Source organism: Oncorhynchus clarkii, chromosome 20 (assembly GCF_045791955.1).
Source record: "Oncorhynchus clarkii lewisi isolate Uvic-CL-2024 chromosome 20, UVic_Ocla_1.0, whole genome shotgun sequence".
Taxonomy (NCBI): Eukaryota; Metazoa; Chordata; class Actinopteri; order Salmoniformes; family Salmonidae; genus Oncorhynchus; species Oncorhynchus clarkii.
Window position 1 is genome coordinate 65,233,104 of NC_092166.1, and position 144,179 is coordinate 65,377,282.

At 43.8% G+C, this 144,179-nt stretch overlaps 3 protein-coding genes across 4 annotated transcripts in view; 1 reads left to right on the forward strand and 2 right to left on the reverse strand.

Moving 5' to 3' along the window:
* Positions 1-33,600: 33,600 nt before the first annotated feature.
* On the reverse strand, positions 33,601-115,632 carry LOC139376737 (transformation/transcription domain-associated protein). Its single transcript, XM_071119627.1, has 73 exons — positions 115,619-115,632; positions 114,521-114,699; positions 114,045-114,094; positions 113,792-113,902; positions 113,573-113,677; positions 112,595-112,678; positions 112,248-112,304; positions 111,979-112,104; positions 111,547-111,713; positions 111,269-111,365; positions 110,975-111,113; positions 110,799-110,877; positions 110,140-110,374; positions 109,606-109,954; positions 109,328-109,425; positions 108,458-108,652; positions 108,043-108,234; positions 107,647-107,812; positions 107,187-107,443; positions 106,810-107,010; positions 102,865-103,016; positions 101,404-101,603; positions 100,981-101,198; positions 100,565-100,762; positions 100,158-100,418; positions 99,511-99,672; positions 99,182-99,278; positions 98,823-98,944; positions 97,811-97,981; positions 97,615-97,683; positions 96,830-96,850; positions 96,116-96,235; positions 95,804-95,923; positions 95,407-95,571; positions 92,789-92,970; positions 92,363-92,561; positions 90,472-90,600; positions 89,527-89,793; positions 88,986-89,192; positions 88,091-88,249; positions 87,810-87,977; positions 87,187-87,297; positions 86,149-86,295; positions 85,009-85,222; positions 84,694-84,822; positions 83,863-84,012; positions 80,174-80,236; positions 78,929-79,128; positions 78,498-78,619; positions 77,298-77,511; positions 76,595-76,774; positions 76,061-76,207; positions 75,579-75,698; positions 74,213-74,503; positions 71,120-71,257; positions 70,599-70,711; positions 69,027-69,162; positions 67,587-67,778; positions 61,103-61,298; positions 60,203-60,321; positions 57,389-57,535; positions 56,912-57,012; positions 53,783-53,984; positions 50,225-50,386; positions 47,949-48,039; positions 47,356-47,555; positions 46,005-46,266; positions 42,291-42,516; positions 41,978-42,195; positions 39,910-40,094; positions 39,557-39,760; positions 36,374-36,568; positions 33,601-35,391 (listed from the first exon to the last, which is right to left on the reverse strand). The coding sequence occupies exons 2-73, from the start codon at positions 114,618-114,620 to the stop codon at positions 35,107-35,109; spliced, it is 11,655 nt and encodes a 3,884-aa protein (XP_070975728.1). The 5' UTR covers positions 114,621-114,699; positions 115,619-115,632; the 3' UTR covers positions 33,601-35,106.
* Positions 115,633-121,216: 5,584 nt separating this feature from the next.
* On the reverse strand, positions 121,217-126,136 carry LOC139377151 (uncharacterized). Its single transcript, XM_071120166.1, has 6 exons — positions 126,098-126,136; positions 124,269-124,432; positions 124,090-124,162; positions 123,602-123,722; positions 122,482-122,594; positions 121,217-121,423 (listed from the first exon to the last, which is right to left on the reverse strand). Exons 1-6 carry the CDS (start codon positions 126,134-126,136, stop codon positions 121,217-121,219), a joined length of 717 nt encoding a protein of 238 aa, XP_070976267.1.
* A 6,905-nt stretch (positions 126,137-133,041) lies between these two features.
* Positions 133,042-144,179, forward strand: part of LOC139376740 (BAR/IMD domain containing adaptor protein 2 like 1a) — a 41,686-nt gene continuing 30,548 nt past the window's right edge. For both annotated transcript variants that reach the window (XM_071119629.1, XM_071119630.1), the window contains exons 1-3: positions 133,042-133,392; positions 134,568-134,643; positions 135,035-135,121. In XM_071119629.1, coding sequence (XP_070975730.1) covers positions 133,330-133,392; positions 134,568-134,643; positions 135,035-135,121 — 226 coding nt within the window. In that variant the 5' untranslated portion in view covers positions 133,042-133,329. The remainder of the gene's footprint in view (positions 133,393-134,567; positions 134,644-135,034; positions 135,122-144,179) is intronic.

The window sequence follows — 144,179 nt, forward strand, 5'->3', positions numbered from 1 at the left end:
CATTTTCCAATGATTTTCTGTCTCTGTGGCAGAGTACACAAGTTCTATTTTCCCCCTGAAACGCATTACTGTATCAGTAACTGTAGCAGTAATGCTTTCAACAATCAATAAGGACCCACAAAGTAATGAAAATCCTCAAGGATGGATACTCAAGCAATACATACAATTATACGGTATCTGTTCTGGAGTTGTTACAGGGATGAAAGCCGACATCAATGGATCTTGTCTGATGCACGGTGTGTGTAGAACATTGGGAGAAAAACGGACAATCGACTACTTTTATCTCTGGACTTTGATGTTCTGAGATGGGGAGATGGAAGTTCAAGGATCATCATGAGAGAGATGGGCCTTTTCTCAATTGGGTAAAAGTCTGTCCTCTCCTCGACTCGTCCATCCTCTCTTCGACTACTCCGTCCTCCTCTCCTCCATGACCCAGAAACCGATAAGTGGTCGGAGGGTGCTGATTTGTTAATAGCTGAATGGGAGTAGTTATCTTCTTTCCACGATTGCCTATGCCAGCGGAGGACGCTTAGGTGTATCCTAATCCGCCACACCCCTTTAAAACGGTTGTTTTCTCGGAGGATAAAAGCATGCACACAAAAAAAATGATACACTAGCCTACTTATCGTTTAACTATACAATGTCTAACACAACCAGCTACATTTCTTTTTACCACTTACCACGTGTGACGGGATTCCACCTCTGTTAACCTCATTGGGCTAGTTAAAAAATTGTATAAAATAAATGTACATTTTCCAAAAACATTCTGTCTCCGTAGTAGAATATACAAGTTCAGTTTTCCCCCTGAAAATGCAGGAGGTATCATTAATGCTTTCATCAATCGATAAGGTCATTTCATCCTGGAACATACACACAAGGACACTCCTTGCATGAGGGATACTCATGCAATCCATACAATTGTATATTATATTACATATGTTCTGAAGATGTTACAGGGATGAAAGCCAACGTCATCAATGTATGTAGAACACTGGGAGAAAAACTGACAATCAACTACTTTATGTCAGGGCTTTGATGTTCTGAGGAAATGGAAGTTCAAGTAGGGCAGGCACAGTTGGACGGGCATTTGATTTCCATAGGGGGGCAAGTTTTTTTTCACAGAACCTTCTTTATTTTTAATGGGTTTCATAGTAAAAATGTAATTTAACTGTAAAAATGTGTTACCGTCATGTTTTCATCTGATTGTCAAACAAATAATAGGTTACCTTCGCATGTCCGTCCGTGTGCCCCCTCCACTTCTCCTTCAGTTCCAGTGGTGTGCTGCTATTTCTTTTTATGTGAGGGAGTACAAAAAAATATTTTTTCAATGAGGTCATCATTTCTCAATCAAAGTTTGTAACGCCAGACGTAGCCTAATGAATATCATGGTAGAACAGGCCTATGCCTGAAATGCACCCTCCAATTGCAACGACTGCCAATGACCACAAATGGTCTGTCTCAAGAACATTTTCTATTTTGAATACCATCAAACACCGTTAGGTGGACCTCATTTCAAAACAGACTGAATGACCACGCCCCACATTTTACTGGTGAAATGTCCACACTGCATATACCATTCCTTTGATCTCAATACGTTTCATGGGAATATGCATTTACTGTAGATCCTCATGAATTACTGCTTCATGAGGGAATTAAAACCGATGGCGTTAACAAACTATTAGCCTTTCTTGAAAGCATATTTTGTTTCAATCAAAGCAGATATCCTGCCCAATGGTGCGTGCTGGTGAGTTTTGGCCACATGAGGATTTGTTTTTTCACTATTCAGCTGCAAATTACTGATTACTGAGGAGGTGTTTTCAGTGTAACGTGTTATAGGCCTACAGTATATGCTATTATGTTTGGTTATATTATATAAAATACTAATCAATCATTATGTGATCTTGCGAGACATTGATCAAGCGTTGATCTAACTTTACTAAACAAGCACCCTTGTGAGAAGTGATCATCTTCTATTTGTAAAACAAATAATAACAAATGATGAGTAGGACTATCAGGTGCAGGCAACAGAACTTGGCGAGGGTTATGTTAAACGAGTTGAATTGTGGTGCTGAAGGGACTGCACCGTAACCAAGTGGTCACATACAGGGCATTCAGAAAGTATTCACACCCCTTGACTTTTTCAACATGCTGTTGTGTTACAGCCTGAATTTAAAATGGATACAATTGATATTTTGTGTCACTGGCCAACACACGTTACCCCACAATGTCAAGATGGAATTGTGTTTTAAGACATTTTTTGTGGTTGCCCGCGGATGGACAGCTGACTATGTCAGTTCGCTAACACGGGAGTAGTAAAGCAGTGCGCTACTTTTGGACTTTTTCAGGGGGTTCTGCAGCAGCCTCAGCACCCCTACTTCCCGTGGCTATGCCGGTCACTACAAAGATACAGGCGTCCTTCCTAAATCAGTTGCTGGAGAGGAAGGGAAACACTCAGGTATTTCACCATGAGGCCAATGATGACTGTAAAACCGTTAGAGTTTAATGGCTGTGATCGGAGAAAAACAACAACACTACAACACAACAACACTATAGTTACTCCACAGTACTAAAGTAAATGACAGAGTGAAAAGAAGAAGCCTGTACAGAATAAAACATATTTCTAAACATGCATCCTGTTTGCAATAAGGCACTAATGTAAAACTGCCCCAAAAATTGGCGAAGAAATTCACTTTATGTCCTGAATAAAAAGTATTATGTTATGTTTGGGGCAAATCCAACACAACACATCACTGAGAACCACTCTTATTTTCAAGCATGGTGGTGGATGCATCATGTTATGGGTATGCTGGTCATCGGCAAGGACTAGGGAGTTGTTTAGGGTAAAAAGAAACGGAATAGAGCTAAGCACAGGCAAAGTCCTAGAGGAAAACCTGGTTCAGCTTTCTAACAGACATTGGGAGACAAATTCACCTTTCAGCAGGACAATAACCTAAAACAGAAAGCCAAATATACACGGGAGTTGATTACCAAGGCGATATTGTTCCTGAGTGGCCTAGTTACAGTTTTAAATCAGCTTGAAAATCTATGGCAAGACTTGAAAACGGCTGTCTAGCAATGATCAACAACTAACTTGACAGATCTTGAAGAATTTCAAAAACAATAATGCAAATATTGTACAACCCAGGTGGGCAACGCTCTTAGACACTTATCCAGAAAGACTCACAGCTGTAATCGCTGCTAAAGGTGTTGTCGGGGTTAACTCAGGTGTTTGAATACTTACAGGTGATGTCAGAAGTTAACATAAACCTTAGCCAAATACATTTAAACGCAGTTTTTCACAATTCCTGACATTTAATCCTCATAAAAATTCCCTGTCTTAGGTCAGTTTGGATCACCACTTTATTTTAAGAATGTGAAATGTCAGAATAATAGTAGAGAGAATTATTTATTTAAGCTTTTATTTCTTTCATCACATCCCAGTGGGTCAGAAGTTCACAAACACTATATTAGTATTTGGTAGCATTGCCTTTCAATTGTTTAACTTGGGTCAAACGTTTTGGGTAGCCTTCCACAAGCTTCCCACAATCAGTTGGGTGAATTTTGGCCCATTCCTCCTGACAGAGCTGGTGTAACTGAGTCAGGTTTGTAGGCCTCCTTGCTCGCACACGCTTTTTCAGTTCTGCCCACAAATTTTCTATAGGATTGAGGTCAGGGCTTTGTGATGGCCACTCCAATACCTTGACTTTGTTGTTCTTAAGCCATTTTGCCACAACTTTGGAAGTATGCTTGGGGTCATTGTTCATTTGGAAGACCCATTTGCAACCAAGCTTTAACTTCCTGACTGATGTCTTGAGATGTTGCTTCAATATGTCCACATAATTTCCCTTCCTCATGAAGCCATCTATTTTGTGAAGTGCACCAGTCCCTCTTGCAGCAAAGCACCCCCACAACATGATGCTGCCACCCCCGTGCTTCACCGTTGGGATGGTGTTCTTTGGCTTGAGAGACTCTCCTTTTCCTCCAAACATAACGATGGTTATTATGGCCAAACAGTTCTATTTTTGTTTCATCAGACCAGAGGAAATGTCTCCAAAAAGTATGATATTTGTCCCCATGTGCAGTTGCAAACCGTAGTCTGGCTATTTTATGGCAATTTTGGAGCAGTGGCTTCTTCCTTGCTCAATAGCCTTTCAGGTTATGTCATTAAAGGACTCGTTTTGCTGTGGATATAGATACTTTGGTACCTGTTTCCTCCAGCATCTTCACAAGGTCCTTTGCTGTCGTTCTGGGATTGATTTGCACTTTTCGCACCAAAGTACGTTCATCTCTAGGAGACAACGCGTCTCCTTCCTGAGCAGTATGGCAGCTGTGTTGTCCCATGGTGTTTATACTTGTGTACCATTGTTTGTACAGATGAGCGTGGTACCTTCAGGCATTTGGAAATTTCTCCCAAGGATGAACCAGACTTGTGGAGGTCTACAATTTGTTTTCTGAGGTCTTGGCTGATTTCTTTAGATTTTCCCATGATGTCAAGCAAAGATGCACTGAGTTAGAATGTAGGCCTTGAAATACATCCACAGGAACACCTCCAATTGACTCAAATTATGGCAATTAGCCTATCAGAAGCTTCTAAAGCCATGAAATCGTTTTCTGGAATTTTCCAAGCTGTTTAGGCACAGTCAACTTGTATGTACTTGTATGTAAACTTCTGACCCACTGGAAATTTGATACAGTGAATAATAAGTAAAATCATCTGTCTGTAAACAACTGTTGGAAAAATTACTTGTGTCATGCACAAAGTAGATGTCCTAACCGACTTGCCAAAACTATAGTTTGTTAACAAGAAATGTGTGGAGTGGTTGAACGTGTTTTCAACTATATGTATATGAGATATCTGTATTTCATTTTCAAGACATTTGCAAACAATTCTAAAAAAGTGTTTTCACTTTGTCATTATGGGGTATCGTGTGAATTCGGGTGTGATTTTTTTTTCTTAAATACATTTTTAATTCAAGCTATAACACAACTAAATGTGAAATAAGTCAAGGGGTATGAACACTTTCTGAAGGCTCTGTACATTCTGGGTTCCCCTGTGCAAGAGGGAGTCTGTGTAGTTTTATGAACATTAAGGAAAACCAATGGTGAATTTGGATCCTAGATATTGTTGGTATGAAAATAAGGTTCATGCAGTGGATCAGTGGATCAGTGGATCAGTTTGTCTGCATACACAATAGAGGAGATACGTTTCTGTAAGCCAAGCACTCGGACAGTAGAGCAAGTTCAAGTGCGTCATACATGAGCCCCAAGTCCATAAGAAACTGTCTTTGAGGACAACCCCTGGTAGAGTTTTCTGTCTGTGGCTGTTTTTGTTACGTAGGATTTGGATCTCTCGAAGTGGTCAAGTCTCCGACCGACGGGCCTCTGCACAGACGCCTACAGTTATTTAGTCGTTCACACCACCGCCAGAGAGAAAGAAGACAGGGAAGAAACCACCATTTACCCACCTATAGGCTGCTATAGCCTACATATTTATTTAATTTGTCATTCTATCATTTTCATAGAATTTTTGCAGCAATTCAATCATTTATTTAGAATTTATCCAAATACATTTTCCAGAAATATGTTTACACCGCTTCCCCCACGCTACTTTCAATTCACTAGTGGCTGAAACTATGGTCGTCAAGAGTTACCACTGTGCCACAAAGTCAAACAACCCCTATTTCTACAATGTATCTTCTTAAAATGTGATTTTAAACCTAACCCTAACCACACTGCTAACCGTATGCCTAACATGAACATTAAATTAAGACCAAAAAGCACATTTTTGTTTTATGACAGCTGATTTGGACATTGTTGCTGTGGTAACTAGTGGAAACCCTATCTCACCGAAGAAAGCATCCAAGTTTTTTAGGTACTCCACCCCGTTCACGAAAATGGTGACCATGACTTGCTATATAAAACAGGCAGACAGGCATTCAGTTTCTGTTCGATTCAACATTAAAATGGGAAAACAAGTGACCTAAGCAACTTTGAACGTGGTATGATCGTCGGTGCTAGGTGCGCTGGTTACAGTTTCACGCACGACAGTGTCTAGGGTTTACTGAGAATGGTGCTACAAACTAAAAACATCCAGTCAGTGGCAGTCCTGTGGGCGAAAACATCTTGTTGATGAGAGGTCGAAGGAGAATGGCAAGAATCGTGCAAGCTAACAGGCGGGCCATAAACAGGCAAATAACAGTGGTGTGCAGAACGGCATCTTGGAACTCACAACTCGTCGGTCCTTGTCACTGATGGGCTATTGCATCAGACTACCACACTGGGTTCCACTCCTATCAGCTAAAAACAAGAAGAAGCGGCTCCAGTGGACACACGGTCACCAACACTGGACAATTGAGGAGTGGAAAAACATTGCCTGGTCCAATGAATCCTGGTTCCTGTTACATCATGATTTGGCGTAAGCTGCATGAGTCCATGGCCCCATCCTGCCTGGTGTCAATGGTAATGTCGTGGGGAATGTTTTCCTGGCATACGTTAAGTCCCTTGATACCAGTTTAATTGAATAAATTGTTATGGAGGCAAAGGGGGGTCCGACCCAGCACTAGATCAATGTACCTCATAAACTGTGTGAAATGCCATACACTTTTTGTCCATACAGCTTTAGATACATGGGCTACACATACTGAGACAGAGGGGGCTGTTTATCTCGCTCAGATGCTTTATCTGAGATTATCTGAGATTATCTGAGATCTTTCTTTTTTTGCGGGGACGGGGGGGTCGGGCATGAAGGTAAGGTAGGGTGGCCCAGGCCCCCTAAGTCCCGCCATAACGCAGGCCCTGAGTTCAAGGATCATCATGAGAGAGAGAGAGAAAGAGAGAGAGAGAGGGAGAGGGAAAGAGTGAGAAAACAGGGAAAGATAGAAGAGAGATGCCCACTGAATGCTGGGCCGGGTGGATGATCCTTAACAAACATTTACCTGTGTGTGTCTCTCTCTCTGTGTGTGTCTCTCTCTGTGTGTGTGTGTGTGTGTGTGTGTGTGTGTGTGTGTGTGTGTGTGTGTGTGTGTGTGTGTGTGTGTGTGTGTGTGTCTGTGTGTGTGTGTCTGTGTGTGTGTGTGTGTGTGTGTGTGTCTGTGTGTGTGTGTGTGTGTGTGTCTGTGTGTGTGTGTGTGTCATGCTGTGCTGCGCCGTGGGGAGAAATGGCTGTGTTTGATTCCATTACACTTCTATAACAGCTGTAGTTAATGGTTGTGTCACAGTCTATTAACTGCATTCATCTTTTCTGTGATATATAACAAGGCATCACCACGCCCAACAAAGACAAATGACCTGGACTCCCCTCTTCCTGCTGCTGCATTACCATTCCTACCTTATTCTCATCAGTGTGACGACAACACACACATGTATGTACGCACGCACTCAGGCACAACGCGCACACACACACACACATAGAAGAAACCGGGGTCTGTTTGACAACATGAGCACCACTGGCAGGCAGCAGTCTGGTTGATAATAGAATGGAGAGAGGTGTTTTTTGTAATCAAAACAACTCAATTATCTGTAGGCGCTACCAAGCATGATCAAAAGACATCATCATAATAACCATATTACATTTGAATTGAAAACCACGGAACAGGGAATGAGGGGTAACAGCTGTGACGTGACTGTGTGTTGTGTGACTGGAAGCTTTCATGCTTGTGTGTGTGCATCTTTGTGTGTCTTTCTCTCATTTTCTCAGCGCCTGTGTTTTGTTAATTTCATTTTGTGAAGATGCATGGTCTCTGCCGAGTGTTCCAAATAACCCATCCGGAGGGGGAGAAGGGTGGGGGGTCTTCTGTGGTAACCAGTGCACGCACTGTTCTCGGCTTGCCAGCCTTAATCTATTTGAGGCGGCTTTTAGGCCTGCTCTGTCGCTATACTCTTTCACAATTGATGAGGCCGTAATCAATAAACAATGGAGCATCTACATGAATAATGGTAATGGGGAAACCGCAGGGAGGGAACATGAAAGGCAAACGCTGAGGCTATCCCTTTTCTCTGAAACAGATACCACTCAACTGACTAATAAAACTTAATACTAAATATGAAACTCTGAGACCACATATGCAGCCGGTGGAAGCTGATATTCAGCTAAAGTATTTCTATTCCCCACTTCCCAGCACGCCCGCCCGTGTGCCTGCCTGACAGCAAATTGTGTCCATAAAACAAATTTAGATAACTCACCCGTTGACAAAGCTCTAGCTACAGGGGTCATTGTAGAACCCTCTCTCGCCAACGGTACACACAAAAATGACATTGTCACTTCACTATTAATTAAGACAAGTGCCGAGGCCCTCTTTAATCTTCTATGATTAATAGGAATTATCTGTCAGTCCTCGTTATGAATTTGATTAACTTGTATCCGGAAGCAAATAAGCCTTTTGACCCAAACAGGAGTTTGGATAAATGTCTCTCTACCATTTAGTGGTAAACACATACAATCACAATAACAAACAACCCTGTAAAGCAGATTTACGTGAGGGGAATGGATAACTCTCTCAGAGGATTCTGCGACTCTAAACCATATGTATACCCATTTTCAGGTGTGACAGGTCAATGAGAGGTGGCACCTGGTCTAAGATGTGGCCTTGCGTGGAGGCCAACAAAGTTTCTGCACCAGTGCACTCACTGATCCTCATGTAGGACATGGGTTGTGATTGGTTAAATGAAGTTGAAACTGCACCAATCCTGATGGATTCGGATAGATACACGCAACCTGGGAACACAACTAAGGCTACATTTCTTAGATTTACTGTACTGTAGTAGCTTTGTTATATCCAGGTTAAAATAGATATTTACAAAGCCCAAAACATATAATTTCATAAATGAATTAAATGTTTAATTAATGTAAAACAAATGCATGCTTTTCAACCGTTCGCTGCCCGCACTGCCCGACTGGCATCACCACCCTGGACGGTTCCGACCTAGAACATGTGGACAACTAGAAATACCTAGGTGTCTGGCTAGACTGTAAACTCTCCTTCTAGACTCATATTAAACATCTCCAATACCAAATCAAATCTAGAATCGGCTTTCTATTTCGCAAAAAAGCCTCCTTCACTCATGCCGCCAAACTTACCCTAGTAAAACTGACTATCCTACCGATCCTCGACTTCGGCGATATCATCTACAAAATAGCTTCCAACACTCTACTCAGCAAATGGGATGCAGTCTATCACAGTGCCATACGTTTTGTTACCAAATCACCTTATACCACCCACCACTGCGACCTGTACCCTCTCGTTGGCTGGCCCTCGCTACATATTCGTCACCAGACCCACTGGCTCCAGGTCATCTATAAGTCTATGCTAGGTAAAGCTCCGCCTTATCTCAGTTCACTGGTCACGATAACAACACCCACCCGTAGCACACGTTCCAGCAGGTATATCTCACTGATCATCCCCAAAGCCAACACCTCATTTGGCCGCCTTTCCTTCCAGTTCTCTGCTGCCAGTGTCTGGAACGAATTACAAAAATCGCTGAAGTTGGAGACTTTTATTTCCCTCACCAACTTTAAACATCAACTATCTGAGCAGCTAATCGATCACTGCAGCTGTACATAGTCTATCTGTAAATAGCCCACCCAATCTACCTACCTCATCCCCATACTGTTTTTATTTTATTTACTTTTCTGCTCTTTTGCACATCAGTATCTCTACTTGCACATCATCATCTGCTCATTTATCACTCCATTGTTAATCTGCTAAATTGTAATTATTCGCTCCTATGGCCTATTTATTGCCTACCTCCTCATGCCTTTTGCACACACTGTATATAGACTTTATTTTCTCTACTGTGTCATTGTATTGTTTGTGTTATTGGCTTGTTTATTGTTTACTCCATGTGTAACTGTGTTGTTGTCTGTGTCACACTGCTTTGCTTTATCTTGGCCAGGTCGCAGTTGCAAATGAGAACTTGTTCTCAACTAGCCTACCTGGTTAAATAAAGGTGAAATGAATAAATAAAAAAATGTAATGTTTGTTCCTCAATAAGACCCAACTGTAGTAGGTTGATACTCCATCCCTCCCAGCTGTCCCTGTCGTCTAACCAACTGATGGCATATTTGGCTTATCATCTCATTGTTCCAGGAAGATGTGCCTATTTTTAAATGACCCATTCTTTATGGCTGTTTCTCTGTGGCTTCACCCCAAACTGCATCCTATTTCCTAGTTAGTGCACTACTTTTAAACCAGGGCCCATAGGACTGGTCAAAAGTAATGCAATTTATAGGGAATGTGGTGCCATTTGGGAAAAGCCATTGTCTGTCTCTGTTTGTCTGTGCTGGCTGGCCAGTGGACATGGTGTAACCGGCCATGCTGTCTGTCTCTGTTAGCGACGTGGATGGAATGGAACAGGATTAAGTCTGTTTTCTTCAACAAGCCCTTGATATAAAGGGGGCGAGCTATAAGCCAAGTCATTCCAGGCTATTGCAGAATAAAACCAAAATAAGTGCAAAGGCAGGTGCAAGCCAAAACACTTGAGTAACACTTTGATCATGTTCCGATGAGAAATATGAAATAAATCACCTCAACTGCATTGATCAAGTATGTGCTGCCAGTGTGAGAACTGGAGGAGAGGATGGAGCCTGATTGTCATTCACTCTACCTCCTCTTTGGATTCACCAGCATGGAGAATCAGGAAGATGGGCTGAAAAATGCCACGTCCACACTGAGACCAGAGGCTAATCTGGAATGGCATCCTATTCCCTTTATAGTGCACCACAAGGGGCTCAGGCAAAAAGGAGTGCACTACATAAACTACCGTTCAAAAGTTTGGGGTCACTGAGAAATGTCCTTGTTTTTGAAAGAAATGCATGTTTTTTTGTCCATTAAAATAACATCAAATTGATCAGAAATACAGTGTAGACATTGTTAATGTTGTAAATTACTATAGTAGCTGGAAACGCCAGATTTTTTATGGAATATCTACATAGGAGTACAGAGGCCCATTATCAGCAACCATCACTCCTGTGTTCCAATGGCACGCAGTGTTAGCTAATCCACGTTTATAATTTTAAAAGGCTAATTGATCATTAGAAAACCCTTTTGCACAGGTCCTCAACTGGAAAAAGCCATATCTCAGACTGGCCAATAAAAATAAAAGATTAGGGTGGGCAAAAGAACACAGACACAGGACAGAGGAACTCTGACTAGAAGGCCAGCATCCCGGAGTCGCCTCTTCACTGTTAACGTTAAGACTGGTGTTTTGCGGGTACTATTTAATGAAGCTGCCAGTTGAGGACTTGTGAGACGTCTGTTTCTCAAACTAGACACTCTAATGTACTTATCCTCTTGCTCAGTTGTGCACCGGGGCCACCCACTCCTTTTTCTATTCTGGTTAGAGACAGTTTGTGCTGTTCTGTGAAGGGAGTAGTACACAGCGTTCTACAAAATGTTCAGTTTCTTGGCAATTTCATTTCTCAGAACAAGAATAGACGGACGAGGGTTTTCTAATGATACAATGATCAATTAGCCTTTTAAAATGATAAATGTGGATTAGCTAACACAAGGTGCCATTGGAACACAGCAGTGATGGTTGCTGATAATGGGCCCCTGTACGGCTATGTAGATATTCCATAAAAAAATCTACCGTTTCCAGCTACAATAGTCATTTACAACATTAACAATGTCTACACTGTATTTCTGATCAATTTGATGTTATTTTAATGGACAAAAAAAATCGCTTTTCTTTCAAAAACAAGGACATTTCTAAGTGACCCCAAACATTTGAACGGTAGTGTATATACAGAACAGGGTGGCATTTCGGGCATATTCCAAGAAGGACTGATACTAAAAGTCCATTGGACATCTAGAGACACAGTCTTTTGAAGTGAAAACCAAGCACACACACAGCCACTGAGACAAACAGAGAAAGAGTGGCCTGTGTCTTCTACGTAAAAATTAATTTCTCACCGGGATATAAATGCATGTGGGTGCATTATTTCTACAGGGGAAAAACGCATTGAGAAGCATTTTTCAGTGAGAGTGTGAATATAAGTTCATTTCTGACTGGGATAATGAGTAGCAACGCACCTCTCTCAACATGTCTCTTAATACATATTTAGGCCTATGGGTTAGAATTCAATGTGAGTTGTAAGGAAGACACTGTTTTGAATCAATGTTCAGAGCTTAAGGATTGTTATTGGCCTTGATCAAATGACCCTCGAATGCTTTCCTATTTGCCATTCACCTTCTCTGTCCTCACGCCCTCCCTCGCTCCTGCATCTCCCTCTCTTTCTCTTTTCATCCCTCCCTCCCCCACTTTCTCTCTTCCTCATGCCCTCTCTCCCCCTCTCTCCTACATCTCCCTCTTTTTCTCTACCATGTATTTTCAACTTGGCCTGGCTCTCCTCTGAGAGATTGAGACCACCATTCAATCAGGCGCATGGTAACTTGAACAACTGCTGCTTGTCAGGGTTGTTACCTTTGAGGCAGTGATTTGAGCCCAGGGGGCCTTGAGGAGCCAGGTGAGTGGGTTTCAATCAATCTCTTTGATTCATCTATTAAGCACTGAGCTGCAGAGAGAAGCAGAGGCCTCTATGTCAGTACGAGAATTGAGCTGCTCACGTTTCATCAAATACATCAACTGTAAAGGGGGGGAGAGAGAGACATCCACTCTTTAGCCATGTTATAATGTCTAACATGTTTCTAATGCATATCACATATTACATACTTGACATTCATAGGCTCAAATGGTACGGTGAATAGGTTATCATTGCTCTGTGTGACTTGAATGGAATGAATTAAAGTGAGGTTAATATTGTACTTAGATTTTTGTAATATGGACAGATGTCACACCCTGACCATAGAGAGCCAATGTTTCTCTATGGTGTAGTAGGTCAGGGCGTGACTAGGGGGTATTCTAGTTTATTATTTCTATGTTGTGTTCTAGTTAAAAAAAAATCTATATTGGTGTTTTGTATGATTCCCAATTAGAGGCAGCTGGTAATCGTTGTCTCTAATTGGGGATCATATTTAAGTAGCTATTTTTCCCACCTGTGTTTGTGGGATATTATTTTGTGTTTGTGCAACTTGATAATAAAGATGTGGAACTCTATGTACAGTGGGGCAAAAAAGTATTTAGTCAGCCACCAATTGTGCAAGTTGTCCAACTTAAAAAGATGAGAGAGGCCTGTAATTTTCATCATAGGTACACTTCAACTATGACAGACAAAACAAGCAAGATTTCTGGCTCTCACAGACCTGTAACTTCTTCTTTAAGAGGCACCTTTGTCCTCCACTCGTTACCTGTATTAATGGCATCTGTTTGAACTTGTTTTCATTATAAAAGACACTTGTACACAACCTTAAACAGTCACACCCCAAACTCCACTATGGCCAAGACCAAAGAGCTGTCAAAGGACACCAGAAACAAAATTGTAGAACTGCACCAGGCAGGGAAGACTGAATCTGCAATAGGTAAGCAGCTTGGTTTGAATAAATCAACTGTGGGAGCAATTATTAGGAAATGGAAGACATGAAAGACCACTGATAATCTCCCTCGATCTGGGGCTCCATGCAAGATCTCACCCCGTGGGGTCAAAATGATCACAAGAACGGTGAGCAAAAATCCCAGAACCACACGGGAGGACCTAGTGAATGACCTGCAGAGAGCTGGGACCAAAGTAACAAAGCCTACCATCAGTAACACACTACGCCGCCAGGGACTCAAATCCTGCAGTGCCAGACGTGTCTCCCTGCTTAAGCCAGTACATGTCCAGGCCCGTCTGAAGTTTGCTAGAGAGCATTTGGATGATCCAGAAGAAGATTGGGAAAATGTAATATGGTCAGATGAAACCAAAATATAACTTTTTGGTAAAAACTCAACTCGTCGTGTTTGGAGGACAAAGAATGCTGAGTTGCATCCAAAGAACACCATACCTACTGTGAAGCATGGGGGTGGAAACATCATGCTTTGGGGCTGTTTTTCTGCAAAGGGACCAGGACGACTGATCCGTGTAAAGGAAAGAATGAATGGGGCCATGTATCGTGAGATTTTGAGTGAAAACCTCCTTCCATCAGCAAGGGCATTGAAGATGAAACGTGGCTGGGTCTTTCATCATGACAATGATCCCAAACACACCGCCCGGGCAACGAAGGAGTGGCTTCGTAAGAAGCATTTCAAGGTCCTGGAGTGGCCTAGCCAGTCTCCAGATCTCAACCCCATAGAAAATCTTTGGAGGGAGTTGAAAGTCTGTGTTGCCCAGCAACAGCCCCAAAACATCAATGCTCTAGAGGAGATCTGCATGGAGGAATGGGCCAAAATACCAGCAACAGTGTGTGAAAACCTTGTGAAGACTTACAGAAAACGTTTGACCTCTGTCATTGCCAACAAAGGGTATATAACAAAGTATTGAGATTAACTTTTGTTATTGACCAAATACTTATTTTCCACCATAATTTGCAAATAAATTCATAAAAAATCCTACAATGTGATTTTCTGGATTTTTTTTCTAATTTTGTCTGTCATAGTTGAAGTGTACCTATGATGAAAATTACAGGCCTCTCTCATCTTTTTAAGTGGGAGAACTTGCACAATTGGTGGCTGACTAAATAATTTTGCCCCACTGTATGCTGCGCCTTGGTCCAGTTCTTACGACAACCGTGACAACAGACTTTGAAGTCAGTGTTGATCAGTCTTACCGTATATGTTTCATTGGCTTCATCCGCAAACTCTCTCCTCCCTCTCTTTCCTTTTTTAGTCTACACATTTTAATGGCTGCTGAAGGGCTCTGATTAATGAATCATGTTGCTCTCTTTCTATACAAGGTTAATAAAGCCCACACGAATGAATGTCAAAGTATCTTTATCTGTCTCAGTGTATTATGTACACCTGTGCATTTGTGTATGTGTGCACATGACCAAGGTCAGTATGACCATTAGAGCAGTTAGTAATTACTACAGGGTAATGGGGTCCACTGATTAGCCTGTTGATTGGTTTAATTATATAACAGTTTTCTTTGCATTCCTCCTTTGTGACATTTTAGATGTAATTATGATGTTGGTATTGATATGACCAACACTTGGCTTACTAGGTATAGTCATATATCATATATTCATAATCAGCGCTTCTCTCAACTGTACACGCGTGACATAAAATCGCAAAATGTCTCTAATTTGAAGCTAATATAAAATAACAGTACATGAAGGTGACTGTGTCCTTTCTGACATTATGGCCTGTTCTGGCCTGTGTGAAGTTAACAATGGAAATTGGTTGAGTGTTGTAGTGAATCCATGAGTATATAGTAGTGAGCCACTCTTCCTCCCTCTAATGATAGAACTACCTCAGCATATAGATACAGCTAGAATATGATTTGAATGTGAAACATCGATGTCTCGGGATGTCCTTCAGAGAGAGAGAGAGACGCGTTTGGGGAAAAGTAATTAATTTGTGTGCTATATGTTCGTATAATGCCGACAGTATATACCATTTACTCTAGCTAGTCTTCTTTTGTTATATTTTGTACAGGTGGAGATGCTTATTCTAGAGGTACTGTAAAAGTAACACGTAAATAACTATACTGTACAACTGATGCTGCAGCTAATGAGCCAGAGGGGTATTTAACAAGCATTTGTTTCACTTCTTCCATTTGAGCATGTCTCTTGCCAGCCGAGTGATTCTAACCTGGGGCTTTCTAAACATCATGCTTAAACGGTGAAATTCACAAGTTGTCACTGACGTCTGCAGAGACAAAACGATAATGTCACTCACAAAACCAAACTCTCTTTCTGTCATTTCCATTTAATTCAATTCAAATTCCAGGTCAGTCTTCGAATTCAGCGATAATTCAATTCCTCTAAATTCCAATGTTAGGCAAATTCCAATAATTAAATTCCCAATTCAACATTATCCTAAACAATTTCACAAATTCCAATTTGAATTTAATTCCGTCAGGCTTTCAGGCTGATCATCTCACTGTTCAGACAACCTAGCCATACTGGAAATATAGGGACACTGGTAGAAATGATTAAAAACAAATCATACAGTACATTTTTGAAACTATGTGCATTCATTCTATTATCTTGGAAATGTAAAAATATTGAATTCCAATTGAATTCAATGATTAAATATGTTTACAATTCTTACACCATGCCCAGACCGGATGCGCGCATGCGTGTGCCATGGTGCGCAAATAGATTTTGTCCCCCCACACCAAGCGCGATCATGACACGCAGGTTGAAATATCAAAACAAACTCTGAACCAATTATATTAATTTGGGACAGGTCGAAAAGCATTAAACATTTATGGCAATTTAGACAGCTAGTTTGAACTTGCTAGCTAATTTGTCCTATTTAGCTAGCTTGCTGTTGCACCGCATTCAGCATCACAAATATAACTGACTTCGTTTTTAGCGCTTGGCAATGCAGATGCTCGTTGGCTCGCGCGAGCAGTGTGGGTGCAATGATTGGATAACAAGTATGTGTAAATGTATTTTGCAACGCTCGAGCATGCGACACGAGCGGTGTGGTCAGCATGTTATGCAATTCCAATTCAAAAGTTCAAACAGTCTAATTCCACTTCAATCCCAATTCCATAGCTATTTCAGCCTACCCTATCAGCAATGCACAACAGCTTTCCCCTAGAACAGAGACAGATGTACAGAACAACATCAGTTGAGGGGCTGCAGCACTCAGTTGATTACCCACAAGCCCTGAGTTCTAAATTGATTAATTAGAGTCATTGATTGGATGGGAGTGGACTCACCTGGGTTCCTCTGCCTGTAATGAATGACTGATTGGAGGTTTGTTATGGAAACTGGGATAGACTGCAGCCTCTGAGGAGGTGACTGACTGACGCACTACAACAGAAATAACTATCAGGGCTTCAGACATGTTTAAAATACATCTGAAGCACTGTTCTCATGCAGGGCTATGACGAGCAATGAGGTATAATAAGACGCTGTGGTAGAAAGTAATCACCGTTAATAGCTATCTAAAGTGCAATTATATTTAGGCCTTGAATGTGAAGCACTTACGTTATTATAATTATTAAGTTCAAAGGTGCACTTCTGATTTAAACTACAGTATTTTTTTTAGCAAGTTTAGCTAGGTTTGATCCAATTCAATGAGGGATGGAATAGAATAGAATAGACAGAATATTATCTGTCTTGCTTTGAACTAACCAAAGATGACAGTGTGAGGGGCAAACAGCCGAAGGACATGTGAGACCTTTGGAGGAAGTCATGTTCAGGTTGGCTAACAGCTCAGCTGGACAGCTGTAGTGCGGCGTTTCCCAATCCTAGTCCTGGGGACCACAAAGGTTATACATGTTTGTTTTTACCCTAGCACTACACACCTGATTCAAATAATCAACAAACCATCAAGCCTTTGATTACAGTATTTGAATGAGGTGTTTAGTGCAAGGGAATAAACAAACATTTGCACCCTTTGGGGTCCCCAGGACTAGGATTGGGAAACTCTGCTCTAGCAAACACATGACATGGTCTAAGAGGACAAGCAGCTGCAGAAATAAAAGCTGCTAATTTCTCATGAATTATCGTTTTGATTTTCTATGTCAATTAAATCACTAATGAATACAAAACAAAATACCCCCATTCACATCATATACATGATTCATTCAATCATATGAAAGGGAATGATTTGTTTCCATTTTAAAATACAGACAACAGTCACCCACAGCGATACACAAACACCCAATCAATTGTTTACATTTATTCACAAAGATACCATTGCTCATTGCTGTCATATATAAAAGATGTGACTCTTGGCACCGCAATAACAGGACTTGAAAGTCTCCAGCAGCAGGTTACTTATGGTGAATCTCTCCTTTCAAATAAGCTACACACCCAGAGAAGATTGAGCCCAATGATCTATCCTGGGTTTGAACAGAGTTCTGCACTGATCAACAGGGACACTGTATTATTAGTGATGAGCCAGTAGATTGAAAACAATCTTGGGTTTCATCTATCTCTGCTGAACATGCTCTCTGTAGCTATCTGATCCTAGATCAGTAATTACTGCAGGTTGTCAACAATTTATCACTTGGGTGCCATAGTGTCCTGAGTGCAGTGGCTATATACACTCACAAAAGGTTCACACACACACACACACACACACACACACACACACACACACACACACACACACACACACACACACACACACACACACACACACACACACACACACACACACATACTTTTTCTCTCTCCACACCCACTTACAAGATGCACATGTATTTACGAGTTGGGTTGAGGTGGGGCAAGTTCATTTGCTTTCTAAAAATATAATGTTTGTTATTATAAAGTTCCTTAGGAAAAACAGAAACTCCCATGTCTAAATTGTAAGGAACATTAGCATAATTATGTCTAATTTAGTAAATGATCTTTTAAGTAATATATTTTTGGCAAAATTATAGGAAAGGACATATTGTATTTGTTACAAGAGAGGTAGAAGAAGTCATAGTTAACATCACAAACGGAAAGGTCACAATGTAACTTCTCTGTAATCCACACTAGACAACAAGGTACTGTTGTGAAGGGTATACAATTCACAAGAGAGCTCTTTCCGTCTCTGTCCTTCTCCTGGCTGTGAGATTTGATTTATGAACTTTGACAACGGCATCACTGTTTTTAATTATTAATACAGTAGAGTCTCACAGCGCAATCTCTCAATCACTCTGGGAAGTAATGGGGTTATTTGTTCCAACACGCACTGCACACCTTGATTCATTTGACAATAGTCCCCCTTGTCAAGTGTAGCTGCAAAACCTGGTAGATAAACAATGTTATTTCTAATGATCCGGTGACATTGACCTGTTCTGCGAGGACACACACACACAGACACACACACAGACAAAAGCCTGCACACAAACCCATTTCATCTATCACAGAACAGTTTACAACAGTACACAACAGTACCATAGTCTATTCAATGGATGGCAGCCCTCTGGAAGCTCTCAAGGAGTTCAGGGGAAATTGATGTAATAAGAATGAAAATGCATTCCAAGCAGCAGTAGGGGTTAGTCGAGCAGGGCACACTGAGGTGAACCAGACAAGGACAAGTCATCTGAACTGGCACACTCTGATAGTACACTTTGCTATTTATGAGGGGGAGTAGTGCACATGCAAAATCAAAGACTGATCAGCATACTATCAAAGTGTAATGAATAAGAGTATAAAGGGTTGAATCGCTAATATATTAAACATGAAAAAGCAGAAACTGTGTCATGTTCAGAAGGGCACACAATCAAAACATATTTTTTTTATTGGACTGTTCAGGTAGTGCGTCCCCATTTCATTCTTTATTAAACCATTTTCTCTCTACTGAACACTACCCATGTTTACCTCTGTCCGTTCGCAATGACATCTGCATTAGCTTGCTCCTCAATGTGCATCAGCTCCCCAAATTACAACCCCTATCATCCTGCTCCAGCCTCGCCAATATATTTTCCAATCAACAGCTAAATTATTCAGTGTTGTCTGTATGGGGAATCTGGTAAGGCGAGGCTACAAGGTTACAGTAGCTGCAGAGAGGATACAGTAACAGCGTATAGAATATTAATCATACTGCTATATTTATATTGCATTTATATTGTATAAAATAGGAGATGGGTGTTTTTTTTCCATTTGCGAAACCCTCTAGCCCTGTAATTAGAGTGTAAGCCTATGAAGGGTTTTCATCATCATCATCATCATCTACTCACTGTCTGGGTGTGTATCTCACACATGGGTCATTCCATGTCATTTCAATAAGCCATGACACCCACCATCTCAGATTGTTCTGAAATAGTTTCTGTAGTTAGAAACAGATAAGATTACCATTCCTGAAACATTATTTGGTTGAAATATAATTTCTGAGAAAGGAAGCTAATTGATTGCACCCAAATTGGCCACTTTAATTTATAGGAATCATATGATATTCAATAAATATAGTACCTTACATCCGATTTCGACCAAACTTTTTCATAACAACGAGTAAGATGAGGAATCTAAAGAAATGGTGAAAAGCCACCCACAGACCCCCCACGCCAATCCCAACCCAACAACCAATATACAGTATCAGCTCAGAGTATTTTCTACATACTATGCAATGTATTCTCAGTTAATTTGGTGACCCCCCCCCCCCCCCCGTTCATAGAAAGTAACTTAAGTTGTACGATTTGTCAAATCAAAAAAAAGGAGTCAATGTGCAGGGGTACGAGATAATTGAGGTCAAATATATGTATGTATAGGTATAGGTAGGGGTAAAGTGACTAGGATCAATAATAAGCAGTTGCAGCAGCATACACTGTATGTGAGTCAAAAGAGTTAGTGCAAAGGGTGTTCAATGCAGAATGTCTGGGTTGCAATTTGGTGAACTATTTAGTGGTCTTATGGCTTGGTGGTAGAAGCTGTTCAGGGTCATGTTGGTTACAGACTTGGTGCATCGGTACCACTTGCCGTGCGGTACCAGAGAGAACAGTCTATGGCTTGTGTGGCTGGAGTATTTGACCATTTTTAGGGCCTTTCTCTGACACCAACTGGTATAGAGGTCCTGGATGGCAGTGAGGTCGGCCCCAGTGATGTACTGGGGCGTACGCTGTACCCTCTGTAGCGCCTTGCGGTCAGATGCCAAGCAGTTGCCATACCAAGCGGTGATGCAGCCAGTCAAGATGCTCTCAATGGTGCAGCTGTAGAACTTCTTGAGGATCAGAGGGCCCATGCCAAGTAATGTCAGCCTCCCAATTATTGTCTAATCTTTAAACTAAATGCAATATATTAGCTATAAAAATGTAACTAGGTATATCTAGCTGTTCAATGACACATTCTGATGGAATGGCTTGTCCTGCACTTTGTAAAAAAGTGCATTTAGTGAATGTTGGAAAAATATCTTGGTTCCTTTCCAAACATAGCAATGCGAATGCAAAGATGACTCGGACCACGAAATTGGTGAAGTGAACTAGCAAAATAGTTAAGTCCTCATTCCAAGGCAAGGGCAGTGTGAATACAAAGACAACTGAGTTATTTCGGCTTTTTTTTTTTTACCCCAGAGTTCACTTTAAAGAGAGGACTGGGATTGGTTCTTTTAAAGAGGATTATATGTGAAAACACCCTGAGATAGTGGGTGTCAAAATCCTCTTTCTTGTGCTTTTTGAGGTGGAACATACACACATGCTTGGAGAATATTCCTTAACCAATATATTACAGATATTCAAATGTTCTAGTCGTTTCAGAAGGGTATACGCAGTCTTTCAAGAAATAAACATGTAGTAGTTTCATCCTAATCCACTAACTGTTTTTCCAACTGAAAAACAAGGTGGCAATGTGGCCCTATGCACTCTTAAGAAAAAAGGTGATATCTAGAACCTGAAAAGGTTCTCTGGCTGTCTCCATAGGAGAACCCTTTGAAAAAAAAAGTTTTGCTTCCAGGTAGAACCCTATTGGGTTCCATGTAGAACTACTTCTCCAGAGGGTTCTACATGGAACCCAAAATAGTTATACCTGGAACCAAAAAGGGTTCTCCTATGAGGACAGCTGAGGAACCCTTTTGGAACCCGTTCTAAGAGTGTGTTGCTCCTGTCAAAAGTAGTGCACTTTGTTGGAAATAGGGTGTTACAGGGTCAAAAGTAGTGCACTTTGTTGGAAATAGGGTGTTACAGGGTCAAAAGTAGTGCACTTTGTTGGAAATAGGGTGTTACAGGGTCAATAGTAGTGCACTGTCTGCCCATGTATAACATGTTAGCAGCCATCTGGTGCTGCTGTTCTTGGTCTGGCCCCAGCTCTGATGAGATTGAAAGCAGATGTTTGCAGATGTAATTGACTCCTCTGAGATATGTATCCCCTATCGACTTCTCCCCGCAGGCTGTCTGTCGCCTCTTAACACTTGCTTCAACTAGACTGCCTCTCGCTTCCGGTCGCATCCTGTCCTCTCCCTCTCTCTAATTCAATCCCCACAACTGTTGCTATTTTCAACCATTGGTTCAGCCCGTTGTCAAAGAGCCTCCTGTTGTTCCAGAGCAGAGATAACCTGACATCTGCAGGGCTAGACAGGCTTCGAGGAGGTCCAAACCCACCAGAGCGTACAGGATCTGAGGTGATGTGATGGCCTTTAGTACATTTAATTTGAGTCATACTGTATTAGTGGCATTTTCTTATCATTTTCTCTCCTGCCTGCTTATCCCTGGGTCTCTTCCACTGTCTCTGTGACTCTTTTCATCTGCCAACAGGGGAGGGCATTCAGCCACCATAATGCTCTTTACACTATTTCCCACCACTCCACTGAGATAGTGTGCAGTCTTAATTATACGGCAGGTCAACACTAATGAGAAGGTTCTGGATGGTTTTTCTTCTTTATATCTGTGAACCCACTGAACTTTCTCGCTCTCTGAACTTCAACTGTTGACTTCAAAAGCACCTACAGAGTTCATCTTTTGCCAAAAATGATATACCTGGGGAAAAGTCTCAGACAAACCTAATCTAATTACAATAAATAGATATATCTAATAGATAACTGATGTGGTACATGTAAGCTTTAACTAGGTAATACTACTGTAGTAATTATAGATGATAAATGACCATATTGAGTACATGGGTAGATAAAATTCTGGTGCTGTCCTAAACCAAAGTGCCATAATAGTCACAACAGTAGCGGTGTCTAATCTGGTCTCATCCTGTTCCTCCATTACCGGCACCGCAGAGAGACGAGCTGTATAGCGGCGTCTAAATGAGCTCAGCGCAGAGCAACGTGTGCTAGTTGGAACAAGATCTCCTTCCGCTCGTGGCTTTCACCCAGGTGGGATACGACTAGCTGAGGCAGCAGGAGTGAGTCTCTCTTTTTCTCTCTCGCTCTCTTTGAGCGTGTTGGGAAATAAATTGTGTCTGTCACGTCAACTGAGATTATATTAGCTGTGACATTACATTAGCCTGTAGAGGGGAAAATAGGAGAAGCAATACATTTCGGTTTTAGATTATTGGGTGAAGAGAAAGAAGTGTAGTGCGAATCGGTGATTAAGCTGAAGCCTAATTTTTTTGAATACTGAACTGCAAGTTTGTGCTAGGACTGTTTGGCTGGAATAAATGTACTATAATTTACCAATTTAGAGAAACAACGTAGCCTAGGCTTAATCCAGAACAAATATGAGATGTTCACCTTGCAGACATTATTAGGCCTAAAAAACATCCTCTACATCTGTAGTCTACAATAAGGATTAGCTGCAATATCAACTCTTTCTAACCTTCAAAATAGAGATGTAAATTCAATACATCTGATTTCTAGACAACATATTCATGAAAACTCCCATGGTGATTCCTCAACCCATTAGCCTACATGTTGTGTTTGTGAATCTATTCTGCAGCAGGAGATATACATAACACACAGAGTAAACTGTAATAATGGAATAGAGGCTAGAGAATTTCCTCATTTTGTAAACTAGGTTTAAATGATTTCATGTGGTGTAGAGAGGGATATTATAGTCATTAGTTTATGTACATTAGTGACGGTACCTAATAGGTTTTCCATATGGGGGGGGGGGGGGGGGGGGGGCAAGGGCTTTTATGATTTAGAATGATGCTTATTTTATGGTAATCAAACAGTACTAACCAGGGTTAAGCATATAACTCATGTAGATAGGTAGGTCTATCTCGCTCTGATTAAATTGTCATTTTTCCCCCGCCCATGTACACACAATACCTCATAATATCGACAAAGTGAATTTACTACAGCTGTGTGTCTTTCTGGGTAAGTAACACCTGAATTGTACAATATTTGTACATTATTATTTTTCAAGTTCTTCAAGCTCTGTCAAGTTGGTTATTGATCATTGCTAGATAGTCATTTTCAAGTCTTGCCAAAGATTTTCAAGACGATTTACATCAAAACTGTAACTATGCCGCTCAATGTCATTTGGTAAGCAAGTCCAATTCATATTGGGCCTTGTGTTTTAGGTTATTGTCCTGATGAAAGGTGAATTTGTCTCCCAGTGTCTGTTGGAAAGCAGACTAAACCAGGGGTTCGTCTAGGATTTGACCTGTGCTTAGCTCTATTCCGTGTTTTGATATCCTAAAAAACTCCCTAGTCCTTGCCTATGACAAGCATACCCATAACATGATGCAGCCACCACCATATGAAGAGTGGCACTCGGTGATGTGTGTTGGATTTGCCCCAAACATAACGTAATTTCTTTGCCACATTGAACGTGGTTTACTCCATGACTCCCATGCAATAAACATGCGCACCCCACGTGTCCCAGAGAACCCAAATGCACCCAGGAGGCTACTACATCACATTCTCCTCTCGCTCTCTTTTTATTCTCTCTTTCTCCTCACCCCTCTCCCTGCCAGATAAAGTTATGTTGATAGTGATTTAAGTGGAGTTAAATGAGGATCCCTCCAGCTATATTATCCAAGTGTGGTAGATTGTGAGAAGGTAGATGTTGGGATATGCTTCACAGCATTTCACCTTCACTGAGATACAGTATCACCCTGTAGGTACAATGTGCTTATAGGAGAAAAAACTAGGTAGTGGAGGAACTACTTTGGGGGTGCCGACATAGATAATTATATGGAGATGGAAATAGGGAGATGTGTCTCAAACCTCCAACCTCACTCCTTGCCAATCAGTTTGATCTGAGCTCACTCCTCTGCCTGATGGGCTGTGATCTGTTATCATGCCTGAGGTCTGGCCTCCTCACAGACAGGCTAAGTAGGCGGTCTCCCTCCACTGGAGGTGGAAATGAGTCTGGACTGAGATCCACTTTCCTCCTGTCTGTCATCTCTCTCTCGCCCTGCCTGCCTCGTTCTTCTCCTCCCCTCTTCTTCCGTCTCTGCATCCCTGTCTTCCTGCTTCCCTCGCCTAACTGCCCGCATTCCTCTTCTCCTCCCCTTTCTACTTCCATCTCCCCTCCTCCTGCCATGCTGTCTATGGGAGAATCTCTATTGCATAGTCCTCGCATCCTCTCTCCTCGCCTCCTTCTCAAAGCCTATTGGAGGTCAGAGTGGAGAGACCTCTGTCTTTCTCTTCAAATGTGTTATGAGAAGGAGGTGAGGAGAGAGGACGCGAGGAGTGTGCAATTGAGATTCTCCCTATGTCTCCCTCCCTGCCGGCCTGCCAGTCTACCTGCCTGCTTTCCTCGTCTCCTCTCCTCTTCAGTCTCTTCCCTCCCCCTGCCTGTTTGTCTCTGTGTTCCCGACTATCATTGTCAGGAGGAGAAAGAGGAGAGAACCTGTTACAGAGGACCGTTGCCTGGTGAATAGGCTACACTTGCTACATACAGTGAATGTAAAACGCAGAGTGAGCTGTCTTTTCTGTGTGGTGGTTGTGTGTGTACATTTGTTATGCCCTACTTTCTTTTGTCAAAATGACACCTTTGTCAAGGGTATTTTCACCAAACTGTGTTGTAATGGAATTACTATTTGATGGTATTTCAGAAGTTTGGAAGAATCCTCCTTTTCACATTTTACAGTTAGGCCTATTTGATGACAAATCGTTTGGATGAGTAATTGTACTGGACATTGAGTAATATTTCATTCTTCTGTTTTATTTCATTATCTTCAATTCCTCGATGTTCTCTGAAAGAGTAGAGTCAGCTCAACACTTCCATTCTCTTCCTTTCACAGGGAATAGATCACTGTCAGTCAAAGCAGTGTGACTGATCAGAGCCGACAGAGAGCTTGACACCATGCTTGACACTGACAAAGTGAATCAACATCCCTAATTTTCATTTGCCTCTGGGCTTTGGAAAGTTCAGGGCAAACTACAATAAGTTGATTATCATCTCTCGTTGCCGTCTCAGCACTTCTTTAGTCGAAGAGCTCTCCACTTTTAGAAAGTGGGGAAAGGTGTGAAAGTTAAACTCCAGTACGATATGGTTCACTGGCTTGGCTTTCCGTCTACTCTGCTAGGCTGAGCTGACATACCTGACATGTACCTGCTCAAATAGCAGGTATATATATATATGCTGGTTGTGATTGTGAGTCGGATTGTCGGTTGCCAAGGTGTTACTCTGAGAACATCTCGATAGCATCGCCTGTGCATCTAGCTCAGCATCACCATGGCAGGTTGATATGAGTCAATAAGCAGGTCGTCATGGAAACGTGTCACTGTAGAGTACTCAAAAGTTGAGGAAATATTTGTCATGCTCTGTTGAACAATACATGTTGGGAGACATTGAGCTAATGCTGTCAATATGAAAGCACACACATATTACATGTACATCGAGAATATGTATGAACAAGATTTGGAAACAGGCATTGTATTATTAGGGAGGAAATCCCTAAAATAGGTTTGACAACGTACAACAAATCTGATCAGGAGATAATATGACCTGACAGACTCTCATAGGAGAGGTAGAATGGATGGATTGGATTAGCTGCAGAAGTTACAGGGATACAGAATGGATGGATTAGCTGCAGAAGTTACAGTGATACAGAATGGATTGGATTAGCTGCAGAAGTTACAGGGATACAGAATGGATTGGATTAGCTGCAGAAGTTACAGTGATACAGAATGGATGGATTAGCTGCAGAAGTTACAGGGATACAGAATGGATTGGATTAGCTGCATAAATTACAGTGATACAGAATGGATTGGATTAGCTGCAGAAGTTACAGGGACACAGAATGGATGGATTAGCTGCAGAAGTTACAGTGATACAGAATGGATGGATTAGCTGCAGAAGTTACAGGGATACAGAATGGATTGGATTAGCTGCATAAATTACAGTGATACAGAATGGATTGGATTAGCTGCAGAAGTTACAGTGATACAGAATGGATGGATTAGCTGCAGAAGTTACAGGGATACAGAATGGATTGGATTAGCTGCATAAATTACAGTGATACAGAATGGATGGATTAGCTGCAGAAGTTACAGGGATACAGAATGGATTGGATTAGCTGCATAAATTACAGTGATACAGAATGGATTGGATTAGCTGCAGAAGTTACAGGAACACAGAATGGATGGATTAGCTGCAGAAGTTACAGGGACACAGAATGGATGGATTAGCTGCAGAAGTTACAGTGATACAGAATGGATGGATTAGCTGCAGAAGTTACAGGGATACAGAATGGATGGATTAGCTGCAGAAGTTACAGGGATACAGAATGGATGGATTAGCTGCAGAAGTTACAGGGATACAGAATGGATGGATTAGCTGCAGAAGTTACAGTGATACAGAATGGATGGATTGGCTGCAGAAGTTACAGGGATACAGAATGGATGGATTAGCTGCAGAAGTTACAGGGATACAGAATGGATTGGATTAGCTGCAGAAGTTACAGGGATACAGAATGGATGGATTAGCTGCAGAAGTTACAGGGATACAGAATGGAACATTGCACCTGGCTCTTTGTCCCCATTTACCTCCGTCTTCATAGTGCCGCGCGTCTTGACAGAGCACACCCCTGAGTAAAGTACGGAAGCAAATTGGTGTCGGCCTCCCTGTTCAGGTGCTCCTCTCCACAGCAGCAATCCTCTGCCCACTCAAGCAGCTGTCAAGGTGAGACAGTTTTACATAGTGAGGCTCCAATGCCCCTGTCCAATTTCACTTTGGAGTGAGGCTGGGCTGAACATGCCAATCCTGATATTACCAAACAAATTAAATCACACGTCTGGGAGAAAGCGGGATGAGGAAAGGAGAGTAGGGTGGAGGGATGAGGAGTGGAAGAGGGGGGGGGGGGCTGTCAAACAGGGCTGAGCTAGTCTCTTTCCCGCTTCGTCTGCCAGAGGATCGGGACATTGTTAAGAGAGTCAATAATTGGTTGAGGATGTTGAGCTTTTTGGAGCCAGGCAGTGCTGCTGAGGGAGGAGAAGAGAGGTGGAGAGAGCCATGATGCCTGGACATTAACACAGAACTAGCTAGAATACAACTGAATTCTCTCACAGTGACTGAGTGTTAATCTTGTTACAGTATGCTTGATGGGAAAACCTTCAAAATGGTTAGAAGGTTCCGTACAGTCATCCTGACACCCATGTAAAATAGCCTTTTGAGTGACAAAAATCACTCATAATATTTTGGGGGGATAGAAATGCTCAAAATCTGAGAAAAATGACTTTCTCTCTGATGGCTAACTACCAGGAGGTCAGAAAAGTGGGCGCGGAGCTTATTTTCATGAGCTCGGCTTGACTGACAGCTCTTTGAAATGCCTATTTCAAGAAATGTGGATGCAGTGAGAGGTGCTGCAGTGAAATCATCTCAAGCAAAGTTGGTGATACACAAAGTAACTCAGATGACATAGAAATTGCATCAACAATTACAAAAATGTACACTATAAACTAAGTATACAAAACATTAAGACCACCTGCTCTTTCCATGACATAGACTGACCAGGTCAATGCTATGATCCCTTATTGATGTAACTTGTTAAGCCCACTTCAATCAGTGTAAATGAAGGGGAGGAGACGGGTTAAATAAGGATTTTCAAGACTTGAGACAATTGAGACATGGATTGTGTATGTGTCCCATTCAGAGGGTGAATGGGCAAGACAAAATATTTAAGTGCCTTTGAACAGGGTATGGTAGTAGGTGCCAGGCGCACTGGTTTGTATCAAGAACTGCAATGCTGCTGGGTTTTCCACACTCAACAGTTTCCCGTGTGTGTCAAGAATGGTCCACCACCCAAAGGACATCCAGCCAATTTGACACAACTGTGGGAAGCATTGGCGTCAACATGGACCAGCATCCCTGTGGAACGCTTTCAACACCTTGTAGAGTCCATGCCCCGACTAATTTAGTCTGTTCTGGGGGCAAAAGGGGTTGTGCAACTCAATAGTAGGAAGGTGTTCCTAATGTTTAGTATACTCAGTGTATATCTCTCATTTGGCATGTCTATTTGTGATGCGGTTCACAGCGGCACTGACAGATGTGTTGACATGACAACTGTATCAGTTTTGAACTACCCTTCCCCTTCTTTTGTTCCTTGCTAGCTGAAGACCTAGCTAGCCAGTAACTAGCTAACACCTGACACAGATGAAAGGGGCGACATAAGTATCTTTGCCATAGATGAAGTGTAAACTTTTAATTATATTTGATGACACCCTACAGTGAAAATATGAGTGGTACTAAGCAATGTGTTCTGTTGGATTTGCTCCAAACATAACGCTGTGTACTCATTACATCAAGTTTATTTCTTTGCCACATTTTCAGTTTTATTTTAGTTTCTTATTGCAAACAGGATGCATGTTTTGGATTACTTTTCTGTAAAGCTTTCCTTCTTTTCACTCTGTCATTTAGGTTATTATTGTGGAGCAAATACAATGTTGTTGATCCATCCTCAGGAGAAAACTGTCACAGACATCAAACTGTTTTAAAGTCATCATTGGCCTCATGGTGAAATCTCTGAGAGGTTTCCTTCCTCTCTGGCAACTGAGTTAGGAAGGACGCCTGTATCTTTGTAGTGACTGGGTGTATTGATACACCACCCAAAGTGTAATTAAAAACTTCACCATGCTCAAAGGGATATTTAAATGTCAGATGTTTTCTTTTTTACCCATCTACCAATAGGTGCCCTTCTACGCAAGGCAAAGGAAAACCGCAAAGACCTCCCTGGTGTTTGTGGTTGAATCTGTGTTTGAAATTCACTGCTTGACTGAGGGACCTTACAGATAATTGTATGTGTGGGGTACAGAGATGAGTTAGTCTTTAAAATAAATAAAATAATGTTAAACAGTATGGCACAGAGTGAATCCATGCAAATGTTTAATCCTGAACTTATTTAGGCTTGCCATAATGTTGAATACTTAGACTCCAAGACATTACAGCTTTTCATTTTTAATTAATTAGTCAAATGTTTCTAATAACATAATTCGGTATTGTGTGTAAACCAGTGACACAAAATCTCAATTTAACCCATTTTAAATTCAGGCTGGAACAACAAAATGTGGATAGGGTCAAGGGGTGTGGATACTTTCTGAAGGCACTGTAGCTACATAAATCCGCAAACACAACTTCTCCAATGTTGGTTACAAGGTTACAATTTACTTATATAAATTAGGTAAGACAATATCATGTTACCATTAGAGTGCTGTCACCCTATCCCCTTAATAATCCCGCCTCCTGAATCCAAGCATTTGACACAGAGAAGGGGATCACTCTTTATCGATGTAGAAGCAAAAGTCATTGTTCATACTTGTCATCATACTTCAATCTGGTTTCATCCAAATATATATATTTTTTATATCATCCATGATTTTTACTACAGCACTAGCTGTGATGAAGTACAGTGTAAAATACCACTCATTCTCTTGCCCAAGAATATCAATGAACTGTTCCTAACAGTGTGCAGACTTTGGAACAAGGGATTGGATGCTGAAACAGACAGGAAGCATAAGCATTACAGCAATGTACTGAATGGATCCTGTAGAGAAGAAGTCAGTGAATGACCAAAATAATGACTACAGTTGATGTGATTTTAATTCACAGAAGACTGAAAATATCTGGTCACAAACTGAATTAAATGAAATGGAAATGGACATTTAAATCATCATCAGCACTGACCCATTTTTTACGCAGACAATGTAATTCATTCTTCAACCTTGGTTTCAACAACCGTGCGATGAGATGACGTTTGACACAGTGAAATTCTAATAGCCTGAAGGATCATGGGAAACATGTTTAATGAATTCCATTAGCTGTGTTAATGGTGTTCTGTCATAGAACAGGAATCAAATCTTCCTCAGATGAAAACATTTAAAGAAAAAAATACTACTGTGATATATAATCTGATGTCTGGATTAATGTTTGTTAACATAAAAATAAAACATGCAGGATGCCTCCCAAATGGGAACCTATCCCCTATATAGTGGGGAGGGGATCAGTAACTTAGTGTACTACTTTTGAGCAGGGCCCATAGGGCTCTGGTCAAAAGTAGTGCACTAAATAAGTAATAGGGCACTTTTGGGACGCTGATGTAACAAATCCCTCAGATCTACATCAAGCCATAGGCCTGCTGTATGACAGGCGATAACATCCTGATCTTGAATGATGCATTACAGTAGAGTAATCCAAACCGATTAGGATTATGTTTTCCTTGTCACTAGACAGATTTACTGTAGCCATATACACAAAAGTACGTGGACACCCAATCAAAATTAGTGTATGCGGCTATTTCAGCAAAACCTGTTGCTGACAGGTGTATCAAATCGAGCACACAGCCATGCAATCGCCATAGACAAACATTGGTAGTAGAATGGTTTACTGAAGAGCTCAATGACTTTCAACGTGGCGCTGCATAGGATGCCACCTTTCCAACAAGTCAGTTCATAAAATCTCTGCCCTGCTAGAATTCCCCGGTCAACTGTAAATGCTGTTATTAGGAAGTGGAAATGTCTAGGAGCAACAAAGACTCAGCCACGACATGGTAGGCCACACAAGCTCACAGAACGGGACTGCCGAGTGCTGAAGCGCGTAAAAGTAATCTGTCCTCGGTTGCAACACTCACTACCGAGTTCCAAACTACCTCTGGAAGCAACATCAGCACAAGAACTGTTCGACTGGAGCTTCATGAAATGGCTGTGCAGCCGCACACAAGCCTAAGATCACCATGCCAAGCGTCAGCTGGAGTGGTGTAAATCTCGCCGCCATTGGACTTTGGAGCAGTGGTAAAGCGTTCGCTGGAGTGATGATTCACGCTTCACTATCTGGCATTCCGACGGACGAATCTGGGTTTGGCGGATGCCAGGAGAACGCTACCTGCCCCAATGCATAGTGCCAACTATAAAGTTTGGTGGAGGAGGAATAATGGTTTGGGCAAGGCCCCTTAGTTCCAGTGAAGGGAAATCTTAATGCTACAGCATACAATGACATTCTAGACGATTCTGTGCTTCCAACTTAGAGACAAGAGTTTGGGGAAGGCCCTTTCCCATTTCGGCATGACAATGCCCCCGTGCACAAAGCGAGGTCCATGTAGAAATGGTTTGCTGAGATCAGTGTGGAATAACTTGACTGGCCTACTCTACTGGACACAGAGACAGGCCCGTTATCTACTTACCCAGAGTCAGATGAACTCGTGGATACCATACTGTCTCTGTGTCCAGTATGAACGAAGTTTGAGGTAGTTTTCTGAGCCAATGCTAACTAGTGTTAGCACAATGAATAAGTCTATGGGTATCTGTTAGCATGCTAACAAGTCGAGTGTCTGCTAAATTACTACAATGTAAGTATGCTGTGAACTATAAAGGGTAAGAATGCTGTACTATTGTAAAACATGTCGACTTGCAATATTATAACATTTTATATTCATGATATACACCTTAAAATTCTTTAATAGATAATCTAACAATGCACAAAACATGTTTTATTTTCTTGCTTTATCCATCCACCCATTGTCAGATTGCGGATATATCAGCAGAGGGAATTCTGGACGCTCTTCCTGACAGGTTCCATTCCACTGAGTGTGTCCTTAGAGTCCCAGGCAGTGCCAGCAACCATGTTCCCTCCCTCTTCTTCCTTCCCCACTTCAATCCCACCGGTCTGCATCAATCACATCCTCTTCCCAGATATCAGTCTAGACATCAGCAGACGCCTAGGCCGGCCGGGACACATGCCAGGACACAGCACACAGGATACAACACATCTCTCTGTTGTGATGTGTGTGTGTGCTGTTGAATTTCATATCTCACTGCCAGCCTCATATCAGAAGAGACACCTGAGGCGTGAAATGGATGCCTTAACTACAAAGGCCAATAAGGACACCCACAAGTTCAAATGCTATTGTTTAGAGAGAAATGGATCGTGGGTGTCCTAGATGTTTGTTAAGTGTTACGTGCCATTGGAAAGGGATATCAAACATGATATATGGACATACAGTACATGGTGGTATACTTTCTTTCCGATGTCATATTTGACATTTTCTGGCGAGGCCCCATGTGATGTGATGGTAGCCTGGGTGGCAGTCTGTTCTTGCTTCAGGCCCACTTGTTTTTAACCTGCCAAACAGATTGCAATAAAGTATCATTGTTAAATGCAGGTTGGTAGTCTGAAACAATAAATGTGGACAGTGAACTGCGAGAGAGAGAGATGGGAGAGAGCTGCAACAGAGAGAAGTTGGATGACAAGAGAGTGAGATTAAGCGAGAGAAAGAGACATTTACAGTATTAAAAGACATGGTTTATGAGTGTGGAGAGCAGGCTGACAGTATAACTCAGCGTAGGCCAGACCCTACTGAGATATACGGACATGGATAAATCAGTCGCCAGGGGAGAGGCAGAGGCTGACCACACCTCAGTAGTCTTCCCCTGGAATTCCATGGCAGGGGGGGGCAGGCGCGGAGGAACAAAAAAAAGGCAAACAAGGTTATTCTGCCTCCACATAGCCCTCAGCCAAAATGTTAACAGGGATTTACTTGTAACTGCAGACCAGCTAAATGTAGTGCCTTTCATTTTTCAGTTATTTAGAGAAAAAAAAAAAACATTGTCCAAGTGTGGCACGATTGATTGATCTCCCTTTGTGCCAAGCATGATGTGTGCAATGTGAGAGGTAGCGACTGCAATGTAAGACAAGGTCTTTTCTTCCCTGAAAGAAGTGTCATTTCATCAACTCTATTGTAACTGAATGGGTATGAGATGCACTGTCTGACTTGATATGTAATTCAAATCCAGGACTTGGTTCTCTTTACCGTGAAATTGAATGGCGACACACAAACAAGGGTCTCCAGAAAATGGAAATTATTTAAAAGAGCATTTTATTAAAACAAAATGCATATTTACAAGGCAGGAGGTAACAATCCTTCAGTTGGTCGAAAAGCACTGTACCTTTACAAAAAAATGGGGGATAACGCATACAAAAATCATCTCAGTGTAGCTCATATAGGCTACTACAGAGATGCTGTATGTATAGATACTGCTTACGGAGTACAGTCTTGAACCTGAACGCTTGAGTGCAAGACAGTTGTGCTAAAGGGAATTCAATCAGCTTAAAAAAAAAATATCCTCATCTAGACCTCTGACAGCTGCAATAGAACGAAAACCTAAAGTAAAAATGGCTTTTGAGTAGCTCGGACATTGTACAGTACACACACTCCAGGCAGTGAAAAGGAATGTCACAGCATAATTATTCACAAGAGCATTATATTCTACATTTTTTAGGGATATATAAAAAAAATGTCAAACACATAATTTGGTATTTAAATAATAATACAAACTCAAAAAGAAGGGCTTAGAATATGTTTAACTGGATTCACTGGAGTCAACTTGTAAACTTAGAAAAGACTCGTTGAGACGATTACAACGTCAACTGAAAATCATATGACCTCTAAACAAAATGAGCATTATAAAACAGTACTGTACTTACTCCAATACTCCCTGGACTGTTCCATTTTCATGGAGGGATGATATACACAACACACAGTAAGTCAAGTGTAGAGAGAGGCGATGCAGAATAAACATGTGTCAGACTACGTTTGGTTCGAGTGCCTTAGTTTCTCCATCATAGTGAGTTTCCTGATTAGCCTGGTTAAACAAGACTGAACGTGTCCAGACTGGTTTTACCAGGCTATTTCCTGATAACATGGGTTGACTGGCTGGTTCTGCAGCACTCAACTTCGCTACATCGTTCCCTTGCTTTGTTTGCTTGCTACAGTAAATCGCTGCATCCTTTCAACTTGAGACCAGGAAGCCCGCTTCAAAAATAATACCTGACAGAACCATTTCTACATGACAAAAGCATTTTCTTCACTTCCAGTTTACATCTTATGATTTCCTCTTTTCTGTGGCTCAATAGTGAAAGGCGCCTGTCACGCTATTCAGTGGCCAATGATGACATCTTATGGTTGTGTGAGCAGCATAAGCAATAAGGCCCGAGGGGGTGTGGTATATGGCCAAAATACCACAGCTAGGGCAGTTCTTAGGCGTGACGCAACGAGGCGTGCTTGGATACAGCCCGTAGCCCCGGTTCAGTATATTGGACATACGCCACCAACCCCCGGAGGTGCCTTATTACTATTATAAACTGGTCACCAACATAATTAGGGCAGTAAAAATAAATATTTTGTCATACCCGTGGTATAAGGTCTGATATACCACGGCTGTCTGTCAATCAGCATCCAGGGTTCAAACCACTCTGTTTATAATGTGCATTAGAACCCCCTCATTTCATAGGTTTTATCATGTCCATTGTCTTCTTAATCTTCCCCCCCCTCACAACCAGGGCTGCCAGGCATCTCCTCTCCCCCCTTATAGCCAGGGGTGCCAGGCAGGGTCCATGCGACAGAGGTTGTCCAGGCTGTTGGCAGCAGCCACCAGGGTGTTGACCTTTGACTCCCCTCCCTCGAACTGGGCCAGGTTGTGGAGCCTGGTCATGATGGCCGTCACAGCCTTCTGCACCAGGGACACTAGCTGCTGGGAGTCCATGTTCTCAGGCTGGCCTGCTGGGGACAGGGGCATGGACGTGTCCTCCTGGGTCTTCTTGTGCCACGCGATGATCTCGTCACGGAGCACCGCCTTCAGGATGCCGTCCACCTAGTGGGGGAGAAGGAGAGGAGAGAACAGAGAATGATGGGGAGCAGCTAAATGCATCTTGCACTCTAGCAAGACTATTTATGGGAACCGAACTATGAATTGATACTAATTCAGGAACCATGAGATACTGTGAAACCACTGTGTATTGTTAACTCACCATGTTGGGTAGGGCTAGACACAGCAGCCATATAAACTATACAGAGACCACAATACTAGCTAACCACCTAGCTGGGTACTCGGTCTTCTCCACTCATTGTGCACACTTTATGGTGTGTTGAGGGCCTGCTTGTCAGAACAACCGTCTTCTCTCCCAGTAAGTATGTGTAACCACCACTCCGCCACCCCACCAAAGAAAGCAGTGGCCTCTGGGATACATCTCCAGCTCTCTGTGTGTGTGTGTGTGTGTGTGTGTATTTCTAGCTCTCTGTGTGCGCATCGCTGCACGCCCTCCATCCAAAAGCCCCGTCTTCAACATCCCAGTTTGTTCACCTCCTGAAGGAAGCAGCCCCTCTCTGGCTGTAGCTACAGGATGAAGCTATACATAGACATATAGCTGCCTGCCTGATGCCCTATCATTACAGGACCAACATAGATATACAGCCCTCCTCCTGCCACAGCTGGGACTGAGGCTGAGAGGCTGTTGTTTTTGTTTTGATACGCCTCAGTGAATTTCCCTCCAAGTTTACATTTGTGGGATGTAAAACACCCACACAGAATAACATCCATCAAGAATTATAGTGTCTAAATTAAGACAAGAATTGAGAAATGAGTCCGCTCACACTTTAAACTTAATTCAAGTGTATGGTTCTACCAGTGAGTTCTACGCGGTGCACAGTAGTGGTCTACCAATGTAAAGGATAATTCTCACCAACCATGACTTCAATTTAAACTGTGATATGCCGATTCATTATTTTTGTCCAATAAACATAGCTAACAAACTATGAAAGTAATTTGCTGTTGTACAACAGGTGTGTGTGCTTACCTTGAAGTTTGGTTGAGCAAAGCAGCGTGCCACAGCGATCATGGAGGCGGTGAGGGGGCCAGAGACGCCGATGGTGGTCAGGAACTCTGAGATGTTGGGCGTCAGACGGAAGGGCACGGGCCGGTTGGCGTCCAGATCACCAGTGGCATCGTTGATGTCGAAGCGGAAGTAAGACACATTCAGCTTCCCCGTGTCCTGTTGGAGGAGAGAAGTATAACGGTTAGGATCAGTGTGTGTGTGTGTGTGTGTGTGTGTGTGTGTGTGTGTGTGTGTGTGTGTCTCTACACTTCCTGATATTGCCTCACAGTGCATTTGTAAACTTTTTCCACATTTTGTTAATTACAGCCTTATTCTAAAATTGATTAAATTAAAAATGTTCCTCGTCAATCTACACACAATACTCCATAATGACAAAGCAAGAAACAGATTTAGCATCATGCTGTGGGGATGTTTTTCAGCAGCAGGGACTGGGAGCCTTGTCAGGATCGAGGGAAAGATTAATTGAGCAAAGTCTTTGATGAAAACCTGCTCCAGAGCGCTCAGGACCTCTAAGCACACAGGCAAGACAATGCAGAAGTGGCTTCGGGACATATCTATGAATGTCCTTGAGTGGCCCAGACAGATCCCAGACTTGAACATGATCGAACATCTCTAGAGACCTAAAAATAGCTGTGCAGCAACGCTCCCCATCCAACCTGACAGAGCTTGAGCGGATCTGCAGAGAAACTCCCCAAATACAGGTGTGCCAAGCTTGTAGCGTCATACCCAAGAAGACTCAAGGCTGTAAATCGCTGCCAAAGGTGCGTCACAAAGTACAGAGTAAAGGGTCTGAATACTGATGAAAAATGTGATATTTCAACAACAAAAACATTTGCAAATGTCTAAAAACCTGTATTTTCTTTGTCATTGTGGGGTAGTGTGTGTAGATTGATGTGGGGGGATGACAATTTCATCCATTTTAGAATAAGGCTGTAACGTAACAAAATGTGCAAAAAGTCAAGGGGTCTGAAAACTTTCTGAATGCACTGTAGATTCCAGTCTGGATTCCACCGTGTACAATCACTAAGACAAGTCATCTATAAACATTCTCCTGAGGTATTCTCTATGGACATGTTTCTCCTGTATAGAACCCATGGACAGGATACAGCTGCCTTCCAGTAAAGTGTTTAACTACAAAATGGCTGCTTTTATTGATCTGCCGTAGACAGAGCACCATAAAACAACATATCACCCCAAGCACATCCATAATCCCTCCATCCCTCTTTCTCTGTCGAGTTAAGTATATACAGCAGGACTTTGTCTTTAAGCCTGCGTTTGTGTAAAGAGGGACCCATATGAAGAGGAAAGAGCATTCTGGGAAGATAAGCTGTTTATGGGAGAAAGTGAGTGTGCTTATGACAGCTTTATGGCAAAAGCATTTCATTTGAGTTTTTTTCCCCCAACAGGGTTAGACGCTAGACCCCCGGAGGATCAGAGAAGCTCAGAGAGAAACTTCTCTGGCTCCGGACTGAGGCAGGGTCCTGAATAATAACACATTAACAGGTGACTGCTAATCCACTTTGACGCTGTATCAATAGACTGAGTCAACAATACGAGGGAGGTGACATTACAATCCATACTCTGAGGATGGGGGCAGGCAGAGGCCAAACCATCTCAATGCACTATGTTAGAAAAGCTGACTATTCTAGTGGTAAAATATGGGGTTATTGGGGTGTTTATTGGGGCTAGGCTAGTGGTTACACATGTCAGTAATGTCCTTGATATGCTGGTGTCACTGTGCGTGCATGCGCGTGTGTGCGTGCGTGTAATCCTGCCTGTGGCTAATGGGATCTATGGCGTGGAACAGGCAGAGAAGGGGCTTAATGCGTCCGCTTAGCTGCCCAGTGAAACGCCTGTCAGCAGATCATAGAAGAGGAGAGGGGAAAGGAGAGGAGGCTGTCCGTCTGTTCCACACAATCATCTTTAATAATGACTTTCAGAGATATACTCTCTGCCCTCCGAAAGGACCGTGCGCGCGTGTGTGTACCACTGCTCTGGTGCGACACACACTCTGCGCTCTTTATATTGAATGGTCTCTGATAGCAGAGCAAAGAGTCTGAATAAGACTGACTGTCAAAACAGCATCGTCCCATAGAGGCTCACTGACTGACAGGGCTGCATTGATGTCATAGAGAGGAAGTCATGCATATTACCAGTCAGAGCGATGCGCATCTCTAATGAATCTGAGGAGGAACATCTCCATACTGAATTAGTCTCCTTGACATGAATCCTCCTTTGACAGACTGCTTCAAATTCCCTTCGCCACGTGTCCTTGGCTGGGTTAGGTGTGTGTGTGTGTGTACACGCTTTTATGAGTGTGAGTATGCGTTTATCTGTGTGTGTTAGGGTTGGGCGGTAAACTATATTTTACCTTATACCAGGAGAAATGAACGGACCAGTTTAATTTTTTAAACTTTTCGTTCCATAACGGTATTTCAATGTTTGGTTTGTAAAAATGTGATATGAAACTCCGGCGAATGTAATGTCCATTTTTATAGTTAGCTGTTTGCTCCTCGAGTCGTCTTTCTCCCTCTCCTGCTGCATGCCCTGCCCTGCCCTTGTCACTCAATGGAGAGCAGTTGCTCAATCACGGTATCTTTTAAATCAGAGAGGACTAGGCGAAGCATGAATGTTCGCTAGCTACGTAATGTAACATCGAATTAGGGTCCCCTGGAAACACTGACCAACACTTTGCTTCCTACCCTCTCAATAATTCCTCCCTGGCTTATTCATTTGTTGTCATGTCAAAACAATGTATCAAGGCGCTGCCCACTACATATAAACTATAGTTTATCATTATATTTCTAGGACTCCAACAGTTCACCAATTAACTAGGCCTAGGTTTTTTGCCAATATCATGCAGCCCTGTGTGGCAGTGTGGAAATGAAGTTGGATTGAACAGTATAAAACAATCAGAATGGAGAAAGACCCATTGAAATCATTTAGAATGTATGTGTTGCCACCCTGGGGTCATGAACTACCCATAAAGCATATTCAGAGCTCTTATTATTAAAAGGCATAAAATACCATCAAGATTTGAAAAATCGTGATATGATGTCACCAAGCCCTAGTGTGTGTGCATGCACGTGTCTGTGTGTGTATGTCCAGGTGTGTGTGTGTGTGCGCTCGTTGCTCTCCCCCTACCTGTGCTATTTGCAGCATCTCAGGGTTGAGGCGGTTGAGGTGTAACATGAATTCAGCCAGGCCGATGAGAGACAGCTGGATGGTGAACATCTTTCTGAAGGTCCAGTAGTCTGTAGCGTTGGGGAAGGTGTGTAACGCCCACTCCCTCAGCATGCTGCGAGGTACCATGTTCCCCTGCACCTCCTTCAGAATGTCACGCAGCACCTGGTGGGGACAGGGGAGGTTAGAGTCAGAGGGAGTGTGTCTGTGTGTTCCAGACAGTACCTGGTGGCTGGCCAGTGTGCCACTGGTCTGTACAGTAGCCAGACAGTCGTTGTATGTGTGTGTCTCCATGCGTATGTTCCAGACAGTACCTGGTGGCTGGCCTGTGTGCCTCTAGCCTGTACAGTAGCCAGGCGGTCATAGTAGCGTGAGATGGGGTTGTCGTGCTCAATGCCTTTCTTGGCACAGCGTTGCTTATAGATCTCCACCAGAGACAGAGATGATGGGTTGTCCTCTACCAGACGCATCTGAGGAGACACAGCTACCACCCTGGGGACTGGAGAGATAGGAAGGGGGAGAGTAAGCACAATTTAATAAGATGGTAAACTGATTACACACATCCATACACTGTATACAACCTAACCTTGGAGGGCGAGAGAGGGAGAGAGAAAGCCACCTCAATACAACATTGCAATACTAAACATCTACATTTTCCAAGGCAAAACAAGCCATCTTCATTTCAATACACTGTGTAAAGTAAACTAGTACACCCAACACTGCACAACAGGTCTACATATCTGACCTAAGATGTGTCAACACAAGAGGTAACACTAGGGTTACTAGAGGTTCAGAGGACAGAACCTGGAATGTAAATCACACCCACGGAAACATTTACATAACATGGTAAACCACCAACCGAACACATTTCACTTAGAGGGAATGAGTAGAGGGACCACAGAAGTCCACATTCCCTCTTAAACAACCCAATCAGTCGCTGAGAGGGAGAGTGGGCAAACATCTGGATGGAAGGAAAACTGGGGGAGGACAGGAAAGGAAATTGTGTATACAATGGGATTGTGAGAGAGAGCGAATGAGTCTCTCCCATCCCCCTCTAATGTATAACCCATCTATCTAATTTACAATGAGTGAACAAAACATTAAGAACACCTGCTCTTTCCATGACAGACTGACCAGGTAAAAGCTATTATCCCTTATTGAAGTCACTTGTTAAATCCACTTCAGTGTAGATGAAGGGGAGGAGACAGGTTAAAGGATTTTTAAGGCTTGAGACATGAATTGTGCATGTGTGCCATTCAGAGGGTGAATGTGCAAGACAAGTTTTAAGTGCCTTTGAACAGAGTATGATAGTAGGTGCCAGGCGCATAGGTTTGAGTGTGTTGAGAACTGCAACGCTATTGGGTTTTTCACACGCAACAGTTTCCCTTGTTTAACAAGAATGGTCCACCACCCAAAGAACATCCAGCCAACTTGACACAACTGTGGGAAGCATTGGAGTCCACATGGGCCAGCATCCCTGTGGAACGCTTTCAACACCTTGTAGAGTCCATGGCCCAATGAACTGACGCTGTTCTGATGGCAAAAGGAGTTGTGCAACTCAATATTGAGAAGGTGTTCCTAATGTTTTGTACACTCAGTCTCTCTAAATGTCTATCCCATCTCTTCAGATCAGATGAAAGGAAAGACATGAGCCCTCTTATTCTATTTTGAAATGCACTTTAGGTCATCAGACCAGAAGTATGTAGCCCCCCCATGAGGATGCCCTTGACCTCTGACCTGGAAGTGGTTCACCATAATACTGATAAATCAATCACAGAAAGGCAATTTAGATTCAATCTCCCAGCCAGCCTCCCGTGGGAATAACCTTGCATCTTATTTCATTCACTCACTGACATTCTCTGCCCTGACACATGTCGACAATTCACCTCAATTTCATTTCTCCCATTCCTCTCTCCTCTGCCATATTTTTCTTTAAAGAAAACCACATGTACAGTACAACTAAAGAGGTTGCTAGGATTTAAACATCACCCGCCTGCCTTATCGGACTGTATAGACATGCCCTTGGAAAAACAGTTTAGACTGAGCTACACTTGACATTTCTACTCGCTCCTTGAATTCTCTATTCCTGGGTTGAGAGCCCAAGATACACAGAGGAGATTTTAGACTGCCTGTCAAAAAAACTGGCCTGCCAAGAAGAAAATGAGAGAAACAGACCTGTAGAATGATATATGAAAGAGGAGAGTCAGAGAGGAAAGGAGAGACCAGACAGACCTGTAGAATGATATATGAAAGAGCAGAGGACAGGGAAGGAGACCAGACAGACGTAAAACAATAGTCCAGAGAGTTGTCCCAGGAATAATGTGTCTCTTGGTGGTCTGAGACTAGAGACGGTGGAGAGAGCTAGCCCAGTGTGTGTTATACCAGTAAAGAAGAGGTGTCTCTTGGTGGTCTCCTTCCTCTTCTCCAGACAGGGGTTGAGCAGCCTCAGTAGCTGCAGGACCCTCTCCTCCCTGCGGGACTCAGTCAGACAGGCATCGTTCATCACCAGGTAGGGGTAGATCTTCCCATTGTGACCTCTGATGTAGAGACGTCGTGCTGCCGTGTTGTGTTTCTGGACTATCTCCACTCTGGGCATGAACCTGAAGGAAACACGACACAGTTAGTACCTGGAGGTAATGGATGTGTAACACTTGTGTGTGCACATACTTTCTATATAAACGTGCACCCTCCTCACCGTGCGATCTTGATGTAATAGTGTGTGGGTTTGGGCATGAGGAACTCCCCAGGGATCTCCACCTCGGCGGTCTGGGCTGAGAAGTTGCTAAGGAAGCGACACTTCTCCTCGATCAGGAAGAACTTGGGCAGCTGCTTGGTCTTGGCCTCCAGGATCTTGATCCACTTCTTGAGCTTAGAGATGAGGTTGTGGAGCTTCATGGAGCCAGGCACGCTGAAGTCAAAGTCTGCATGGAGACAGATGACCAGCAGGAGGTTATTATTAAGTGGAGGTAGACAACCTGTTAGATTAGAAGGAAGCCAACACCAAAGCCTAGACTGACAACTATAAAATTCAAAGTTTGGGTTCAAATGGTTTATCTATTAAGGGTCAAAGAGAACTCAAAAATGGTCAGATTGACAGATGGAAATAAGGCAATAAGATAAATGACCAATGACAGCAAAGCTGAGACTGAAAAGAACCAATGTGTAAGAGGCAGAAATAAGCGCTTCGTTGCCATATCAACCAAAGTGCTGTACGTTTTCCACCCAGTCCCCCATGGAGCTAGTCTACTGATACAATCACAAGGGTTTACATTTCATATTCAAGACACAACTGACATTGTGCATATTCTTGGGAGGGAACGATAGAACAAAAGGTGCAAGCAGAAAGGGAGCCACGGTGATGGCCCCAGGACATCTTTATCAAACAGGTACAAACCTGCTCCATTATTACAAGCCTGTTGTGCTCTGCTTGTTGTAATGAAACCATGAAAGTGTATCAGAGAATGAAAGGCCTTGCCATTTCAAACCTCTTTCGGAGTGAACTCTTACACTTTAAATAAACCTTTTTTAAAAATCCAATGTTCCTTCGTAGCATCCATTTTACCTGCCTGCTGTTTGCTAGCCTAGGGGAAACGGTGAATTAGGCTAGTCTTATTGAATTGCCAATGATTCAGCAGCATAAAAGTATATATAACCTACAAATAGAATACATGAACTGTGGCTGTCTTCATTTTACAAGAATTCATTACCATCTCAATTGTTTTGTGATGTAAAAATAGGAAATAATAGGAGAGCTGAAAATATAACACATTTTGACACATTGGAGCTTGGCCATATAGTAGAACCTGAGTCAGAGCAGAAGTAAGGAGGTGGGCTATTTCAGCTCCTTTTTTCACTGACCGCTGATCAGTCATCTCATGCTTCTGTGAACAACAAGCCCCCTTCTCTCTGATCCATAGTCTCCTAAAACAGCTACCTTCTCCCTGACCGGAGACTGGAACACTAGGAGGCATGTAACTCGCCCTCTTTCACACCCCTCCCCCTCCCCTCCCCATAACCAGAGAACCACAGTGGTCGGTGGTCCGTCTCTATAAATAGCCCCTAGACTTTATCGCAGCAGCAGGAAGTCTCAGGTGAGTTATACTCAGTGGTTTGTTCAGCAATAGATGTAACGGCTGGATGGCCACTGGTTGGCTGTCTGGACCTCAGTCTCATACAACAACAGCAGTGCAGAAGGCTACTGGTGTGATTGTGTGTTGAACTGCTATATTTGTTATTGATAAAAATAGAAAATGTTTAGTCCGGTAGATTCAGTGCAGGGAGACTTATTTCTGTATGTTCACCTGCACAACCCATCAGACAAAATAAGAAAATCCTATCAGAGTGTTTCTCATAGCCAAGTAAAATGTCCTTTTACAGAAAAGTTATTTCAGTGTGAAAATTGTTTGAAAAACTCAAGAGCATTCACATGCCATGTGGCCAATGTACTGTAGTTTGAGAGCCTGACAGAGATAGGTGAACATATTGTAGCTGAAAACATGCGCTGGCTGCTGTGAACAGTGAAGTTATTTCAAATATTTTTTTCCAGGGATCTGACAAGCAGAGAGCTTTGGAGTGAATCCATTTAGAAAACAGTACCTCGTGCAAAGAGCATTCCCCATAATTGGATTTGAATGCCCCCCCCCCAGTCCCCTCTGACTAATGTTATGTGTGCGCACATAAACACAGATTTTCCGGCCCACAAACCCAGGGAAAGCAAGGGAGGGAGCGGGTAACGCAGCGAGGTTGGCTGCTCGGCAGCAGCAGAAGTGCGGGGCTGTAAACCCTGTTTGTTCCGCTCCGGAGGCTTGTCGGGTTTCTCTGCGGCGCTCGGTTGGCGTGGGTACAGCTGGGGAGCGACGGCAGGCACCCTGTGAGTCGGAGCTCCGGTGACGCCTGGCCGAGCCAACACAGCTGGCACCCAGTACCCACACATCTGCTAACATGAATGAATGCCACACGCTCCCCTTCTACCGCTTTCCATCTCTCTCATAGGCTCGTGTTCCTAATTTTCAATTTCTCCATTACTCAATTATCTTTCCCTCTTTTGTATTTTATTTTCATTCTCTCGCTCTCTATTCTCTGGCCCTCTCTCCCTCTCCCTGCCCAGTCAACATGCAGTACCTTAGCCAGACACATTAGCCCAGCTAGCCTCTCTCCCTCTCCCTGCCCAGTCAACATGCAGTACCTTAGCCAGACACATTAGCCCAGCTAGCCTCTCTCCCTCTCCCTGCCCAGTCAACATGCAGTACCTTAGCCAGACACATTAGCTCAGCTAGCCTCTCCAGTCTGGTGGAGGGGAAAACAGAAGTGGAAAAGAGGGGGAACAGAGGGAGGCCAGGGAATGAGCAGCTCTGTGTGTGTGTACTCAGTCATACAGTGTTGAGAAGAGAGCCAGAGGAGAGGAGGGAGAGTTGTGTGGATACAGGGAAGGAGTTGGAGGTTGCAGCAGAGATTCTTAGTTTAAACCAGTGGCCAGGGAACTGAACTGTGGTTAAACCTGGGGGTTAACGTACTATTTCCAAAAAAGAAGAATTTGTTTTTTAGAAATGTCTCTACGTGGGCCAGTCTGCACCTGTCTGTCTGTTGCATTCCTAAGTAGAATATAAATAAATACTCAGGAGGATGAGGGTCTGTCTCATGGGTCGCTGACTAACATGCACAAATACATGCATACGAGAGATAAACGGAGCGCTTCATGATTCAAATTAACTTCTGCATAACTGTTTCCAAGGTATTGTTATGAAAGCAGTATGTGGTAGGCTGATGATTTGAGTTACAACAGTTGCTGAGGTCAAATACAAAGGCCACAATAAAAAAAATTATATAGTTTTTCAACAGTTTCTCTTACTGCTATTAAACATCCTTCAGTTGAAACTGAACTCTCATTGGAGCTGCAGTACCAGTAAGCACCGTTTTGATCTTCTCCACATGCTGTGCCTGTATGTACCCAAATGACCGCTAAACAGGCCTGGAGGGCAAGTCAGTGGGTTGGATTAGCAGAGCTGTGTAATGCCTGTGTAATCAACACCCCAAACCAGCCCAGCAAACACGCACACACACACATACGTCAGCCCTCCATTAAATCAAATCATCTGGTTCAGAAGCCCCAATTACGTTCCGGAACAACACTGTTCTGTTGTTTCTGCCTGGTGAAAAATAACCCTGGCCTGCTGATGCACACAGCGTGGCTACATCTGGCAGCTTGGTTATGTCTGGCTATGGCTAGAATGAGACGGAGCACTGCATAAGGAATAGGGGGTGATTTGAGATTTACCCCTACACTCCTATGGGTCAACACTGTTAGTAAGATTCCAAAAGTGAGTTATATTTCTTAAAAATAAAATCAATAATAGGGAAATAATTAACCTAGCAAAAGTAACAAACTACATGAGGTTAGAGCAGTGTGTACCTGTGGTGAACTGTCCCTTCATCTTCTGGAAGACCGGGTCCTGAGCGGTGGCCTGGGCTCGGCGGGCGAGCGACTCAGACGCCGCGCTGGAGAACATGGTGGAAACGTTGGAGACGTTCTCCAGCCCCACGCCAAAAGTGCTCACCAGCTTCTTGACGAAGTTCAGCGTGTGCGGCGTGATCTTGGCGTCCGACACGGCACCGCTCTTCTCGAACGCCACCGAGTAGCACTTAAACAGACCCTGCTGGAGCTGTCTCAGGACCTGGATGGGAAGGGGGGAGGAAGATATTGATCATGAACATGTATAATACACTGTTTCTGACCCTAAAAATGCTGATAGTGAGCAAAATATGCCACCCACAAGCTCACCTTACCCCCCTAATCCGCCAACCCTCCCTCCTTTTCCAATAGTCCCCCCCCCCTACTGAAAACTCCTCTCCCCAGGCAGGTGTATCCAGGTGAGGTTGTTCCCACGGTGTTCCTCTGTCCAGGTTTAACCAATGGAACGGACTGCAGCCCCGAGCACAGACACTACTACCCCCCCCTCTCCCACGCAGCATTGCTAAAGCACTTTGCAGCACCGGCGAGTTGCATTTGGAAGCTTGTATTATGTCAGCGCTCTCCCGGTTTATAGAAACCAGTCAAGGTTTCTATAGGGGGGTAGGATATAGTGTTCTAGATGAGGGAGTGATTCCAGAGGTGGGTGCTGAAAGTGTTTCAGGAAAAATAAGTTAATCCTCTGTGTAAATGTTGCGTTCACTGACAGTCACTTCCTTTTTCCAGTCTGTAAGCTCGCTGTGTTGGAGGTTGGATGGAAAAGTCGCAGTTTAGCTTCGCCATGTCAGAAACATGACAGAGCCCTTCCTTCAACAGGGCTTCAGACTACTCAGGTAGAGAGGAGCACCGGACTGAACAGATGTGGCTAATGGTAGTGGTGGAAAATAGGAGAACAGATGAGTGCCTGGGTGTGTAGGAGGACAGGGAATTGGCAGCTCTGTGTACTCAGTCATACAGCATTGACAAGAGAGCCAGAGGAGAGAAGGGAGAGTTGTGTGGATACAGGGAAGGAGTTGGAGGTTGATGCAGAGTTGTCTTGTTTAAACCAGTGGCCAGGGAACTGAACAGTGGTTAAACCTGGGGGTTAACATACCATTTCTAAAAAAAATCTGAATTTGTTTAGAAATGTCTCTACGGAGGCCAGTCTGCACCGGTATTTCCGTTGCATTCCTGAGTAGAATATAAATAAATACTCAGGAGGATGAAGGATTCATGGGTCGCTGACTAACACAGTCCTCTAACACACACACACCCTCTCACCACCATCCCAGGTGACCAGGTGCCCCTGCCTCACCTCTTCGTGCCAGTTCTCTCTGAACCAGACCATCTGGTCCACAATGCCCTCCAGAGAGGAGAGCAGGGTGGGGTGCAGCTCTCGCTGCATGTGCATGATCCTGCTGCAGCGCCACATAGGGGCCGTGGCCCTGATGGGGCCCGGGTCAGACGCCGAGTGGGTCTGGGCCCCCACCGAACTGGGCTGCTGCTGGCCCGAGTCTAGAGAGGAGAGGAGGAAGAGGTGGGGAGAGAGAAAAACGAGGTGTGAAGACAGTGGAGGCAGAATCGAGGGGTAGTGATGTGAGAAAGATGAGAGAGAAGAGAAAAGGAGAGAGTGTAGATAAAAGAAAAGGCATTAGGAAGCAAAAAGACAATGAGTTCTAAAATGCACTTCAAAGCCTGCAAAACAAAGTCATAGCTTTGTTTGATAAACGCTTTTCTTTAAGAAGTCAGTGAGCTAGAACCCTCCTGTATCTACAAGGTGAATACATAAATACGCTACTCAACAGTAGCGCCGCTTTCAAACACAGTCATACCCTTCGTGTCCAAAAGGGGACATAACATCACCTTTAATGTTCAAACCGTGGTGAAACCGGCACGCACACAACTTACCGCTCTTGTAGCGTTCCCTCTGCTCGATCTTGAGCGTCAGGTAGAGGGTGCGGATGGGGAAGTAGACTGCCTGGGGGTACACTCGTCCCACCTAGCAGACAGCGGGGGGGGGGGGGGTCAGATTACCATTCAAAGAAGAAGCTACCCTCAGAGATCTCATTGCACACAGGAGAGGAGTGTACGCTGCAGAGAATCCCAAAGAATATCCAACATTGATACCCTACAAGCAGCTGTGTAATGTGTAATGGAGATATGATATGAAACCCTGGAGGGTATTTCAGGTTCCAACAACTCTGTGGCTAAATTTAGAGGGTTGCCTTGGCTTAGACTGCTAGAGACTGACCTAAGTTCAGCGGCATTAACTTTATCCGCAAACTATACACTCCATAATCTACATTTCTACAGACGTCATCAAGACACCTCAGAAAACCAAACACGATTTGACACAAACAATCCAGGGAATAAACAGGATGGATGTAAGAGTTTGACAGGTGGACGGCCATAGGTGTGAGCTCAGCACCTTTTGCTAGGTGGGAGATAGAACGCCGAACAACTCAACACACGGGAGTTATGCACAGTGACAGTGAGGCCTTGATGACAGAGACAACAAGGTGGTTGAGCCCAGACCACAGCTCCTCTCAGGCCCCATTAGACTGACACCCTACACCCCTGTTCCCCTACCCTGCTGACAGAGGGGTGAGGAATAACCTGTAGGTGTAAAGAGACACCTCACTAACCCTGGCTCAGCCTCCCATTAACAGTACAGAGGGAGGGCTATGCTGGGTGATGGAGAGGAGGATGGAGGGATGGATAGATAAGTGGCAGCTTAGCAGGGCATTAAAGATGAGGCAGAAGGAGAGAAAGGAGGAGGAGCGTAAGGAGAGATCAGGCTCTTAATGGGAGATGAAGGATGTTATATTTTGGAGGGGGATTAGATTCGCTGTAGGACTGTTAACGCTGTGATTCATCTCTCCTCTGCTCCTCAGGGTTAACCTTCATTAATATTTCACTGTCTGTTTTTAAAGCATCACGCCGTGCGGCCGCCGCCCACAACACTAAATTATTCAGCGTCGCTAAGATAAAGGCTTCCATCCATTAAAAGGTGCTTTTCTCTTTTACAGACAGTCAACCTTTTCCCCTTCACTCATCATATGGTGAGGAGGAAGGCAGACGGGTGACAAAATGCTTCACCCATCCATTCCCCAAATACCAAACTGCAAAAGCCATTCATAAACCTCTCCATGATCTCACCATTACCTTAATAGGCTACAAAAAGGTTGAGAAACCCTGATTTAATAACTAAACAAACCATATTTATATCCCATTAAGCACATGATGTGGGCTTGTCTGACTCGCCTTAGAATAACGTGTTTCCACTTCACGTGAGAGATTATCTATAAATCTCTTCGCTCCCTCTTCTCCCACCCTCGCTGTCTCTTCTCTCCCATTTCCCGCTCTACTGGGTGGATAAGGGGTGTTTGATGTAGCCAAATAGTCTTTGAAGTTCCCACCTCTCAATTGCTCGGAAATAATACTCCATTAACGAAAAGCAAATTAGTCCCTTACTTTATTTGTCAGCTCTGTTCCTGCACTGCGGATGAGTTTGATATTAACTTAATATTCATTCCTTCTATAAATAATTGAAAAGGGCTCACTGGAGGAAGGGGAAGCCAATACATGAGGAGAGGAATCTGAATGGTTAATTTGATAAATAGAAAGTGCTGGAGAGACCACTCTGGCACTGAGTGCTGTTAATCCATCTCGATTAGGCTGACGTGCCTGCGCGCACACACACACACACACACACCTGTCCACTCAGTATTTACAGACGGACAGATGCAAGGCCAGATACAGATGGGGGAACATTTACATTTAGGAGAGGAGGATAGGAGTGCTTGTAGTACAGAAAGGTCCTTAGCTTGTCCGTCCCTGGTACAGGAAAGTTGAGAAACAAAATAAAAAACGAGGACCAAGGCACTTTTTATAGAATTAAAATATGAAGAGTGCCTTGGTGCTCCTTGTTTTTTTTGTTGACCAATTAACCCTTTGCCAAAGAGCACCAATCTAATAAGACCTATGGAGCAGCAATGCCTCCTCCTCCTTTTTTCTACCTTAGAATTACAACGAGCTGTGCTGTAGACAGATGGGCTTATTCTATGGACGGGAGGTGGGTACAGGCGTAGAATTACATATTACAACTTCATTGAATAGGATCTCTGTGGGTACGGGTGTTGTGAGTGGTCACAGGTGTGCTGTAGGTACACAGGTTGACGTACCTGGCTGATGAGGTTGAGCAGGGGTTTGCCCTCTGACCCCACCAGGCAGGTCAGGAGCTGTGGTATCCATGCCAACCACTGGATGGGCGGCACCCCGATGCAGTACTTGTCCACAGCATCCGCCAGGGTGTTCTTGTCATCAAAGCTCAGCAGCCACAGCACCTGGGAATGGGGGGCAGGAGAGAGAACAGTGACACCGTTAGAGGGAGGTTGCTGGCGAGCTCAGGCAGCATGGACACAAATTACATCAACATTTCAAATGGTGACTAAAGGGCTTAATTGCCTGTAATATCATCACCAGACCATCTCTGGAGCTCAGATCAGTGGCACACATGAACAGTGAGAGGGAGGTTGCGTTCCTTGGCAAGCTTTAGCCGCTTTGAGAAGGGGAGGAGTGGGTCACAGAGCAGGTGAACTCCCTCCTGGGGGGGCTGTTGATGGAGACATTAACCCCCCCACCCCCTATCAGCCAGCCAGCTAGGCCACACAGCTTGTGTATAATTACTGATAATCACTGGACATCTCTGCTCATCCATCAGGCTCTAAATGCTGCCAGGACCAGACCCAAGATGTGTCCCAAACAGAAAGCTATTCCCTATATAGTGCACTACTTTTGAAAAGTAGTACACTATATAGGGAGCCATTTGGGACACATCCCCGGTTACCGAGCCCCGGCCAGCCATCTCCTCTCTCCATACAATAGCAAGGGCAACATACACCCCCCCCCACCCCCTTGTGTGAGAGTGCACTGTTTAATGTTATCCCCCCAGAAACACCAGCCCAGAGGAAATGGAAGCTAATGGCCCTGATTATTTCTGTAAGAGCTGATTATAGTACTTGTGTGACGGCCAATATTCACAGCTAATACTGGAGAGGGAGAGACTTTTGTCCCGTTTCTCATTTTTACTACAGGTGAAAGAGTCAGGGGATCGTCATGTTAATGATGCCCTACTGCCCATTTAGTGTTTTCTATGCTGCTGTCCAATGTCCACCATCACACAAGAAGGATCCAATTACAGCATCTTACCTGGACATATTTCTACAACACAGAGCAGAAGATTCAACACCCCCCTGCAATAGCTTTGCTGTAGGACTATTAGCTACAACTGTCCGCCGTTTCTGGTACCACAGTCAGCTAGGTCATGACCTCCAGAGAGCGCATCAAAGGATCAGAGTGTGTACTACTGATTGGTCTGGTTGTTGGTGATGGTCAGTCTGAAGCAGAGGGGGAATTGGGGTGGCTGGTGAACTTGTATTCAGTCATTTTAGAGTGCAGCATGAGATTGACCCTCTAGAGCAGGGTTCCCCAACTGGCATACCAATATTTTCTGTGGTTCATTTTATTTGACTGCCAGGTTTCCTGAGAATTAATGAATATATATATAGTGTAGAAAACATTAAGGACAGCTTCCTAATATTGAGTTGTTGCCCCCCCCCCCCCCAGTTTAACCTGTACTCTCCCCTTTATCGACACAGATTAAAGTGGATTTAACAAGTGACATTGATAAGGGATCATAGCTTTAACATGCATTCATCCTTAATGTTTTGTACACTCAGTGTGTGCATACACACATACATAGAACAAAAATAACATGTAAAGGGTAGGCAACACATCTTCCACCCTGATCCTCAACACAGAGCCCCCCTCAGGGGGTGTGTGCTTAGTCCCCTCCTGTACTCCCTGTTTACCCACGAGTGCGTGGCCAAGAAGGACTCCAACACCATCATTAAGTTTGTAGACGACAACGATGGTAGCCCTGATCAGACAACGATGGGACGGCCTATAGGTAGATCAGAGACCTGGCCGCATGGTGCTAGGACAACCACCTCTCCCTCAATGTGAGCAAGACAAAAGGAGCTGATCGTGGACTACAGGAAAAGGAGGGCAGAACACGCCCCCACTCACAGCAACAGGGCTGTAGTGGAGCGGGTTGAGAGCTTCAAGTTCCTTGGTGTCCACCTCATCAACAAACTATCATGGTCCAAACACACCAAGACAGTCGTGAAGAGGGCACGACAACTCCTATTCCCCCTCAGGAGACTGAATTTGGCATGGGCATCCTCAAAAAAGTTATACAGCTGCACCACCGAGAGCATCCTGACCGGTTGCATCACCGCCAGCTATGGCAACTGCTCAGCATTCAACCATAACGTGCTACAGAGGGTAGTGCGTAGGGCCCAGTACATCACTGGGGCCAAGATTCCTGACAGCTATAACAGGCCACATGGTGGCGGTGGGGTTATGGTATGGGCAGGCATATGCTACGGATAACGAACACAATTGCATTTTTTTCTATGGCAATTTGAATACACAGAGGTACCGTGACGAGATCCTGAAGCCCATTGTCGTGCCATTCATCCGCCGCCATCAGCTCATCTTTCAGCATGATAATGCATGGCTCCATGTTGCAAAGATCTGTACACAATTCCTGGAAGCTGGAAATGTCCCAGTTCTTCCACGGCTTGCATACTCAGACATGTCACCTATTGAGCATGTTCGGAATGCTCTGGATCGACGTGTACGACATGTTCCAGTTCCCACCAATATCCAGCAACTTCGCACAGCCATTGAAGAGGATTGGGACAACATACTAAAATCAACAGCCTGTTCAACTCTATGTAAAGGAAGTGTGTCGCACTGCATGAGGTAAATGGTGTTCACAGCAGATACTGACTGGTTTTCTGACCCACGCCAAACTTCTTTTTTTTTAATGGCATCTGTGATCATTCCCAGTCATGTGAAATCGATAGATTAGGGCCTAATGAATTCATTTCAAATGACTGATTTCCAAATACTAAAATTGTTGCATGTTGGGGGGAAAATCAGCTCTAAGTTCCAAAATATTCCCACGCATAATAGAGAGATACATGTACTCATACACAAATGTATGCAAGGTTTGAAATTATTACGTTTTATACAAATATTATATCTGTTGTTTCGGCTTCTGGCAGTCAATTTGCAGTCTACAAATTATTTGTTGATATGTTCCGACCCCCTGACCATCCACTCAAGAAAAACAAATCGTCCTCAGACTGAATCTAGTTGATAATCCCTTCCCTAGAGAAAAGGAGACTATAGTAGTGATTGGTGGTAAAGAATAGATGGTGTTTCTTTGACATAGGTGCGCCACGCAAACAATCAGAAAGAGGAAGTGCTTTCTCTAAATACTCCATTTCGAGAACCTAGTTACAGCCCAGTGGAGTCAAAATGATGTCTAAATGAAAATAACTCCTACACACTGAAAACCATTTGTGGGTTTAAGTTCACAAGTGCTTTCCTGTTCATCCGTGTGAGACCTTCACAGGTGCTTTCCTGTTCATCCGTGAGAGAGACCTTCACAGGTGAAGTTGCAAGGCAAGCAAATAAACGTAACTCTAGCATTTTCACCATTTGTGATCCATAATATTAGCAGTTGCTTACACCGAATGATGGCATGCTAGAGCCATGTCCTTCACAGAAGCTGGAAGGTTACTAGTAGCTGTTCCTCATGAGGCATAGAACTCCAGCTCATCTATATGTGCTTGGATCACACGAGCAGAACTCCATCTCTAACCCACCTTGGCCAGGTACTTGCGTGACTTGCTCTCGTTCTGATGTCGGCAGGCGTGCAAGTAGCAGGTGAGGGCGGAGACACCCAGGTGCAGCTGGCGCTCCTTAACGAAGATGTTCTCCAGGTAGTCCCCCCACATGGCCCAGGCCTTCACCAGGACATCATGCATCTGGACCGCTGCCGAGAACGCCTTGTTGGCCTCCTCTGACCTGGAGAGGGGGAGTAATGAAGAGTGAGTAAGGGAGAAGGGAGAATAGAGGAGAAAGAGGGGGGGAAATGAAGAGTGAGTAAGGGAGAAGGGAGAATAGAGGAGAAAGAGGGGGGGAAATGAAGAGTGAGTAAGGGAGAAGGGAGAATAGAGGAGAAAGAGGGGGGGGAAATGAAGAGTGAGTAAGGGAGAAGGGAGAATAGAGGAGAAAGAGGGGGGGAAATGAAGAGTGAGTAAGGGAGAAGGGAGAATAGAGGAGAAAGAGGGGGGGAAATGAAGAGTGAGTAAGGGAGAAGGGAGAATAGAGGAGAAAGAGGGGGGGAAATGAAGAGTGAGTAAGGGAGAAGGGAGAATAGAGGAGAAAGAGGGGGGGAAATGAAGAGTGAGTAAGGGAGAAGGGAGAATAGAGGAGAAAGAGGGGGGGAAATGAAGAGTGAGTAAGGGAGAAGGGAGAATAGAGGAGAAAGAGGGGGGGAAATGAAGAGTGAGTAAGGGAGAATAGAGGAGAAAGAGGGGGGGGAAATGAAGAGTGAGTAAGGGAGAAGGGAGGATAGAGGAGAAAGAGGGGGGGGGAAATGAAGAGTGAGTAAGGGAGAAGGGAGGATAGAGGAGAAAGAGGGGGGGAAATGAAGAGTGAGTAAGGGAGAAGGGAGAATAGAGGAGAAAGAGGGGGGGAAATGAAGAGTGAGTAAGGGAGAAGGGAGAATAGAGGAGAAAGGGGGGGGGGAAATGAAGAGTGAGTAAGGGAGAAGGGAGAATAGAGGAGAAAGAGGGGGGGAAATGAAGAGTGAGTAAGGGAGAAGGGAGAATAGAGGAGAAAGAGGGGGGGGGAAATGAAGAGTGAGTAAGGGAGAAGGGAGAATAGAGGAGAAAGAGGGGGGGAAATGGGAAGATAAGGAGAAAGAGGGGGATGGGGATATGGAGAGGAAGAGAGAATAGAGGGGAGAGTACGTTGAGAGAGAATAGAGGGGATGAAGGATGTAGCAAAATGGAGATTGGGAAAGGGTAGAGTACGGCAGAGAGCGAGGATAGTGTTAAAATTATATTTAGAATATGTATATCAATAGCGATCAGTTTTAAAACTTCCCCTCATCGACAAGGCTCTCCTCCCATTATTACGGCTAGCGCTAGAAAGTAACATGACTACGTCAGTGAAGGTCTAGAGCGTTTAATGTTGTGGAGTATGTCAGAGCCAGCCACACAGTATTACAGCAGCTTAACAGCGTCGCAACATGTCATCAACGTCACAAAGCAGGTAATGGCGCCGTATACTGGAATAAACTTTAACCCAGAAGAGGATTCTTGATCCTGCTTTCAGAATCTGGAACTCACGGCTCAAGTGTTCAGCTCCAGTTTATAGCTGAAAATACCAAGAAGAGCGAGGGAGACAGACAGACAAGGTGGAACCTGGCAGAGACCTACGTTTGAATGTTGTTTATGCTGAAAACTATGTACAGTCATCAACCGCTTTCAAAGACATAAAACATTTGAATAATTTTACAACCAATTCAGGAATTGATTAAGGAATAAGGGGCAAGGCACCCCATAAAAAAATAAACATCTGCCCCTTAGTCAAAATAAAAACACTTGTCTGTAAACAAAACAAGAGCTCAACAGGACTTAGTCAAACAACCTTTCCCTACCATTTTGGGAGAGGTTTCAAACAGCGAGGAGAAAGCACACCTGCTTTAAAATGGCTCGCGGGCCAATCAATTATAAAGGGTTACTATAACAACATATTTGGCATTGCCATAAAGGAACATGGAGGCTGATTGCTGTGGGAGTCTAAACCAGGCCCCTCCAGACATACTTTATGTGCTCGTCACATTGGCCGTGTCAAAGTACATAAACAGTTTCTCCTCAGCGGGAGTGGAGTAGAGGGGGAGAAACGCCCAGAGTGTCAAGTCACACACAGATACACCACTTAACTGTACGCCCCAACTGTCTACCCCAGGCCCAAACCCCAGGCCCAAAGCGGTTCATACTCCCGCAGAGTGAGTGTGTGTATGTGTGCGTGTGTGTTCGTAATGACTGTGTTGGGTCCTTACTGCTGAGGTTAGGCTAAGTTCTGCTGATACCAGAGATTCCAGTAAATTGCCAGCGAGTTAATTATTTGGGCGCGGATATTTAATAAGCTATCCCCCATTTTTATTTCACCCCCGCGGGGAGCCGTCATGTCAGGGCTGATGAGGAGAGTGGGCACTGAAGGGTGAGGGGGAAAGTGGGTTGTGTGTGGATGTGTGATTTGGGAAGGGCATAGAGAGGGTTGTGTGTGTGTGTGTGTGTGTGTGTGTGTGTGTGTGCGTGCGTGCATGTTTGTGTGTGCGGGTATGTGAGATTGGGGAAGGGAACAGAGGCATGTGTGTTTGCTCTGCAGGCACTCCCTGTAGTGAGAACGTAGTGTAGACACAGGCGTGTGTGTGTGTTTGCTCTGCAGGCACCCCCTGTAGTGAGAACGTAGTGTAGACACAGGCGTGTGTGTGTTTGCTCTGCAGGCACTCCCTGCAGTGAGAACGTAGTGTAGACACAGGTGTGTGTGTGTTTGCTCTGCAGGCACCCCATGTAGTGAGAACGTAGTGTAGACACAGGTGTGTGTGTGTGTTTGCTCTGCAGGCACTCCCTGCAGTGAGAACGTAGTGTAGACACAGATGTGTGTGTGTTTGCTCTGCAGGCACTCCCTGCAGTGAGAACGTAGTGTAGACACAGGTGTGTGTGTGTGTGTTTGCTCTGCAGGCACTCCCTGCAGTGAGAACGTAGTGTAGACACGGGCGTGTGTTGAGGACACGGTTAGAAATAAGAGTCTGAGATTAGAACCTGAGTCCGTCACCAAGTCAACCTGAAGAGCTCATTCATACACTCAGACAGTCATACACTCAGACAGTCAGTCATACTCAGCCATCACTTGTAACGGTCTAGAGGAGTACATACTTGTTGATCTGAGCCAGGAACATGCCTTTGAGAGCGTAGAACTCAGCTGTCATCTCCTTGGTGAAGTACTTCAGGTTGGTTGACTCTATCACCTCCAGACCCTACAGAGGGAGATGAAAACAACTTTGTTCACCAAATATACTCAGTCACTATTTAGAAAGTGAATTTCAATAAGCGCTCTTTCATCATTTAAGATCATGTATTTCAAAAGGCATTGAAGTGAAGTCTTCAATGGGGTTTTTAAAAATGGGGGAAAAAACTTCAGACAGGGGAACATTTATCAGATAAAAAAGGTCTTATCATCATCAATAAAACATACTTCATGTAATAATATATTCCATTTAGCAGACGCTTTTATCCAAAGTGACTTAGTCAGGCACACATGTACAAACAGGTGGTCCCGGGGATTGAACCCTCTACGCTGGCGTTGCAAGCGTCATGCTCTACCAACTGAGCTCCAAATGACCACTTCCTCACCTGCATACACTCGTTCTTGCCCATGACCCCTGCCAGCTGCAGGTAACATTTGACCTGCTGGCGGATCTTCTGGAAGCAGTCTATGATGGGCACCGTGGGGATGGTGTGGATACGACTCAGGATGTCCAGAGACACGTTCACAAGACCCTGAGGGGAAGCATACAGGTTCATAACATTCAAAATAGTAATAACATTATAATACAGGGCCTTCAGTAAGTACTTTATCCACAGTGTTACTAAGTGGGATTAAAAATACATTTAAATTGTAATTTATGGTCATCGATCTACACAAAATACTCCAGTGTCAAAGTGGAAGGAAATGTTGAATATTGATTAGATAAGTATTCAACCCCAATCACCTTTGGCAGCGATTACAGCTGTGAGTCTTTCTGGGTAAGTCTAAGAGCTTTGCACACCTGGATTTGCACACCTTTTAAAACTCTTCAAGCACTCAAGTTGGTTATTGATCATTGCTAGACAGCCATTTTCAAGTCTTGTCATAGATTGTCAAGTTGATTTAATTAAGTCAACTGTAACTAGGCCATTCAGGAACAGTCAATGTCATCTTGGTTTATGTTATTGTCCTGCTGAAAGGTGAATTCGTCCCCCAGTGTTTGTTGGAAAGCAGACAACCAGGTTTTCTGGGATTTTGGCTGTTATTCCATTTTATCCTAAAAACTCCTTTCAAACCAGCGTAAAAATATAATTAGTGGTACTCAGTGAAGTATTGCATTGGATTTGCCTCAAACAATGCTTTGTATTCAGCATAAAAAGTATGTAGTATTACTTATTACTTGTTGCAAACAGGATGCATTTTTTTAAATATTTTTATTCTGTACAGGCTTCCTTTTCACTCTGTCATTTAGGTTAGTATTGTGGAGTATCTACAATGTTGATCCATCCTCAGTTTTCACATCACAGCCATTGTAATAGTTTTAAAATCACCATTGGACTCTGGTTTTCTTCCTATCCGGCAACGGAGTTTGGAAAGACGCCTATATCTTTGTAGTGACTGGGTGTGACACACCATCTAAAGCCTGATTATTAACTTCACCGTGCTCCAAGCGAAATTCAAATGTCTTTATTTTAATTTCTTCTTCTTCTTCTTTTTTTTTTTTTACATATTTACCAATCCATGCCCTTCTTGAAAGGCATTGGAAAATCTCCCTGGTCTTTGTTGTGAAATCTGTGCTTAAAATTCATGACTGATTGAGGGACCTTACAGATAATTGGTCTGTAAGGTCCCTCAGAAATAATGTTAACCACTATTATTGAACACAGAATTAGGGCTGGGCAATTCAAAACTTATGGGCAATTCACAATATACCATGTGTACAAAACATTAGGTACGCCTGCTCTTTCCATGACAGACTGACAAGATAATTCCAGGTGAAAGCTATAATCTCTTATTGATGTCACTTGTTAAATCCACTTCAGTGTAGATGAAGGGGAAGAGACAGGTTGAAGAAGGATTTTTAAGCCTTGATACAGGTATTGTGTATGTGTGCCATTCAGAGGGTGAGTGAGAAAGACAAAAGATGTAAGTGCCTTTGAACGGGGTATAGTAGTGTCAAGAACTACAACGCTGCTGGGGTTTTCACGCAAAACAGTTTCCCGTGTGTGTCAAGAATGGTCCACCACCCAAAGGACATCCAGCCAACTTGACAACTGTCAGAAGCATTGGAGTCAACATGGGCCAGTATCCCTGTGGAACGCTTTCAACACCTTGTAGAGTCCACGCCCTGATGAATTGAGGCTGTTCTGAGGGCACTAGTGGGTGCAACTCAATATTTGTAATGTGTTAATGTTTTCTACATTCAGTGTTACCCTCAATTTTTTGTTTGTTTTTAAACCTCTGAATAAGCTTTGTAGTACAATTAAAAGATCACTACACCACATTTCAAAAAGTCAGGAACAATCTAATGAATTCAGGGCTTCTAAAATGATACGAAGGCTAAACATAAGCCTTCCACAACCATAAGACCTACTAATAAAATGACCTAAATAGTTTTACCTGCTTTATTTTGCAAAAATCACTTCAGCCAACTTGGATGTATTTGCTTGCTAACAAGGTAGAAGAGTTGACCTGTTATGAATAAACGCTTGTCTCCCAACTGGTTGAACAACTGGAAATCAAGTGGCTTACCTGGAGAAAAATCACCCTACTTCTCAGAATGAGAACGATATGCCAATTCCATAGAAAAAGTCAAGTTATGCACATTGCACAATTATAAAACACAAACTAGACGGCACATAAGTCTGTGGCTAAAATGCTGCTGGGGTACTGCAATGCCGTGCGCGACTGAAACTGAGCATTAATTTTCCACACTGATTTTGACTCCTGAACTTATTTCGGCTTGCCATAACAAAGGGCTTGAACACTTTGACACAAGATGTTTCAGCTTTTCATTTAATTAATTTGTAATACAAAATCTAAAAACAGAATTCGCTCAGTGACAATCTCTAAATTCAGGCTGTAACAACAAAATGTGGAAAAGGAGAGTGGTGTGAATACTTTAAATGTGCCATTTTATCCAAAGCTCATGCATGCATACATTTTTTTGTATGGGTGGCCCGTGGGAATCGAACCCACGATCCTTGGCATTGCAAGCACCATGCTCTACCAACTGAGCCACACAGGAGTTGGAAACAATTCAATTCATAAATTGGAAAACCATCAAAAGAATGGGACATTTTATTTTCAATGCTCTAATCTAATCTTCCATTTCCAGATTTGGCAACTGAAATTAAATCCAACCCTGGTGAACACGTAATCTTGGCAGATAGTGATTTATCACACAGTGAGCATGGTACCTGTTTGCGTCCTATCTTGCCATATTGGATGATGGCAGAGGCGGAGGCGTGGACCCCCAGCATGGCATTGCTGGTGTTGGGGTCGTGCTGCGTGTTGGTCTCATACGCCGTCACGATGGCTGGGATAGGAAGGAGGAGAACAAGATGTCACTACAGTCCAGTCAGTGTAGAGTAGAGGGGGCTCCATATTATTGAGCTTGACTATGTAACAAAGTTAATTTGGATGAAAGCATTAGAAATATAACTAAGGATGAATATCAAAGACAATGATGTCTCATGTTCTCGAGTTTTGTCATCATAGCTGTAGTAGTTTCATCGCAGCACTAAAGCTGCCACAGACATCTTTCAGGATGCTAAGTCTGAATGGTTTCAAAGTCACTGCAGGACAACGCCTGGCACCACAGCGTGTGTCATGTTATAGAGGACACAGACAACAACGAGACCAAATTTTTAAATTCACTCAACTCTCCCTTTATTTACCATGTCTCCTCATCTTCTACCTCCAATTTGTTCCATCTTTCCCCTCTGTTTTTTGTACTGTTCTTTCCTTCCCCTTGTCCTTTTCATATCCACTCCTCCTTCCTCCCCCTCTTTGCCACAGAGTTTCATCTCTTCTTATCTCCAGCTCTTTCCCTCCCTCCAAACTTAGTCTGTGCTGTCATGCAGTCCCTTGGCATTGCTTCCCCCTCCCCTCCGCTACCTCTCCTTCACACTCACTGTCTGTCTCTTCTCGCCCCCTCTCATATGTATGTGTGTGTGTGTGTGTGTGTGTGTCATGCAGAGTAAACAAGTCATTTAGAGAGCTGACATTTGGGAAGGTAGAGAGAGCCTGAGGGGTTCAGCTCACTATGGCCTTTTAGAGTTGTCCCCATTGTGAGTAACAATAGGTGTGAGACCTACCCTGGTAGTGGTGCTGCCGCCACATGAAGATGCTGCTCCAGTGGGAGAGGTCATCAGAGACGATGGGCAGCCTGTTCCTCCAGGTCTTCACCACAGTTTTCATGTCGTGGAGGCTGGTGTTACGGCCCAGGTTAGCTGGCTGCAGTCCGGCGTTGATCTGGGCCGCCTCCTGGAGCTCGATGATCTGCTGGGCAGCCTGGTTGGGGAGGAGAGGGGTGGGAAAGTTTAAGGGTTTTGAGAGAATGGAGGAATGGAGAGAGAAGGGGAGGAGATGAAGAAAGAATGAGTGTGGAGAACAGTGGTGACAGGAAATAATTGGAAAGAGAGTGCGAGAGAGAGAGCGCGCGAGACAGAGGGCCAGGGTAAACAGAGAAAGAGAAGGAGGGGTACAGAAGACGGAGGGATGAGACTTGGCAGGATTTCTGTTCTTTCTCTATGACAGTAAGAAAGGCAGGATGTCCAGGCCAATTCCAAACCCATTAGCCCACTGTATTACAGGCTTATGATGGCTATTGGAAAAACCTTCTCTGAAATGAGGTCCGAGAAGCAAACACCTGATAGTTGATAAGCCACTTTGATCCATCTATTTACCTTCAGGGACAGAACATCATATTAAGGCTAGGGCTGGTGACAGGGACAGAACATCATTAAGGCTAGGGCTGGTGACAGGGACAGAACATCATATTAAGGCTAGGGCTGGTGACAGGGACAGAACATCATTAAGGCTAGGGCTGGTGGCAGGGACAGAACATCATATTAAGGCTAGGGCTGGTGGCAGGGACAGAACATCATATTAAGGCTAGGGCTGATGACAGGGACATAACATCATTAAGGCTAGGGCTGGTGGCAGGGACAGAACATCATATTAAGGCTAGGGCTGGTGGCAGGGACAGAACATCTTATTAAGGCTAGGGCTGGTGGCAGGGACAGAACATCATTAAGGCTAGGGCTGGTGACAGGGACAGAACATCATATTAAGGCTAGGGCTGGTGGCAGGGACAGAACATCATTAAGGCTAGGGCTTGTGACAGGGACAGAACATCATTAAGGCTAGGGCTGGTGACAGGGACAGAACATCATTAAGGCTAGGGCTGGTGACAGGGACAGAACATCATTAAGGCTAGGGCTGGTGACAGAACATCATATTAAGGCTAGGGCTGGTGACAGGGACAAATCATTATTAAGGCTAGGGCTGGTGACAGGGACACAACATCATATTAAGGCTAGGGCTGGTGACAGGGACAGAACATCATTAAGGCTAGGGCTGGTGACAGAACATCATATTAAGGCTAGAGCTGGTAACATAACATCATATTAAGGCTAGGGCTGGTGACAGGGACAGAACATCATATTAAGGCTAGGGCTGGTGACAGGGACAGAACATCATATTAAGGCTAGGGCTGGTGACAGGGACAGAACATCATATTAAGGCTAGGGCTGGTGGCAGGGACAGAACATCATTAAGGCTAGGGCTGGTGACAGAACATCATATTAAGGCTAGGGCTGGTGACAGGGACAGAACATCATATTAAGGCTAGGGCTGGTGACAGGGACAAATCATTATTAAGGCTAGGGCTGGTGACAGGGACACAACAGCATATTAAGGCTAGGGCTGGTGACAGAACATCATATTAAGGCTAGGGCTGGTGACAGAACATCATATTAAGGCTAGGGCTGGTGACAGGGACAGAACATCATATTAAGGCTAGGGCTGGTGACAGGGACAGAACATCATTAAGGCTAGGGCTGGTGACAGAACATCATATTAAGACTAGAGCTGGTAACATAACATCATATTAAGGCTAGGGCTGGTGACAGGGACAGAACATCATATTAAGGCTAGGGCTGGTGACAGGGACAGAACATCATATTAAGGCTAGGGCTGGTGACAGGGACAGAACATCATATTAAGGCTAGGGCTGGTGTAAGGGACAGAACATCATATTAAGGCTAGGGCTGGTGACAGAACATCATATTAAGGCTAGGGCTGGTGACAGAACATCATATTAAGGCTAGGGCTGGTGACAGGGACAGAACATCTTATTAAGGCTAGGGCTGGTGGCAGGGACAGAACATCATTAAGGCTAGGGCTGGTGACAGGGACAGAACATCATATTAAGGCTAGGGCTGGTGACAGGGACAGAACATCATTAAGGCTAGGGCTGGTGACAGGGACAGAACATCATATTAAGGCTAGGGCTGGTGACAGAACATCCTATTAAGGCTAGGGCTGGTGACAGGGACAGAACATCCTATTAAGGCTAGGGCTGGTGGTAGGGACAGAACATCATTAAGGCAAGGGTTGGTGACAGGGACAGAACATCATATTAAGGCTAGGGCTGGTGGCAGGGACAGAACATCATTAAGGCTAGGGCCTGTGACAGGAACAGAACATCATTAAGGCTAGGGCTGGTGACAGGGACAGAACATCATATTAAGGCTAGGGCTGGTGGCAGGGACAGAACATCATTAAGGCTAGGGCTGGTGACAGAACATCATATTAAGGCTAGGGCTGGTAACAGAACATCATATTAAGGCTAGGGCTGGTGACAGGGACAGAACATCATATTAAGGCTAGGGCTGGTGACAGGGACAGAACATCATTAAGGCTAGGGCTGGTGACAGGGACAGAACATCATTAAGGCTAGGGCTGGTGACAGGGACAGAACATCATATTAAGGCTAGGGCTGGTGACAGGGACAGAACATCATTAAGGCTAGGGCTGGTGACAGGGACAGAACATCATATTAAGGCTAGGGCTGGTGACAGAACATCCTATTAAGGCTAGGGCTGGTGACAGGGACAGAACATCCTATTAAGGCTAGGGCTGGTGGTAGGGACAGAACATCATTAAGGCAAGGGTTGGTGACAGGGACAGAACATCATATTAAGGCTAGGACTGGTGGCAGGGACAGAACATCATTAAGGCTAGGGCCTGTGACAGGAACAGAACATCATTAAGGCTAGGGCTGGTGACAGGGACAGAACATCATATTAAGGCTAGGGCTGGTGGCAGGGACAGAACATCATTAAGGCTAGGGCTGGTGACAGAACATCATATTAAGGCTAGGGCTGGTAACAGAACATCATATTAAGGCTAGGGCTGGTGACAGGGACAGAACATCATATTAAGGCTAGGGCTGGTGACAGGGACAGAACATCATTAAGGCTAGGGCTGGTGACAGGGACAGAACATCATTAAGGCTAGGGCTGGTGACAGGGACAGAACATCATTAAGGCTAGGGCTGGTGACAGGGACAGAACATCATATTAAGGCTAGGGCTGGTGACAGGGACAGAACATCATATTAAGGCTAGGGCTGGTGACAGGGACAGAACATCATATTAAGGCTAGGGCTGGTGACAGGGACACAACATCATTAAGGCTAGGGCTGGTGGCAGGGACAGAACATCATATTAAGGCTAGGGCTGGTGGCAGGGACATAACATCATATTAAGGCTAGGGCTGGTGACAGGGACAGAACATAATTAAGGCTAGGGCTGGTGACAGAACATCATATTAAGGCTAGGGCTGGTAACATAACATCATATTAAGGCTAGGGCTGGTGACAGGGACAGAACATCATATTAAGGCTAGGGCTGGTGACAGAACATCATATTAAGGCTAGGGCTGGTGGCAGGGACAGAACATCATTAAGGCTAGGGCTGGTGACAGGGACAGAACATCATTAAGGCTAGGGCTGGTGACAGGGACAGAGCATAATTAAGGCTAGGGCTGGTGACAGGGACAGAACATCATTAAGGCTAGGGCTGGTGACAGGGACAGAACATCATTAAGGCTAGGGCTGGTGACAGAACATCATATTAAGGCTAGGGCTGGTGGCAGGGACAGAACATCATATTAAGGCTAGGGCTGGTGACAGGGACAGAACATCATTAAGGCTAGGGCTGGTGACAGGGACAGAACATCATTAAGAGTAGGGCTGGTGACAGGGACAGAACATCATATTAAGGCTAGGGCTGGTGACAGGGACACAACATCATTAAGGCTAGGGCTGGTGACAGGGACAGAACATCATTAAGGCTAGGGCTGGTGGCAGGGACACAACATCATATTAAGGCTAGGGCTGGTGGCAGGGACAGAACATCATTAAGGCTAGGGCTGGTGACAGAACATCATATTAAGGCTAGGGCTGGTGACAGGGACAGAACATCATATTAAGGCTAGGGCTGGTGACAGGGACAGAACATCATATTAAGGCTAGGGCTGGTGACAGGGACAGAACATCATATTAAGGCTAGGGCTGGTGACAGGGACAGAACATCATATTAAGGCTAGGGCTGGTGGCAGGGACAGAACATCATATTAAGGCTAGGGCTGGTGGCAGGGACAGAACATCATATTAAGGCTAGGGCTGGTGACAGGGACAGAACATCATATTAAGGCTAGGGCTGGTGACAGAACATCATATTAAGGCTAGGGCTGGTGACGGTGACAGAACATCATATTAAGGCTAGGGCTGGTGACAGGGACAGAACATCATATTAAGGCTAGGGCTGGTGACAGAACATCATATTAAGGCTAGGGCTGGTGACAGGGACAGAACATCATATTAAGGTTAGGGCTGGTGACAGGGACAGAACATCATATTAAGGCTAGGGCTGGTGACAGGGACAGAACATCATTAAGGCTAGGGCTGGTGGCAGGGACAGAACATCATTAAGGCTAGGGCTGGTGGCAGGGACAGAACATCATTAAGGCTAGGGCTGGTGACAGGGACAGAACATCATATTAAGGCTAGGGCTGGTGACAGAACATCATATTAAGGCTAGGGCTGGTGACAGAACATCATATTAAGGCTAGGGCTGGTGACATGGACAGAACATCATATTAAGGCTAGGGCTGGTGGCAGGGACAGAACATCATTAAGGCTAGGGCTGGTGACAGAACATCATATTAAGGCTAGGGCTGGTGACAGGGACAGAACATCATATTAAGGCTAGGGCTGGTGGCAGGGACAGAACATCATTAAGGCTAGGGCTGGTGACAGAACATCATATTAAGGCTAGGGCTGGTGACAGAACATCATATTAAGGCTAGGGCTGGTGACAGGGACAGAACATCATATTAAGGCTAGGGCTGGTGACAGGGACAGAACATCATATTAAGGCTAGGGCTGGTGACAGGGACAGAACATCATATTAAGGCTAGGGCTGGTGACAGGGACAGAACATCATATTAAGGCTAGGGCTGGTGGCAGGGACAGAACATCATATTACTTTAATGGCTAATCACTTCTTTCAGACAAAGACTAAAAGGTATGTAGTCTCCATTCTGAAGGGTCTAATTTATTTGTTCTATTTAACCAGGTAGGTTGACTGAGAACACATTCTCATTTACAGCAACGACCTGGGGAATAGTTACAGGGAAGAGGGGATGAATGAGACAATTGGAAGCTGGGGATGATTAGGTGAATGATGGTATGAAGGCCAGACTGGGGATTTAGCCAGGACACCGGGGTTAACACCCCTACAATAAGTGCCATGGGATCTTTAGTGAGTACAGACAGTCTAAACCGGGATATGAAATGCTGTTGAGCTGCTAGAATCTACACACGAATGACGATCAATCATTTTCATCAACCCATCAATCAAGATTAATACTAAAGCCAACGATCAATATAGCTGGTGTAAATTCATTGGAAAGTCCTTTATTTTGATGGCTTGATTCCGAATGCAGTTTGATTCTAGTTATTTACCTGCAGAAAGCCTTTGTTTTAGAGGCTCTCCGGGCTTTAAGTGTATGGTACTGAAATAAAGATTTACGACTGCTGAGTTCACTAAGCAGGAAAGAAAAGTTGTTTTCCTGCTTTTATAATGAATGGGACCACAGACAAATGAATGTAGCAGCACGCAATTCAAATAGCTGCCTTCAAAAGAGAAACGTCCTGAATCGGTCGGTGGACCGACCAAATCAAATCACCAGAAACAAAATAAATTGGGCAGTACAATATTCTCACAATTATCTGTTAATATCAGCCGATGGCACATTTATAACCTTCATTTTGGAGTGGCCATTCATCATGCAAATGTAATTTTGGAACAGGTATTTATTCAAACACTATCTGATGGGGGGGGGGGGAAGCAATTACAGACAGTCTAAAGTTACTGCCTCGGTCTCGCTACTTTACTTTCTGTCTCCATTTCTTTTCCTCTCACTCCCCTCTCCTCTTTCGTCCATTTTATTTCCCTCTCCTCTTTCTTTTCCTCCTTCTCAGTCTGTCTCACTCCATTATCTCCCTCCCTCTTGTTTGTATTGCACTTTCAGGGAAGTGTTTTCCCCTCTTCATTCCCAGAAAACAGATTATCAGTGTTTTCCCCAGTAAATTGGCTGGGATCACTGATCGACTCTTCATTTGGCAATACAGTGATCAAAAGAGATGTGTTCCAGACTTTTATTTCATTTTGATTAAGAATTGAGACATATTCAGGTGGTGCTTGTGTCTGCCTCCCTCATCTCTTACCTGAAGTAGTGGTGTGTGTACATGGGACACGATGTGAGGCAGTCTCCTCCACTCCCGTATGGCCAGACTGGAGGCCATCTCCACCAGCCGTTCTATGAAGTTGAGCTGCTGCTCCTCTGGATGGCAGATAGCCAGGTAACCACGGTGCATGTTCACCTTCCACGCCATCTCCTTAGGACAACTCAGCTCCACCTTACAGATTAGAGACAGGTTACACACCCACACACACGTTCGGTGCATATGAGAAAGTGAGCCTATTTGGACTGCAATTCTTTGTGTGCATCTCAAGTGAATTACTTCATGCCACTGTCACAAAGCAGCACTCTAACAGGACACAATACACCAGCTGTTCAATTCATTCTCCTCATCATTTTTAAAAGGCCTGAGTGGTTAATGAATAATCAGCCTGACACGGAGGTGAGCAGAGACTATATTGATCAGACCACTGAGTGCATTAACCACAACACTAACAAAAGCCCAATGGGAGCCTGCCTTCTGCGCAGTCAAACCTGTGAAACATTATTAGGTGTGTGTGTGTGTGTGTCTTGGTCTGTGTGTGTTGATGGGGGAGAGAATTACAGCGATCGTTCAATGTGCACTTATCACAGACGAGGGATAGGTGATGAATCTCCCGTAGACAGTGGTGGCCTTATCAGAGGCTGTTTAATTGAAAGCTGGGCCATTCAGATAGACAGAGCCTCACCACAACAGCAGCAGCCTGCTGTACTCTGTCTTCTACCACCGCCACGTAACAAAACACACAACAGATTTTGGGCCAATTAATCACACAGACACGTAAATATTATTAGATCTATGCAAAACCATGGAGGAACGAGAGAGAGAGAGAGAGGGGGGCAACCAGTGGAGCAAACATTGTAATTACAAACCATATTTATTTTCCTTTAAAACTTCAAAAACTTGCATTGTTACAACACTCTACATAGCCAATAATAACATTTGAAATGTCTATTCTTTTAAAAATTGTGTAATGTTTACAAAATGTTCCTTGTTTGTTGTCTATTCCATTTGCTTTGGCAATGTAAACATATGTTTCCCATGCCAAGAGACCGAGAAAGAGAGAGAGACTGAATGTAAGAGGCTGCTAGTTAAAAGGTTTTGCTGGACAGTTTAATGAGATGTCACCTCAGGACAGTGGCTCGTTTCAAAATCTCCTTGAGCGGAAAGCAAGGCAGGAGTATTTGTTATGTGTCAGCTACTATCACGTTCCCTCCTCTACTCTGCTTTAGAAAACACGAGGCTGATAAATTAACCTTCCTAACGACTGCCAAACTACATTTCCACAGCTTTACGAGAGTTCTGGAGCTGGGAACCAGACCTCAGCTGAGTGTGTGTGTGTGTCTGTCTGTCTGACTGTCTATGTGCGCTTGTGTGGTCTGTGTATAGCCGTGTCAGCGTGTATGTGTGTTGGGCATCCCCTACCTGTACCAGCGCTTCCTTCATGGCGCCCCAGTTGGAGACTCTCCAGGCACACTCCAGTACCAGGTAGGGGTTGCTGTTGCCTTTCGACTGGCCGTACTCTGTCAGAGGCTCCCACTGGTTCAACTCTTTAGAACAGCTGCAGAAACAGGGAGGAGAGTTGATATCAAGATGAATACCAGTTCTCATCGACGGGGCTGTAGTGGAACAGGTTGAGAGCGTCAAGTTCCTTGGGGTCCACATCACCAACAAACTATCATGGCCCAAACGCACTAAGACAGTCGTGAAGAGGGCTTGACAAAACCTATTCCCCCTCAGGAGACTGAAAAGATTTGGCATGGGTCCTCAGACCCTAAAAAGGCATCACTGCCTGGTATGGCAGCTGCTCGGCCTCCAACCGCAAGGCACTACAGAGGGTAGTGCGTACGGCCCAGTACAGCCTTAAGCTTCCTGCCATCCAGGGCCTCTATACCAGGCGGTGTCAGAGGAAGGCCCTAAAAATTGTCAACGACTCCAGCCACCCTAGTCATAGACTGTTCTCTCTGCTATCGCACGGCAAGCGGTACCGGAGCGCCAAGACGAGGTCCAAAAGGCTTCTTTTAACAGGTTCTACCACCAAGCCATAAGGCTCCTGAACAGCTAATCAAAGGACTACCCAGACCCCTCTTTTACGCTGCTGCTACTCTGTTTATAATCTATGCATTGTCACTAACTACCAACTCTACCTACATGAACATATTACCTCAACTAACCGGTTCCCCCACACCGGTACCCCCTGTATATAGCCTCACTTATTTTACTGCTGCTGTTTAATTATTTGTTATTTTTCATAATAACTTCTTAAAGCATTGTTGGTTAAGGGCTTGTAAGTAAGCATTTCACTGTAAGGTCTACACCGGTTGTATTTGGCACATGTGACAAATAACATTTGAATAATATACACTGAGTGTACAAAACATAAGGAACACCTTCCTAATATTGAGTCGCCCTCAGAACAGCCTCAATTCATCAGGGAATGGACTCTACAAGGTGTTGAAAGCATTCCACAGGGATGCTGGCCCATGTTGACGCCAATGCTTCCCACATGTGTATCAGTTAGCTGGATGTCTTTTGGATGATGGACCAGTCTTGATACACACGGGAAACTGTTGAGCATGGAAAAACCTAACAGCGTTGCAGTTCTTGACACATTCAAACCGGTAATCCTGGCACCTACTACCATACCCTGTTCAAAGGCTCCTAAATATTTTGTCTTGCCAGTTCACCCTCTGAATGGCACACACACAATTCATGGCTCAATGCTTAAAAATCCTCCCATTTATCTACACTGATTGAAGTGGATTTAATAAGTGCCATCAATAAGGGATCATAGCTTTCACCTGGATTCACCTGGTTAGTCTCATGGAAAGAGGTGTTCATAATGTCATGGAAGGAACATGTAGTTATTTTATACACCATTAATTACATGGCAAATACAAATATTATATAGCAACTGCATAGTTCTGACAGTAATTATGCAGTTATTACACCTACCAGGGATAAACAACTAGACCAGTAAATACATCAGTTATTTACCGTATCCAGTGGTCCTCCCAGAGTTGGTACTCCGGTAAGATGGCAGGAGAGGCGTTGCTCCTCTCGTGTTCCTTCCTGGCTTTTTCCATGGCCTTCTCATAGCTCTCCTGGGCCTGTTGAAGGTAACATAGTAAATAGTCAGTACTACCCAGCTGTGACCAACTCAGTGGCCTTGTGGATTGAGTGTCCGCCCTAAGATTGGAAGTTGGATCCCCGGCAGAGTCATACCAAATACTGTAAAAATGGAACCTGGTGCATCTCTGCCTTGGACTCGGCATTAAGGAGATAGATTGGGGGCAAGGCCTTGCGATAGACCAGCGCCCTGTCCAGGGGGTGTTGTAAATCACGCTGCCTCATGCTACAGAAACAGGAGATAGGCTTTTGCTCCCATGAGCTGTTCCAGCTCGCACAAGCCAAGGCTCGTGCAAGGCTACCTACCCAGCTGTAGGCTTTGTAGTCGAAATTGTACAATGTTTACAACATTATCAAATTTGCCAGTGCATCAATCAACAAGACCTCACCTGTTCGAAGAAGCCGTGCTGCTCGTAGGCAATAGCCGTGGAGGTCTCTGGGAACTTGCAGCGTTTCTGCCACAGCCCTGCCCACATGTCCTCCTCCTGCAGTAGAGAGTACAGCTCTGCCAGGGAGTCCAGGATCTCCTATAGGACCACACAGAGTTGGGATCAGGGGTGTACATCTTCCCTTTCAAAGACTATTCCATACACATCTAGATACATGGGCCACCATAAAGGAACTATATTTTATTGTAGTTTGAAACGATTCGGATTGATAAGAGGAATAAATCGATGCGATACAATTAGATTCAATGCACTAACAGTTATTGCATGAAGACATTCATTTTCCAGTCTAAATGGAAATCTGCTGCTCATGGAGCTGGGCCTCTCTGAGCAGGATCAGTCGGAGCTGTGTCAAGTCAAATGGATTTATCATATGCACTGGATACTCGCTGTACATAGTACAATGAAATGCTTTACTCGCAGGTTCACCTCTCGATATGCAACAATAATAGAAAAAAAAGAGGTACTAAAAATAGAAGCTTGACGGAATAAAAATAGAATCGAAAGTTGAGCATTAGTATAAAGACGAGCAAGTGTCTGTTATGACTGTGTTGGGTATGGTTGATAGTAGAAACTATCATGATATAAAATGACAGAGGTACGTCTAACCCAAATCTTCAAGTTATACCGACATGGTTCTCATAACATAAAGCTACAAAAATGTAAATACATGTTCTTGAAGAGACTGTGTACATTAAGTCACTAAAATGGAGGGCAAATATCAATCTAATGTTATTTCCAGCATAACGTCACTGCAGGTTTAAATCAATCTAATGTTATTTCCAGTATAACGTCACTGCAGGTTTAAATCAATCTAATGTTATTTCCAGTATAACGTCACTGCAGGTTTAAATCAATCTAATGTTATTTCCAGCATAACGTCACTGCAGGTTTAAATCAATCTAATGTTATTTCCAGCATAACGTCACTGCAGGTTTAAATCAATCTAATGTTATTTCCAGTATAACGTCACTGCAGGTTTAAATCAATCTAATGTTATTTCCAGTATAACGTCACTGCAGGTTTAAATCAATCTAATGTTATTTCCAGTATAACGTCACTGCAGGTTTAAATCAATCTAATGTTATTTCCAGTATAACGTCACTGCAGGTTTAAATCAATCTAATGTTATTTCCAGCATAACGTCACTGCAGGTTTAAATCAATCTAATGTTATTTCCAGTATAACGTCACTGCAGGTTTAAATCAATCTAATGTTATTTCCAGTATAACGTCACTGCAGGTTTAAATCAATCTAATGTTATTTCCAGTATAACGTCACTGCAGGTTTAAATCAATCTAATGTTATTTCCAGTATAACGTCACTGCAGGTTTAAATCAATCTAATGTTATTTCCAGTATAACGTCACTGCAGGTTTAAATCAATCTAATGTTATTTCCAGTATAACGTCACTGCAGGTTTAAATCAATCTAATGTTATTTCCAGCATAACGTCACTGCAGGTTTAAATCAATCTAATGTTATTTCCAGTATAACGTCACTGCAGGTTTAAATCAATCTAATGTTATTTCCAGTATAACGTCACTGCAGGTTTAAATCAATCTAATGTTATTTCCAGTATAACGTCACTGCAGGTTTAAATCAATCTAATGTTATTTCCAGTATAACGTCACTGCAGGTTTAAATCAATCTAATGTTATTTCCAGTATAACGTCACTGCAGGTTTAAATCAATCTAATGTTATTTCCAGTATAACGTCACTGCAGGTTTAAATCAATCTAATGTTATTTCCAGCATAACGTCACTGCAGGTTTAAATCAATCTAATGTTATTTCCAGTATAACGTCACTGCAGGTTTAAATCAATCTAATGTTATTTCCAGTATAACGTCACTGCAGGTTTAAATCAATCTAATGTTATTTCCAGTATAACGTCACTGCAGGTTTAAATCAATCTAATGTTATTTCCAGTATAACGTCACTGCAGGTTTAAATCAATGTTATTTCCAGCATAACGTCACTGCAGGTTTAAATCAATCTAATGTTATTTCCAGCATAACGTCACTGCAGGTTTAAATCAATCTAATGTTATTTCCAGTATAACGTCACTGCAGGTTTAAATCAATCTAATGTTATTTCCAGTATAACGTCACTGCAGGTTTAAATCAATGTTATTTCCAGCATAACGTCACTGCAGGTTTAAATCAATCTAATGTTATTTCCAGTATAACGTCACTGCAGGTTTAAATCAATCTAATGTTATTTCCAGTATAACGTCACTGCAGGTTTAAATCAATCTAATGTTATTTCCAGCATAACGTCACTGCAGGTTTAAATCAATCTAATGTTATTTCCAGTATAACGTCACTGCAGGTTTAAATCAATCTAATGTTATTTCCAGCATAACGTCACTGCAGGTTTAAATCAATCAAAAGAAACAATGTTACTGTAGGTATAATTTCCAGTCAATCACGTGCATTGTTATGCCACAAAGATCACCGCAGGTAAAGTCCCGTTCGGAACGTTGACATGTTTAAAGGGGATACTGTTGAAATTCAATTTTAAAATCGTCTAAATTGTAGCAATTTGATTAACACACATTCTACCCATAAAATGGAGACTTGATTTTGGAGTTTTAAAGTAAAAATAATTTTAAGTAGTCCTGATCGTGTCAGTTTCCCTGTAAGCTTCAACGATATACCGAAAGCTGTGCTTTCTAGTATGTACAACTAGAGTTTACTGGACAGTGGGCACCAGTGGGTTGTCTTCCAACTAATAAAGCCTGATTGACTATTGCACAAGTTGTCTTACAAGGGAACCGGTTCATGCTACATTTTAATCGGTTTGGAGTTTTGTGGACCGAAGCACTTGCATCTTAAACATTTGAACTGGATTCCATATCGTATCAATGAATCGTTACATCCCTAGTCAGGATGCAGTGCCTGTCAAGTAGCCATACCCATTTAATGAATGGACAGTACACAAAGGCAATGAATGAAGAAAAAAAGTTACCAAGCTAACCATGTACTCATTTAATAGAACTGAAAGTGAACACGATGACGTCTGTAAACCTGTACCTGTTGTGGTGGAGTGATGCTCTCCTGTTCGTAGAACTCGTTGGTGCTCTGTTTGGGCTTGCTGTGAAGGCTGAGGCCCTTCTCAAAGGCCTGCTGTTCCAGCATCAGAGTGGAGCGCAGCCACAGATTGTGAGTCTTCCCCAGGTACTTCAACACACAGGGCCTGATGGGGATAGGGGGCACACACTGGGACATTGCCTCCACGAAGCAGTTGAGGGCACTGGGCTGGCAGTCCCTCTGAGCCTGGTGGCTCCCACTGCACAGGAAAGGACTCATCTCACCTGACAGGGCCTGGGAGGGAGGTGATGTGGGAGGATGGTTGGGGAGAGGAAAGGAGGGGAAGGAGAGTCAAGGTTAAGAGGACAGAGAATGCGTTTCTATGGCCAAAAGCATGCAATATTATGCACCACTGAAAACAAGCTAGAACTAATTGGACGCCACCACACTAGCAACCACAGAATAATCATCTAAGAGACAGCTTCAGCAAAAATAATCACTATTTAAATGCTTTGAATAGATTTTTCCTCCAGCAGTCAGTACCCTAAAACCACATGAAGATATTTAGAACCAGATAATCATCAGCCTAAATACGCATCCTATTTAAGTGTTCATCCATGTCCGTCTGTGAGTGACAAACATCATTAAGACGTCTAGTTCTATTTCCAACGCGTCTCAGAAAGTTAATAGCTCAAATCACTTCAAATCAGGAGCCCTTAAATGAGCCTCTTAATACTGGAGGCATCTGGTTCATTAAACTCAGTATGTTATTTCTTCTTACATATTCTGCATAAATGAATGGTTCCTCATTAAGAGGAAATTGCATGTTTTAAGGAAGAACTGGCAGAGCCAAGGTCAGGCTGACTGTCTGCTAACCAACGTCACGGAGCTGAGGTGTGTGTTTGTCTTAGAGAGAGCGCACGTCTCAGTATCTGTGTGTCTCAGAGTGTGGTGCTGACCAGTCAGGTCAGACCAGAGCCTGTGACCCGTGTCGGCCCTGTCCAGGTAAATAATGATGACAGACAATGAGTCACGCCCTAGCCTTTGACCTCTATCACGGCATGACAACCAGGGTTTTGACCTGTAAACTTGCACAGAAGGTATAAATAGCTCATATCAACATTGCATATAGAAACACCATGAATAGACATTGGAAAATAATTACTATTACAATAGTTCATCTATTTCTATGGAGTGGACATGATTTCTTCCACCTAAACATTGCAGAATGTTGCCCCCTTTTGAACAGGCCCCAATCCAGTTGTGAGCACATTGAATTTACAGTCCATTGTAGCCTGGCCATCTAGTGCCAAACTTATGACCTGGAAGTACAAGACATGTTAATGCACGTTGACCTGGCAGTGCTTACGTGTTGCTGTCGGTCAGAGAGGATCTTCCACAGTCGAGGGAACAGCTGTACCCAAGTCTTCTCAGCCAAGGGGGTGGAGATGTGACACAGCTGGACCAGGGCATTCAGCAGCGCCCCCGTCTGACACAGACACAATGACAACACAGGTCAGCATCAGACAAAATGACAATAAGGGGTTGACATCTCGCTCTTACAAAACAGCCCTACAGGAATCATTCAGCAAAAATCCCACATTAAAGGTTGTGCAGGAAATACCACAGGATTTTGTGGCTACTTTCCTGTGGAACAACCTACAAGATAAAGGTTCAGGGGTCAACTTATCACCTTCCAAATCTTGTTCCTTAAGGTTCATCTATATAATCGATCAAATGTAGAATGTGTGCTCAAAGCCAAAGTATTTTTTGCTAAAAGCATGAACTTGACAGTGAGGGCGGGGAGGGTTGATTTGAACTAAAAGGGCAAATGTTGGTGTCATAACTCACCTTGACCTCTCTAAGGGAATCGAGGAACTTGTCGTGGCGGTTGGTGAGCATGTGCAGCTGGTTGCCTGTGTCTTTCTCTGCCTGCTCCTTGTTCTTGGGGATGGCTGTCTGGTCCCCTGGGGCTAGCTCTATGTCGATCTCCACATCCTGGAGGAGAGAGAGGGGGAGAGAGTAGAAGAAGATTGCGGAAAGGAAGAACAGAAGAGGTGGGGGATGCATTTAGTCATTTGTTGTAATATATGCAAAAGCACTTAGTCTTTCCCCTTGGAGAGATGATCATAATGAGATGGGGAGGAAAGGTAAACAGAAAATATTGACTGTTATATAAATACTGCTATGAATACTGCATCAAATCTGTGGGGGAAACAGTTTGCTGCAGCAGGAAATGCAGGTCAACAAAGAGGGAGAACTAGATGTTATTCCTCCCCAATAACAAACACACAATGGGATAATGGGTATTTGTGTGTGTGTGTCAACACGTCTCTTAGAGAGTGTGTCCGTGTGACCCTCACTCCTGTTGCGTGGCATCCTCACCTCCTCCTTGGTCTCGCTGTTCTCCCTCTCTCTGGGCTCTTGCTTGATGTGGGTTGCCATGGCGAAGGCGGCACGGTCGTGGCTGTCGGCCAGATTGATGACGTTTGTGATGGATGGGAGCATGGAGCCCTGGCAGCTGGTCCCGATGATGCTGTTACGCTCACACACCGCCAGCAGCAGCTAACAGAGAGAAAGTGACACAGAAAAAAAGATCACAGAAATTCAGGGTAACAGTTTCTAGGGGGTCTGAAGCATTATGGAGACACTTCACAAAAAAGGCCGTCTGTAAAGACATTATGGACAAGCTACATCACATACCACTGTATACAATAATTATTTGTGCTAAAACAGGCAGGACATAGTTAGATTTCAAAGCTCAAATCAGAAACCTCTTCAAAGGACTTAGTCCTAACTGGAGTATTCAGAAACACGGAGAGCTTGGGACAATAAGGTTCTACCTGTAAAAAGAAAATGGAGATAATTGGCTTTAAAGTTGCGAACCCTCATTGGTTTCAATTTTTATCTGGTGTTCTTTTGAACTTAACATGAATTGGGGGTATTTAGAGTACACTGAAAACAGAGAACAAGGCTGTCAACTACATTGACAAAAATGCAGGTAACCGTATAGTCCCAAGCTCTCAAATGTCTCAACTGACATCAAAACAGTCATGACTTGACCCCTCGTCCCAGTACATCTCCTTACCTCTATGCATTGTTTGATCCAGAAGTGGCTGCTCATGGCCTCCCAGTTCTGAGAGCAGCAGATGTAGAGTAGCCTCTCGTAGACACGTCTCTTCATGGAGAGGTCAAACACCTCAAAGAACTTAGCCCTGATCAGAGGCTGGGCGCAACGCAGACCCGACAGAAAGGCCGGCTCCAACTTCGACGTGATGTCACTTCCTGAGAGACTCTCGTCCCTGATTGGACAAAGAGGGTTGAAATGCATCTATGTAACCATTCTTTATATCTAATTGAAAATGGTTTACAACTGCAATTAATTTTTCTTATACAGTTATTAATGCTAATGCATTTCAGAGCAAGCTCCTTCATAACAATTAAGATACAAAAGGAGCTAAAAGCATCATAGCAATTAGTGAAGAAGCAATGAAGGTCATTGAAGTGAAACAGCATAGGATGCAGACAGTTACTTTAACTTAATGTTTAAAAACGGATCACCTTATCTTTAATGATAATCCTAGCGGAATAGTAAAACGGTTAACATCCCACATTAAATGCTGTGTAATAAGCTATGCAATCATTTCTAGATCATTCCACAGCCCTGGTGAATGGGCCTCTAGAGTATTTAAAAGAGAGGAAGAGTAATGTCTCAGCAGTGAGTGTATTATACTGAAGCTACTAAACCATCTACTTATTCAGAGATGTCGTTGTGGAGCAGATGCTATGTGGACGGTGATGCGTCAATCATAGTTTTACAGCTTGTTCAAAGTTACGTGACTTACAGAGCAGATCGTCTGTGGACAGGCAGAATGGGAAAATGGATGGGGCAGTCTTGATGACTGGAGGAGAGGAACGGGGGCGTGGTATTTGTGGTTAGAGGCCCAGCCAGGCTGAATAGCAGTGGGCTGAGGAGTCAGTCGCCTTTCGCTTGGCTGCCTCACCCCTCTGCCACCCTCCCATCTCTCCCTCACACCATGTGCCCTGTCAATGGAAGACCCTCAAATCCAACCCCCATCATTCTGTCTACCCTATCCCCAACCTCTGTCCCTCCTGCTCAATGGATGAATGGTTTGTGGCGGTGACCTGGCATACTCCTCTCTCTGCACCCGACTCTCTCCTGCCTTTCTCTACGCCCCCCCCCCCCCAATCGATGGGTGAAATAGCGTAGCGGCGCCGAGTATGTTTGCCGTGCATACTCATCCAGGTGATTAATGGGGGTAATTACCTGTAAACGTAATTAACGAGGTCCAGAAATTGGGCGTTTAACTCAAGGTCATCAGGGAAACGCTTCTCTATATAGGTCATCATCTTCACCAGCAGAATGGACTTCTCACGAAGATTGGGCATCTGTGGATGGAGGATGCGAGAGAGAGAGAGAGAGAGAGAGAGAGAGAGAGAGAGAGAGCAAATTGATTCAGTTCATTTATCTTTAGTGCATCTGAAGGGGGGAGTGTGTAGTACCTTTGGTCCTCGCTCCCCCCTCATTGTCTCTGCTGGACTCAGAGCAAAGACACCTGTGTAGATTTGTGTTTCCTGGTTCCCAGATTGCTTTGCTGGCTAGTTGTTCTTACACAGATCATTAGCAGTGCATGTCCTGGGTTTTCAGTGTTTGTTAAACGGCCAACAGGGAAACGTGATGAAAAATGGTCCTCTCACCTGGTTTGCTGCCATGGGGGAGTTGTTCTTAACCCACTCCTCCACGATCTTGACGATGGCGCGGAGGATCTTGGCGTCAGGCGACTTCTCGATGAGCGACGTGAGGATGACTTGGATGAAGTTCTTCCTCATCTCAATGGACATGACGGACAGACGACTCTTTACCAGGTCCAGAGACAGCATCACTAGTTCGCTAGTCACTGTGGGGAGAGGTTAGAGGTCATGACATAGAATGTCAATTCACTTAACTGCATTCACTACAGTGTGTAAAATAGTGTGTTTGTGTTCTTTGACAGTGAACATACAGGTCATTAGAGATCCATTTAAAAAGCCTGATAACATCTCACTGTCATTACCGGTCTTAGGAAGAGCAGGGATAGAGGTGCTTGGCTTAGGCTCATTGGCTATGACCAAGAGTAAATGCAGTCTCACTGCAGCAGCACCCAGTGGCCACACAAACACTGCAAGACTGAACATGCAGAAAACACTAAACAGGAGGACCATCTAACCTTTGGAGAAACGGTGCAAGGTAAACAAGTCTGTCTCAGCCAGAGGCATCTCACTGCATCTACAACCCAGGAGGGGAATCAGAGCCGTGGTAGATTCCCAGTGAGACCTCTATCATCCCAGTGGATCTGCCAGACCTTCCAGCCATTCACCTTGACCTTCCAGCCATTCACTCCCTCTTCTGTATGGGCCAAACAGACCCGAGGTAGGGGGATATCTGAGCTCTGGGTTCTGAGGGGTTTCTGGAGGTGTCCGGAACACACACACATTGTGATTCGACTGCTACACACTCATCTCAGTGTCACACACAAGGAATTCCAACTGTTTCCAGGGGGTGCTAAGGTCAGCCAGCTGAAATGTCACCCCTGTTTGATGAAGGCTAACTAGGGAAGACTGTATTATAGTACTGGGAGAGCAATAATGGCTGATGACTGGAGGAAATGGAGCAGAGAGCCAGGCAGTGTAAGAAGTAACCGGATGCCATCCCACCTGGGCTGCTGGCGCTGGGTAACACGTCTACTGGGAGACCTGGGACTGGTGGGCCTGAGTATGTGGTAAAAGGTGAGTGTGTGTGTGTTAAGGCTCCAGAGTACAACCATTTAGTTGCATTTTAAGTCCCATTGACTTGGCTATGCGAGTTAAAATGTTGAAAATGGTCGCATCTCATTCAAAACTCTGTTTGAAAAATAGGGAGTTATCCTGATTCCTACAATGAACGTGTCTGATCTGCCCCTGTACCTGTTTCGCTGGCGGCTGCTGTGATGAGCGAGCCACTCTCACTCCCTCTCCCTCCTGTGCGCTCTAGAGGGAGAGAAAAATGTGTTCTGATTGCGCAACATTTCAAACTGTAAAATTGTTTTGAAAGCACAATGTTTGTTGGATAGAGGATCCCAGCTTGCTGTAGGTATAACATGTATTTCTCAATATCGAGTGATTGGCACCGTTTCAAAACTAAAGTTTCTTTACGGTTTTAAGATGCATGCGCGAGTGCATTCTGCAGTTTTGTGAGTCAGTGCCTATATAAGTCACTGGGTAGGCTATCTTTTGTTGTTGGGACAATTAATTTACTGTTATATTAAATCAATTACACAGCTAACTAGCAGCCATATTATATTTATTTAGTAATCTAGCAAATGTTTTTTTAATTTCCACTTCCTTAAGAGGTGAATTAGTCCCAAATGAATTAGCCAACAGCAGGCATCATCAACTAGATTCAGCCGCGGGACAACCTTTTCTGAAGAGAATGGTCTGAGGACCGGAAAATATTTACAGATACTTTGTAGACTGAAAGTTGACCGCAAGAAGTCAAAACATATATATTTGGCTAAAACATCATTTCTAATCTGCTAACATTTGTATAGATCACATATAAAAGTGCCTTCAGAAAGTATTCACACCCCTTGACTTTTTCCACATGTTGTAGTGTTACAGGCAGGGGTTGGAACCGGTTCAGCAAAAATAACCAAAAGTTTTTTTAAAAGCATGGTAACCAGTTAACATTATTTTGTGTTCATGACTTATTTTTTTTCTAAGTACAAAAACGCAAGACAAGTTCATATTTAAATCTAGCTCCTAAACTTAGTCAGCATTATGTGTAATGTAACAGAGTCATGGTCAAGGGCTAGCTCTGGTCAAACTCTAAGCAAACTCTTTGAAGTGTAAAAACATTAAAAGTTCCTCCATAAAAGCAATAAAAGCAACTCCTCTGTTGGTATAACTGTAGGCCTAACACAGATAATGCATGTCATAGCAAGATGCCCAGCGCTTCATGCCCAGCCTTCTCCTCACCCGCAAAATTTCAGTCGTATGTCCAACCCTACACTAGACTTGTCCGTCCAACGCATGTACATAGCAGCTTGCTAAGGAGTGGGCAAGCTCTATCCATTGGTGAAGTAATGTCAGAAGTTTAAAAAGGAACAAAACATTATTATTTTTTTAACGGTTCCGAAGTTTGTTTTGCTGGTCGGAACTGGGAAAAAAATGCTTCCGTTCGGAACGAAATTCGAAAATAATTTTGGTTCCAACTCCTAGTTAGAGTGAATTTAAAATGGATTAAATTGAGATTGTCACTGGCCTACACACACAATACCCCGTATTGTCAAAGTGGAATTAGGGTTATTTTTGAATGAATTAAAAATGAAAAGCGTAAAGGTCATCAGTCAATAAGTATTCAACCCCTTTGTCATTGGAAGCCTAAATAAGTTCAGGAATAAACATGTGCTTAACAAGTCACAGAATACGTTGCATGGACTCACTACCTGCAATCGCGTTTAACATGATTTTTTAATTACTTCCTCATCTCAGTACCCCACACATTCAATGATCTGTAAGGTCCCTTTAGTTGAGCAGTGAATTTCAAACACAGATTCAACCACAAAGACCAGGGAGGTTTACCAATGTCTCGCAAAGGGCACCTATTGGTAAAAGGGTAAAACATAAAAAAGCAGATATTGAAGATCCCTTTGAGCATGGTGAAGTTATTAATTACACTTTGGATGATGTATGCATACACCCAGTCACTACAAAGACACAGGTGTCCTTAACTCAGTTGCCGGAGAGGAAAGAAACCGCTCAGGGATTTCACCATAAGGCCAATGAGGACTAAAACAGTTAGTTTAATGGCCGGGAAAGGAGAAAACAGAGGATGGATCAACAACATTTTAGTTACTCCACTATACTAACCCAATTGACAGAGTGAAGGAGGAAGCCTGTACAGAACACAAATATTGCACCCGGTTTGCAATAAGGCCCTCAAGTAAAACTACAAAAAAAGTGGCAAAGAAATTAAGTTTATGTCCTAAATACAAAGCGTTATGTTTGGGACAAATCCAACAACATGTTACTGAGTACCACTCTTCCTATTTTCAAGCATGGTGTTGGCTGCATCATGTTATGCGTATGCTTGTCATCGACAAGGACTAGGGAGTTTATGGTAAAAGACACAGAATAGAGCTAAGCGCAGGCAAAATCCTAGAGGAAAACCTGGTTCAGTCTGCTTTCCAACAGACAAATTCACCTTTTAGCAAAACAATAACCACATGGCCAAATATACACTGCAGTTGCTTACCAAGACGACATTGAATGTTCCAGAGTAGCCTAGTTACAGTTTTGACTTATATCAACTTGAAAATCTATGGCAAAGACTTGAAAATACATTTATTGACTCAGGGGGTTGAATACTTATCTAATCAATGATAGTGTTTTTCAGCCATATTTTTCTTTACAAATGTTTACATTTTTCTTCCACTTTTACATGACGGAGTACTTTGTGGAGATCGCCGACATTCTTTTGTTGTTTTTTTTACAAATAAATACATTTAAATATTTTTTTTCTTCATTTTAAGAAAATGTGTAAAAAGTCAAGGGGTGTGAACACTTTCTGAAGGCACTGCATCTCTATTATGTGTGGGAATCCTGTAAAAAAGACTTCTAAAATTAAAACCATTTGGAGCTGATTTGCTGGTGTTTAGTATTTTATGTCCAAATATAAATCAATTAAATAAAAAAAGTGATAATTTAAAATCACCTGCAGGCCACCAGTTGGCCTACTGCATGTGATATTAGTGGGTATGCAAATGAATCTATTTAACAAAATAAAAAAAATCACTTCTAATCACTTCAAACTCAGTGTACAAAACATTAAGAACACCTTCCTAATATAGAGTTGCACACCCCCCTTTTGCCCTCAGAACAGCCTCAATTCATTGGGGCATGGACTCTGCAAGGTGTTGAAAGCATTCCACAGGGATGCTGGCCCATGTTGACTCCAATGCTTCCCACAGTTGTCAAGTTGACTGGATGTCCTTTTGGTGGTGGACCATTAGTGATACACATGGGAAACTGCTGAGCGTGATAACCAAGCAGCGTTGCAGATCGACTTTTCAAACCGGGGCGCATGGCACCTACTACCATACTCCATTCTAAAAGGCACTTAAATCTTTGGTCTTGTCCACTCACCCTCTGAATGGCACACATACACAATCCATGTCTCAAGCCTTAAAAATCCTTCTTTAACCCATCTCCTCCCCTTCATCTACACTGATTTAAGCAGATTTAACATGAGACACCAATAAGGTAGCATAGCTTTCACCTGGATAGTCTGTCATGGAAATAGCAAGTGTTCCTAATGTTTTGTACACTCAGTGTATATAGAAACAATAGCCTATTGTCAACCAAAAATCCATGACAATCACTGCTTTAAGTTGGACATGTTAGATGAAACATTTTTAGCACCGTGAATAATTTATGAGAGGATTACGGGGAAAAAATGTATTGCGTGACACTGCGGCAAAATGTAGGTGTGACCAAATGATGGGCTGGTGCCACCAACTGAAAAAGTAAATAGCTCCAGTGCCACGAGGGGGAAGTTAGTCGGGAGCCCTGTGTGTTAGTGTCTCTGAATGCGTGCGAGTGTGTGTAATCCCAACCTGTGCTGGCCTCGGTGGGCCCGGGGGTGGCCTGCTGGGGACTGAGGTGTTCTCGGACCATCTTCTGCAGCGAGCGCATGAACACAGAGATGAGCCTGTCAATGTAGCTGGAGTTGTAACTACAAGCCGACTTCAGAATCATCAACGTACCTGGGAGAGAGAGAAAAATACATTCGAGACACTGCCACTGTCTCCCACACACACACTAAAGACATTTTTGGAGGAAATCGAACCAAATTACAGAAAAGGCATGCGGTCTCCTGTAGAGGGGAGACGAATGTTAAAATGTCACCGTTGGCGAGACATGCATCATACCAGCAGTGTGTGTGTAACACAACCCCTCAAGGAGAGGACAGGGTATGAAAGCAGTTATTGACCACTTTTGCCATTTCGGGAAACGGTATCAAATAGCGTTACCTTTAGAGTGTTCTCCAATAGCCATCTCACTTTGTGCCACTTAAATAAATAATGCCACCTCCATGTAAATTGAGACTTTATTCTCATGCATGAAAAATAAGCTTTTCAGAAAAACTTCTGACATCAGGTTTAAACCTGATATTAGAAGTAGTGAAAGAGAAAAATCTGGCTTTACCTCCACAGACTGACTGACCTGTGCTGCACCGTTCATTTAACCAAACGAGCTGTTAACCCACCCAGCATAGACCACTGCTTTAGATTTAAACGACACCTGCTCCTCTAATTACTGGATGGAGAGATGGTGTGTGCAGGCGCGCCTGAGAGAGCATGAATGATTGAGTGAATGGGTGCAAGGGAGAATAAGAGACCGACAGAGACAGTAAAAGTGTGTCTTGGTTCTGGTAGGTGTCTTACCAAACAGCTGTGTTGGGTTAGCACTACTGGTGGCCTTTTCATAGTTGGTGAGGCCCTCGTAGATTACTTTCCCCACCGCTGCATACAGACACTCCAACTCCTCATACTTAGACGCCACAGTTGACGTGCCTAGGAGAGGGACAGAAAAAGGCAACATATTTGATTATAGTAGAATGAAGTTTGGCTTATTGACTCAAAACGCAGTTTCCCAAATAGGCGTGTCTGCAGCGGATTCTTTTTGGGTCACAGGAAAACTCCTAAAAGTATGTCACAGCAGACACCGGCCTGGGATCTACTAATAAAGCTGGGACTCACTGGGCTCGGTGGGGAATACGCTCATCAGTCTGGATAGCAGGGAGTGGACGGCCCGCAGGACTTTGGTGTTGCCGCAAGTCATGCAGGCAGCAATGCCCCTCTGGAGGGGCTTGAAGTGGGTAAGGATGGCTGGGGACTGGAGTACCGTCAGCAGGAAGCACAGGATCTCCAGGCCAGTACAGATGTTAGAGAAGTTAGCCTGGGCTGGCTGCTCCTGGAGGAGGGAAGAGAGGGAGAGGTGGAGAGAAATAGAATGTGAGTGCAGGTTAATTCATCAATCCTTTTGGAGTGCTGTCAATTTCACTCCATCTAGTAGAGAGGGAGGAGAGAAGAGAGATAGAAAGATGATTAGGAGCAGACCATTTGGTCTAATGTGTAATAATGAACAAGGTGACTCGGTTGATAAGGCTCTGGTCTAAGTTAAAAGGTATTGATTCAGCGCTGCAGGAACAGAATAAGGCCTAGTCTCTGGTGTGTTTCAGATAGAGGTGTGTGTGATGCCCTCTCCCACTGTCCCTTTAATGACTGACATGGCAGTACAATGAGATGAGAAAGGGCAATCTGATTTACAGCGTTGTTCATTGGTCTGGATAAGACTGCTGGAGATGTACTGTTCAGTCCCACCCCCCAGGTAAGGTTAGGGCTCGGTTTGAGGGGGGCTGCAGTGACCCACAGAGAGAAAAACAATCATTGTCAGACATTTGGGGTTGCCCTCAGAAAAGCTTCCTAAGACAAGGTTATGAATAGGGAGGAGGAGTGGAGGATGGGACAGTCAAGTCAGTCCGGGTGGATTAGTTATCTCTGCTACACTGAGTGAGGCTGCTGCTTCAAATAATGACAGGGAAGTGATAAGGGACAAAGGAATTAAAATAGGAAGACAAACTTAGGAGCTGAGGAAAACAACTGACTGAAGGCCAAATCCCAGGAGGAAACTTGGCAAGAACATACTTCAGTTACTCACTCATTGAAAACACAGCTCTACATGGTGGATTTGAGCTGATGCATGTATGTTTTGAGTATTACAAATCATTTCTGGGAGGCATGATAAAGCAATTTTGACCGGAAGAGAAGTAAAACCTCAATGTGAAACCAAAATCAACAACTAGAAAGCCAGAAGCAGAGATTTCTGTGAAGCCTTACCACAGTCATGAGGAGTTTGTCAAACCACTGTAGTTTGAGCTCAGCTCTGGGCCACATGTCAGGGCGGAGGGCAGTCTTCATCAGGCTTACACAGCGACGGGACAGGAGCTCACCTGGAGACCCCGCCACGTTGGCACTGTCATTGACCTGGAGGACACATCATAATCATCATAGTACAGGTTTTTCCATTTATGTTTAGAGGTTAGACAGATTGGTGTCACCTAGTTAGTCAGTATACGTTACACCTGTGCTGGTTGCCATCTTGTTAATGGGAAGGGGTTTGACCTGTGCTGGCCCAGGTGCTAATTAAGAGTGGCTGGCCCAGTGCTCCAGTTGCCTAGAGAGATGTGGAGGGTCAACACCTTTAGTTGGCTCTCCCTGTTTGATTTCTAGAAAGATCTTCCCTGTCTACATCATTTTGCTCCTCCTTTTTGTTTGCTTCCTGTCTTTAAGTTTGGTGTAGGTTTTTCCTTCGTTTGGCTCTTAGTGCACGCTCATTGTGGGTGTCTGTCAGGTCCCGGTTGTTTTTGCTAATCAACTTACAGTGGACACTCCCATGAGTGTATTTCATAACCCTCCTAAAACCCCACTTTGTTTGTTTGTTCATCAGTGACTTTGTTAGTTCCACTTCTGTTTGAGCAACCTTGTTTTTCTTGGGGAAAGTAACAATCATCATTATCGTCTTCCATTGAAAATAGACAGAGGTTAATTAAGGGTCCCCGGGTCTTGTGAAACAAAATGGAGAAAAAGCAGCAGCTGTTTCAGTGTCAGACAATTGTAATATAAGTAAAAATGAAGCACATTCAGAGACTGCTACACATGGCAATTATGTACAATGGTGCCCAGAGGAGGTGGTGACATTCTTTCCCAGTTCTATTTCAGGTAAAGCCCACAGATCCAGAACCAAGGACATGTCCCTCTGCAAGTCCAGGGGTGAACATCTGCTGCTGCTACCAAGGCCTGCTGACTGTGACGCAGTGACCCGGGGGGGGTACCTGGTGCACTGTGTAAGCAAGGTGATCATGACAAAGGTGTTACCTGGCAGGCGATGCGGATGAGGAAGTTGACCACGGTGTCTGTGTGTTGTTTCTCCACTGGCTTGGTGAGGAGAGTCTCTGTTACCGGCATGGATGTACTGCGGCCAAACACCTACACACACATGGGACAGGGTGAGGCCAAACACCTACACACACATGGGACAGGGTGAGGCCAAACACCTACACACACATGGGACAGGGTGAGGCCAAACACCTACACACACACACACACATGGGACAGGGTGAGGCCAAACACCTACACACACACATGGGACAGGGTGAGGCCAAACACCTACACACACACATGGGACAGGGTGAGGCCAAACACCTACACACACACATGGGACAGGGTGAGGCCAAACACCTACACACACACATGGGACAGGGTGAGGCCAAACACCTACACACACACACATGGGACAGGGTGAGGCCAAACACCTACACACACACACACATGGGACAGGGTGAGGCCAAACACCTACACACACATGGGACAGGGTGAGGCCAAACACATGCATATTCCACCTAGGCAATCTGAAGGCATGGTGGAGCTGTTACCTAGACCCATCAGGGTTTCCTGACCATGTGACTGGAGAAAATAATCTGTTCCCTCCTGATACGTACACTTGTGCTGGGCGGTGTTACCGCAGCGACAGCTCCAGTGGCGGTACGGAACCTCTTGACGTCCTGTCCGGCAGCAGAGTCCATGGAGAGGCCTCTCTTCACCCCCCCAGTACCGCCTGCACTGGTCCCCTCTCCACTACCACCTTGGTCGGCCCCCTCCGCCTCCGGCTAGGAAAAGTAATTCAAATATCAAAATCTACTTTCTACAGTTGTAAAAGGAAGAGTATCGTAGGTTAAACAATTAACGTGTTCTATCCTATTAAATGGGTCTGCACACGTACCAGTGCGTCTTTGATCCTCTGTAGTTCCCACTTGATGACAACCTCAGCCAGGTCCACAGCCAGCTTCCTCTGTTCAATAGTCACACTGGGGGTGAAGCCCAGACGCTGCATGGCACTGATCATGTGCTGCACCAGGTGGTGACGCACCGGGTAGTACACCTGGGGACAGGGGGGGGGGGTGCGTGTGTGGTTAGACACCACATGGAAGAAAACAGTGGGACAGGGGAGATACCGTGCGTGTGTGTTCATCTAAGCTACACAGGTATGCTTGGGACTCATCGATTTAAACTCTGTGACAAAGCCCACACACTTATTAGGCCTATACTTAGCCAGAGAACACACTCAAACCCCAAAGGGTCAAGCACAAAGGCACACACAGACGCTCTGAAGAGGGTGCCTCTATGACACTCCTATCGGGAGTGCTGTCAGCATTGTCAGAGATGATTAGAGCTGTTCAGATGGAGTGATTATCTCTGATGGGTGACAGGGACTTCAACCCCAGACAGAAAGCACAGCTAAGCCCTGTCTACATGCATACACACTGCAGAGAGTGAGATGAGCTTCCTGTCCGAGTGCAGTTTACACTGTCAGAGATCATCACATGCACACTACTCTAGGCACATGTCCATCGTGACAGACTCATCTCTCCAGGGTAATGATGATGAGATGAGCGGTCTCGGTCAGAGAGCAGTGTGTCAAAGTGCCACAGATCAATCTACAATGAACTTGACCAGGCGTCAGTCTACAGTTCTGAACAGCTGGCTGGGATCATGATGAAGCGTGTAGGAAGCACAAGGGGGGGAAACCCATAGAATTAGTAGATTCTATAAAGTAGAATGATACAGAAAAATCCACCCTGCGTGCTAGGATGTGTGTGTGTGCGTTTGTTACGCACTCTGAAGTGCTGGACGATAAGGTGCAGTATATGGACCAGTTGAGGGACGGTGTGTCCCTCCTCCACGATGATCTTGCGTGTCCAGTGGGTCAGCATCTGGTGTCCGTCCTCCATGCGGGCTGGCACAGCCGGGGTCAAGATGGCCATAGCCTGGCGGACGATAGCCCTGGCCTCCATAGTGTGGGCCTTCAGCAGGCTATGGAACACCTAGATACACGCACAGGTGGAAGAAATGTGATCATGTCAAATGTAAAACGGTACTTTTGAGGGCATAAATCAGTGAGCGGCTATGTAAATCAGTGAGCGGCTATGTAAATCAGTGAGCGGCTATGTAAATCAGTGAGCGGCTATCCTTTGTAAATTGGATTATGCAGCCTAAAAACAGGCCAGCAACCTCCAAGAATGGTGCCGGTCAAGTGCCCCCCACATCAATGTGGACAAGACAGAAGAGCTGATAATCGATGGCAACAACCTGCCACAATATATTAATTACAAGCTATTTCACAGAAAATTCCAACTATATTTTAAAAAGTAAAGTAACCTGCAGTACGATCTTCTTGTGGATGGCGAACTTGGCGATGATGTGTGCCAGGAGCAGGTGGCCGCTGTACTTGCAGGCAGGGTCAACACAGGCCTTGGGCAGCAGGCATGGCCAGGCGAAGGTCATGAGGCGCCGCAGCTTGCTGTTCCGGGACTTGTTGTTGTCGTGGATGTGGTGGGGGGCGTGCTCCACCAGGAGAGTAGAGAACTGGAGAAGGTAGATACGGAGGGAATCTAGGAGGTCTGCCTGCTTTTCTGGATCCAGGACCTATGAGAGAGAGAAGATGGATGTATTACATATTTCTTGTCCTTCAAGACATTTCTCCCCACAGAGAGAAGGGCAAGGAGAATATGTACATTCTATAGGTATTTGTTTTTTTAAAGCAACTGATAATTTAATAAATAAATACAATATAATCTGATTTGGGGGGGGGACAAGTCTTTTTTGGCAGTGGCATTTTCCATAAAGACTTAAAATGCATAATTTGTCATGTAGAAAGGTGGAGAGAGGAAATGAGTTTAAAACCCAACCAGACGATCAGATCCATACTAGGTCTGGTGTTGGTCAGACAGTGAGTCAGGGACTATGATTAGATCGTGTTCAAGACAAACAAAACCGTGACCTTTACTGTTGCCACGGTGACAGTACTGCCAGGCAGGCCAGAACATTACACACTGCTCTGATGGATGGACAGAGTGATGAGAGGAGAGAGGGCAATAGGATGAGAGCAGGAAGAGGGGGCAAGATGGGCAAGGGAAAAGAGAGATGAGAGGAGAAAGGGAGAAGACGATCAGAGAGGATCAGAATAAAAGGAAAAAGAGGTAGTGATGGATGTAACAGATGATGAGGGAGAAAGGGGTGAAAAGAGGAGAGAAGGACAGGGGTGTAGAGAAAGGATAGGCCATCCATGAAGAGTCTTGAGGGCTGGTTGGTTGGTTTTTATACCTTGGTGATGAAGACGCTGGTGATACTCTCGGAGTTGTCTCCCTCTGGGTTGGGCGGTCCCAGAAGCTGCTCCCCCTCCCCCTTCTCAAAGCTGTACAGGAACGCTGGATTCAGGATGTGCTGTAACACCTGGGACAGAAAGAGACAGGTTGTAATAACAGATCCACACTTAAAGAAGAGAACTTCTCTACCGGGTGTGGTCTTTTTTAAAGGTCTATAGAGGAGATAAGAGCAGGAATGTCAGTTAAATAAAATTCCATGTTGTTTAAAAAACAATGTACATTTACATTGTCTGCTAAATGACAATCTGATCAAGAGCGACTTAGTCAAATCTTTCAATCAAAAATAAATCAATAAAAAGTACGACTTAGTCATTTAAACTCCTCACAATAACAAGAGCATATATCAATGGTAGACATTGAAGACAAAGGAATGATTAAGCAGTCAGCAGCAGAATAACTGAGCATTTATAGGTACCATCCTAATGAACTAGTCTCCACCCTATACATCATCCTCTAGGCAGGACATATTTTAATAGAGGCATCATGTGGCAGCATATGCTCCGACGCTGCCATTAACACACACAGGAACAGATAATAGAGGGAGAGGAAATGCGTAGCGCCACGCTCTCTTATTTGGTCTCATATGTTCCCATTCATTTAGAGTGTCTGTGATATCAATCATACAGACGTCGCCCAACATTACTTTATTGCCATTAGATGATTAGTGTCCTCCTTCTACAGCGCGTGTGTTGTGTGTGTGTCTCGCTCTCTCTCTAGCGGAGACATTAGCATTATCTATTAAAGCAGAGGCAGTGCCTGTGGCTGAACCAGAGAGAGAGTGTGAGAGATATGCATTATGTTAAATCGTCCAGATGTTAGGCTAGGGGAGGAGGACTACTAGAAAGAACAGCCGTTTGTTAGCAACAGTGGTCCTAATATTTCACCATATGAGAATAGGCCTCCATTTCTGCATCCCAAATAGCACCCTTTTCCCCATATAGTGCACTACTTTTGACCAGAGCCCTATGGGCCCTGGTAAAAGTAGTGTGCTATAAAGGGAATAGGGTGCCAGTTGAGACGCATCCTGTGAGTGTGGAGGTCCTGGCTGCTCTCTCAGTTAAGGTGAAATATCCAGACCCCATCTGCCTAGTGCTATTGCACAGCACACCCTTTCTCCCTATAGAGCCTTGTTTTCAGAAAAAAGCTTAAGACTATGATTCACAGTAGAGATATGGGCGATATGGACAAACATCCATATTGGATAAATTGCCTGAATTGATGCAAGAACTAAAAATAGAAAGATAAGTTTATAACATTAATGTGCACTTCAGCTTTTTAGTTAATAACACTTTCAACTACTTCTAGTAATTTGATGGTTGTGGCCACCAGTTGTACCATTAACAATCACCCATATTAGCAAACCTCATTCATGTCAAACTTTACAGTTCTCTAGTACAGACTACTTATTGTAATGAACGATATCAGAAAAATGCATGCGATAAGTCATTGGCGTGTCAATGTTGATCATTTTCGGTTTATCGTCCCTGCCCTAAACACACACACACAGGCACAAGAACACACACTCAAGCACTAGCACACACACATGGACAGCATCTGCTCTTCGCTAGAGAACAATTAAGAGGATGACTATATGAGCAGCATAATTCATCAGGGGGAGAACTGGCGCTGCACCGCTGAAATTAAAAAAACTCTGCAGTTCAGCAGGGAACACTATAAGAATATAGCCATTTAATTAGATTTTTTTTAATATAATGGTCTTTCACCATATATTAGTGGGTGCGAGTGAATGCATTTGAGGGGATGCTGTGTACCCATATACATCTCTGTGTGTGTGTGAAAGAGTGCGATAGCGAGAATGGGTTGGTTACCTTGGCTTTGAGCTCATCGTTGAAGTGTGGGTCGTTGAACTCTACGAAGCGGAAGAAGAGGGCTCGTTTGTGAGCGATGCTGTAGTTCTTAGGGATCTCCTCCTCCATGTAGTCCTTTAGGAAGGTCATGTTGCACAGGAAACGACCCGTGAACGCCCTAAGCAGCTGGAACAGCAGCTCGATCTCATTGAAGTTTCGTCTGGGGGGGGCAAGGAGTACAAGTACAAATCCTTTGATTTTTGTAGAAGTCATACATCAATGTCTGAAGATTTACATGAAAGCTCGAGGTTGCACAGTCAAGGATGCATTTCTCTCAAGCCTCTTGAGTTAAGAAATATTGACAGTGGTAGTGCAACTGATGCACATTTGCAGTAGCTGAGCAGGCATTAAGCCAGCACTATCATGGCGTGTGTGTGAGGTACATACTTGCAGTAGCTGAGCAGGCAGTAGGCCAGCAGCTTGGGCTCCTTCCAGTTGATGGCGGCCATGTTGTCTTTGCGGTGTCGTTCCTGGAAGGCCTCGCTGACCCAGACCCGTCTAAGCTGGCTGACCAGAGAGTGCTGGCCCGCCAACCAGCCCTCCTCATTCTTCACTATGATGCTGATAATCTGAGGAGTGAAAGAGGGGAGAGAGAACAGTAGACTCAGGTGTGAGAAGGTATAACAAACTCACTCTGTTGGAAAACATTTGATAAGTGTAAGTAGGGCTGCGGCAGTGATGAAATTTCATCAGCCGGTGATCATCTAGAAAATAACTGTCAGTCTCACAGTAATTGATCATTAATTAACAAACATTTAGCATATCCTGGCTTCCACATAGCCTACAAGCCACTGATGCAGACCTTAAGAACATACATTTTAAAAAGTCTAATAAATCCATGTAATATATGCTAAACTTCACAATAAATCAGCTCTAAAGAAACATGATAAGTAAATATAGTCTATTTCAGAATAGCATACTCTGAGTTGTCCTTATGTTAGGCCCTGATCTGGCTAGGCCATATGGCTGTGGGCTACACTAGCTCAGATATTTGATATTATATATATTCTGTGGCATTATTTTATAGTACGAAGAATACAATTTAACAAAGCTGAAAAAAATAAAGGATATTTTCTCCAAACGATTTGAAGGAGTGTGCACATGCAGCTATTCTGTGTTGAGCCGTTAACAAAGAAATAGGTATTCCTATATGGTTAATTTAGAGTTATTAATGTAAGTATTAATGAATGTTCTACAAAGGTTAGGCTATTTGTTTAGATGTAGACATTGTAAGGCTGCATGATGCGAGTCTAATGATGATTTGAAAAAAGTAGCTTGAAAAGGCATGAGCTCTGCATAGTTTTTTTGCACAAGCTATACACACACACTTCATCGGTCACTCATTCACAATATGACAAGCACTTGATAATGCCTCAAATTTCCCGGCAGCATCCCCTTTGTATGGCCATAATGCCCCCCCCCCAAAATTCCATGCCTTTTGCAGGCCTTCTCCCTAAATGCTTCCCGCTCCAAAGCCCTTCTCATCTCACTCACATGGCTCTCCATCACGTGATCTGGTCTTTCTCACAGGCTACAAGTGAAGACAGACACATCGGGGACGCAACTGCGCGTGTCCTTATCCAATTCTGAGGTGCATGTTGAAGATATTGGAAGAACTGTCCACATTTACTTTTTCAGCCAACAAGAGGAGTAGGCATAACGAACAGCAAAAGCAATAGCCTATGTCATACTGTCCTCCAGAGTACAAAGGTCGACCTATTCTATTTGAGAAATAAATATTCCAAACAGTCTGGGACAGTTGTGGGATGCGATGGACCCAAATTAGTACAACCACTAGCACCAAAAAAACTTTTTTACGCAATGTGGCTGACGCAACAGATCAGAACGTTTGGCCAAAAATGCTGATAGGCTAATAGTTTATTTCTTCACATCATAAGCACAGCAATGCGCACACAGCAGTAGGTTATAAGCGTAAATATTCAATTAGCAGGAAAACACCATTATCAAAAGTGACCAGAAATGGGATTATGCATGCAATGCTTTTATTATAAAAAAAAGGTGCATTTATGGTGAAAATTAACATATCCAACTTGAAACTCACGTGCTGCATATGTATGCCAGTTAGGCTCTACAATCCTTATAAAGCGGATAATGTGCTTAAATTTAAAGAAGTTATTTGGCCACTGTAGTTGTGATACAAACCTTATCAAAACATAGGCCTATGGGCCTACATGGGGTGTGCGACTATGATACGAAAGTTTCTTGCCTGCGCTGGGCATCATTCACAAGTGATAGTGTGATGGGTGACAATATTAGCCTATTATTGATTTCATCTTGTCTTTACAAAGAGTAAATAATAAATGTGTGAAATTTGTTTTGATTTACAATGGACCATTATCATGCACCTGTCTTGAAACGGGCAGCGGGGAAAATACATGTCAGCTATGCACTTAAAAAGCAAATGGAGGATGCTTTTCCTGTGGTAAATTTTCATGCCAGCCATATAGGCCATACTCATTTTGTAAATATAAGCAATGTGCTTAATATTAGGAAAGTTGAAAAATAAATATAGTAGCCTATAGAAAGCTGATGTTTTAGTAGAGGCCATCACTCTTTTTTCTTAAGCAATTGCATAGCCTATTGAAATGGTGCCCAACATGCACTCATAGGCTCATGAAGTGTTTGATTAGATTTTCAAAGACATTTGCATTGATGTCAGAGTGACTAGAGGGACAATAGAGTGCTGAGTACCAGGCAGTTAGCCAGTTTGGTAGACTACTAATGACCAGCAGCAGCATCAAAGCTGGGAGAAGCTTAATTACTGTGACTAAACGGTCACATGGAATTTGACTGCCTTCATGACTCGTGATCGTATTACCGCCACACCGGCGGTCACAACAGCCCTAGGCGTAAGCAACATGGCTGAAACTAGCCTGTCAGCAGTAGATTAGCATGAAGTGTCATGGGGTAAGGAATATGTGTGTGTGCGCGTAATGGAGTGCACTCGTGTCCAAAGCTGTGCATCTGTGTGCGTCCTCACTCACCTTGATGGCCTGGAACTGCAGGTCAAGCCGGGCTGTGTTGGTGGAGGGGGACCCAGGTCTAGCGGTGGCTGCGGTACCAGCAGGGACCAGCAGGGGGGCGAAGCGGCTCGGGTTGGAGGCTAGCACGTCCCTCAGGGGCTTGGCTTCTTTATGCTTCAGGAAACTCTGGAGCACAACAGTGGAGAGGGGATTAAGAGAATGGGAAATATAAAATTAATTTCTTACAGAGATCCATAGAGCAAACCAGCTTAATGAGAACACCCAGAGCAAAATGTTAGCAGCCAAAACGGCACTTGTATTTGGCAATTGTTTTCACACAGGGATTCCTTGACACAGTTAAAACCCGGTAGTGAGACAATGTGCCTGAGGCTCTTAGGCAGGAGGGAATTTGTCTCACCATGAACATGCGGCTCCACTGTGGGTCATTGAGTGTGGCCTCCATCATGAACAGCTCTACGGTCTGGGACGGGTGACGCGTCAGGAACTTGATCAGGGGCTCCCTGAACGGACTGCCAGCCTGGGGGGGGGGGCAATAAGTTAACCATGTCCATGACAATCTAAAAAAGTGTTCTTTAAATGGACTGAAAAATGTGGAAGGGAACTATAATTCAGGGGTAGATGGAGAGGTGGAATGAGAAGATTAGAGGGAGAGAAAAAGAGAGAGGAGTGGAAGGATGGAGAGAATTGAGGCGAGAGAAGTGCCTAGTACCTCTATAAGCATGGCCCGCTCGGTCTTCATGACCACTTCCAGCAGAGGTTTGACCAGAGTCTGAGGAGCTGCTGGGATCAGGTGGAACAGGTTGATAATGGCCGAACATATCTTCATCTCCTAGAGAGGGAGAGGACAAGAGGGAGAGAGGGAAAGTGGAGGTGAGAAAATAAAATAGTATTAAGTCATCTTTACCAACATCTTGAACAGACATCTTGATTTTGCAGTAACTGTAGAGATACACTAGCCCAATACCAAATGGACCCCTTAGTCCGGCCTAATCCCTAGACTCTTTTTGAGATCTGAGAGGATTGGCTAGAGCTCCACGAGTACTTAGGGAGTAGGGGGAAATTTGGAACTGCGCGACAGGGCATTTCTAAGGGAAAACAGCTTCAGGGGATGAGGAAGTGATGTCACTAGTTGGGGAGTGGTGACTGGTTGTTTTGGAATATGGATGAGAGGGGTTGAGAGTACCATCTACAACTTGCTGACTTCAATGATGATTGATTTCTATGACTTCACGATTAGTGACTCTTATATGACGTTAAAATGAAATGGGGTCATAAACTGAGTTGGGATAAAATGTCACAGAACATTTTGATACGGTATAGCACCAGGTAAGGTTAATGTTAAGCAACCAAACACAACAGACAATACAATCCACCAGAACTACCACAACACTATGGGGGGGGGCAACATTGGACCCAGTCTCACCTCAACGCCCTCCAATGCAGGCTGTGCCGGAACAGAATGGGAGAGAATGGAAAGAGTCAGCAAAGCAGTGTGTGTGTGTGTGTGTGTGTGTGTGTGTGTGTGTGGGGGGAGGGTGCATGAAGGATGGAATGGAGTGGAATGAGTGTGTGTGTGCAAATATTCAGACAGTGGCAAAGACCTGAGAAATCTCAAACATTTTCATACTGAACAGGGGAGAAAAAAAACAGGACAATTGGTTAAACAAACTGGTATAGTTGTGCTTCCTTCCTTATCCCTCTATCCACTCTCTACCCCTCCTTAACCCCCCCTCACTCTCCTCGTCATCCCTCTTATCCCTCCCCCTTCCTCCTCATCCCCTCTCTCCCTGTTCTCCTGTGCGGTTGACCTGGTGGTCCCTGCCTCATTGTCAGTGGCAGCCCTCAAAGAGAAGAGTAGTGGCAGGCGAACAGAGGGCCAATTTACATCTCATTACCACTACGTTTGAGGAGCGCAGAGAGAGGAAGAGAAAAGAAAAGCAGGAAATAATGGATGCTATTTCTGCGGAGGCTGACGGTGGACAGTGCATCTCTCCCCCCTGCAACACCTCTTCTTCCCCTTTACAAGGTTATCTGTCAGAGATAACGAGTGGAGAGACGGTGGCTGGGCTGCTGGCTCTGCGCTCTGGCTGGCGCCTAATTAATCATTGATTGTAATATGGCCACTCACTTCTCATCTGGAGCAGGCCTCACTGAGGAGCTGTCAGGGTGCATGTGTGTTAAGTCATCTTCCTATGTGTTCATACTCACACTGCCATCGCTGCGCTGGCCTCCCTTGTGAGTTATGACTACCACCTCCATCCACTTCCTAAGGTGTTGCTGAGAGAGAGAGATGAATCAGATATTTAATCATTCATTTATTCAAATGGATGACTACCTCCTTGATGCGTTAATAGCGACTTAATAAATAATGTTTAGCCCAAACTCAGCAGCCTTCCTTCTTTACCATCATCTGGTCACAGAACTTGTCGTTGAAGGAGTTGGGGAAGAGGCGTGTGACCGAGGTGAGGCGGTTGACCACGTTGAGGGTCAGACTGCGGTAGTCCCCCAGCATCATCAACAGAGGGCGCATGTGGGTGTGGATCTGGTCCACCTCGATGGTGGCCCCTTCCAGGAACTGGGAGACAGAACAAAGAGAAAAAAAATACATTCCTTCAACCATAATCATTTTTCAATTCAGGTCATTCTCAGCATGAATCATGGCTTATTCTCACCAACTTTATTTCTGTCTCTCAACCCAAGAGCCCAGTAAAACAGCTCTGGATGATCCAGTGCCTGAGAGAAAGGCCGCAACAATAAGGCCAGGGCCAGTCACACACACAGGGATGATGCATGGCAGCCACATTAATTCTCCCCTCTTTGCTCAGAACAAACACTCCATCCTGTATCGACCGCTCCCTGGCAACGCTCATTAGTGTTAGGCCAGGGAAGACAGCGTGAGAGGAGGCGAGAATGAGAGGAGAGAATGGAGGGAGAAATGATTGTTGGATGGAGGGAGAGATGAAGGTGTTGATAGGTAGATTGAGGGTATGAAGGCTGGAGGTCAGTGTTGCATTGAGGAAGAGGCACATGTAGAAGAAATTCAATGATTTTGTGATGGAGGGAGAAAAAGGTGTGCAATGAGGAGATCAAGAAAGAGAAATAAGAAAGGTATGAATGAGGTTATAAAAGAAGGGAGAAGAAAGGGAGGATACCTAGTAAGTTGCACAACTGAATGCCTTCAACCAAAATATGTCCCCCGTATTTAACCCAAACCCTCTGAATCAGAGAGGTGCGGGGGGCTGCCTTAAAATCCACATCGTCAGCCCAGGAGCAGTTGTTGGGGCTGACTGCCTTGCTCAAGGGCAGAACAGCAGATTTTGACACCTTGCCGGGTTAGAAATTGAACCATGACCTTTCTGTTACTATCCCAATGCTCTTAATGGCTAGGCTACCTGGGACGTGTGTAATATACTAACCTTCCTCATACAGGCCTCTCCTGCCTCCTGCAGTTCAGAGTTGGTAGAGTTGAGGGCTTTGAAAAGTGCAGCAATGATCTTCTCTCTGGACTGAGGCAGGTAGTTACAAGCTGCCAGGGCATCTATGCAGACAGAACAACTGTCAATTTACTGCTTTATAAAAGACAAAATGTTGGATTAACACATTTGTTTTGAGATGCTGTGGAATAGTAGATGATGAACAAAGCAGAATTAGAAAGAATGTTGTTCCCATTTTGTCGAGTTGATTGTGATATACTTGTTTGTTCTACATGTTGAATGGCAGAATTATTTGGAGTCCTTCAGTGTAGTAAGTACTCAGACTCCTGTCATGTACTCACTAAGGGCAGCGATGCGCAGGGGAACCAGAGAGGGCAGGCTCTTATAGCAGGGCAGTTTCATCAGAGCAGCGTCCTCAGCCTCACACAGGTTCAACAGCTGGAGAAAAAGCAAGAAAGAAATTTAATCAATACGGATCAATAGGGGATGGAAATACAGAGTCAACGCAATACATTGTTGACTCAATAGGGCAAATTGTTTTCAACAGTTTGTGATAATTATTGGATAGACCATTTTTAAGGTATGAAAACAAAACCTATGATAAACGTTTGACTTTGTGATAAACTATTCCTTTCAGTCCGTTGCCATGGCTATGCCCACGACCTCTCACCTCTGTGTAGAAGACCTTGTGCTCCATGACGTTGAGGTCCATGGTAAAGAGGCGTGGCTGCAGGGTAGTGCAGAAGGTATTGCCCTCCATCAGGCCGATCTGGGCGTTGGCCGGCTGGTGACGCAGCAGGTGTTTCTTAGGGGGGATCATGTCCTGTAACACCTGTGGGTGGGAGGGGTTATAACAGGTTATAAATCAACATGTGCTTCTTGGGGGGGGGGGGGGGGGGGGGGGGTCCAGGTGTTATCTGTAACACCTGGACCATCGTCCCAATATCTGTAGCATGTGTAGAGCAAGGACCATATCTACCACTGCCTAACAGTCACCACTTTATGAGCTACGAAAAATCCTGTTTTACCCATTCAATTTCTATGATGGTGAATGCATACATACACACGATAACATACGCACATGTACACATGGATTTTGTGTTGTAGATATTTGGTAGTAGAGTAGAGGACTGATGACACACAGTACATGGTGACTTCTGTAATTAAAGTAATTAAAGTATTGTAATGTTTTTTTAAATTGTATAACTGCCTTAATTCTGCCGGACCCCAGGAAGAGTAACCTTGGCAGCAGCTAATGAGGATCCATAATAAATACAAAATGTGCCACAAAACCCTGGTACGGCATCTTAGACCCACTTCTTTGTGCGGCTCCATGATGATGGTGACACTCTTCCCGGTGACCTGAGCTAGCACCTGCAGGGAGTGCATGGCCTGCTTCCTGACTGTGGAGTTGGGGGAGGTGACCTCTCTCACCAGGTCATGGGTGACCATGTGGAAGGACTTGTCCTGAGCAGCCAGCAGCTCCTCAGTCTTCTCCTCATCCTTCAGAGGGGTGGCACAACGAACCAGGAGCTGCTCCAGAGTGGTCTTGGCCATGGCTACTGCACCATTAGACACCTGGAGGTCAAACTTGATATATTTAACTATTGTTTTTACCCTCCCCATAAACACATTTTTCTTTGATTTGATTGTTTTAACCCTGTGTGTCAACACAAATCAGACAACTAGTGTCTGCAACAGTTGGTTAACACAGGTAACTGTACCTCCCCAGTGAGGTCCATCATGACAAAGAGCAGAGCCTTGAGGAAGGTGAGTTGGTTCTGCAAGACCCAGATGAGAGGTAGTCTCTCCATCAGGAACTTAATGGACACCACCCCGCCCAGCTTGGCGTACCAGGCCTGCTCATAGCAGCATGCACACAGACGCTCCACGATGTAGGAGAACAGAGGCAGCTGGCACGCCTGGGGACGGCGACGAGACGAGAAGGGAGATGAGGGGGATAGAAAGATTAGCAGAATGAACTCATCGCAAGCACTTATTCACAGACAAAAATGAAAACAATTACAGTAATCAAGACTTCACATCCTACTTAAAACATATCCATTTTTAGAAATCACCACCAACAAGCATTAAAGTGATGCAATCCCACTGGTAAACCCCCAAGCCCCCTTTCTCTCACCCTCTCCTTGGACCCCAGGATGATGGAGGCTACGTCGAAGATAACAGCCAGAGCCACCTCTCCTATTTTACACAGCTCCTTTTCCTCGTAGGCCATGCAGATGGCGATGGCGTCGATCAGAACCAGCGGATCCATGCCCTTAGAACCGTTCTCCTCACTGTGGAACATAGCTGTGTTGGGCTGGCTGCCCAACTGGTAGCACTGCAGCAAGAACGGACCTGGGGGTGGGGGAGACCAACACAACAACCATGAGGAGCATAGAAAAAGGAGGGGAAAAGAGTGAGAGAATGAGATACCGAAGGAGAGAGACAAAGAGCTGGAGAGCTTCCAGCCAAATGAGAAAAAGAAGAAGGGTGGAGAGACGGTCAAGTCCAAAATGCAAGTGGTACAAAAACACAGGAAGAGAAAGATTAATTCTCTCACCACACTGCTGAGCGACAGCCACCATGGTGTAGTGTCTGATGAGGCTGGCCACAAAGGGCAGAGCGCTGGGGCGGAGGTCCTTAATGACAGCAGACATGAATGCACCGGTCAGTGCCTGTTCAAAAGTCCTGCGGGCCGGCGTGTCCTGGGCCTTGTAGCGGTGGGAGATGATCACACTAGGGATCCACTTCTCTGTGAAACTGGACACACCGCAAAACACACTAAATGAACATGCCGCCATAGGGCATTCAATAGACAAAAGCAAAGGACAAAACACTCCCATTAACATTTTCCTCAGTGTTTCCCCTAGGATATTTTTCAGGAGGGGAGAGTTGGTGGCGGAGCTGCTGAATGCATATACGGGAAACACTGGATCATATGACAAAACTGTAATGCATCATTTACAGGGCCTGTCATATGTTTTTATCCTGCGGTAAATGTCTCTGGGTAAATCATCTGTTGTCTCTGCCAGTGCCTAATAACCCTGAGGACCGACAGAGACTGTCTTTGTGCCTGACTGGTTGGTATGTGCCTCTCTGTCCCCCCCCCCCCGACTCTCTCATAAGAATGTGTTGTTATTTAGCCCTGCTGAAGGGGACGGGTTGGTGTGTGTTATTTAGCCCTGCTGAAGGGGACGGGTTGGTGTGTGTTATTTAGCCCTGCTGAAGGGGACGGGTTGGTGTGTGTTATTTAGCCCTGCTGAAGGGGACGGGTTGGTGTGTGTTATTTAGCCCTGCTGAAGGGGACGGGTTGGTTTGATTGAGAGGCTGTTTTCTCCATGCTTGAGCTTATGTTTTATAATGCCAGATGCCATGGCTACCCCTGATGGATTGCTCCATTTCATTATCACCATTTAAAATACTTTTGCTTTGGGAGAGGCTGAGAGGGGAGAAGATGAGGGAGGGAGGGATTTAGGGGAGGGGGGGGGGGCAGTTAGACAGACTGCCAGATCAATTTCTGTTCATTTACAGCCCCGGCCACTCTGATGGAGCTCCATTCTCACTTCTTGGCATTTGGTGATATTAAAGAAAAGCTGATGCTGTTCACTGAAAGGCCCTTTTCACGGTGACCAACCGGTAAAACAGACAGAGAATGAGGGGGCGAGAGAGAGAACAGAAGTCATGAATCAAAACATCTGACAGAGGTGGGGGGGGGGCTGTGTGTGTGTGGAGCAGGGAGGAGCGTAAACAGAGAGGGGAAAGTCAATTAGCCCCTGGTGAGGATCAATGATAGTAATGAGACCCACTCTCCCCTCCGTCTCTCTCTGCCGAAGCATCTTTCAGTAATCAGCAGCTGTAACACTTGACAGAGCTGATGAAGCAGCTTGACACGTGATGGAAGATATGAGAGAGGAGGGGCAAAGTGGAAGGGAGGGATGGAGAGGGGTATATATGGAGATTAATTAGGGCAGAGGGAGAAAGACCTCAAGTCATATGGGGTTAAGGGTGTGTGTAGTCTTACTTGGGGTGAGCAAGAAGCTGGTACAGGGCGTGTTTGTTGTCGTCCAGGCTTGTCATGGCAACCAAGAAACACTTGATGACCTCCCAGGCCTGTCGTCTGTAGTACGGCTCCGTGTTGGCACTCTTTAGACAATCCAGAGCCGTCTCTATAGCCTGCAGGGGAAACACACACAGAGAGATGTTTACCTTCCAACATCCATACAGACAAGGCTTCAAAATAAGATCCTACAGTAAATCATTTAATTGACCATGGTGGATTCATAAGATGAAAGAGCAGTTTTTTTGTCAACTTACAAAGGACCCTTGACAAGCAGTAAAACCAAACGTAAATGTTCAACACTAGTGCTGAGCGAATAGTGCTTTTTGAAGACGGTTCGGTTTGATTATTTTTTAAATAATCATGGTTTTTGAATGTTGTTTTCTTTACATGAAATGCATTGTGTGGCTTGAATGCTGTAAAAGAATCAAACAATGAATAAAAGCCTCATGATGGTAGTGACTGTCCATTACTGCTTATCACGTAATAACCATCATTTATTCACATTACTTAGGGCCTACTTTAAGCAAATATTTCAGTTAATGTATATTAAATGGTTTTATGTGATGATATTATTTCATTCCAAGTCATCATCTCTATAGAGCTGCTGCCTACGTTGTCTGACCAAAAATTACAATTTTAGTACTTCTTCAAAGTAAATAAGGCATACTTTAATGACTGCTGAATACCAACTATCAAATCACTTAGATCCTGTATTTTCAGGTAGAGATACTTCGAAACAACAGCTTTCTATCCCTCTCCATCACACATTCTTCTGTCTCTTCTCTCAGGGTCTGCCTGACACTACTATAACAGGCATTAAAGAAACACAGACCGGCACGCAGTGGATTATGGTCATTGTAGTTTCAGGTTTTCTGAGTGAAACTATGTAGCATTTTGTCCTGTTGGAAACTACAACTCCCTAGTACAGATGTATCGCTATAGAAACTACGCATTGTGCGCATTGAGCTTACAGGAAAAAACAGAAGGAAATGGAATTCAAATAATTGAACTGATGTTCATCAATTAGTTGTTTAAAAACAAAAATATCAGCATTTCTCAAAACTTCCCATGAAAACAACCCTTTGAACCAAGTTAACAAATGTAATATAATTAATTGAAAGTTAAAATAATCTGAGTAGAACAACAAATACCCCACGGCTCAAGACTAACATTTTCCCATGACTTGGTGCCCCCTCCACACAAAAATTGAAATCTGCATCACACAATAGAATACATTCAAGTCATCATCTTGTGAAAGTGATAAAGTAATTCACAATGCCTTATTAAGAAGGCGAATCGACTACCGAGATTGTATTCAATAAATAAGTTGTTACAGCTAACATGTCAAAGCAGGAATGAATGATTCTAAATAGTTTGATATGCAAACTAATTGCAGTGAATGTTTTTGGTATATCCAGAGGGTTTGTTATATTTTACTGTCAAAATAGGGCTCCAGAATATTCCAATTTTTTTGCCTTAATCTTTATGTTCACTAACAGTATTAAATACTGTATAGGCCTAATTCAATATGTGTTAATTCACCACCTGAGGAAGTGGAAACTCAAAACACGTGATCTGGATCGCCAACTCTAAAAAATAACACCTTCTAGTAGGCACAATAACAGTAAACGCAATGTCCTAAAATTAAACTTTGCAAAGCGCCCTTGTGCACCTGCGATGGACAATACGCATCTCCCCATGCACTCCACAGATATCATGATCGTAAAACAGGGTGCTTTGAGCCAAGGTTATAGTAAACTAAAACAAGAAGAAAAAAAGAAAAAACACTTGAGTAAAATGGAAATAAAATGAACAAACCCATTTGATAACATAAAACTTATAATCTTTGGCTCTAAACCAACTAAAATAAAAACGAATCATGAATTATGTTCAGTTGTAGTGTTTGTGTTTTCAAGCGTCTGAATCTGGCGGGTCAAATTGAGATGACCTTTAAAATTATGAAGTCAAATTCACGAGCAGCACCGCATATATTGGGCGTGTTTAAAAATGGTACGGCTAAAGTGGCCAACTGTAGACAAAAGTCAGGGAGCGAAGTCAGGGGAGGTGCATTTGCGACAGCCAAAAGTCAGACACTAATCTGGTTTTCCAACAGCAACGCTCAGAACAACATGGCAGTGTTGCCAAAGGTTATTTATAATGTCAAAAATAAAATAAAATCATGTATTCCCATATCACACACTCAAACCATAATATTATGTGTTTACATTGTACAATCAATTAGTGAGAGACAGCCTTAAATATATTTATTTGAATATATCCATTGTACACATAAATCAGTCACACCTGGGAGAATTTTTGAATTTTATCTAACCCTACCTCGCACAGACAAGTGACAGGGTCACAAAATATGACAAAATGGTTGCAGACTGGAGCCCTGTACCCTGTGTAGAATAACAACCCTACTGCACTCAGGCAGTGTGTTTAACTCATGCCTGAGATCGGCGCTATGCGTAACCTGTCATGGAGAAAGAAACTCTACACATGGTGCCGGGCCCGAGCCCAGCAGAAGCCATTTCAACTGCCAGATTATGATCTGACAAACCAATGCGGCCGGACACTTAAGAGGGAGAAAATGAACTAATTAACGCCACTCAGAGAGAGGAGCGAGGGAGAAAGAACAAGAGAGAAGGATGGTCTGTCTGGTGGAAGAGGAAGGAGAAGAGGAGGAGAGTGCATAATTGAATTCTACTGGCTTAGCCCTGTCAGCACATTAGGGCTACACTGCTACTGGCTGACATGCACTCATCCCATCTCAACAAAGTACATAGATATAAAGACAAAGACATTAGAAAGTGTTTTGAATAAAGAGAGACTCAGGCGCTTTAAATAGACAGAGTGTCTCACTTCAAAAGGAGGAGGCAGTGGAGAGAGAGGGGGCCGGCAGAGATAAAGAGGAAGAGGGAAAGTGGGAGAAGAGAGCAGGAAAAGAAGGGGATAGAGGGAGAAAATGAGTGAGAATGGAGGGCAATAGCAATGGTGTCTTTTTGTAGGCACTAACTCCGCCACGGCTCTTTGGTCAAAGCCTATGGGGAAATTAATAGTTTTTCTTTTTGGGGGGGATAAACGGCAAAAATAAGGTCTGTGGTAAACCTCACTTCAGCCTTATTTTCGGCATTTATCCAAAAAACCCATTCATTTCCCCATAGAGATGGCAGAACGAACCAGAGAAAACTCATTTCCGGATTTTAAGACTACAAGCTAGCGAGCTCCAGAGGAAAAAACATCGCCCTTTTAGTCATTACCATCCAAATAAATTTCAGGATAAGACACATGATGTAAATACCATTAAGCCACTTAATTCCAGAGAGAGAAAGGGGACTGTGGCATCCATCTTGGGAGCGTCAACTCAATTACAGAAATGACAGTCTGCATGTGTGTTTCACTATTAGCAGACAGCGATAGTCATTAGAAAGCAAATAATCGTCTTCATCCAGGGTTCTGTAGATTGATTATTCATGCCTGGAGCAGAGATGAGGAGCCCGTAAGGACGCATGATGTCTTTAATAACATGGGGAAGACAGTCTTCTCTCGCAGAGAGAAGCTCAACTCTGACAGGGATTCATTAACCCTCAGAGGAACGATCACCCCTATTCTCGCTACTTCTACTGTTCTCTAACTACTTCCTCTGCTTTGTAATCACATTGAAATAGAAAAGGAGAAAGGAGTGGATAAGTGGAATTAACGGAGGGGTTTTGAAGTTGTCTCTTGCCTAGATTTTTAAAATGTTGCTAACTAGAGTTTTGCTTTGAGAACATACTACAATACCCTGCTACTGTGACTTAATGCCCAACACAGCACAGTTGAATACCTTAACCACTACTATGATCCAAAATGGCTACCATACCAAGCTCCATTCACACCCGTAATGGCTGACAAGTCACATACCTTCTCCATGGGCAGCTGTATAGAGGCCTTGCAGTCAGTGAACTCTGCCTTGATGCTGGGTCCCTGGACCTCAGTCACCACGTACTGTAGTCTCTGGGATTCCTTCAGCATCTTCCTGTTGCTGCCGCCAAACTTCCCCAGCACTCGGTACGCCACATGGCTGATTGTCTCCGCTGGGTTACGCAGCGTCCGCCACAACGCCTAGGGGGGGGAAGAGGGGTCAAAGGTTAGGAAGTGAGAGCAGAGACTGGGATGTGTGTATAGATTGAATGTGTGTGTGTGTGTGTGTGTGTGTGTGTGTGTGGGGGGGGGGGGTGCACGCTTCTGTTGTGCTTGCTTGCTTGTATTTGTGCCTGCATCCGTGTGTACGTCCTTACCTGCATAAGCTCTGCTCTGACGGGCTGTATATGATCGTAGAGGAAGTCTGGCTGCAGATTGTCCACACAGAGCTCCAGGGTGCGGAGGCCCTGGCTGACCAGCGTCTGGGAGCCATTCAGAGCAGAGACCAGCGGGTCCATCAGCATGGGCAGGTAGGGCAGCAGGGAGCTCAGCCTCACAGGCACCGTCAGACACAGCTCCACAAACAGATCCTTCATGTGCTGCTTATGGAGACCACTCTGGAGCATGTTGAGGCCTGATGGAAGGAGAGCGAAGGCCAAAGTGAGGAGAGAGGACTGGAGACGTCCTGTAATGCAAATTCCTGCTTGGCATCCACCATGTTTTTTTTTACCCATCTATCCTGTGTCTTCAGATCAGTGCATATAAAAAGACATGCTACTAACTTTAAAAGCTACAAAACAATATTCTTATTAATTTTTTGTGTGTGGCGCAAACTACCCTGCAGCAGGTTGGGTAGTAGGGGCAGGAACTCCTGGTAAAGCAGGTCATGGCTGCCTCCACCAATGGAACGGAAGAGAGCCCTGAGAAGCAGGAAGTAGTTGTATGGTTCCTTAGCAGACTGGGCCAGTTCCATGGAGCTGTTCACTATCTTGTGGAGGTGAGGCTGGGGGAAGGAAGAGACATGATTTGTGTTCGACATCGATACATTTGGTTTTGAAAGTATGGTGAACATCACAATTTAGCCTTCAGACAAGATTAATGTTGTTTCCTGTGCATTTCAATTCAGTCAGGATAGTTATCTCAACAACCATTGTCAATTTAGGACAGGGCTTCCAAGAGGAAAAGGCATCGAAACTATGCAACACGGATGATGAAAATAAACATCACCCTAACCTTGAGCATCTGCTCGTTCTCAGCAGCGAACAGCGAGACAGAGCCGAAGACCAGTTTGAATAGCTTGAGGTAGAGGTTGGACAGCTCTACGTTGGAGCCCATCTCAGGTAGTCTCTCCAGAAGGTACTCCACCAGGATGGTGGCAAACAGGACTGACGTCGACAGGTTAGCAAGGAACGAGTTAGCCACGATCTGGAAAAATTAGACGGTGAGGTTTTACACATTAGTCCCCAAACAAAACCAATCCTACATACACACATTTCATTGAAGGACTAGACTTAATCTGGGTCCGGGAAACCGGCCCGAAATGTTCCGTTAAACCCAGATCTGAAATTGCTCTTAGAGCCCTGAACAAAAGTAGTGCACTACATTGCAAACAAGGTGCCATTTAGGACACAACAGAGTGTGGGGTTACCTGCAAGGCGTAGTTTTTGGAGATCCTCTCCACCATGTAGGGGACTGTGGTTTGGAAGATCTCCTTGAAGGTGAGGGGGTTCATCATCGTGAAGACCCCAGCAAAGTGCTCCAGCACCTCCTTCTCCTCCTTCATACGCACCGTCTGACAGTTGGCCACTCTGATGTACGTCTGCTGGTTGTTGGCAATCTGTACCTAGCCAGGAGAGGGGGATGGGGCGCTGTTATATTACGGTTATTACAGCAACCCTGATCAATCTGTACCCTGTACCTGGCCAGGGGAGGGGGCGCTGTTATATTACGGTTATTACAGCAACCCTGATCAATCTGTACCCTGTACCTAGCCAGGAGAGGGGGATGGGGTGCTGTTATACTATGGTTATTACGGTAACCCAGAGTAATCTGTATCTATCTGAGGATGGACGGGGCACTGTTATACTATGGTTATTACGGTAACCCTGATCAATCTGTACCAGCCAAGAGAGGGGGAGCTGTTATATTATGGTAACCCTGAGTAATCTGTAGCCGAGGGCAGACGGGGCGCTGATATTCACAAGTATATACACTGTTTGGCTCTCGTTACAACCTGGACTTGATAGTGGTACGACCTGGAGTTTCAACATTGTATGGCCCTGGTTATACCATAGGCAATGTACCTAGCCAGGAGGGAGAAGAGAGCTGGTATACACATGTACAGTATATAGTGGTATGACCCAGAGTTTTCTATCTGGTTATATCCTGATCAATCTGTAGCTAGATAAGAGGGCAGTGGAGCTTTCTTATACACAGTGTATTGTATACATGTATAATGTATGGCTATATAATCATATCTCCATAAGACAAAGCCCTACTGGTACACTGGCAGTCATACCTGGTAGATGTCCAAGGCCTGCATGGCGTATTTCACCAGCTTGATGTAGATCTGAGTCTCCTTGGGCTGAAGCTGCTTGTTAGGAATGAACTGGGCCTCTGCAACACAGAACACACAACAGGAGTGGTAAGCAATCAGTGAGGTTAGTTTATCCTGAGTTATCTTCATGAAATGAGGATGGAAATCAATGGGGAAAAAAGGGTCAATCTTGACATCGGAACTCAAGTGTCCATTTCTCCTCCGAGTGTAACGTAAGTGCCATTTTTCTGGCTCCTCACCTCCAGGAGCCTTGCAGGAAGTGATTCCCCAGGTGATGGTCTTCACCCCACAGACCAGCGTCTTCACCAGGCTGCGACAGTCCGACACCTGGAATGTCTGCTTGTCCTCCTTCTCTCCCAGCCGGTCGAAGGGGGTGGCGGGGGCGGGAGGGGCGGGGGTGACAGGGTTAGGGGGCGCAAGGGGAGGCAGGGCAGGGAGGACAGGGGTGGCTGGGAGGGCAGGAGTTGTGGGGACCCCGGGTAGCGCCCCCTGAGGTTCGACCACGCCCATCTCTGACTGGGGCTTGCACTTCTTGAAGATGGTGGCGAGCTGGTAGCGAGCGATGGTGTGGAACTTCAGCACAAACACCTTGAGGAAGAAGGAGATTGAAGATGTATTGAAGTCAATGTCTTGATAATAATAAAAGGAACATAATCTTCTTACATGGGGAACCTAGAGATAGTATAAAAGGTGCAGAGTTGATTTGTGATTGGGCACAACATTGCCCCTTTCCTTATAAATCAGGCTGTCGTTTCCCATCTCGCTTTACTTACTTCCAGCATTCTCATCAGTATGTCCCGGCCGTTGCCGTTCTCCTGTTCACTCTTGGAGCGGATGCAGTCGACCAGGTTAAGCAGCAGTTTGCAGGACATGGTCTGGATGCTGCTGGGGAGAGACTCGTCATCTATGTTCTTGGCAAACAGCTGCACGGCCAGAGACAGGTCTGTGAGAGGCAGGTTCTGACGCACGTGGTGCACCAGGTCTGCCAGCGTGCTGTAGGCCAGTGGTCTGGGGGGAGAGGAGTTGCAAAGGTTCACCACTATCAAAACAGAAGGTTATATTTTACATTACATTGTCTGGAGGGGAGAAAGGGTTAAAAGTTCAATCACCAACTACCATGTAGGCCAGTGGTCTGGGGTGACAGGAGAGAGGGGAAGGGAGAGGTCAGAAGAGTTCACTATCAAATGGAAGGTTTTTACAGTTTACGTAACATCTCAGTCATTTAGCAGACACTAAAGGCTCTAATCCAGAGCGACTTATAATCAGTGCATGGAAGGTGCCAGAGCTTTAAAGAGCATTAGAAGACACCTTTTCCCTTTTTTATACTCCACCATCCACAGATCTGCCAGGTCTGATAGCTACAGCTTGTTTCACATGGAGACTAATGAAAGATGAAGGCTGGTGTTTGATGAGAGGGTGAGAATGGTCTTACCTCAGTGTCTCCCGGGCTGTGTAGCCAGACCCGATCAATATGGACTCATCAAAAAGTTTGTCCATGCAAGGGATGAACTCTGCAACACAGAATGAAAATAAAGTGTCAGAATTAGTCTGAGTGAACGAGTTTGCATTTGTTTGTGCATGCTTGTGTGTGCGTGCGTCAATGCGTACGGCTGCGCAGGTCTGTGGTGAGGATGTGTTTGGCAGCGATGAGCAGTTCCTTGCGTAGATGGGCTGTCTCAGAGGGACAGTTGGTGAGCAGCTGCAGCATGCCCTTTACCATCTGCTGGGAGTACTTCCCTACCAGGTCCTGGTCAGAGGGATACACAAACACAATATAGTTTAGAAAGTTCCATGAAAACTGGCATTAAGTACTCTGTGTGCCAGGTAAATACAATACAGAAAATGAAATGAGAAATTGAACACAGGCACATGAAGTGAAAAGCACAACGTGGGTATATGTACCTGGTAAATGCGGATGATGTAGGCCAGGAAGGACAGGGTCTTGATCTGGGCAGCGATAAAGTCAGCATACAGCTCCTTGTTATACAGCTTGTGTTGCCTGAAAGTTACATGTTAGGGTTTACAATAACTACTTATATACAAAGCAAACAATTCCACTGTACCCTTAATAATGATTTAATACCATTTCATGTTCTTGTGGTTGTTTAGCAAAAATAACAATTATGATTGTCTAAAGGACGGAATCAAGACAGACTCAATCGCACACACAGGCTTCTTACCTGGCCTGGGGAGAAACCTGCAGCATGATAGTGTTCATGATGAGGGGGACAAACTCAGATACCACGTTATGGATGTTCAGTTTATACAGCTGGTACATGAGCACCACTATGATAGGCAGCTCAGCGAGCACCTTCAGGGACAGGGACCCCCGTGGGATGATGGTGTGCTGGAGAAACAAATAAACAGGAGTCAGGCAAGGGAAATGCCAGCCTATATTCAGGATCGGTACAACAGTATGGAACATTCAGATAGAAATATACTGTGTAGAACAGACATGATTCAATGATGAATCACATGAGCTCTGTGCCTTACATTTCTACCTAGAAAACAAGCCATGGTCTGAGATGCTTTGCCAGTGCTTCTACACCACCAAGTGGTAATAAGAGGAGTTACAGACAGTTGATAGAAGTATTCAGGACAGGTCTACTCACTGTGCGTGTTTCACTGTCCTCCCTCTCGGGGGCGGTCTTCACCAACACCGAGGTGATCATGCCCACCATCTCAGGAGAAGGCACAGTGTTCTCAGCTATCACCTGGGGATTCTCAAAGTACCGAGCCTGAGAGAGAACAGGGACAAGAACAGAGACAGGGAGAAAAGACAAGAGGGAAGGAGAATGCAAAAGTGAGAACATGATTCTTACATCCTCAGAGACCAAACATTTCCCCGCTCAATAAGCCACCTGCTTTTCTGTTGTCTTACCACTACTTTAGGCAGCTCCTTATAGATCTGCTTCACAAAGTCCAGAAAGTGATGGATCTGAATAAAAGATTACAACAGACAGTTAATACCTTGATCAGAGGAGCACAGTTCAGCATCCAGACATGGGCTCCATCGCAATTAATCTTTGCTCGATTCCTCACATCTTCTTTCCTCGCTTTATTCTCGAAACACATTGGGGAAGAAGGTCTGATCCAATACGGTTAAGGAGGCAAGGAGATGCGAGGAATCATGGAAAGAGGAATTGAGATAGAGTCATGGCAAGACACTGTAGGCAGGTCTTCTGTTCATCAACACAAAGTGAGATTGGAGAAAAGAAAGGTTCTCACCTCTTGAGAGATCTGTGGACGGAACTGTTTGTGCAGTTCAATGATAATACGCAGGCATATCAGCACGTTCTCCTCGCTCTCAATCTGAAAGCAAACAACGAGCGATGCAATGCAAAGAAAACACTGAGTCAATCAGTTCAGGTTAGGGACAGATAACTATCTTGACTAAATACACTGAGCGCACAAAACATTAAGAACACTGTCCATGACAGGCTGACCAGGTGAAAGCTATGATCTCTTATTGATATCACTCTCTAAATCCACTTCAATCAGTGTAGATGAAGGGAAGGAGGAAGGTTTAAGAAGGATTTTTAAGCCTTGAGACATGGATTGTGTATGTGTGCCATTCAGAGGGTGAATGACCAAGACCAAGGATTTAAGTGACTTTGAACGGGGCATGGTAGTAGGCGCCAGGCGCATAGGTTTGAGTGTGTTGAGAACTGAAACGCTGCTGGGTTTTTCACACGCAACAGTTTCCCTTGTTTAACAAGAATGATCCACCACCCAAAGAACATCCAGCCAACTGTGGGAAGCATTGGAGTCCACATGGGCCAGCATCCCTGTGGAACGCTTTCAACACCTTGTAGAGTCAAGCTGTTCTGAAGGCAAAAGGGGTGCAACTCGATATTAGGAAGGTGTTCCTAATGTTTTGTCCACTCAGTACGTGTGTGGGGTGGACAATACCTTTCTGATAGATTTCTGAAACGATTGGTTCCTATGGAACATTCCACCACCACACAGTTCCCATCTCTCAGCAAACAGGCGTTCTCAGATCTTATCAGTTTTACTTTCAGCGCCCAGAGTGTTTTAAGGTACATTTATCAGACACACTCGCACGCACTCAGTCAGTCAGTCACCATCACAAATACACTGTACCTTACTCTGGACTAAAGCATATCGCTCTCATCACATCGCCTCTGCTGAAAAGACGATACGCAGCATAAATCATGTCTGTCATAGACGCGAGTAACAACTTACCTCCAGGAAGCGAAACATGACAGACAGAATGTTCTTGGTGTGAGGTCTCAGGTGTTCATTAGTTGGGATCCGGTGGATGATCTCCAGCACCAGCTTCCTCAGTTGCTGTTTTAAAGTAATACAAGGTGAATCTGATTCTTGTGCATTCAATGACTTCATGTTTAAATTGTATCTGCCCTTAAGCAAATAAATATTTCAAATGATTTAATGTCCTCCTACCTGTGTGGGCTTCTCCTGCAGGAACTGCACCTCTCCGTCCTGGAGGAAGGTAAGGAAGCGAGGGATGATGTGTTCCAGGAAGGTGGAGTACTGTGGCGATGATGTCACATTCTGAAAAAGACATCACCACTAACATAAGACCAGTTTTCATTATGTAGACAAGATAAGTGAACAGTGTTGCGACTTACCGCTGTAGTAGAAACACAGACATAATGGGTATACCCATTCTAGTTATTCTATGGTAGAAACTTACCTCAAAGTTCTCACTGACCTCCTGCATCATCTTCAACTTTGTTTCATCAGCTGAGTGTTGGAGGATACAGTAACAACATTAAAACAGCTCATGTGACACAATGAGTCATCATATACTTCTCATCTCTGTGCAGACAGGGACACTCAGATCTTATCAGTTTTACTTACAGCGCCCAGAGTGTTTTAAGGTACTTTATCAGACACACTCGCACTCACTCAGTCAGTCACTCACAAATACACTGTACCTTATTCTGGACTAAAGAATATCGCTCTCATCACATTGCCCCTGCTGTAGAGATTATACCTAAACCATAGATTACTGAATAACTATGCCCACAACTCACCAATAGCACCTACAGCTACAGTATACATTAAATCACGCAAATAATTATGTTTCTGAGCACAGGAGATTTCTCAGGCTCATGCTGACTCTCAGACTATGGCACACTCAACTATCATAGTTTCTCATTCACTTACGGGTGTTGTTGTCTGTGAGGGCTGCCACGAACTGCAGGTACTTCTTCATGAGGGTGGTCTGGTCCACCACCGTTGGGCTGGGGGTCGGCACGAAGGCCATGGTTCCCGCCGGGAGTGACAGGGTTACGATGGGGTAGAGCAGACAAGAGTCTGCACCTCTCACAGAGAATAAATGTGCGCTGCGTGTGAGAAAATGGAAGAAATCAGAGACAATACGACATTTGATTTGCATGAGTAACTAACATACAAAACAAGTCAAGTGAACGTGTCAACAATTCTCTAACAGGCAAACTCTCTATAGTATGACAGCAAGCAACCGCGCAGTCTTTGTATACTCATAAAATTACATATGTATTCTCCGTAAGACCATTTCCAGTACTATGGTCAGTGAGCAAATGCGTACGGCTGAATTTAACTTACCGAAATGTATACTATTCCACCACAGCGATCTAGGATTCAACTAGCTAGCAAAACATACTGGGTCGACAGGTAGCCTAGTGGTTAGAGCGTTGGACCAGTAACGTTAACCGGAGAGTTGCTAGATCGAATCCCCGAGCCGACAAGGTAAAAAAATCTGTCGTTCTGCCCCTGAACAACGCAGTTAACCCAGGCTGTCATTGAAAATAAGAATTTGTTCTTAACTGACTTGCCTAGTTAAGCTAAAATACTAACAACGTGCCTCTAGTTCAAGTCAGGCGCACAAAGATGACATAATCTATAGCATGCAAGTGATAAAATAAATAGATAAACATTGTCCGTCGAACACGGACAATCCTCACATAATTACTGCTATAAACTACACACATAAAATCAAACTTAGAAAGTGACCATATTGGATGGTTTAGTCAAAGACAAACTCTGTGGTTTAGTAACCAGGCTAGCTAGCTAGCTTGCTTCCCAAAGAGAAAGAAACCAATCGCGCTAACCCCTCACATCCCCGTTTAGCTAGTATGTCGACAAAATAAATATATGTTTTACTTTTTGAGAACGCATTCGCTAGTTAACGACTTCATCATCCCAAAATGAGCATGCAAAGCAAAATATACATTATATTTTAAGGAAAGTAATTGAAAAAGAAAGCATCCCATTTAAACTTACCAACTAGCACAGACAGGAAATAGTACCTCTGTGACTTCCGGTCTCCGAGAGCCAGTCTGATATATGTACACTTTTGCACTTTACTAGGATAATAATTATATTCCCATATGCAATTATTTGAAACATATTGTTTATATATGCATAAATAATACCGTAATGTGATATATATTCCGGTTCCTTCAACAATCCTCATCAATATAGTACTTGGCGGAATGATATTCAGGAACGGCTTGATGTTATAAGACCATCGTTTTCGATGGTCTTTTTCTGCTCTACGGATTGTTACTAGGCAAACAATTATGCGGTAAACTGCGCAACGCATGCAGTGGAGCGCGCCAATGTAGCGTGAAGTTCTGGGTGTCTGCCCACCCCTGGGTCTGTTGTTGGCTGTGTGTTTAGTTTGCATCGAATTATAAAATATAAATATAGACAATGTATGCATGTGTCATATATTTTCTAAGTATGTAGCTATGTCGTTCTTATTTTATAAGCCAGCATTGGCCATTAGCCCCTATAAAGTCAGTTTGTGATTATAGGCCCACAGTGAATAATGTCCCCTGTAGTAATATATCCAATATAGCAAACAGTTCAGTCCTAAAATCCTTGCTTAGATGTTGAAACAAATCCTTTGCCACAAGATGGGAATAGACCATCTTTGTTTGAGAAAATATTTAGGGCCTACAGTACAGAAATGTGATCCTCTGTAGCTCATTTGGTAGAACATTGCACTTGCAATGCCAGGATAGTGGATTGCCTTCATTGGACCACCCATGTGTAAAAATGTATGCACTCATGACTTTGGATAAATTGGTCTGCTAAATGGCATATATTATTGGTATAAATGGAACGGTACACATCAAACGTATGGATACCATGTTTGACTCCATTCCAATATTCCATTCTACCCATTACAATGAGCCTGTCCGCCTATAGCTCCTCCCACCAGCCTCCACTGTTAGAAATGATAGTACATTTTCCAAATTAATAAAACTATTGTCAAGTTCTGACCTTTATTTCCTTTGTTTTGTCTTTATTTAGTATGGTCAGGGCGTGAGTTGGGGTGGGCAGTCTATATTTGTGTTTCTATGTTTTTTCTATTTCTGTGTTTGGCCTGATATGGTTCTCAATCAGAGGCAGCTGTTTATCGTTGTCCCTGATTGAGAACCATATTTAGGTAGCCTGGGTTTCAATGTTGGTGTGTGAGTGTTTGTTGCCACATGGTACTGGTTCGGCTATTTCACGTTTGTATTTCATAGTGTTCAGTGCATTTCTTATTAAAATTGTCATGAACACTTACCATGCTGCATCTTGGTATGATCCTTACTCCTCAGACTAAGAGGAAATCTGCTGTTACAGAAACACCCACCAACAGAGGACCAAGCAGTGTGGTAATGGGCAGCGGCAACAGCGGCCGAAGACACAGGACTCATGGACTTGGGAGGAAATTCTAGATGGGAGAGGACCCTGGGCACAGCCAGGGGAAAATCGCCACCCCAGAGCTGGAGGCAGCGAAAGCAGAGAGGCGCTGGTATGAGGCAGCGCGGATGGAAGCCCGAGAGTCAGCCCGGTGTGGTGGGGGGTACACGGCGAGTGTGGCGACGCCAGGTAGGAGACCTGTGAAACTCCCCGTGCTTACCGGAGAGGGACCGGGCAGGCACCGTGTTATGCTGTGCCGCACACGGTGTCCCGCACCGGTACATTCCAGCTCCTCGTATTGGCCGGGCTAGAGTGGGCATCGAGCCAGGTGCCATGACGCTGGCTCTATGCATCTGGTCTCCAGTGCGTCTCCTTGGGCCGGCGTACATGGCACCAGCCTTACGCATGGTGTCCCCGGTTCGCCAGCACAGCCCAGTGCGGGCTATTCCACCTCGCCGCACTAACTTGGCTACCAGGAGCATGCAACCAGGTAAGGTTGGGCAGGCTTGGTGCTCAAGAGCTCCAGTGCGCCTGCATGGTCCGGTCTATCCAGTGCCACCTCCACGCACCAGCCCTCCGGTGGCAGCCCCCCGCACCAGGCTGTCTCTCCTTCTGCCTACAGGTGTTCCTGTCTGTCCTGAGCTGCCGGGGTCTCCCGTGTGTCCTGAGCTGCCGGGGTCTCCCGTGTGTCCTGAGCTGCCGGGGTCTCCCGTGTGTCCTGAGCTGCCGGGGTCTCCCGTGTGTCCTGAGCTGCCGGGGTCTCCCGTGTGTCCTGAGCTGCCGGGGTCTCCCGTGTGTCCTGAGCTGCCGGGGTCTCCCGTGTGTCCTGAGCCGCCAGTCAGCCAGGAGCTGCCGTAGCCGCCCTTCACTCCGACGCAGCCGGAGTCTCCCGCCTGTCCGGCGCTGCCGGAGTCTACCGTCCATTCGTAACCTGTGGCGTGAGTCCCCAGTCCAAGATCGGCGGCGAAGGTCGCCGCTCTAAAGAGGCGGACGAACTATAGTAAGTGGGGCCCAGAACCGCCACTGCGGACAGACGCCCACCCAGACCCTCCCCTATAGGTTCAGGTTTTGCGGCCGGAGTCCGCACCTTTGGGGGGGTTGCTGTCACGTTCTGACCTTTATTTCCTTTTTGTCTTTATTTAGTATGGGCAAGGTGTGTTGGGGTGGGCAGTCTCTTTGTGTTTCTATGTTTTTTTCTATTTCTGTGTTTGACCTGATATGGTTCTCAATCAGAGGCAGCTGTTTATCGTTGTCCCTGATTGAGAACCATATTTAGGTAGCCTGGGTTTCACTGTTGGTTTGAGTGTTTGTTTCCGTGTGAGTTTGTCGCCACACGGGACTGTTTCGGTTTGGTTATTTCACGCATTTGTTTATTGTTTTTGTATTTCAGTGTCCAGTGCTTTTCTTATTAAAATCGTGATGAACACTTACCACGCAGCATCTTGGTCCGATCCTTACTCCTCTTCAGACGAAGAGGAGGAAATCTGCCGTTACAACTATGTATATACAGTACCAGTCAAAAGTTTGGACAGCTACACATTCAAGGGTTTGTCTTTATTTTGACCATTGTTACATTGTATAATGGTAAAGACATCACAACTATGGAATCATGGAGTAAGCAAAAAAGTGGTAATCATTATTTTATATTCAAAATTCTTCAAAGTAGCCACCCTTTGCCTTTGAAGACAGCTTTGCACACTCTTGGCATTCTCTCAACCAGCTTCTTGAGGTAGTCACCTGGAATGCATTTCAATTAACAGGTGTGCCTTGTTAATTTGTGGAATTTATTTCCTTAATGCGTTTGAGCCAATCAGTTATCTTGTGACAAGGTACGGGTGGTATACAAGAGAGCCCTATTTGGTAAAGACCAAGTCCATATGTCAAGAACAGCTCAAATAAGCAAAGAGAAACGACAGTCATTTAAGACATGAAGGTCAGTCAATACAGAACATTCTAAGAACATTGAAAGTTTATAAGTGCAGTTGCAAAAACCATTAAACGGCTAAGATGACACTGACTCTCATGACAGGAAAGGAAGACCCAGAGTTACCACTGCTGCAGAGGATAAGTTCATTAGAGTTACCAGCCTCAGAAATTGCAGCCCAAATAAATGCTTCAAAGTTCAAGTAACAGACACATCTCAACATCAACTGTTCAGAGGTGACTGTGAATCAGGCCTTCATGGTTGAATTGCTGCAAAGAAGCCACTAAAGGACACCAATAATGAGACTTGCTTGGGCCAAAAAACACAAGCAATGGCCATATTAGACCGGTGGAATTCTGTCCTTTGGTCTGAGTCCAAATGTGAGATTTTTGTTCCAACTGCCATGTCTTTGTGAGACGCAGAGTAGGTGAACGGATGATCACTGCATGTGTGGTTACTAGCGTGAAGCATGGAGGAGTAGGTGTGGTGTGGGGATGCTTTGCTGGAGACACTGCCTGTGATTTATTTTGAATTTAAGGCACACTTAACCAGCATGGCTACCACAGCATTCTGCAGCGATCCGCCATCCCATCTGGTTTGCTCTGAGTGGGACTACCATTTGTTTTTCAACAGGACAATTACCCAACACACCTCCAGGCTGTGTAAGGGTCATTTGAGCAAAAAGGAGAGTGATGGAGTGCTGCATCAGATGACCTGACCTCCGCAATCACCCAACCTCAACCCAATTGAGATGGTTTGGGATGAGTTGGACTGCAGAGTGAAGGAAAAGCAGTCAAGAAGTGCTCAGCATATGTGGGAACTCCTTCAACACTGTTGGAAAAGCATTCCAGGTGAAGCTGGTTGAGAGAATTCCAAGTGTGTGCAAAGGGTGGCTACTTTGAAGGATCTCAAATATAAAATATATTTAGATTTTTTTTTAAACACTTTTTTGGTTACTACGTGATTCCAAATGTGTTATTTCTTAGTTTAGATGTCTTTATCATTCTACAATGTAGAAAATAGTAAACACAAAGAAAAACCCTTGAATGAGTAGGTGTGTCTAAACTTTTGACTGGTACTGTATATAATTGGATAAGTCTCCACCCCCCTGAGTTAATACATGGTGGAAGCACATTTGGCAGCCATTACAGAATCAATCAGTGAATCATTTGGAATAAGATTCTACCTTTTAACTCTTAGGGCAACATATTTTCACTGAAGTAAAAATATGACAGGAGCAAAGCTCAGGTAAAACGTTAGTGGAAAACCCACATCAGTCTTCTGAAAACCTAACCCTGGGATAGGGTTTTATTTTTCTGCTGGACAATTACACACGTTTATGCAAAAGAGACACCAGAATGGATTTCCAAGAGGTGTTGAGTGTTCCTTAATGGTCTAGTCTCAGTACCTGACTTATACTGAACAAAAATATAAACGCATAATGTAAAGTGTTGGTCCCATGTTTCATGAGCTGAAATAAAAGATCCCAGAAATATTTATCTCAAATGTTATACACAAATGTGTTTACATCCCTGTTAGTTAGCATTTCTCCTTTGCCAAGATAATCCATCCACCTGACAGCTGTGGCATATCAATAAGATGATTAAACAGCATGATCATTACACAGGTGCACCTTGTGCTCGGGACAATTAAAGGCCACTCTAAAATGTGCAGTTTTGTCACACAACACAATGCCACAGATGTCTCAAGTTTTGAGGGAGTGTGCAATTGGCATGCTGACTGCAGGAATGTCTCCCTGAGCAGTTGACAGAGAATGTTATATTTATTTCTCTACCATAAGCCGCCTCCAATGTTGTTTTAGAGAATTTGGCAGTACATCAAACCGGCCTCACAACCGCAGATCTTGTGTAACCACTCCAGCCCAGGACCTCCACATCCGGCTTCTTCACCTGCGGGATTGTCTGAGACCAGTCACCCGGACAGCTGATTCAACTGAGTAGTATTCCAGTGTGTAATAAAGACCTTTTGTGGGGAAAAACTCATTCTGATTGGCTGGGTCTGACTGCCCAATGGCTGCGCCCCTCACCAGTCATGTGAAATCCATAGATTAGGGCCTAATGAATTTATCTCAATTGACTGATTTCTTTGTAGGAACTGTAACTCAGTAATATTATTGAAATTGATGCATGTTGCATTTATATTTTTGTTCCGTATACTTGTACATCAGTGAAATAATATATAGTTCAAGGTTACTTTACATGTATATTAATCTCAAACCATACATTTTTAGCAAACTATTAGCATTGGACTTGAATCAGACCAGCAGAAGACTGGTTGCGGTATGAGTAGGCGTCAGCTCTGGTACCATGCTGCAACAGAAGAGTTTGGACCTTTCCTTTCTCTGCCCTGGACACATACAGATCAGTACTGATATCAGGGATGTCCTGATGGGGCTGCAGTTCCATTTTAATGCTGGAGTAAGTGGCGTTACTGTACCCAGACATCTGTAACATAATACAAGAAACAAACAAATGTAAACATTTACACTGACACTTTTTTTGGTGTTTGTAGGGCTACAGTGTCTCAACATTTCCTAGCAAATTTATACAGAACAAGAACAAATACAGTGAGCAAATCACCATCGGACAACTAAGTCACTACCGGTCGAGTCCGAGTCCATGTCCGAGTCACCACTGGTCGAGTCCGAGTCACCACTGGTCGAGTCCGAGTCCATGTCCGAGTCACCACTGGTCGAGTCCGATTCCATGTCCGAGTCAGCACTGGTCGAGTCCGATTCCATGTCCGAGTCAGCACTGGTCGAGTCCGAGTCACCACTGGTCGAGTCCGAGTCCATGTCCGAGTCACCACTGGTCAAGTCCGAGTCACCACTGGTCAAGTCCGAGTCCATGTCCGAGTCAGCACTGGTCGAGTCCGAGTCACCACTGGTCGAGTCCGAGTCACCACTGGTCAAGTCCGAGTCACCACTGGTCAAGTCCGAGTCACCACTGGTCGAGTCCGAGTCACCACTGGTCGAGTCCGAGTCCATGTCCGAGTCACCACTGGTCGAGTCCGAGTCACCACTGGTCGAGTCCGAGTCACCACTGGTCAAGTCCGAGTCACCACTGGTCAAGTCCGAGTCACCACTGGTCGAGTCCGAGTCACCACTGGTCGAGTCCGAGTCACCACTGGTCAAGTCCGAGTCACCACTGGTCAAGTCCGAGTCACCACTGGTCAAGTCCGAGTCACCACTGGTCGAGTCCGAGTCACCACTGGTCAAGTCCGAGTCACCACTGGTCAAGTCCGAGTCCATGTCCGAGTCACCACTGGTCAAGTCCGAGTCACCACTGGTCAAGTCCGAGTCACCACTGGTCGAGTCCGAGTCAAGTCTGAATCTTGTACTAGAGTACCATAACATTGCTTGACAGTGCATTCTACAGCCACGGCCATTATTTGAAGTTGATCGTTAGTCAATTTGTTAGGTATAGAACACCTCCTTGTGGACACGTTGTAGAATAGCCTCATATCTTTGGGAGGAGTATTGAAACAGGGCCTAACATTCTACCTGTGAATTGTTGTTGTTTCCTTTCTTAGGGTGACTGGCTATAACAGTGATGAAGGTGAGGATTGCTAATATGATCCCAGCACACGGCAGGATGAAGAGCAGGTTATTGGAGGCTATTAGGAGACAGGGAGAACTGTTTTTACCATAGTTCAAGGTAGGGAAAACTCTTCACATACTTTAATGCTGCAGTATTACATGATGCAGTTAGACAAGCTTGAATACTGGTGAGAAGTTGTGCAAGCAAAATTAATTTCCTATTTACAATTCACTCCCAATTAGTAACTGTCATACTCACCAGTTTCTGCATACATGATTATTCAAGCACCACAGCATGTCTCCTCTTGACATACTTTGTACACCACTGAATCATGTTCCTATTTACAATAGCCATCATTCATCATTATTTTAGTCTTCTGGTATTTGTACATGCATTAGAATTAGGTCACAAGCTTCCTGAAACTCATCAGTTCACCACAGGAGACATGAGCAGTATGGGTTGTGGGTCCATGAGTTAAATTACTCTTCTCCAGAACTCCCTAGTGAATTCCTCAACCCTGGCCACTGTCCCATTGTCGTATTTTAATTTCTCTGAAAAACACTATCACTCGGTTCAGTTTAAAGGGATACTTTGGGATTTTGGCAATGAGGCCCTTTATCTACTTCCCTAAAGTCAGATGAGCTCATGGATACTATTTGTATGTCTCTGTGTCCAGTATGAAGGTAGTTCAAGGTAGGTTTGCGAGCCAATGCTAACCAGCGTTAGCGCAATGAATAGACACTTCCAGTCATTGCACTAATATAATTTAGCAATTGCGCTAACACTAGTTAGCAACTTTCTTCAAACTGCATGCAGAGACATAAAAAGTAGTACTACAAGTTCATCTGACTCCAGGGAAGTGGATAGAGGGCCTCATTGCCAAAACCCCATAGTATCCCTTTAAGATTACAAGGAGAACCATGAAATCTAAAGAGGTAAATTCGGATCAAAACCCCTTGTGCCACCAGAACTGCTGAGCGACACTATACTAATAGATGGATCATTTGTACTATATCAAACTAGTCTATACTGTATTCATAGTGAGAGGAGAGAGTGTGTACTGTACTGTAGCTTCAGCCTAGGAGGTCTGTAGTTTGCTGATGTCATTGCAGGCACTGATGTCAAGACAGTGGACTCCTAAAGCCGTGAAGGTGTGGTTCAGTCTGAATGTGTGTGTGAGAGAGAGAGAGAGAGAGAGATAAAGCTAATGAGAATTAATATAGCACACCCACATTGGAGGACTGGGAAGCAAAGAGAGGAAGAGAGAATAAATTAGTCAATTCTTTGATGTGTTATGCATGTTTATGGTGTTGTATGGGTGTTAATTCTACTGAGAAATTGTATCCACCTTCCATCGACATGAATAGCCAGACAGTTGTTTCTGGAAACCTGGAAACTCAAAGGGCCTTTCGACTTAATATTTCTGATGGGGTCGGGAAAATAGCAGAGATATGCAATACAATTTCAAACGAAATCATTCTTAACAAAAATTATGTGTATTCTGCCAACCTACCCAACACTGTAATGTCCATGGTGTAAACCCCAGTTAGTGGAGTAGAGCTTTTGTTCACTTGGGCCCCCACTCTCAGCCACAGAGTGTAGTTTCCAGAGGACAAGTATTTATGGTGCACATACAGCACCTCCCTTACAAAACCAGAATAAAACAACCACATGCTATTTAAATATATAGCCTAACCTGTGAAAAAGAAAACAACAAAACATATATTCGATGATAAACAGGCAGACATACCCGTTGCCAAAGTCCCAGGTATAGTTGAATTTGGCGGTGCGTAAAGTGTTCCTTGGATCGAACAGTTCGAACTTTGTCTCGGTTGGAACCTTCGAGGCCAGCTCCCTGTCCCGCACGTAAGTCGCATTCCCTCTGAATGAAGCTGAGCTTCCCCGAAACATTTTCTGAAGGGAAAAAGTAACAAAAACATGAGTTTACTATAAATTGTTTAAAAAAATATATATTATATTGAAATAATATTATGCGCGTAAAATCAACCTACTCAGATGGATCAAACCGTCTGTTGTGAGCCCCAAAACCCGGGGCTCAGAATCAGGGCAGGTGACACGAAGACCACCACAATTATATTTCTGAAAACATAAACCAGAATTATATAAAAGTATATATTAAACTTGATATTTAATACAATTCTACTTATTTACTCGAATATTACGCATGCAACTCACATATTTACCGATACATTTGCGCTTGTCCACTCACAGATGAGGCAAATGGTACAGGCTACTCCAGAACAAAGAAATGTGAACACTTCAAATGAACAACCTATAATATATTCCTTAACTGTCTTGTTAGCTGCTGCCAAAAAGTTGTTCATAGCCTTAAAATTTCCCAAATTCCTGTAAAAGCCTGAAATAATTCCCATGCGTTTCAACCATGTGCTTCTAGGAACACAAAGAGCTGTGTTGTGTGAGTCGCTGTCCATGGTATTAAGGAATTGGTTTATGGCCCACAACAAACATCTGCTGGACACTTCTTAGGAATGACCAACGTTATTTATTAGTTATGAAGTCACCCATGTTCTGTCTAGGGGAGTATATCATTGAATTTATTGGCTATACCTTTGTTCGATGTAAGCTATATTTGTCCTGCTGTTGAAAAAAGGATGTTATGCTGCTTGCATCTCAAATCAAATGTATTTTATAAAGCCTTTTTATATCGGCAGCTGTCACAAAGTGCTTTACAGATACCCAACCTATATCCCTAAAAAGCAATCAACGCAGAATTAGAAGCACAAATTAGAAATGTGTGAATAAATGTGAATTTTGATTGATCGTATCTCAGTCATGAGCTCCAGTATTAAATATGGCCACACGATGGAGACATACACAGAGAATTGCGATGGAGCCCTCACCTTGCAAGCAAAACACTTGTTAGAGTGAATTTGCTGCAAATCTACATATTTTGCCATGGGGAGTAAAGAAAATGTTGCCGTTTTAAAGCAAGTTTGCTGCAATTATCCTAATTTTGCCATAAGGTGGAGAGAAATGTTTGCAGATTAATATGAATGACGAACACAAATATTTGCTGACATATTTAATCTCTCCATATCCCAGTCTGTTGTCCCCACTTGCTTCAAGCTGTTCACCATTGTTCCTGTACCCAAGAAAGCGAAGGTAACTGAACTAAATTACCATCACCCCGTAGCACTCACTTATGTTATCATTAAGTGCTTTGAGAGGCTAGTTTAGGAACATATCACCTCCACCTTACCCAAAAACCTAGACCCACTATAATTCGCAAACCGCCCCAACAGATCCACGGACGACGTAATTGCCAAAGCACTGCACACTGCCCTATCCCACCTGGACAAGAGAAATACCTATGTAAGAATGCTGTTCATTGACTACAGCTCAGCCTTCAACACCATAGTACCCTCCAAGCTCATCAATAAGCTCAGGGCCCTGGGTCTGAACCCCTCCCTGTGCAACTGGGTCCTGGACTTCCTGAGAGGCCGCCCCCAGTGGTGACAACACCTCCACCACGCTGATCCTCAACTCTGGGGAACGTTAGGGGTATGTGCTCAGCCCCCTCCTGTACTCACTGTTCACCCATGACTGCGTGGCCACACACGCCTCCAACTCAATCATTACGTTTGCTGACAACACAACAGTGGTAGGCCTGATTACCAACAATGACGAGACAGCCTCCAGGGAGGAGGTGACGGCCGTGGCAGAGTGGTGCCAGGAAAATAACCTCTACCTCAATGTCAACAAAACGAAGGAGCTGATAGTGGACTACAATGAGACAGCAGAGAGAGCATGCCCCTCCCATATCCACATTGACAGGGCCAAAGGGGAGAGGGTCTAAAGCTTCAAGTTCCTCGGCGTACATTCACTGATGACATGAAATGGTCCCACAGACAGTGTGGTGAAGAAGATGCAGCAGCGCCTCTTCAACCTCAGGAGGCTGAAGAAACTTGCCCCTAAGACAGACGCATCATTGAGATCATCCTGTCAGGCTGTATCGCCGCCTAGTATGGCAATTGCACCGTCCGCAAACACAGGGCTCTCCAGAGGCTGGTGCGGTCACACCAACATATTATAGGGAGAACACTGCCTGCCTTCCAGGACATTACAGATTTCTCCATCCCCTTCTCGGGCTGTTGTATTGGGCAGTTCAAGGGTTGAGAAATGTCTCAGTCCCTGGAGCAAAAATCTTGTGATACCCAGGAGCACGAGTACAGGACATCAATAAGCTGCTCCAAAACATTTAACCCTGCATCAGGAAATTGAGTATATCATAGTTCATGTGGGATTAAATTAAATTATGAAGGGCAGGCAGAACAGCTGAAGATGGATTTTAAAGAACTGACTGGGTCTTTGCTTGACACCAACAAACGCCCCATAATATCTGGCCTTGTGCCCTCCCTAAACCGTGGCATTGAACATTTCAGCAGGCTTCTAGCCCTCCATAACTGGCTACGTAACTATTGCAGCTCTGTGGGTGTAACATTTATTGACAATTTTGATATCTTCTGGAAACAAAGCTTATTTTATAAGGAGAATGGGATCATCCCAAATCATTTGGGTTCCTGGTTCTTTTCACAGCATTATAAGACTACGCTGAGACAATGACTTATCAATCACCCAAGCCCAGCTAGGTTAATCCATACCATTGTGTTGCTGAGTTGTCATAATGCTTCAGCAAATGTACATTATCCCGTTGGTAGACACAATGTAAGTAACCTAATGTATGTCCCTGTAACTGCCCGGAATACCTCTGCTGATCCTACAGCTATTATATGCAGTAATCATGTGCCTTTGAACAAGTGTTATACTGTTAGCACTGTGGCGGTGGGCCTTAGTAGGAAGTCCACTGTGTGCAGCTCAATTTGCACAAACATAAATAACATGAGCATGTCTACTTCTGCTAAGCTTCCCAGTAAAGCAATGAAAACAATCAAGCATCATAGAAAAGTGCTAAAAATAGCCACATTAACATATGTAGCTTAAGAAACAAGGTTTATGAAATCAATAATTTGCTTGTAACAGATGACATTAATATTCTGGCAAGCTCTGAAATTCACTTAGATAATACCTTTGATGATACAGTGGTAGCAATACATGGTTATAATATCTACAGAAAATGCAGAAATGCCAATTGTGGAGGTGTTGCTGTTTATAGTCAAACCCCTATTCCTGTAAAGTTTAGAGAGGATCTCATGTTAAATACTGTTAAAATAATATGTCTACAGGTTAATCTGCCTCACCAAAAGCCCATTCTTGTGAGAAGCTGCTATAGACCACCAAGTGCTAACAGTCAGTATCTGAAAACATGTGTGAAATGCTTGATAATGTATGTGATATCAACAGAGAGGTATATTTTCTATGTGATTTCAAAATTGACTGGCTTTCATCAAGCTGCCCACTCAAGAAAAAGCTTAAAACAGTGCTTGAAACCTGGGTCAGGTTATCTGTCAAACTACTAGGGTAGTTGAAATTAACACAAAAATGAAATAATAAACATGTATTGATCACATCTTTACAAATGATACAGAAATTTGCATTAAAGCAGTATCCAAATCCATTGGATGTAGTGATCACAATATAGTAGCCATATCTAGGAAAACCAAAGTTCCAAAGTCTGGGCCTAATATAGTGTATAAGAGTTCATACAATAAGTTTTGTAGTGATTCCTATGTTGAAGATGTAAAGCATATTTGCTGGTCTGTGGTGTGTAATGAGGAGCAACCAGATGCTGCACTTGACACATTTATGAAATTGCTTATTCCAGTTACTAATAAGCATGCACCCATTAAGAAAATGACTGTAACTACAGCCTGGGGTTCAATCCCAGGCTGTGTCATTATCGTCCGTGATAGGGAGTCCCATAGGGCGGCGCACAATTGGCCCAACATCATCCGGGTTAGGGGAGAGTTTGGCCAGGGAGGGATTTACTTGGTCGCTCTACCGACTCCTTGTGGCTGGCCGGGCACCTGCAGGCTGACTTTGGTCGTCAGTTGAACGGTGTTTCCTCCGACACATTGGTGCGGCTAGCTTCCGGGTTAAGTGGTCGGGTGTTAAGAAGCGCGGTTTGGCGGCTCATGTTTCGGGGGATACATGACTTGACCTTCCCCTCTCCCGAGTTGCAGCGATGAGACGACAAGATCATAATACGGAAATTGGAAATTGGGGAGAAAAACGTGGGTAAAAATATAAAAAATGAAATAAATAAAATGACTGTAAAAACCAAGGTTTGATGAGGAATTGAAAAATGGAATAGTTGTGTCAAGTCTACTCCCACTCCCCCGCTCGACGTCGCCGGTTGACTAACCACCAGTCCTGGCAAGCCATCTTTACTCACACCTTGCAACACTCATTACGTACATCTGCATCTCATCATCAGTCACACCTGGACTTCATTACTCCCTTGATTACTCACCCTTCATATAGTACTCTTCTGTCATTAGTCGTCAGGTAGTAAGTATTGTTTATGCTTCCATGTCAGACGCTTCTCTTCTTTTGTATCGTTCCATGTTCATTATTATTAAACTCACTAACTGCACTTGTTTCCTGACTCCCTGTGCCTGCTTTACAGATTGAGAGGGATGAGGCAAAAGGAAGTGCAAATAAGTCTGGCTGCACAACCGATTGGCAAATGTGCTGCAAATTGAGAAATCATGTGACTAAACTGAATAAAAAGAAGAAGAAACTGTACTATGAAACAAAGATAATTCATATAAAGAGTGATACTAAAAAGCTTTGGAGCACCTTAAAACTTCTTACGGATAGGTGGGACAGTTGCGTCCCACTTGGGCAAAAAACAGGCACATTTTTAAAAAATGACATAAAAATCCAACTTTCATTAAATCACACATGTGATTGGGGCAAAAAGGCTAACTCAGCTCCAACATTTATTGAATCAGATGGCTCATTCATCACGAAACCCACGGATATTGCCAATTACTTTGATGATTTTTTCATTGGCAAGATTAGCAAACTTAGGCATGACATGCCAGCAACAAATGCTGACACTATACATCCAAGTATAACTGAAATTATGAAAGACAGGCATTGTAATTTTGATTCCCGTAAAGTGAGCGTGGAAGAGATTGTTATTTTTTTGTCTATCAACAATGACAAGCCACCGGGGTCTGACAACTTGGATGGAAAATTACTGAGGATAGTAGCAGACGATATTGCCACTTGTATTTGCCATATCTTCAATCTAAACCTACTAGAAGGTGTGTGCCCTCAGGCCTGGAGGGAAGCAAAAAGTAATTCCGCTATCCAAGAATAGTAAAGCCCCCCTTTACCATTAGTAAACTTTTGGAAAAAATTGTGTTTGACGAGATACAATGCTTTTTTACTGTAAACAAATTGACAACAGACTTTCAGCACATTTGTAGGGAAGGACATTCAACAAGCACGGCACTGACACAAATGACTGATCATTGGCTGAGAGAAATTGATGATAAAAAGATTGTGGGAGCTGTTTTGTTAGACTTCAGTGCGGCTTTTGACATTATCGATCATTGTCTGCTGATGGAAAAAGGTGTTATGGCTTTACACCCCCTGCTAAATTGTGGATAAAGAGTTACTTGTCTAACAAAACACAGAGGGTGTTCTGTAATGGATGCCTCTCCAACATAATCCAGGTAGAATCAGGAATTCCCCAGGGCAGCTGTCTAAGCCCCTTAATTGTTTCAATCTTTACTAATGACATGCCACTGGCTTTGAGTAATGATAACTCAACACTATACCCATCAGCTACTACAGTGAGTGAAATAACTGCAACACCTATCAAAGAGCTGCAGTTAGTTTCAGAATGGGTGGCAAGGAATTAGTTTGTCCTAAATAAAATTAAAATAAACTAAAAGCATTGTATTTGGGACAAATCACTCACTAAACCCTAAACCTCAACTAAATATTGTAATAAATAATGTGGAAATTGAGTAAATTGAGGAGACTAAACTGCTTGGAGTAACCCTGGATTGTAAACTGTCATGGCCAAAACATTTTGATACAACAGTAGCTAAGATTGGGACAAGTCTGTCCATAATAAAATCCTGCTCTGCCTTTTTATCAACACTATCAGCAAGGCAGGTCCTACAGGCCTTAGTTTTGTCGCACCTAGACTAACATTCAGTCGTGTGGTCAGGTGCCACAAAGAGGAACCTCGGAAAACTACAATTGGCTCAGAACAGAGCAGCAGGCTGGCTCTTAAATGTACACAGAGAGCTAACATTAATAATATGCATGTACATTTGTCATTGCTCAAAGTGGAGGAGAGATTGACTTCATGACTACTTGTTTTTGTAAGAAGTGTTGACATGCTGAATGCACCGAGGTGTCTGTTTAAACCTCTAGCACACAGCTCTGACATCCATACATACCCCACAAAACATGCCACCAGAGGTGTCTTCACAGTCCCCAAGTCAGGAACAGACTAAGGGAGGCGCACTTTATTCCATAGCAGCAGTAGAATAAGATAAAAAAACGGATAAGAATAGACCTTATGGAACAGCGGGACTGTGAAGAGACACACACAGGCACAGACACACAAACACATAAGACACTCACTCTACACTCATGTACACATGGATTTTGTATTGTAGATATGTGATAGTAGAGCAGTGGCCTGAGGGCACACACTTAATTTGTTGTGAGAAGTGTTATGGTATGTAATGTAATGTAATGTAATATTTAAAAATATGTATGACTGCCTTAATGTTGCTGGACCCCAGAAAGAGTAGCTGCTACATTTGCAGCAGCTAATGGGGATCCTTAATAAATACAAATACAAATCTACTGCATCCGGAGTCACAGAAAGACCTAGGAGATCATCAAGGACCTCAGCCACCAGAGCAATGGCCTTTTCACCCCGCTACCATCTCGAACAGGGGTGGGCAATTCCAGTCCACTGGGGCCTGATTGGTGTCACAATTTTGCCCCAGCCCGAGCTAACACACCTGACTCCAATAATCACCTAATCACGATCTTCACTTTAGAATGCAATTTGAGTAATCAGCTGGGTTTGCTAGGGAAGTGTGGCACCAATCAGGCCCCCGAAGACAGGAGTTTCCCATCCCTGGTCTAGAAGGAGGAGACCTTACAGGTGCATCAAAGCTGGGACCGAGAGACTGATGAACAGCTTCTATCTCCAGGCCATCAGACTGTTAAACAGTCACCACTAGTCGGCCTCCGCCCAATACCCTGCCCTGAACCTTAGTCACTTTTACTAGCCGGTTACCACCCAGTACTCCTATATCACTACTGCTGAACACACCTTTTTAATTAATATATTATCCATAGTGTCTATACACATCATTATTCACTGAGTGTACAAAACATTAGGAACATCTGCTCTCTAAATCGACTTCAATCAGTGTATATGAAGGGGAGGAAACAGGTTAAAGAATGATTTTTAAGCCTTGAGACAATTGAGACATGGATTGTGTGTGTGTGCCATTTAGAGGGTGAATGGGCAAGAAAAACATATTTGGCCATCAAAGCCCTGACCTCAATCCTATAGAAAATTTGTGGGCAGAATTTAAAAAGCGTGCGCGAGCAAGGAGACCTACAAACCTGACTCAGTTACACCAGCTCTGTCAGGAGGAATGGGCCAAAATTCACCCAACTTATTGTGGGAAGCTTGTGGAAGGCTACTCGAAACATTTGACCCAAGTTAAACAATTGAAAGGCAATGCTACTGAATACTAATTGAGTGTATGTAAACTTCTGACTCACTGGGAATGTGATTAAATAAGTAAAAGCTGAAATAAATCATTCTCTCTACTATTATTCTAACATTTCACATTCTTTAAATAAAGTGGTGATCTTAAATGACATAAAACAGGGAATTTTTACCGGGATTAAATGTCAGGAATTGTGAAAAAACGAGTTAAATGTATTTGGCTAAGGTGTATGTAAACTTCCGACTTCAACTGTATATTCCGGACTCTGACATGGCTTGTTCTGATATTTTGTAATTTCTTTCTTTTTACTTTTGTATTGTTTTCGAGGTATTATTACTGCGCTGTAATAATATTTCGCTGCATCTGCAAATCTGTGTATGCAACCAATAAACTTTCATTTGATTTTGATTTGATAACAACAGAAATGAACCACAGCATAATTAAGCTGAGAAGATCCCTTATGGAAGAACCACGTGAATTTCACGTGACCACATGTCAAGTGTTCCAAAAACAAGTTTTCACATGATTTCACATGTGAAATTTTACTTTAAATCATGTGATTTTCCAGATGTGAAATCGTGTTTTTTCTGTAGGGATGTTTACATGAGCCTAATGCCGATGGCCAAATGGGGGAGTTAATTGATTTTAAAATATTGTTTGTTTATTTATTTGGATCCCCATTTGCTTTTGCAGAAGCAGCTAAACCCGGGGTGGTTCACCCTGATTTTAAAGTAAGCCTATTGTCATTTAAATGCTTCCGAATGCGATAACAGAACCGCCCCGTGAGAGTGAGCCATAGGGAGTGACTGAGCGCCCAACCCCTGTTGCCAATACCGAGTTGATCCACCTGAAAGCACAGCACCGAAAGTGCTTGACTAAAGCAGTGACGTCACGGATCCTACCTTTTCTGTCTCTCGCCCCTCCGACACACACACGGTGAAGTTTGACAGTCTCCGTTCAGGCAGCGCAGCGGTTGATGCCGGTTTGTTTGGCCTCTGGTGCACAGTTGCGCTTCTGCTCTCAATTGTAAACTACTCCTGGAACAACTAAACAGCCCACCCTTGGATTTTAAAGGAATTCTATAGACTTCGAGTGATTGGCTTTGGTTTAGTTTTTTTTGTTCCATCTTGCAGAGACTGAGAAATGACTGCCAACATGTCTCTGGATCATGACGATGTGAATAAACTGACCGAAAGTACATACAAGGTAAGCAGGCTTTTTTCCCTCGTCATCATAGCTCCCCATTTCTCCACCATGACCGTGGCTACATAATAACAGGGTTTCCATTTGGCCATTGTCCATCGTCGCCTTTGGCAATAGCAGTAGGCTCCAAGTAGTTTCAGATTAGGGCTCACAGTTATTATAGGATATACATATACCCATTCCATAATATGGCCATACATTTGCACAGTGCTTACCATTAGCGCACGTGTAAACTGTGCCCGTGATTTGTTGAACGCAAAACGCAGTGAAGTAGCCTACAAAGTACCATTGCCTCTCAACTGAAAGAAAAAAACCAATAGATTTGTAATTTGTCAACTTCAAATTTGACCAATCATCTGTTTCGTATTGTTAGTTCATCAATTCTAAGGCAATATGGTGCACATAAGGCAATATCTCATGCCCCAACAGCCCCACCTGTCCAATACTCCGCAGGTGAAGTCGAAAGTGTCAGTTTAATAAATTATACATACAGTTTAGGACCTGCCACAATTTCAGCTGAAGAGAAGAGTGGCGATAAACCTGTTTCTCTCTGTTTTCTTTTCCCCCTTTCTCTCTCTCTCTCTGGCTGGGTGCAAGCAGGTCTAACACATACCTGGCAGTTCATTGTTCTATTGAGGGTGTGCCTGGGGAATTTAAACAGGGACTCCAGTCCTGAACAGCATTTTATTGTGGGCCATTTGAATAGGACGGGGATTGGGTTTGGTTCACCCTAGCCTGCTGCTGCAAATACTTTGTGTCGGACTTTGTGTCGCACATAGCTGTAAAGTGTGAAGGATCATGTTAATGATTAAAACGTTTTATTTCAGCTTGGTGTTATTTATAGAATTAACACAAACATTGAAACCTTTATTTATGATGACATTAAGACAATCATGTAGGTGGTTTATGTATTGGCTTATTATTGGTTTCTGTGTATATAATCCACAAGAGAATTGGCCATTGTTAATAAAACGTAAGTTTTCCCACTGGACATTGGTATAAAAATAGTGTTGTTTAAACAAACAATTTCAAGAATAGTCACACTCAGTCCCTGGCCAAGAATAAACAGGTCTTTGATTAGTAGTTTGTTTTTCTCGTCTGTGTTCTCCCAGCTGTAGTTCATTCTCTCCCCTCTCTCTCTCTCTTTGACCCCCCCGCCCCCCCTCTCTCGCTTACAGAATGTGATGGAGCAGTTCAACCCAGGTCTGAGGAACCTGGTCAATCTGGGGAAGAACTATGAGAAATCTGTTGCCGGTAAGAACATGTTAATGTTTTCTACCCAGTACAGCCAGAGGAGGATGGGTCTGAGTCTGGTTCCTCTCAAGGTTTCTTCCTTCTAGGGAGTTTTTCCTTGTCATTTGCCACTGTTTTGCTGCTTGCTCTTTGGGGATCTAGGCCGGATTACTGTCAAGCATCTTATGACAAATGTTGTTATAAACAAGGGTTATACAGCATGAACAAAATGTGATTTATCATCCCAATATTTGGACATAAGTGAATTAGATGTCTTACATGATACACTAACAAGTTAACTTTTACACTGTGGTTTCAGACACAGGCATGGCTAGCACAAGGGTCTGAATAGGGTATCATGTAGGTGTTGGTGAGATCCATTCATATGATTATATTGTTTGTCTCCTCACAGCGATGACTCTTGCTGGGAAGGCGTACTTTGACGCTGTGTCAAAGATAGGAGAGACTGCTTCCGTGTCCCCTGTCTCCAGAGAATTAGGTAAGTTCACACACACACACACACACACACACACACACACACACACACACACACACACACACACACACACACACACACACACACACACACACATACACACACACACACACACACACACACACACACACACACACACACACACACACACACACACAGAGAGAGAGAGAGATACACAGAGAGAGAGAGATACACACACTCACACACTGTAATGAAACTATCATTAGTACTATATACAGGTTGTTATTCCTTCTCTCTGTGGTGACTCACCACCCATTATTGAGGTGACCTATTCTCCCAGGTCTATGTTTTTATGATCCATTAAGTAGCTTCTTATCAGTGGTGTAAAGTAATTAAGCAAAAATAGCTTTAAGTACAACTTCATTTGTTTTTTTGGGGTATCTGTACTTTACTTTACAATTTATATGTTTGACAACTTTTACTTTTACTCCACTACTTTCCTAAAAAAAATGATATACCTTTTACTCTATACATTTTCCTAGACATCCAAAATAACTTGTTACATTTCAAATGCTTAGCAAGACAGGAAAATGGTCCAATTCACACACTTATCAAGAGAACACCCCTGGTCATCCCTACTTCATCTGATCTGTCGAACTCACTAAAAACACATGCTTTGTGGCCTCCTGGGTGGCGCAGTGGTTAAGGGCGCTGTACTGCAGCGCCAGCTGTGCCACCAGAGACTCGTGCCCAGGCTGTGTCGTAACCGGCCGCGACCGGGAGGTCGCTTTGTTTGTAAATTATGTCTGAGTGTTGGAGTGTGCCCCTGGCAATCCGTAAATAAAAAAATAAGAAAATCGTCCAGTCTGGTTTGCTTAATATAAGGAATAGCTGAGCAGTTTCTTCCTCTCCTGTAACTGAGCTAGGAACGGCGCCTGTATCTTTGTAGTGACTGGGTGTTTTGATACACCGTCCAAAGTGTAAATAATTACTTCAATAATAACAATAACTTTAAAGGGATATTCAGCGTCTGTTTTAAAAAAAAAACTCATCTACAATTAGGTGCCCTTCTTTGTGAAGCCTTGGAAAACCTACGTGGTCTTTGGGGTTTAATCTGTGTTTGAAATTCTGAGGGACTGTACAGATAATTGTATGTGTGGGGTACAGAGATGAGGTAGTCATTCAAAATAATGTTAAACACTATTATTGCACACGGAGTCCATGCAACTTATTATGTGACTTGTTAAGGAAATTCTTACTCCTGAACTTATGCGAACTAGGCTTCCCATAACAAAGGGGTTGAATACCTATTGACTAAAGACATTTCAGCTTTTCATTTTTAATGAATTAGTTTAAAAAAAAGAGAGAAAAAAAGGCTAAAAACAGAATTACAACTAAATTCTGTAGTTGACCCTTGGATCCGGGTCGGATCAGATTTGATTGTCACAGGTCTTGGGTATGTGTAATTAGAACTGATTTGCCAGTAAGGACCCGAATGTGACTGCTGCAGTAGAAAGGGAGAGAAAATTGTCTAATTTATACTGCTGCGGCTTTTCATGAGATAGGCGCGTGTAGCTTGTTGTTTTTGTCGGCTAATCACAAGTCATCAAAACTGCACTAGCCTCTGGATCTGTTTGTGTCATTGCAAGCAAGCGAAAAGATCAATGGAAGATGGAATTAAAAGGATGGAATTGAAAGTGAATTGACAAGGATATGTTTCAACGACCCAGATTGGATGATAAATAACCCAGCTTTGGCAGCTAGAAGTTATACTAACTAGTGCGAGTTGGCTTGGTTGCTGCTGTCTCACTCTTCCTCCTCCTCGAGCCACTCATGTCTATATGGAGACCCGACACTGTCTATATGGGGCCTGATCTGATTAGCCTTGGGTCCATTCGGACCGTGTCTCCATGTTAAAACATATATTTATTCGGTAGGGTCTGGGGAGGAAAGCCCTGGGTCCATTTCAGAACCCGTCTAACTTTTTGGACCCAAGAAGACCTCTCGTGTGAATACTTTCTGAAGGCACATTCTATATTCATATTGAACATTTGTAGCCTGGTAGCAGATCAGTTTGTGCTTCTGGCCAACTTAATCTAACATTCCAAAATGGAACACCAGCGTCCGAAACGTTTTGTATTCGATGTCTGGAGCTGTTCCTACTCTATTTGTATGGTTCCTTCTCTTCTGCTCAGACTGGCCACAGCGAGACTGGCCACAGTCAGCGAGACGGTGTGAATTATCTCACGTGTTACACAGAGTAGGGCAGCAAATACACAGAACAAACAGACTGACAGAGGAGGACTGTAGTCCCACCATCATATCCCTTTTTCTATCTGTCTATCCCTCCATCTGCTGCCCTTCTCTCCTCGTCTCCTCTCAGGGGTTCAGAGTAAACACACTGAGCAAAAACTGGTTGAATCATCTTGGTTTCATGTCATTTCAACCAAAAAAATTTAATGTAATGGTTTGGGAAAAAAATGTCACCCAACTTTGAACCTAAATCCAACTCAACCAAATATAAATCAAAACGAAACGTTGAACTGACGTCAGTGCTCAGTGGGAAGCTTGTATTGTTGTCAAGATAGAGGTTGAGGGGCCAGAGCTAGAGATGAGGATGTTGATGGATTTTTCTAACATTTTGAGTGTGACCCCTTGTTAGATATATATATATATATATATATTTTGGGAACATTTTCATGCTTGAACATTTTCATGCTTCAAGTTATACTAGTAGACCAAGCCAGATGTCACAGTGTGACTGCAAAAGTTACCTCTGGCTCTGAATTGACTTCACAATGACTCTCATATTGATAAAATCCACTAACATATTGCTATGAGTAACCTTCCCACTTATAAATGCTTTGTAAGGGTTTTAGGGGATGAAAATGAATTTCACTCAGTAGCTGAATAGAGTAGTGTAATAGAGCAGCATCTGCATCAGTCAGTGAGTTTGGCACTTCGTATATACAGTACCAGTCAAGAGTTTGGACACACCAAAAACCCTTGAATGAGTAGGTGTGTCCAAACTGTTGACTGGTACTGTACGTAGAATGGCTATTAAACAATTCTAATACATAATGCTTAATTCCAGTTTCTGGGAAAACAAGCAAATATGGTGTTGCGAATCATTGTACAATCAAAACCGCTGTGAAATATCTTTTCCATAACCAAATATATTGTATATTCAGCTGTTTGAACACAGTTTCTAAACCCAGAGAAGCAACATTGCAAGACTTCCGGAAATGCTTGCGAAACAGACCAAACAGACCAGGCCGGGTTTGGGGTTCGAGAAGTCAGTGAAAGAAATGAAAAATTCTTCCTTAGTTGTTCATTTTGTCAAAATCTAAAGGCACAACCTAGATTTGAGCCAATGTCTTACATAGTTAGTTGAACATGTTATTACTCCAACCTCGTGAGAGACAAAATGACATCGCCTACAAGTGTGATCAGAGATTTCTATTGGAGAATCTTCATACTGTACTGTCTTTGGTTTGAAGCTGCTGTACGAAATCAAAAGTAAAAGATGCCAAAACAAAACTTAAGAACAGGAAGCATAAGTAGCGCACATAAAACAGATCTACCACTTCTTAGACTTGCTTTCAATGAGAATGACAGATCTAGTATAAAACACATTTCTATGTGAATTTGGTCTGGTCGTCCAAAAAGTGACATATTGCAGCTTTAAATACCTTGTAGTAATAGTAGAGTAGTAGATGATCCACATCACTTCTAACTAACTACCCACAGAAGCCCATGTAATCTCATGTGGTCTCAGCTTTCATCTCAGGTTTCAAACATATTTTCACCCTCTCAGGTTTCAAAACAAATCCCTGAGTCTGTATTTTGTCATACAGATTAGTTTGTACATCCTTTTTGGATGAAAAGAAAAGCAATCTTTGGATCCATAGCCTTTTTTCAATGATAAGTGTAAGATCCTGTGTTTTTTCCGACCACATGACCTGACCGGGATGAACTCTGGCCCTACTTATAGGCTGCAACTAGAGTTTTCCCTTGTTTGGCCTTGTAGTCAATAAATACTTCAGGCCCTAATAATGATAGATAACCAATAAGGGACAATATCTACACAATATGTAAGCTCCGTTCTGCTTTATGACAGGCCTGTGTGACCTCCTGATTGGTGCTGTGACATTGTGAAAGGTAAGTGGTGTTGTTAACCGAGAGAACAATCAGTTAATCGCTTAATGACTTACCATTTTTTGAAAATGACAGCATCGACTGTTAACCTCTGAGAGACATTCCTGAGTGCTTTCACTTCAAATAAAACTGCTGGGCTTTCAGATGTTTTAGATGTGTGAAATCTAAATGAAATAACTTTAAACAGACTATCTGACATCTTTTTATGTAGTCTATCACCAACTTTCCTCAACTCAATGGGAGGTATTCATAGAATTCTAAGTACAGTCCATGACTCCATTCCAACTCAAGTTAATGGAGTGGTTCTATTTACTCCATTGTGGCTCAAGGGAAAAGAGCAGTAAAATGACCTGGCTCTGCAAACAACAGGGGCAGAAAGAATCCGTGGGGGAGCCCAGACTGCTAGACTCCTTCCTGGCATTCAGTGTCATGGAAAGACCTGATTGTGGTGAGAAACATATCTCTCATCACAAGGTACATACTTTACATATACTGTAATACGACTTTATGGCTAGGTTTTTAACATCTCTGCTATCATAAAATATCTCCAACTGGTTTATAGTATGTGTAGGGACATTCATTTTTGGGGGGTGAGGGAAATAATGAACTAGCATGATCACAACAATCTCATATCAGTTCTCCATCAGTCATGTGCTTGTAGAATGTCAAATAATGTGTTTACTTTTCAAAGTGCAGTGTTTCCCCTATATGCGTTTAGCTGCGTCACACACACACACATGTACAGTGCATTCAGAAAGTGCTCAGACCCCTAGACTTTTTCCACATTTTGTTACATTACAGCCTTATTCTAAAATTGAATAAATAGTTATTTTTCCTCATCAAGCTGCATGTGGGGAGTTTCTCCCATTCTTCTCTGTACTGTACATCCTCTCAAGCTCTGTCAGGTTGGATGGGGAGTGTCACTGCACAGCTATTTTCAGGTCTCTCCAGAGATGTTCAATCAGGTTCAAGTCCCGGTTCTGGCTGGGCCACTCAAGGACATTCAGAGACTTGTCCCGAAGCCACTCCTGCATTGTCTTGGCTGTGAGCTTAGGGTTGTTGTCCTGTTGGAATGTGAACCTTCGCCCCAGTATGAGGTTGTGAGTGCTCTGGAGCAGGTTTTCATCTAGGATCTCTCTGTACTTTGCTCCGTTCATCTTTCCCTCGATCCTGACTAGTCTGACAGTCCCTGCCGCTGAAAAACATCCACACAGCATGATGCTGCCACCACCGTGCTTCACTGTAGGGATGGTGCCGGGTTTCCTCCAGACGTGACACTTGGCATTCTGGCCAAAGTGTTCAATCTTGGCTTCATCAGACCAGAGAATCTTGTCTCTCATGGCCTGAGAGTCCTTTAGGTGCTTTTTGGCAAACTCCAAGCTAGCTGTGATGTGCCTTTTACTAAGGAGTGGCTTCCGTCTGGCCACTCTACCACAAAGGCCTAATTGGTGGAGTGCTGTAGAGATGGTTGTCCTTCTGGAAGGTTCTCCCATCTCCACAGAGGGATGGGAGTTTGGTGGTTCCAAACTTCTTCCATTTAAGAATCATGGAGCCCACTGTGTTCTTGGGGACCTTCAATGCTACATAAATGTTTTAGTACCCTTCCCTAGATCTGTGCCTCGACACAATCCTGTCTTGGAGCACTACAGACAATTCCTTCGACTTCATGGCTTGGTTTTTGCTCTGACATGCCCTGTCAACTGTGGGAGCTTATATAGACAGGTGTATGCCTTTCCAAATCATGTCCAATCAATTGAATTTACCACAGGTGGACTCCAATCAAGTTGTAGAAACATCTCAAGGTGGTCAATGGAAACAGGATGCACCTGAGCTCAATTTCGAGTCTTATAGCAAAGGGTCTGAATACTTATGTAAATAAGGTATTTCATATTTCTTAAATAAATGTATATATTTATTTCTATTTATATTTACAAACATTTCTAAAACCCTGTTTTAGGTTTGTCATAAGGGGGTATTTTGTGTAGATTCTTGAGAAAAACATTTTAGAATAAGGCTGTAACGTAACAAAATGTGGAAAAGGTCAAGGGGTCTGAATACTTTCCAAATGCACTGTATATATACAGTACCAGTCAAAAGTCTAGACACAGCTACACATTCCAGGGTTTTTCTTTATTTTTACTATTTTCTACATTGTAGAGTAATATCGATGAAATCAAAACGATCAAATAACACTAATGGAATCATGTATAACAAAAAAAAGTGTTAAACAAATTGATGACAGCTTTGCACATGCTTGGCATTCTCTCAACCAGCTTCATGAGGTAGTCACTTGGAATACATTTCAATTAACGGGTGTACCTTGTTAAAAGTTAATTTGTGGAATTTCTTTCCTTCTTAATGAGTTCAGTTGTGACATGATAGGGTTGGTATACAGAAGATAGCCCTATTTGGTAAAAGACCAAGTCCATATTATGTCAAGAACAGCTCAAATAAGCAAAGAGAAACGACAGTCCATCATCACTTTAAGACATGAAGGTCAGTCAATACGGAAAATGTCAAGAACTGAGAAAGTTTCTTTGAGTGCAGTTGCAAAAACCAACAAGCGCTATGATGAAACACAGAGTAACAGACACACCTCAACATCAACTGTTCAGAGGAGACTCCATGAATCAGACCTTCATGTTCTAATTGCTGCAAAGAAACCACTACTAAAGGACACCAATAAGAAGGCTTGGGCCAAGAAACACGAGCAATGGACATTCGACCGGTGGAAATACATTTTTTGGTCTGATGAGTCCACATTTGAGATTTTTGGTTCCAACTGCCGTATTTTTGTGAGACACGGAGTAGGTGAACAGATGATCCCTGCATGTGTTGTTCTCAACATGAAGCATGGAGGAGGAGGAGGTGTGAGGTTGCTTTGCTGGTGACACTGTCAGTGATTTATGTAGAATTCAAGGCAGACCCTACCAGCATGTCTACCACAGCATTATGCAACAATACGCCATCCCATCTGGTTTGCGCTTAGTGGGACTATCAGTTGTTGTTCAACAGGACAATGACCCAACACACCTCCAGGCTGTGTAAGGGCTATTTGACCAAGAAGGAGAGTGATGGAGTGCTGCATCAGATGATCTGGCCTCCACAATCACCCAGGCTCAACCCAATTGAGATCGTTTGTGATGAGTTGGACCGCAGAGTGAAGGAAAAGCAGCCAACAAGTGAATCTAAAATATAACATTCAAAATTCACTCGCACATCTGAGCTATATTTTTTGCAGGTGCATGGTACTGTAACAGTTGAATAAAATGAGAAAACATTTTTTTTCTCAAGAATCTAAAATCTAAAATGTATTTTGATTTGTTTAACACTCTATTGGTTACTACATGATTCTGTATGTGTTATTTCATAGTTTTGATGTCTTCACTATTAATAAAAAAAAATGAAAATATTACAAATAAAGAAAATTCCTCTATATATATATATATATATATATATATATATATATATATATACTGGTTTTGGAATGAGATGTTCTACGAGCAGGTGTCCACATACTTATGGTCATGTAGTACAGGTATATACAAAAAAGGATGTAAAAAAATATATTGGAGCAATATATTTTAAATTAATATCATCTTTGAGAACTAGGAATCACCAAAATAAAAAGCTAGACGGTCAGGGAAAATCTTTTTTTTTTAAATGTCATGGCATTTGGCCTCCATTGATTTTTTGAGTCACTCAAATAGCATAAGATTCTCTGTGCCCCATGGCAAAATATGTAGAATTGCAGGAAATTAGCTTTGAAACTGCAATTTTCCTCTCAGCCCCATGACAAAATATGTAGAATTTTAGGGAACTAGCTTTAAAACAGCTAGATTTAGTCTCTGAGGCCAAGAGGAGAGCCATTGGCCACGCCCACTACCTAAATCAAATCAAATGTATTTATATAGCCCTTCTTACATCAGCTGATATCTCAAAGTGCTGTACAGAAACCCAGCCTAAAACCCCAGACAGCAAGCAATGCAGGTGTGGAAGCACGGTGGCTAGGAAAAACTCCCTAGAAAGGCCAAAACCTAGGAAGAAACCTAGAGAAGAACCAGGCTATGAGGGGTGGCCAGTCCTCTTCTGGCTGTGCCGGGTGGAGATTATAACAGAACATGGCCAAGATGTTCAAATGTTCATAAATGACCAGCATGGTCAAATAATAATAATCACAGTAGTTGTCGAGGGTGCAGCAAGTCAGCACCTCAGGAGTAAATGTCAGGTGGCTTTTCATAGCCGATCATTAAGAGTATCTCTACCGCTCCTGCTGTCTCTAGAGAGTTGAAAACAGCAGGTCTGGGACAGGTAGCACGTCCGGTGAACAGGTCAGGGTTCCATAGCCGCAGGCAGAACAGTTGAAACTGGAGCAGCAGCACGGCCAGGTGGACTGGGGACAGCAAGGAGTCATCATGCCAGGTAGTCCTGAGGTATGGTCCTAGGGCTCAGGTCCTCCAGTGGTGCTTACCAGAATAATGTCATAAATCGATGGAATGAATCAATAATCTGACATCAGTAAAATTTTCTTTCATTCTGCTTCTCCTTCGGAGCGAGGACGTTTAGGGGCCTGGAGAAAACGCAAGATTCCTCCTGTGCAAAATGTCCAAATGACATCAGTTTGACTGGTTTTAAGGAAACTAAAAGCTGTGAAAATGATCAAACATGTTTCTGATAAGATTTCAGTTAGTCTAGTATTAATTTATGTTGTTGAAATACTGTCAGCTTTTATGTAACTGTCAATCCCTGAAAAAGATTGCGTTCCCTTACTGTGCATTCGCATTCTCTCAAGCGATGCTGAAATAAATAAATCATACTGTTCCTGAGACAAAATTTTACTGCATGAAATCCTTAATTGTGCAGGAGTTAATATTGTATTTATCCACATGTTAGAGGTTATAGGCTTACAGTCCATGTCCAGATTACAGTTACTATTCTATGT

Bases quoted from the DNA above. Each gene is read 5' to 3' on its own strand.
- LOC139376737 (XM_071119627.1), bottom strand. From the start codon at position 114,620: ATGGCCTTCGTGCCGACCCCCAGCCCAACGGTGGTGGACCAGACCACC. The intron at 40,095-41,977 runs GTATAACACACA...CTATCTCTCCAG, and splicing joins GAGACACCTCTTCTTTACTG to TCCCCAGGGTGGTAGCTGTG. The intron at 36,569-39,556 runs GTAGGGGGAGAG...CTCCTCCAACAG, and splicing joins AGATGCTGCAAATAGCACAG to GACACGGGGAAGCTGAATGT.
- LOC139377151 (XM_071120166.1), bottom strand. From the start codon at position 126,136: ATGATTGAGTTGGAGGCGTGTGTGGCCACGCAGTCATGG. The intron at 124,433-126,097 runs GTGAACAGTGAG...TTTTCCCTTCAG, and splicing joins GTGTGGCCACGCAGTCATGG to AAAATGTTTCGGGGAAGCTC. The intron at 121,424-122,481 runs GTAGAATGTTAG...ATTATGTTACAG, and splicing joins GAAACAACAACAATTCACAG to ATGTCTGGGTACAGTAACGC.